Genomic DNA, 144,179 nt, shown 5'->3' with positions numbered 1-144,179 from the left:
ATAGCAAATGAGACAACTCTATTCTAAATTCAACAAATAAAGATAGTCGGTAAGATAAATTCGTTACATAGTGTGCTAGTGACCTAATATGATATATACAGGGTAAGTAAATTCCATATGGGGTTCGAGCTTCGCTCTCATCCCATATGAAATTTACTGACTCCGTATATATCATATTAGGTCACTAACACACTATGTAACTAATAATGTGCATTCAACATTTTGAAAAAAATAGACTCTGATTTGATTTAATTCAAAAGCTCTTTTATATGAGATAGTTATATCATCGTAGAAAAATCGTAAATCACAAGATGTCCATACCTAGTGACCATGCTAGTTCTGCACACAGTTTTTTTTCAACTCAACAAAAGGACGGTTTTTACAGAGAGAGTTGTTCAAAGAAAAGGAATTTCCCTTTCAAATTATTTTTAAAAACTTTAATTGATGTATATATTGAATAAGAAAAAAGAATATTATTGTTTCTCTTTTTGATTTAATTCCAAGGAGACACTCTCTTACCTAATTGGTGAGGCTCAAATTAGGAACCTTTCTATTTATGTTACACCCCTACGATTTACATGTTAAAAGGACTATGACCCATTTATACTGTTTTCATCTGAACAATAAACTGCTACTATTTGTGTGACTTTCATGTTAGCATCCTTACTCATAATTACTAAATATTTGTTGTATCATTTTTCCCGGAATTTTCCAGCCTGCACTTGTATCACAACTACAATGTATTGTTTACCAAATAATCTTACGATGATTTAAAGCAAAGAATATGAATAACCCAAAATTATACGAATAGGTAAACACCATTCAAAGATACTTTGAAATGTGATTTAATGAAGAAACTTGTATTATTATGTCATCAATTTATGTAAGCCAGTTTTGACAAGTCAGGGTATCCTTTTAGATTAGAGTAACTGCGGAATAATCAATCTAATTCCAAACCATCAGCTAAAAAAGTGTTAACCTGTACTAACTCAAGCTCGTAAATAATATTCCTTATAAGAAAGACTAATTTTATGCTTTTCTATACCGACACAATCGCCATTTAACGACGAAGAGAGAGAGAAAGATAATACATAATCACCGTTAGCAGATTGTATGATAGACTTAAAGATTAATTCTCAACATTCTATTCTTTTATTTACTGTTAATCTAAAAATGAGTAAGAAGGTCATTCTTTGTATCTTATATACGACACTGTTGATTGTCCCAGCTACGATTTTAGGAAGAGATGTCAACAAGGAAAAAAAAGCGGAATGGAGCTGTATTACCATTTGTAGCGTACGCAGTTTTGACAGTCGCACTTCCAGTATTTCTTGCTTTGGTATTAGCCTATAGCACTTGGACATTTATCAGATATCATATTCGTAAGTATAATGCAAGTTAATCTGGTGTAGTGCAATATCAAAATGTTGAAGTCTTGAGAAAACATTAAGTTTTATACCCTGTATTTTAGTTTTGATGAGGATGTCAGCCAGGATTTGCCAAAGAAATATCTCTACGTTTTGTGTTTCATTCAATGTATCCTAACAACCTCGGCGTACTACGACAAGAAAAACTTAAAATATGCATTACAAATACAATGTAATATATTTAATATTGACATTTTTATGACGACTTTTGTGAAACATGTTAAAATCGAGATAACCGATTGCAGTTTGTTTTCTTCTGCAAATATTACTTTAATTGTATTTGGAATTAGGGTTTGACGTCATAAAACTCAGAGCACAAAAATCTTGCTTGAAACATGAAATCAGAAATGTTTATTGGTTGATTTTGAAGTATGGGTACAAAAAACTATCTCGAAAGTTTTGTCTTTCATCCAAATAAAATAAAATCATTCTTCATTGATACTAAGTTATAGTATAAAAACAAAATACATTCAGCATTGAAGTTCACAAACATGGCTTACAGTATTTTTGTCTTACAGATTTACGAAATGACAATCATTCCTGCGCCAATAACTGGGGTTGGTGTCGTCCAAAGTGTTTCCGAAAGGAGTACCCTGACTGGTACCATTGTGATGTATGTGGATTTTACAAATGTTGACTTTATAGATAAACATTCTTCAGATATGACAGAATGACTTGAAATAATAAGTCAACATCCAACTTTTACTCATGGTTGACTTTTAATTAGTAATTTTTTATGCATAAACAAGAACAATCGTGTTTGCAGAAATACTAGCAACAAGGTTAAACCTAACTACAATACCATAATTAAAAAAAAAGATGAAGTTTTTGGATCGTTAATTTATCAAAGAGGGACGAAAGATACAAAAGGGACAGTCAAACTCATAAATCTAAAACAAACTGACAACGCCATGGCTAAAAATGAAAAGGACAAACAAACAACAGCACACACTACACAACATAGAAAACTAAAGAATAAACAACACGAACCCCAACAAAAACTAGGGGTGATCTCAGGTGCTCCGGAAGGGTAAGCAGATCCTGCTCCACATGTGGCACCCGTCGTGTTGCTTATGTGATAACAAATCCGGTAAATAGTCTAATTCGGTAGGTCACATTCATGAAAGGGGAGGGGATTGTAGTTACGACGTAAGGAACATATCCGATATCATTTGTGAAACGGTTATTCCATAACGGTCAACCAACTCGTGATGGCGTCCGTAAAATTTACAAAGGGATGATTTCAACTTTACATTTTGGAACTCTTGGTTTAAGAGCTTCCTTGTGATCAGCAACCCTCTATCAAGAAAATCATGATAGGAAATGCAAGCACGGGAATATCGTATCAGTTGGGAGATATATACCCCGTATGCAGGTGCTGCTGGAATGTTGCTTCTTAGAAATGGAAAGTTCACAATTGGAAAGCTGAAATCATCTCTTTTGTCGTAAAGTTTTGTTTTCAACCGACCCTCATTGTCAATTTCTAGATGTAAGTCAAGATATGAGGCCGAATTAACTGTATCTGTAGTATCCGTAATCTCTAGCTCGATTGGATAGATGCGTTCCACATAGTCACCAAATTTTGAATTATTTAGTGAAAGAACATCATCTATGTAGCGAAAAGTAGAGTTAAAGGATATTGCTAACTTCTTATCTTTCTTCCTAAGAAGTTCCTGCAAGAAGTCAGCCTCATAATAATAAAGAAACAAGTCGGCAAGTAGAGGGGCACAGTTTGTTCCCATTGGAATGCCGACAGTCTGTTGAAAAACACGTCCTCCGAACGTAACAAATATGTTGTCAATCAAGAAATCAAGCATCTTGATAATATCAGTTTCAGAGAATTTTTTGTTCGAATCAGATTGATCCTTTACAAAGTAGGATTTATCCCTGAGGCTCCCTAAGACAAGATACTTGTATCTACGTTGGCCATTCTTTTTTACGAAGCAAAGCAATACCAACTCTTTCAATTTGTCTTTTAGTTTGGAATGTGGAATACTAGTGTAAAGAGTAGAAAAGTCAAATGTTTTAATACTGTTACACGATGAAAGAGAGTTATATTGTATGTACTCTAAATGATCTTTGGAATTTTTCAGTATCCACATCTGATTCACACCCCCTCTAGAATAGGCAGTTTCACAATAACTTTGAAGCCCGTCTTTGATTGCTGATAAAACAGATGTTAATAATTTCGAAAGAGGTTTCGTGGAGCACTTGGAAGACCCAGCAATATACCGTTGTTTGTAAGGACACTTATGTAGTTTAGGTATCCAATATAATAGTGATGGCAGATCCAGTTCTTCATCTTTGGTTGAAATTCCAAAAGGAACACAGAACAGACCTATGATTATCCAGGATTTCCTCTTTGGTAAGTGTCGTGAGGGTATATGTTGAGTTTCCAAGTGAATTGTCAATACCTAATTCGTTTATCAAGCAGTTAATGTAATGAGTTTTACACACAAAAACGATGTTGTTTGGGGCTTTATCTGCGGGAACAACAACATATTTGTCATGGAGGTAGGATAGGTGCTTTGTAACATTTGGGTCTTTAAAGATTGACGTAGCATGGGCATTGATAGACCCATTCAGTTTCTTAATTCTGATTTGTATCAACGACCTCACTGCCTTAATCCATTCGGAAACAGTGTCTACGTCTTCCTTCTCGCGCTTAGCCCATTGCCTGGCATAATCCTCAACTGGGTCCATCAAAATTTTTAAGATGTATTTCCAATTGGGCTCACGATATTTCGGACCTTTCGATAACACATTTCGTAGAGAAGTGTTATTAACAATGTTGAGGTCACCGGTAATAACGTGGCCAGCAGGATTATATGTGAATTGGGAACTAGCACAAGTACAATCAGGAGGTTTAGACTTGAAGTCGTCAATATCGAGATCCTGCAAGACGTGTTTGTAATTGAACATTTTAGTTGCAAAAGGTTTGGTATAGGTGTAAGACTGTTCAATCAAATTGAAAATAAATATTAATATAATTAATGTCGAATTGTTTTGTTTAATTCTTAATATCTGGGTACTTATTACCCAACTATCTCAAACACCGATAAGCTGACATGGATACATATTGTCACCAATTCACCATCTCCCTCATATGTCGGTTGATTGATTTTTGTTACAAAAATGTTTTATACTGATTTCCTTCATTGATTACCCTGCATCTCTTTTTATTCGTTTTTACTACGTAGCTTTTGGTGAAGTTTAGTAGAATGTACGATGTTTGAGACGCATTTTTATTTGTTCCGTGTTCAAATTTTGGATTCGGAATATTTACGATTACTTAAGAAATAATTCATTGCAGCCGTAGATTTGTTTTCATTTAACCATGGGTTGGGCATTTATATTTGATTATTTTACCCTGAGCGTTAAAATAAGAATATAAATACCCAACCCATGGTTAAATGAAAACAAATCTACGGCTGCCATGAATTATTTTGATTCTAATAGGACAAATTCGGTAAAGGGGTAGGCTCAGTAAATCCCCTTTTTGGCCCCAAAATATATCAGTTTTACAAAATTGTGAAAATGTAATCTTTTAGCTATTTACTGGAAAGTAGAATGCTTCTGCTACATAAATATGGGCTGTTTTTGACAATACATCGGGTACTAACATCATTAAGTCAAGCTAAACTACTGAAATCTTCACAATTTTAGCATTTTAGTTAAATTTTAGACGGTTTCCGTCTTAAATAAAAGTGGCCGCATTCGTGTTCATTCATAATATTGAAATTGTAAGTTGTATTTGATGGAGGAATGTAGGAAATTAATGTTTCTATATTTTTTTTTAAATAAAGAACTGTTTATTTGAAAATTATGTTTTAAGAGAATAATTTTGTGATGTGTAGATACAGTTCTTCAGAATATTTGTCATAATCTACAAACAAGAATAAAGGTAAAACAGGCAATACGTATTTACAAGTTTCGGTAGATTGATCCATAGACTAAATTAATCATTCTTTTTTTAATAAAACGGGTTCAATTCCTGAGGAAGCGTAAATGTGATATAAGAAGATGTGGTATGATTCCCAAATGAGACAGTCCTTCAGCAGATAACAAAATGACATAACAGTTTACAACTATAGGTAATTATACGGTCTTCAACAATGAGCGAAACCAATACCGCATAGTCAGCTACAAAAAAAAAAGACAAACGTAAAACAATTTAAACGAGATAACTAACTGCCTGATTTATGCGTTCATTTTATCTATATAACTTTTTATATAACTAACGACTCAAGACAACATGGTTTAATCTAAATACCACTTGGTGAAACCTTTCGTGACATGTAACTATTATAGGACAGTATACTATCGAATGACTGATTGGTTATCCTAGTGCAATTATTATGTGAAGGCGAATTGGAAATGAAAAAAAAAGTTTGATAAGCAAATTGTATCACCAATGCATTATTGTGTAACTGTACCATGGCCAACATTTTTATATGTTTGATAACTGGATGTTGAATTGTTTTCTCAAAATACTTTGCTGTCTCATTCAAGAGATAAGATAAAGAACGGGATGACAAATCAAATCCTATTCTCTCCCTCATTGTTCTTTTTAATCCGAATCAACGTCACTAAAATTAAAAGCATCACAGTATACAAAATATATTTGAAACATATCGTTTCCCTTTTTCATTATGTCAAATGTTTAAAAAAATCCATATCAAATAGAAGGATTGAAGACTTATATTTATCAAAGTTGTACATATATCGATGTTTATGTTTGGTAAGGAACATGTTTTTATGCTATTAAAAGAAAGGTCTGTTTGATTGGATATATAAAGTATGTGGGAAGAATTTCATGCACGGGTGGTTTGATAGTAGTTAAAGTCATTCGAGTCATTGTAGTCAAGTGCTCTAGATGCTTTTTTCGAATTCCTACATTTTAATTCATTCAACTTAGTATGGGAAATTCTGAAAATGAGGAGACTATTCATAATACCCGTATAGAATACCAATGCAACTGTTACTAGTGCTACGGGCCGTAATTTTCGTGTCTACTAGAAAAACAACACTGGACCTAAATCCACAGATATCTGATTTGGTTGACAGACTATGTGTCACTGGAGACGAAACTGTAAAGTTTAACAATTCAACAAGTTGCGGACGAAGATATGAATGATAAGCATTATTTTGATTTTGTTGACAGTGATAAACGTCATTTAAAAGAGCAGTTAAATACTATACAACTAGATTCATATGAATATGAGCAATCAATTAATTTAGTGTACAATCTGTTAAAGTCATAAGAAACGAGTGACCGGTAAAAAATAATTTTCTTCCAATTCTTGAAGCAATGCATACAAACATCATAAACTTAGTCTTCTGTGCACGAATTTATCATTTTTTTCGTGTAAATTTCGTATAATCGTAATTTTTTTTTCTCAATCGGTCAGTGTTGTGAAAATATGGCAGGTAATTAAAGTTCGTGTTTTGAAGCCGAAGTTTAACGATTGTCACCTGTTTGACAACCATCGACAAAAAATCAACAAAAAAGCATGGAAATTGAGCACGTGTTTAACATGTAAATTTAATAGTTTATTTTAAGGACATCCATGCGTATTGCGATCACCGGATTTTTACGAGATGGGTCACACTGAGGTCACTTTGCATACGGAAAATATGTCGGGGGAATTGCTTGCTGGAAGGAAGCAATTTAAATAAAGTAAACTTCTTCTAAATTTGAATAAATTATAAAAAAAATCTTCAGAAAAATGTATATGTACATAAGTTTTATAATGAAAACTATCCATTGAGTTACAAATAACATATGCATTATTTTTTTTTAATTTGAGGTTTCTTATGACTTTAAAGGTAGACTTGAAAAAATATTTCGATTATTGAAAAAAGATAGAAGCAAATGCATATGTATAATTAGACATTATTTTAATCGGATATGCTATTCCTTTTAGTAAAAACAATAAATCTGCTATTGAAAATGCAGAATTTGTAACACGCGCTATTGCTGATCTTTTCTTTAATGGTTGTATTGAAGAAGTTAAAACCAGACCTCATGTTATAAATCCGTTAACAATTTCGATATATATATATGTTTTCCCTTTTATTAGTGCATGCTTTTAGCTGGGGTCACCGGGAGAGTAATTTCTATGTCGCCTGTCATAAGTAATGTAATCAGATTAATGACTAGAAATTTGTATAGATTGATTGAGTCGCGTGTTTCATGGGACTATAGTTTATCTTCACTGAGGGAACAAGAGGTCATATGTGAGTTACAGTTTTGGAAACATAAAATTTTGCTTTAAATTCTAAATGCTTTTCAGAGTATACAATACAATATTTTATTTTTCCAAATTAAAGGGCCCATTAAGAGCATAACATTAATAACAACATGACATAAACAATACAGAGAGATAAAAGAAACATAAAATAATAGTTCAAATGCATGAGGAAAGGGTCAGTGGTCAAGGGGAGATAATTTTTCTAGTACAATGTATAAGGTTCCATCTATAATTGTGTATTCAGATGATACTAGTTTTGCTTATGGAGCTTATTTTTGTCTATTAGAGAATCAGAGTTTTCATAAAATGTAGACTGGTGGAGGGACAGTATTACGTTTGACATGGAGAGAAAACTTGAGAAGGATATAGAATTATGTATAGATACTTTTCAAGGTCAATTATCCATGCGGGAACGTCTTGAAGTGGTTTACGGACAGTCAGATTTGTGTGGGTATAGTGGAGTCAGGAAGTGGTAAAAACGCAACTACATAGTTTGCGAAGTCAATCTTTTCTAGTTGTGAAAAGAATTTTATTAATTTAGATATTGAATGGATACCTAGAAATAAAAATTTTAAAGCAGATGCTATAAGCAAGGTTTTTTGATTTTGACGATTGGGGCGTCAGTGTTGAGTTTTCTTTTTGAATTTATAGATTATATGTATGGACCTCATTCAGTGGATAGATTTGCTGACAGTGATAACAAGAAAATTCAATTATTTAATTCTAGATGTTATACACCAGGTTCATCAGGTGTGATTGCGTTTTGCTTTGACTGGAAGGATGACAACACTTGGTTGTTCCCCTATACATTTAATATGTATAGTTATTAAACATTATATTGCGCCATTTTTGGCCTTGTTATATCAGAATAATTTGTTATGCCAACATTGTGTGGCCGAGATGCCTGAATTCAATGATACTTAAAACATTTTTGTTCATGGTTCTAAAAATAAATCTTTGTTTGGTTCAAATGATTTAAAAGGCACTGTAATGGCTGTACCCATTGTGATCTAATATTGATATAATTGATTGGATTTTGAATAATGATAAATCTTCTTTACTTTGTGTTGTTTGTTATGGTTCAGATATTTTCTACTCAACATTATGTCTAGTATAACATTATAGAAATGCCGCTTGGTTAGAATAACAATATAAACATGCCGCTTGGCTAGAATAACAATATAAACATGCCGCTTGGCTAGAATGACACTAATTACAGGTGGCCGCTTGGCTAAAATAACAATATAGATTGCCGCTTGGCTAAAATAACAATACAGATAGCCGCTTGGCTAGAATAACATTTCAGATTACCGCTTGGCTAGAATGACAATATTTACAGGTGGCCGCTTGGCTAAATATCAATATAGATTGCCGCTGGGCTAAAATAACAATACAGATTGCCGCTTGGCTAGAATAACAATACAGATTGCCGCTTGGCTAGAATACCTATACAGATTGCCGCTTGGCTAGAATAACAATACAGATTGCCGCTTGGCTAGCATAACAAAACAGATTGCCGCTTGGCTATAATAACAAACCAGATTGCCGCTTGGCTAGAATAACAATACAGATTGCCGCTTGGCTATAACTATATAGATTGCCGCTTGGCTTAAATATCGATACAGATTGCCGCTTGGCTAGTGTAACTATATAGATTGCCGCTTGGTTTAAATAACAATACAGATTGCCGCTTGGCCAGAGTTACGCTTAAGATATGCAGCATGGTTAGAATAACAATACAAATTGTCGCTTGGTTAGATTAACGCTTACGATATGTCGCATGGCTAGAATAACAATACAGATTGCCGTTTGGCTATAATAACTATATAGATTGCCGCTTGGATTAAATGATAATACAGATTGCCGCTTGGCTAGAGTAACGCTTAAGATATGCCGCATAGCTAGAATAATAATACGGATTACCACTTAGCTAGAATACCATTGAAGGTATGTTGATTGATTAGAATACAAAAATAAAAATACCGCTTCGACAGAAAAACAATATGTATGCTGAATCAATACCGCTGGGCTACATGACACTGCTTGTTCAAGGTCAATGTAATGTATCTGAATGCTACATGTCGAATGTCTATAATATGCCATAAATTCATAAGATTTACACTTTACACTATAGTACTGTAACGTGTCCGCCTCGTGTGAAATCTGCAACTTTCGAAATGTAATAGACTCGGAAGAAGAACCTCTTGTGTATATGCTACTCTTTTGTAATAGCTGGGAGGAGTGTAACTGAGTTACAGGACTGGATCCCTGAACACTGTTTTTACCTTCGGGCAGTGCTCAACGGACTCAGTTCCGATGTTGACATATTTTGGCTAAAATTAGTAATACCAATTGAAGTTAATTATTTAATTTATGAGACAAATATTTTATGATGTTATAAGATATAATGTTATTAACTTCAACAAATGTAACTGATTATTTAATATTTTAATAGTCACCAAGATTAAGCAAGCAAATCGAAGGAATGTTCCTGGTCAAACAATACAAATAAAATCAATACTTAGCAATATAATAAAAATGACTAGCTTTGAACTATTATATCCTAACTTAGAAAATCGGCGGCATTACAATAAAGTATGATGTGTTCCTAAACTATGTAATAATCGAACGCGTATAGAGAAACAATAGAGACCTTTTCAATAGATCTGTATAGCTATTTACTATTGGATACCTAAATTACACGTTTCTCTGAATACCTTTTCGTATAGAATTCGGATTAGAAAGCATAAACTTTTATACCAAAAATATGTATGGAAGTATTGTGTGAATATGCCGGAAGGTCACGTAGACCGTTAATAGTTCTTTAAAACTGAATAGTGTCTTTTATTTTATAATTAAATTAAAGACTCTGGTAACGAGTCGTTAAGTATATTACGTCAACAGAAATTGAGTCAGAATATTGACTTTAATTACTCGAAAAAGCCTTTTAAATAAGCTAACCTTGAAATTTATCACGTTGTTTTTATAATGGAAAAGGTCAGAAAGACTCCTAAAGTTGCTTTATTATAGCAGTCAGAAATAGGCTTTTGGCTAGCTGTTGTCTTATGCCCAGTTGAACCACAACTGAAACAATGCAAAACGCACGCTCTTTTATACCTAAATTTCGACTAGAAAATGACGTTTCGACTCTAAAAGACTCGAAACGTTACGTCTTTGACACGTTTAACGACAATCGATACTTGATTTACGGCAATTGTACTGGAATGACAAAGTTGACCTTTCAATGTAAACAATCGTACAAAATTGATTGACCAGGTATCCCTACGAAGTAATGATAAATGTGCATGATATAGAGATAATGTTACATGTAAAATCATCTTAACAATGACATTTCAAATCACGGAAATAATCAGAAAGATACAAAACAGGTAAGAGCATGCTTTGACTTTTACGTTACATTTGACGTCCATAATTACTAGAAGGTTATCTGTTTTTAAACAGTTTCTATGCATATGATTATATATATATGAATATTATTAAAAAGAAAACTTGGTGACTAAAACTGAACATGACCTGTAAAAGAACGGTAGAGTTAAGAAAAGGGGGAACAGCGTAAACGCTAAAACGTTACAGTACTAAGCTAGTTTATTTTGGATATAGGTTCTTTATACGGATGAATTATTTTATAACTATGTTTTCAAAGCTTGGTGCATAGTTGGTGTAAACATGACAGATAGAGATATCCGAATCTGCTTAAGATGGATATGTGAAGGAAAACATTAAAACATTATTACCCAATTATCTGTATCGCAGAATTTAGGTATTTAATTATAATAAAATTGATCAATCTTTGTTTTTTCGAAAATGCACTTGACTTTTGCAAGTGGCTACTCCCATGTGTGAGAGTTTTGTATTATATTGATAAATGTTTAATGTTCGGTTGAGGTTACGAATTAGAACATAATGATCTTTTAATTGTATTGTGGAATTTATTTCAAAATGTGGATTAGAATACGTAAGAGGCAATCAGACATTAAAAAAAACCAACACAATGAAAAACCAGGCAACAAAATGAAAATGAAATCTCAATATATTAACACTTGTATGAGAAGTAAAGATTGAGCAATTGAAAACAGTAACAAAACGCATTAAACACAGGTCAGGTGCTCCGTAGGGATCATCCGTGTTGCACCCAATTTTTCCAGTTGATGATGAAACATTAAATAGAATTGTTGATTTCTACATACAATTGGCCATTTTCGCATTTTCGCATGAATTAAATGGGAAGATTACGTACGAAATATTTTTCATTTATAAGATCCTACTAGCATTACTTTATACTAATACTTCAATGATTTTCAATGTCTGGGTTTAGGCGTTCCAGGTGCAAAAATGTTATGATAAATGCAGAAAAGTGCTCCCTTGGACGCATGACATTTTTCAAGTAAAGTAAAATCACAAAAATACCGAACTATGAGGAAAATTCAAAACGAAAAGTCCCTCATCAAAATCAAAAGTTCAAATACATCAAACGAATGGATAACAACTGTCATATTCCTGACTATAAAGGCATTGGTGGATTTAACCTGTTTTTTGCTAATTAAACCTCTCACGTGTATTGACAACGATGTGTAAAACAAACAGATATAATAGGTAAAAATGTAAAAAAAAAGGGTACAACAGTCAACAATGTGTTATAATCTTAATCACTATAAAACAATGATGTGTATCAAAGTAACACAAAAGGGAATAGAGACAAAGCACATAAGCAAAAATGAATGACAAAAAGTACCCCAAAAAAATTACCATAGCACAATAACACAATGACGGGATGTACAAGTATCGAGCCACCTTAAATTGATATCACAAAAAAATACACTAAATAGAAAAAGTAATATTCAAACAGACATTTAAAGAATACTATGCCATGTTATTAAGATGATAAACAACTTCATTACCCAGAATCTATACCTCAAGACTATCGTGTATTATTCGTGAAGTTGATACGGAATATTTATCAACAAGGTCTTGGTATCTTCCGATGAGAGTAAAGAATAAAATCCTGATTATCTGTTAAAAATGTATTGCCATTCAAAAGAAAATTATTTTGAATAATTCATTCAACTCGATTAAGATTGTTTTTCACTTTTCAGCGACAATGTGATTACAAATAGATCCATTGAACGGTCTTTTACTTGACCAATCCTGATACCCCTCGGTGTGTTCTACGACAAGTAACGAAAGCCATAAAATATGCATTATCTATAATAACAGTGAGTGAAATATACTCGCACATTTTATTTGTATAGGAACCTAAAATGTGAATGTCATTTGTTTGTGCAATGTAATCTTGTTGTTTTGTGAAAGGGGTTGCTGTCTTATTGATATACATCCCACATTCCTTTATTTAATATGTAAAGTAAATACTGTAAAATTTTTGAAATGGTCTTAGATTTCTTAAAATATGATACGTACTACTAGTAAATGATATTGAAGATGGGAAGAACAACATGTGTTGTAACACATCACGCGATGCAAGCACGCTATTTTACATTGAAATTAGCATCAGTTAAAGTTTTTGATTACATATTTCAGAGGTCGCTGTCTATTGGTATGTTGAATTTTATTTTTTACATTTTTTTCATCAGTGCACAAAATAAAACGATATTTATTAGATCTCAATTGTAAGTAATTTGCAAATTATTCCATACCATATGTGTTCTAAATACTATGTTGATACGCAGTTCGTATAAAAAAAAGAGTAAATCAGATGGAACTGTTCTTCAAAATAGTGCATATAGAGTTTTAATTAGCGTTCGAAAATATGGGGTCAATGTACACAATATCTTTATTAGAGACAGAGAAAAAAGCAATTCAACTATAAAACCATCTTCAATGATGAGTACAAAATGCTATACACTAACAGAGACCTCTTAAATTACGCATGCAATACAATATGAACAGTGAGAAAGCCACTTATCAGTTAAGCCCCTCCTGTCTATATTACTTAACGGGCATAATCTAAACTTTCAAACTATACGACAGAACGGTCCCTAGCTTTGAAGAACTACATTTACACAAATACTCGCCAGGTTTTTTTAATTCACCAGCAAACAATAAATGAAACAAAATATGATAAAACCTATTACATTGGTTGCAATGAATTACTTTGCTTTCCAAGTGAAACAAAAAACCGATAATTTCACATGTGAAATAAACGTGGTTATTTCACTCCTCTGACGTCATACAACAATAAGCTATGTCAGGACGTCGAGTACGTCGGATCAAAACAAATTGTGTATGCGCAGACAAAGATATAGTTCCTAACAGTTTCTACTTTAATTTCATAAAAAAAGTCATTTGCCAATTTAATTAAAAGAAAAACTAATCAAAGAATGCAAATATCGAAAACATTCAACTCGTGACCGAACAACACTGATAGTAAACTCATGCACTACGCGCGTTCGTGAATTAGTGTGTTGTTCGGTCACTCGTTGAAAATTTTCTCTATTTGAATTCTTCGATTAGTTATTCTATAAATACAGATAATCGGCTAAACCTAACAGTAAAATATTTTTGACCTGTGTATCAGCCACGTCATAGTTTTGGAAACTTATTAGTCCTGTCTCCTCTACTTTTACTATTCTTTAAGTTTTTTATATATCATATATTTTACCCTGAATTAGTCAGATAATTTCTTGAATATTAAGCTTTTTATAACACTAAAATTGTTTGCATTTGAAACTTGACGATTTACATGTTACAAGGACTACGGCCTATTTTGTTCTGTTAATACACCTGGATAATGGACCATTACTGTTTGTGTGCCTTTCATTTCATGTTAGCATCCTCACTCAGGAATACTTACTGTTTGTTTAAACATTATTCCTATAAGTCTGAACTTTGTACCACAACGACAAGGTGTTATTCAACAAAGAATATTACGGTAATGAACAGCAAAATGCATATGAATAACCCAAAATTTATATGATATAGTAGGTAAACACCATTCATCAATAATTTGAATTATGGTTGCATAAGGCAAATTGTATTATTAAGTCACTAATGTGTGTAAAAAACCCGCCAGTTTTGAATAGTCAGGATATCAAAGAAAAACTACAAAATGAACAATGTTATTCCAAACCATCAGCTAAAAAAGTGTTAATTTTAACTAAAATTCGTTAAGCAGATTACTCAAGACATTAAAATAACTAATGCTATGCTTTTCTTTACTGTCACAATCACCATTTAACGATTAAGAGATAGAGAACGATAAAACATAATCACCGTTAGAACATTATATGTACATGTAGTACCTTAAGAATATTTATCAACATTGTATTCTTTTATTTACAGATATTCTGAAAATGAACAGGAAAGCCATCCTTTGTGTCTTATATGCTACACTGTTGATTATCCCAGCACCGATTCTAGGACGAGTTGTGGCAAAAAAGAAAGAAGAAAAGCGGTATGCAGCTGTGTATCCAATTGCAGCGTACGCGGGAATGACAGTCTCACTCCCAGTATTTCTAGCTTTAGTAGCAGCATATGGCGCTTGGACAGTTGCCAGATATCATATTCGTAAGTACAACATAAACAGATTGAATTCTAAGGAAAATATTATGATTTATAGCCTGTATTTTCGTTTTAATAGGCCTTGGGGTGTCAGTCAGGATTTCCAAAAGAAAGAACTCTACGTTCCTTGTTACATTTAATCTATCATGCCACTGCTGGTGGAAATTTCGTCCCCGAGGGTATCATCAGTCCAGTAGTCAGCATTTCGGTGTTGACATGAATATCAATTATATGGTCATTTTTTATAAATTTCCTGTTCACAAAACTTCAATTTTTCGAAAAATTAGGATTTTCTTATCCTAGGAATATATCACCGTAGCCGTATTTTACATAACTTTTTGGAATATGTGGACCCCAATGCTCTTTAACTTTGTACTTTTTTAGCTTTCAAACTATTTTGATCTCAGCATCACTGATGAGTCTTATCATGACGAAACGCGCGTCTTGCTTATTAAATTATAATTCTAGTACATTTGATAACTACTGACAACATCGGCGTGGTACGACTAGAAAAACTTAAAATATACATTACATATACAATGTAACTTATTCAATATTGTAAATTTTTATGACATTTTTGTGAAATATGTTAAAATCGAGACAACCGATTGCATTTTGTTTTCTTTTGCAAATTTTACTTTAATTGTATATGGAATCTGGGGTTGAAGTCATACAGCTTTGCTTAGTGCTCAGAGCACAAGATTCATGCTCGAAACACGAATTTCAACCTTTTGATAGGTTGATTTTAGAAGAATGGGTACAACAAACTTGACAGTGGTGTCTTTCATCCAAATAAAATGAAAACATTATTCATTGATACTAAATTCAAGTATATAAACAAAATCAGTATTTTAGTAAACAGAATACCATGGCATACCGTATATATTTGTCTTTCAGGTTCACGAAGTAGAAGTAGCAGTCATAACAGTCCCTGTGCAAATAACAGGGGTTGGTGTCGTCCAAATTGTTTCCGTAAGGAATACCATGACTGGTACCATAGTGATACATGTGGATCTTACAAATGTTGTCGTTATAGATAAACATCCTTCAGATATGACAGAATGACTTGTACATGTAATAATAAATCAACATCCAACATTTACACCTTCTTGACTTTCAAATAGTTACTGTAACATTTAATGCATAATCCTGAACAATTGTGTTTGCAGAATACTAGGAACAAGCTTAACCTAACCACAGTACCAAAAAGATGACGTTTTTAGATCGTTAATTCATATACTGTTCAAATTGAAAATAAATATTCATATTATTAATGTTGAATTTATGTGTTAGTATCGGGGTACTTAACCAACTCTCTAAGAAGCAGATAAACTGATATGGATACATATTTACACCATTGCATCCACACCCTTACATGTCTGTAGATTGGTTTTTGTTTGGCACTATTAAACTCATTTTCTTCCTGGATTAACCTTCATTAATTACCCTGCAATTCTTTTTATTCGTTTTTACTACGGATTTTGTTTGTGAAGTGTAGAAACAGAAGAATGTACGGTGTTTGAGATATATTATCCTTTGTTCCGTGTTGAAGTTGAACCATCTTCCGTCCTCCTTCTTTCCGGCTTCTACTTTGATACATGTATGGGAGTTTCTCGCTACATTGAAGACTCATTGGTGGCCTTCGGCTGTTGTCTGCTCTAGGGTTGTTGCCGCTTTGACACATTCCCCATTTCCTTTCTCAATTTTATGGTTTGTAATAAGCAATTAAATTATATTTTTATTCAGAATTTGGACTCGTAATATTAATTTATCTTCAAACATCTTAAAATTTACCATATTACAGAAAATGAGTCTTCTTATTTTGGTGGGTTTTAGGTACCTGCGGATGTACATGTAAAACTTCCTTCACATTTCAGGGACTTTTATTGAGCTCACATATCTCAGACAGCTTTTAAGTTCACAGATTGAAAAAAGGTCTAAATAGTTTGTATATACTTACACATGTTTTATTATGTGCAAATTCAGACAAATTGCAACTTCTAAATTTTGCTATGTACTGGTTACCAGGCGGATGGTTCCTCAAGAACTGTCATTTGATATTTATTTTTTAGTGCAGAAATTCAGTTCTGACATATAAATCTTCATCAAACTCGCTTAAAGCTAAAAAAAAATGAATTACAAATACAAATAAACTCATAATGCCAAGAGAGATTTCAACATGTTGTTCCTAATAATTGAAATCATTAGAATCTTAAAATTCCAAACGTATCTACAAATTTTATCAAAAGACAAGCACATTTTGTTACTTCTGAAAAATGTTATAAAATACGAAGCAAGCTTTTCTACATATTGTTCTCAGAAAGCAGATATTAAAAATTGGGTCTGTGTAATAATATTTTTCTAAATAGCAAATTAGATAAGTATATACAGAAATCACTTCTATAGAGCAACACAATGTCACAAAAAAAAAACATGTTTAAGCCCCTCGACAATGGCTGTCGTATGTCACATTTTGTACTTTTTTTACTTTTGGAAATTAAGCCAACAATAGTTTAACGATGTTCAAATCTCACAAACGGATTTTAAAAGTGGGGAAGATACCAATAAAGCATTTAAACCTTAAAATCCGAAGAGAAACGTACAACGAAAACAAAAGATGAATGAAAAGATAAAACACTATTAAGGCAATAAAAAAAGACCGGAAAACACCAAACCTTAACAAAACTAAGGTTAATCTGAGGTGCTCTGGCAGGGGTAAACAGATACTGCTACACTAGAGTGACAACTACCTAAAAATACAAATGAAGGTAGTTTACAAAATTGAGGGATGGCTGTGTAAGTGTCTTCTACTATGCATGCATCACCCACCATGCGAATACACACTTAAAAAATATGTTATACCGACAAACAATGAAAAATGTTATGTTTAAATGTAAATGAAAAAAATGTTAACAGGCATTTCATTATCAAATTTAATTTGGAGCTGTGTCTCACTCTCTCCCCCCCCCCCCCCACCAAATTGTGTAGTTTTGTTGTATGTTCTGGTTACATAATATTGTAGGTGTATATGAGCTTAAACCTAGAGACCAATACCATGCTTGTCGATCAATTTGGCAATATGTTAGCAAAATTTAATGTTCAATCTATTTCTTAAATAAAAAAAAACCATTTCTTTCTGTCAGAATTAATTTATTTGTCTTTTTAAAATAATTTCGAGTATTTATGTAAATTAAGCGAAAATAACGTTTTATAAATGGAAAGTTAGACGCACCTTCCCAGCTTTACCTTCATTAGGAACGCCAAATTAAAACAAAATGAAGACAAGAATTTTTAAGTACTTGATTGGTTGAGGTGCTATATGATCAAAAGTTACATAAGTTTACAAAAACTAGGATATCATTAGATATCAGATTAAATATGTAACACAGCAAAAGACGACAACCACTGAATTAAGACTTGGGAGAGGCACATACATTCATAATGTGGTGGGGTTACACATGTTACATAAGCATGGAAAGTAGTGCAACTGCACAACATAAGAACGAACTATAAAATTGAGATGAAAAGGGTTAGAATAGTCCAATGAGTACATATAGGAATACATTTCGTCAGGAATATGACAGTTGTTGTCATAAGCTCAAACACATCAAACGAATAGAACACGACCGTCATATTTCTGAATTGGTACATGCATTTTCTTATTTAGAAAATGGGGGATTGTACATGGTTTTATAGCTAGCTAAACCACTCACTAGTAAGATAATCGCATCAATTTCCATTATATTAATAACGATGAGTGAACATAACAAACAGACACAATAGGTAAAAATGTCAAAAATAGGGGTACAGAAGGCAACATTGTGTTAAATATTATCTTAATCACTATAAAAAGAAACAAATGTAACACAGAAGAACATAAAAGGCATAAATCAAATTAAACAACCTCATTTTGCTCTTTTATTATACGATGTTATTTATCTATGTAAAATCTACCCATAAAGAATTAAAAGATTGCTGGGACAGAATCTTTACCCTGACAGATATATGACCAGATTAACATTAAATCTGAGGTAGCATCGCGCGTTTTGCGTCTCACAGGCACTTACAAAATAAGTTTGTCATTCAAAGTATGACAGGATTCATAAGTACAGGACTTTTCGTTTTGAATTTTCCTCGGAGTTCAGAATTTTTTAGTGATTTTACTTTTTGGGCACGGTAAACACCATCTCCGTAATATATGGATGTGCTATCCCGTTTGAAATAAGTTTTCTACATGTACTAGTAAGTTCCTTTTGGGTAAATCTTTACGTCTTCTTTTTACTTTTGTCTGGCAAACTTCTGGACCTAAAATAAGGATAGTGTATTAAAGTTGTGTTTCAAGTTTATATATTAAAGCTCATTACATGACAACCTTTTTGCTGACTCTTTTCGTACAGAAGTGATATTATCAGTAGTTAAAACATTGCCAGCTATACTATGTTTAAAGGAGAACTTTCATAGGTGCTATCAGGAGCATTAGCTATAGACTTATAGTATTAAGAATTCAGATCCTGCAAGTGACAATATGGTTGTAATTTGCGAAGTAGTATAGGTGATTGCATAAGACTATATTAGATAGGTATGTAGATTAAACTGATGTACGATGTTCGAAAAAGAGAGTTTGACATTGGATATCGTTTCTCTTTGTCCTCTTTTCTAATACCAACCGGTTTGAAAAATATATAATTATGTGCAATATCCATGATGATACTGTAGTATGTAATTATTATGTCTCTGTTTTGTTCACATCGTTGTCAATATAAATGAACTTTATGCGACTGTCATACAAGTGAAAGGTTTAGCTAGCTATTAAATCAGGTTTAATCCACCATATTCAACATTAGAAAATGCCTGTACCAAGTCCAGAATATGTTATTAATTCGTTCGATGTGTTTCAGCTTTTGATTTTGCCATTTGATAGGGACTTTCTGTATTGAGTTTTCCTCGCCGTTCGGTATTTTTGTGATTTTACTTTTTTATGCACTGACCAATTTCTCGCAGAATCGGGTAGTTTTCTCAACAATGGGCACAAGTTGTGTTGTTCATAAGAAGCAAGTGTGATGACGTTTTCATTGATGTAAATAAATGAGGACAGGACTGCATTGGTTACGACACTTTTTTGGGGGTTAATATAAATGTCTTGTAGTACTTGGCATAGCACACATTCGATGGCAATTATGTGAAGTCAAGGCATCTGGATCTCTTGCCTTTAAATGATTTAGTGTAAAGTTGAAGTGTTACTGAATATAAGGCCTTTAACTTTATCCTCAACTTGCAACGGATTCAGAAAATGCATCGATTCCATGTACATTCAATGCAAATAGTAGTCTCACTCCTCATTGAAATTTTCAACTATTTGGCAGATCGCGTGTCTGTTTTATATCTTTAAAAACAATTACAGTACACACTATTGTTTATCTAAATACGTTTAATAGTCGTTAAGACAGTTCAAATAAACAAGAGATTTAAATGATTTATATCGTTTTTAAAAGGAGTAGGCATGGTTAAAAAGTTGATAACGACAAATAGATTACCTTGAAATTTGAAACAGATTGATATGGCGTAACATGCAGGACAGTATCTTGTATTACCTGGTAAGGATGTTTTTCAATTGTTTTTTTCTGTTCATATACACTTATCATAATTGACATATATCATATACTTATTTTGTTCACGCTTAAGGTTCATCCGTACCTTTTAGCAAATTTGTCCGTCTTTAAACAAAAAAATAAACTCTTAGTAAATGCCTGTGCATCTTGATAAGTTTAAAAGCATGGCTGAATGCAGAGGAATAAAATCAATATGCATTTATTTTTTCATACTTTTAAAAACATAACCTGTAGGATGTGCCAAAACTAACTATATTGGAAAGAAGGTCGAAGAGCTCCCCCTCGTACAATAAATCTTGTGAACTGTATTGATTTTCAATAGAGGAACATAATATATCTGCACAACAATAGGTGATTTAAACTATTTAACTGATATAGATTGATTGATTGTTGGTGAGAGGAACATATCTAATGAAACCCTGGTATTTGTTTTTGTTATCTGTTGTAGACTGGACAAAAAGCGCATCAAAATCTAGTTCAGTGTATATTTTTGTGAAATGTTAAACGCATATCACTTTTATTTATCTAACGTGAGGATCTTGCAGTTTTTTCATTTACGGTTTCAATTTTGTAAGCAATATAGACTAACGTATTTAAATTTTTCCTTTTTAAAAGTAGCTTTTTTTTCATACGATGTTTCAGCAGATTTACTTTTTTTCACACAGATATCATTCATCTGTTGATATATAATGTGACCGCATTTTGTACATTTAAATATAATTAGCTATGTTGGAAGACAAAGAAGAAAATTTTAAAAATACAAATGGTCAAGTCTCTTTAAAAAAACTACTGCTTATTTTTAATTGGTGCAAATTGGATAAGCCTACCTTAGGTCCAGCCATGCAGGTAAATGCATCGGTTTTTCTGTACTCAGAGTAATTTTTGTGAACTGAACATGGCTATATTTGTCAATTCCATTTGAAGAACATTTACAGAGATGCCAACAATGACAAAACAATATGTTTTCTAATTTACTTAGCGATCACGAAAAATGTATTTAAATCAAGAATTTTCCCGTTGATCTACGTTTGTTTGTAGTTACATAAGAAGAAGAGTCCATATATACGAGTATCCGTTGACATTGAATTATCAAAGAATTATTTCAAATTCAATTTCAAATCACACAGTGTTACGATTGATATAATTCGTTTTACCATGTAAAGAACATGTGGAAATACTGCAAAGGTTGGTGTATGTCACAATAAGGATACAATAAGTAGGAATTGAAACCTTTAAGAGTTCAGAAGAAACCACAGGGATTTTTAATCTTAGCGTGCATACTCCAAACACAATAAGAGATAAAAAGATAATCTTAACATTTAAAAATGATAATGATGTGAGGTAACATACAGGACAATTAACTTTGTATTACCTGGTATCCTTTTTAATTTGTTTTTGATAAGCTGTTTATACTCATTAATGATAACCCATTTATGAAAGTTCAGGTAAACCAAGGAGAAGTCAAATTTACGATCAGGGAACTTCAATATGCTTTTTATCATCAAATGACTTTCTACTTTTTATTAATCTATCGCAAATGATAGTTGACAATAAAACAACAATACCCTTCCTTTTCCCGGGTTTGTAATAAAATGAGCAACCAACACGACGGGTGCCATTTGTGGAGCAGGATCTGATTACCCTTCCAGAGCACCTTATATCACCCCCAGTTTTTAGTGGGGTTCGTGTTGCTTAGTCTTTAGTTTTCTATGTTGTGTCTGATGTTATAGATAATGCATATGTTAATGGTTTTCTTGTCGTAGAACACACCTCGGGGTGTCAGGATTGATCAAATGAAAGACCAACCTTAGGGAGGTCTTTCTTTGGGCAATCCTGACACCCCGAAGTGTGTTCTACGACAAGAAAAACCTTAAAATATGCATTATCTGACTTATATACCGTCAAAAAATATTGTTTTTTATAAAGATTTGCAAAATTTAGCAGCCTATTTTACAGACATACTAAAGTGGGATATTTCTTTCTAATGCGTTCAGGTTTTAATACGCCCTACGGCTCATTTAGAATGTGAAATAAAACTCTCTAATCAAACTACATATAAACCTTAGAAATTATTATCCATACACAATAAAAATGTTGCTTTAACTGCACGAAGTAAGACACAACTGAATCTTTACCATCCGATAACGGTGTATGAAACATACAAGACACTTTGTAAGTCATTTATTTTACCAACTTATTTTATGGGAAAAAAGGATGTGTGTGCTATTATTTTTTATTTTCTATCTGTAATGGCATTTCTATCGCGGAAAAGTTATTTTTTTCAACAATTTGAAGTGAATCGAATGAAATATTCAGAATGATTTTCTTTTGAATAGCAAAACATTTTTTAAAGATAATCAGGATATGATTATATACCCTTGCCTACCGACCCCAGTGTGAGGTACGTGAAAGTTATTCTTTAGAATATACGAATATGGTATTAGTTGACCATTTGATAGAGTAAAAAGTGTACATAAATGTATAACAAATAAAAAACTGTTATGTAGGGGTCACACAATCGTGGTACATGTACATGTTACACGAAAACAAATATCAATACATGTAGGTCATAGTATGATTTCCTATTCAGTGTGTATCGGCCTAAACATGCATGACATATTTGCCACTGGACGTTAAGTAACCATCAATCAATCAATCTATTCAATGTGAATCAATAAGATTTTCAAAATATTACACACGAATATGTTACATCACATATATGATAAGGTCTCTGTATTGTAGCGATAATATTTTTTTCTAAAATTAAAATTCGGGCAATGACGAATTTGTTTTACATCTATCGTAGATTGGACTTTAAAAATAAATTTCCAAATCGGCAACAAAAAACTATCAGACGAATATAATTTTGAAGTAAATTATAGTTTGCATTTTTATTAAGGAAAATAATGAGGTCATTATTTTTTGCCCTGGAGCATATTTTATTGAAACATTGTATCGTCCGGGTTGATTCTTCGAAAGAATGACCGAAAGAAAACAACTCCATATAGTTATATAAGTACTATTATTTGTCTTTATGTCTTTATCATTTTTAGCCATGACATTGTCAGTTTATTTTCGATCTATGAGTTTGACTGTAACCTCTGGTATAATTGGTCCCTCTTTTAAAGTCACATGAAACTTCAAATATAAAAAAAAGAGTTGAATTAGTTTTAAATACTTTGATACGTTTGTTACTATAAAACAAGTGTACGTGATCTTTCTTGTAAACGAAAATCTTCATAAAAGTACTGCTATTTAATTAATGTCTTCTAGAACATAATGCCGATATATTCCTGTATGCAGTAACCTTACTATGAGACCTCTCGTTGAAAGTTCGGCCTTAACATATCGCAAGTACAACTTTACTCTTAGAAGACGTGTTTTTCAACAAACAGTCGGCATTCAAATGGGAACCAACTGTGTTCATTTTTGGCCGTCTTGTACCTTTATTCATTTCAGGCTGAGTTCATACAAAAATTTCTAAGGGAGAAGCAGAAGTAAGAAGAATCCTTTAACTTCACTTTCCGCAATATAGATGATGTTATCTCACTAGAAAATTCAAAATTTTGTGACTATTTTGAACGCATCTATCATATCGAATATGAGATAATGATACAATATATACAATCAAGTTCGAATCATATTTTGACTTGCATCTAGAAATTGATTATGAGGGTTGGTTGAAAACAAAACTTAACTACTAAAGATATTATCTCATCTTTCCAGTTGTTAAATGCCCATTTCTACTACAGCAGCATTTGTATATGGAGTAGTTATCTCCAGATTGATACGATATTACAAGGCTTGTTTTTCTAGCACGATTTCCATGATAGAGAGTTGTTGTTCACAAGGAGGCTATTAACCCAATAATTACAAGTGGTAAAGTTGAATTCATGCCTTCGTAAATTTTACGGAAATCATCAGGAGTTGGCTCACCGTTTGGATTATCTGTTTAACAGATGACGACGGATATGTTACAATTTTCGTAATTTTAATCCCGTCTCCTTTTCCTCGAAGGTGATCAGTAAAATTATACTTATTACCGGGTTTGAACTTTAAAGAGTAACACGACGGTTGTCAGATGGGGAACAGGATCTGCTTACCCTTCAAGAACACATTCGATCACTCCTATTTTTGTTGTTGAAAGGAGTTCGTGTTGCTTTTGCTTTATTTTTAACAGTTCATTGTGCTATATATCGTAAAATATGTAAAACATTTCGAACTACGTGTTCTTAAAGTAAATAAAGAAAAGTTTTTCCTACGCACGAAATTTATAAAGAGTTTTTTTTCAGTTAACAGCACTGGGTCAATGCCACTTCTTAAGATATCATCATCTCAATAATCAGTTTTGTTTTTGTACCAATCTGATCTGTAAATTTAAAAATAATATCTTAATTAATTCTGAAATTACTAAACTTGTTGCAATCCCTTCTGGCAAAGTTATGTGTGAATTTTGCTATTCGATTAAAGTCACATGTGGTCATATAAATCATAGCGCATAATTCGATATTCATATAACTAGGTTTGTACTGATATGAACAACACGGTGGATGCTACATGTAAAATAGTATTCTCTTTTTCTTTCCAGGTTATTAACACCATTTCGTAAACAAAAATAGAATTGATGCAAAACGATACTGACGATATACCAGCAAAAATATGAGCAACAATTTATGCCAACCATGCGAACGACAGCAGAAACAGGAGCCCGTATCACACTGGTGTATACAATGTAATGAAAGGCTGTGTGCATTATGTCTTAAGTACCACAAAGTTCTCACGATAACAAAGGATCATTGCTTTCTAACGTCTGATGAATACGTTTCTATTTCACAATTACTTGATACCATATCACTTTCATGCAAAACTCACGACAATAAACTTTCACTTTACTTCTGTCCAACCCATGAAGTACCCTGTTGCATTATTTGCAAAAATACAGAACACAACATATGTAGTGGCATCGAAAAGATTACAGAGCTAGTTCTAAAACCAGAATATGAAAAACAATCACACGATATAGTTGCTAACATTAATAAGGCTACAGAAACATTAGAAAAAATTAGTAAAAACCGATCAGAAAATCTGGATCAAATTGACCATCAATACGAACAATGTAAAAAACATGTACAAGACAAAAAACATCATTTAAAGAAATTACTGACTGATCTAGACAGTACTTTTCAGAAGTTCGAAAGTGAATATCAAATAAAAAGGCTTGTAGTTCAGAATCAGATAGAAAGCTTCAGCTCTAGACTAAAATGTATGAAAGACAGGCAAAACATGTTGCAAACGTTGCTGAAATTCAAACAAGCGAGTCCAGAGCAATTTTTCCTTGCCGAAAAGGTCATTAAGGAAAAAATGTTGAAGATGCAAGCAATTTACGACAGTCGGTAAAAGATTTATCGACATTGCAATGCAAATATTCAATTTTATTCAAACCCGATGAACGAAATGAAAACATATTGATGATTGAAACTGTATCATTCAAATCGTTACCTTGCAATATAGAGAGTTGTGATTTCAGCATGCATGATCGAGATTCTTCAACTGTCGAAGCCGAAGATGAAATACAATTACATTCATCCTTAAGATCGCATCAAGAACCGTTACTTTCCGAACATACCGACTATGACTTTTCAAAGGATAATACAACAAAAACAAGATTATTGTGTGCATCTAAATGGAAAAGTGAAGCATGTCTATTAGGTACAGAAAACTTTCAGTCAAAGTTAAAACCAAACTCTAGAAAGAGCAACCAGAACAAAATACCTGTATTAAAATACAAATGGCATTTTCAAATTGAAAAGAACAATCCAAACATTGATATCCGTTCTGTAAAGGTAATCCATGATAGCAATATAATAATTGCCGAAAGATCGAAACCTCGAATTTTGATTTATAAAACATCTGGCTTTCAATTAAGTGAGTTACCTCTTCAGCAGAAGCCAGAAGATATGGAAATTGTTCCTGACAATAGAATTGCTGTTACAGTAAAGAAATCAGTTTTGATTATTGACGTCACGAATCTCAAAGATATAAAAATAGCAAATGAGATAACTTTGCAAAAATCCTGCCATGGCGTAGCTTTTATGAATCAAACACTTTTTGTTAACTGTCTGAACGGTGATCTAGTCGTGATGACATTAGATGGATCGATTGTACAGAAGCACTTAAATTATCAAGGAATTTGGTTTATTGCAGGAAAAGATGGAACATTATTAACTGTGAAACGAAATTCGGACCTTGTTAATTTTTTCAATTTATCTACTAAACAATGGTCTTATTCACGTTGTCCATGGTTATTTGGAGCAAGCGGAATAGAAACAGATACAAACGGAAACATTTTCATAACATGTGATTATTCGAATAGAGTATACATGTACCACAGACGACTGTCGCAATGGACATTTGTTCTAGATGAAGAAAGCAGCATTGATTGTCCTCGTGGCATTGCCTACGATGCTTTCACAAACGACATTGCTGTTGTGAATAATGCTGGAAAATCTGTTTATGTCTTCAAAATGACATGAATTTAATTAAGAAGCGATACCTTTACTGTGATACAGTTTCAAGAATAAGATTTTATTAGTTTTTAAATTGACTAGTCAACTTCCTAATCTTGTTTGTTAAAATAGAAACTTCGCATGTGATAAATAAACAATATGAAACCAAGAAGAAAATCAAAATTAGATGTCGATGAAGGACAGTTGGATGCAACGACAAAAAAGTGGGAAAACGGATAAAAAAAACTACAATAGTAATTTAAAAAATATTAGAGCTATACACCCACTACCTACAATCGAGGGTGACAGCGGGTGCTTCCAGTGGTAAGCAGTCATGCAACAGTGGAAGAACTTGTTATTGAACTATCAATGTGAAGTTGTAATTGGTATCATCATTTATAACATGGTTTCTAAATTATTCAAGAAAAATTCTAAACTAAGTGTTTATGAGGAGACAGAGGGAACAGATGGACATTCGAAAACAATTAGTCGGGGGAAACACAGAGGATACAAGTAAACAATCAAAGATCGAAAAACGACTGGAAAAACAGTTTATAAGACTGACAAGCAACTTGAAGTCTCCCACTAAAACCAGAGGTCTATATCATGTTCTAGGATTTTAATAATACTAAGCATAACCATCAGTGGCATCCGTCGGGTCGGTCATTGCAAGTAAAATTCTAGTCAAACACTGTTCCTTCTTAGCTTGCAGCTAGAATCATTGTGTTTTATTTTCTATTTGTGTTTGTGCTTTACTTTCCTTTTTTACCATACTTATTTTATAAATTTAAACTAAGGATAAAGACACCCATCAAACATGATTCATGACAAGTTCAAAAAAATGTTTGTCATGGGCACAATATATAATAACAAAAAGCCTACAGTCAGTTCTTATACTGTCAGTTTTTATAACAGCAATATTTTACCTATTGATGATACAGTCTGTCTCAATAAGGATTAAAAATGAGGTACAATGCCAGTAGTTTTTTTAATTCTTTATGTAAAAATTGTATTATCTGAATACAATCAAACAAATATAACTCAGATGTCTGAATGTATCAGTGCTTACAAGTAACGGCGTTTGGAACTAAATAGTAGTAGTGACAAATGCCAATGCCCTTACAGTATCGACATTTAAATGTATTTTGGCGTAGCATAGTTCATTTCTAGTGTGTGTAATACGACAACAAAGAGTAAACATCGATTCTCAATTTTCAGACGAGCATTGGCATTTCATATTTCATTTCAGACACAAGACTTTATATGTACAATGTAGCATACTACGATGTGGTTAGAACATGTTTGAAATCCTTCACAAAGTTCCGATAATCTTTTGTGTCTTCAAACGTTTTTTACAGGTAATCAAAATTCGAAGCCCTTCATCCCAGTTCATCGCAGAACCTACATATTGTATTAATTGTGTTTTCTAATAGTTCGGGCAATTGAACCATTATACCAGAAATATGTCGCTAAATATTCCCCATCTCTTTTTTTTTTAAAGTCATATGAAACGAGTGAGTGGAGAAAAATAATGTTTTTCCAATTCTTGAACCAATGCATGTATATATCACAAACTAAGTCCTCTGTGCACGATTTTATCATTATTTACGCAAATATATCGTATAATCGTCAATTTTTTTTCTCTCTGTCTGTTATGATTTAACAAATATGGCTGCTCATTAAATGCCGTGTTTTGAAGCCGAAGTTTACCGATTGTCACCTTATAGTAAATAAATAACAAAAAGCATGGGTATTGAGCACGTGTTTAACATGTACAATCAGATAATTGTTTATTTTAATGACAGATTCATGCGTATTGCGATCACCGGATTTTTACGAGGAGGGTTACGCTCAGGTCACTATGCATACGGAAAATATGTCGGCGAATTGCTTCCTGGAAGCAAGCAATTAAAAATAAGTAAACTTCTTCTAAATGTGGACAAATTAAAGAATTTTCCTCAGAAAAAAGTATATGTACAAAAGTTTTATAATGAAAACTATCCATTTAGTTATAAAAAACAGATGCATATTTTTTTTTAATTTGAGGTTTCATATGACTTTAACTTCTTCATGCCATACTCTATACTCACTTCAACATATTAAGATATTATGTTTATCGATATTTTACACTGAGCGTTTACGAGGTTTAAAATATGGTCAAATATAATGCCTTTCCATTTTTTAATGAGTAGAAAGCATGACATTCAGGTATTATTTCGAATCTTCTATGACAAATATAGGTCGAAGCGCGCGAAAGTACTTTAGAATGTTTGGCTGTTACCGTTTCCTCTCCGTTTGGTATTTACATTACCTTTTCCTTTTTTTAAACTAATAGCAGGATAAGCATATGTAGTTTATTAAACAATAAATAATATAAGATGATAAAAGCTGATGAAATGTATATCTTTCTTTATAACTAGGAAACTTACAGGAATATGAACAGTAGGTTTGTGCACCTGTGGAAAACATAGTTTCCTCTCCGTGGAGTGTGTACAATACATTTACATATATTTTTTTTAAAATTAATAGCAGGGTAAATATATGCTGTGTGATGGACAATTTATTTCCCGTGCCTGAGGGAAATGTGAATATTTGTTCACCCAATAAAAATCATATTTCACGAAGGCGTTGCCTGAGGGAAATATGACTTTTCGAGGTTGAACAAATCTTCATATCTTCCGAAGCCAAAGGAAATAAATGTTTTATTCCACTGCCTCAGTTTACTTTTTTTTACTTCTAAATATAAGATATTGTTTAACATAATTGTTTTCTAATCTGTTTTGTGTTATAACTCAACGCAACATACACTATGATAATAAGTACCGATTTAAACACATGATTCAACTTCCACGCTAAATGGTTTTCTGTAGATTCTTTTTTATTTGTTTTTAGATAATTTTTTTAAAACAAAATTACGATTATAAAAATACTATCTTTAAATCAAACCCGATCAAAATGTTTTATTTAAACATTAATCGAGAGTAACGCCACACAAGGCAATCCCGACGTTCAGACGGGAATATGATACTCAAACAGGAATATGAAGTTTTTTTCGACGTCACGTGTGATATATTTAACCAATCAAATGTTGATTTCGCTATCCAAATCGACATGTAGTGGAATAATATATAATAAAAGGTTATAAAAAAATTTCAAATGTATATCTTTCTTAAAGATAACAATGAAAATTACAAGAACATATGAACAGTAAGTTTATTCACATTTATCAAACATAGTTCGTGCTCATTAGAACACTACTTTGTTTACAAAGCGTATTTATTCATATTAATGACGTCATTATTATAAGAACCGCTGTTTTTCCTCAAGTCCAAGAAAAGATGGGGTTATCATTTAAGATGCTATTTTTTATTGCTAGTCATGTTAATATGTTGTAATTAGCTATGATACCTTCTAAATACTACAACGTTTTATCATGATTTCCTTGATAGTAGAGGGTTGCTGCTCACAAAAAAGCTATTAAACCAAGAGTTCCAAATGGTGAAGTTGAAATCATGCCTTCAAAAATTTTACGAACGCCATCGCGAGTTGGTTGACCGTCATGGAATAACCGTTTCACAGATAATATCGGATATGTTCCTTATGTCGGATCTACAATCCCCTTCCCTTTTCACGAATGTGACCTCCCGATTTATACTATTTACCGGTTTTGTAATAACATGAGCAACACGACGGGTGCCACATGTGGAGCAGGATCTGCTTATCCTTCCGGAACACCTGAGATCACCCCCAGTTTTTGGTGGGGTTCGTGTTGTTTAGTCTTTTATTTTCTAAGCTGTGTTTTGTGAACTATTGTTTGTATGTTTGTCTTTTTCTTTTTTTTCTACGAGTTTGACATTCCCTCTAGTATCTGTCACCCCTTTTTTACAATATTTCGACAATATCACAAAAAAAACAATATTTGCATTTCATCTCAATCGTTTTCAAAATAATCGTATTCTGAAATATTGTTGTGGCTATCACGGATAAAGCAAACTATATGTGGCAACTGTTCTACTTTCTGTTAATTTCTTAGAACTCTAAACCGACCACAGATGCAAGACGAGATTATTTTTATTTATTGAAACATCTAAAACTATTGCATAATGAATTTTAAAAAATCTGAATCTACAGAAAACCATTTAGCGTGGAAGTTGAATCATGTGTTTAAAAAATTGTAATATTTGTAATACTTTTTCCGTCTTTTATTTTTGAGAGTCTCAGGGTTTATTGGTTAATGTTAATTGAGTCCAATTATTATTATTATTATTATTATTATTATTATTATTATTATTATTATTATTATTATTATTATTATTATTATTATTATTATTATTATTATTATCATTATTCTTCTTATTATTATTATTATCATGTTACAAAAGTTCTTCTTCGCAAAGATCTCCTTCAACACATGTATCTATTTTCAATCTTGTTTTAGATGGCCCTTTTATTGTTATTTGCAAAACCAAATCGGTATTGTTATTTGTATAGCCAAATCGGTCCACTACTGGTTTAACTGTTGGAAAACTAAAGTGAATTACAAAAATGCAACTATTAATTGACAACCTAACAAAATTCAAAAACAAAACAGCATACGCTAAGGAAACATTGCAGGTATAAATACTAAAAATATCATAACAAATTGAATTTCAGTGGGAAATTTAAAGTCAATGCCATTTAAAAACTTTTAATTATGTCGCATGATGTTATATTTACCTCGCGTTGAAATTCGTTTGACGTCACATGCTCCTAGAGTATCGATGTGTAGTAAAATAAAATTATCAATAAGCGATAAATGAGTCGGCCTTTATATTTATTAATATAGGCGTGCAGACAGGTAACATAATGGACTGTTTAATTTGTATTACCAGGTAAGAATTTGATTTTGGTTAATCGCACTGTTTCACTAATTTTAATAAGATCAGTTATACCGTTAAAACCAGTTTACGGTATGGAACCTTAGATGACTTTGACGGTCCCAAGAATATGTCCACTGAACGAAGATCTCAGGACAGACGCCCTGACTTTGATCCGCATTATTTTCCTATACAAAGTGGCATAAATACTAGTACAAATTCTGAGCGAGGACACGTTTATACCTGAAATATCTTTTGAAAGACAAAATATTAAAAAAGTAAAATATATACACGATATAAAAGAAAAATTCATTACGGAAAGTCCATATTCAAATGGAAAAATCAAAAGCTCAAACACATCAACCGAATGAATAACAACTGTCATATTCCTGACTTAGTAAAGGCATTTATCAACTATCTCCTAATAATAGACACTGACTACTTGGGCTTCAGATGTAGCCTTTCGAGTTAACATTGTCTACAAAACACAACACAAAAAATTAAAGATCAAGCATTTTACACTTTCAAATATGCATGTCTACTTTTTTGACGTGGTGTCATTCAACATCAGTCCAAACTACAACACAAGTGAACCAGTATTGGGCTATCAAATGAAAACCCTAAAAAAAAATTTTGTCAATTTGCTACATCAGGAAAAGAGTGACCATCCAGCTGTTGATTGCAAGTCAACTTAAAGGCATATGAAAAAGGTTCTTGTACTTACAAAGTTTTAGACATTATAGAACCAATGCATCAATATGTACTGAACTTAATCCTCTGTGCACGTTTGTTTTACATTTATAACATTTGTAACGTATTGTGTCATTTAGTACCGGTTGATAGCAAGCTTACTATTCAAGGTTTTCAGCACAAATACATATATGCCATATGACGTACTGACAAGTTTTCGAAATTTTCGTAGGTAATGCTCTTTAAAGGGGCATTAGATGTCAGATTCATGTTCATTGATTTGGTAAAAATTTCACCGGATTATTACTTTGGTTAACAGTCAATACATAAATGTGGAGCACATGAACAATAAATTTATTTTCTCATGCTTTCTCATTTGTTAATTAAACTTTTCCAGAAGAGTTGTGATATGATTTGGAATATTCAGTTTATTCTGTAAGAATCAATAAATACTATCAACCTTGCAGCGTTCTTTTGTTTACATCGTTCGTTACGGTTTTCCCCTCCGACTTGCGTTGTGCGGGTGACGAAGTTCTAACGACAGGTCACTACATACAAAAAAAACAGTCGGTTAATTAGAGTACGTGACGACATTAATTCAATAAAAAACTATAGAATATGCAAGTCAATAACTTCCAGTTTGAAAGTTATTCTTATACAGGTAAAGAAAATATATACATCTGTATTAATCTGCAAAATTAAATTAAACAAACACAGAAAATTCGTTATTAGAGAATTGTACGTGCTCGACTGTCGGTTCATATTTTCGTTTTTGCATCTATCGTAGTATTTGACCGTTAGCAGTCTTCGGAGGTCATCATTGTGAATTATAAGATGATGTCTAGTCCAAAATAAGCAAACAATGCTGACGACACATTATAAAGAGTTCATGCATTGTATATGTTTCTTTTGGATTTTTTGTAAATTAAATATACGTTTGAGTAAATTATAAATCAAATATGAGAATTTTTATCAAATTAATGAACATGAATCTGACATCTAATGCCCCTTTAAAGAGCATTACCAGCCAAAATTTCGAAAACGTGCCAGTATGTCATATGGCATCAATGTCTTGAGGCTGAAAACCTTAGTGTTTCGAATTGTTATGTAAAACGAACGAGATTTTCCAGAAAATGACTATAGAGTTATTCATATACAGTTAAAATTTACAAACATATGTCACTAATCTAAAACATGAAATCAAAAAGACATAGAAAAATTGTTATCATAGAATCAATGCTTCTCATATCAACACAAAGTGACAAACACTTGGTTGAAGATGTTTTATCTCAGGTATTCCTAAACTTAACCGTACTTTCACTTTCACCATAATTTTCGGAAAACTAATTTGCCTTTTAGTTTAGTTTGTCTTGTTTCAACGAACAAGACGTCGTTTTCCTTTTTAATGAACTGTACAATAGCAAAGCTGTGAACAAAATTAATAGATATTTTTTTAAACAGGCGTAACTGCAGATGTTGTGAGAAATAAACATGAGTTGCATATCATGTCAACCCTGCGGAAGATTAAATAAGGAAGAAACAGCATGTCATTGGTGTATACAGTGCAACGAACTACTGTGTGAAACATGCTACGACTACCATCAAATCTTACGAATTACAAAAGACCACTGTTTTCTTACAATTAATGAATATGATCAGTTGTCACCAATACTTTCTTCGATTTCAATACACTGCAAAACACATAACGAAAAAATTATACAATATTACTGTCGGAACCATAATTATTTCTTCTGTTCTTTATGCAAACAAGAAAACCATTCTGATTGTAGTGACGTTAAACAAGTGGCGGAATTGCCCGGGCAATTAGACAGTGCTCAAAATCTGTCTTTAAGAATAGAAAGTCTATACAAAGAGCTAGAACTCGCCTGTGAAAATCGATCTGAAAATATTAAGACACTTGCAAAACAACGAGAGGATTATATTGCCACTATACAGGAAAAAAAGCAAAATTTACAAAAATTGCTTAACGATCTAGATCTGAAGCTTGGTGTGTTTGAAAGTTATTATTCTGTGAAAACTAAGAAACTGCATGTACAGCTAGAAACTTTAAAACGGGCATATCAACAGATTAAAGAAAGAAAACAAAATATACCCTCCCTTATGAAACTTCAATCAGCAAGCGACATTTACTTTTTCCTAGCAGAAATGAAAATTAAAGAACAACAGGACAAAAATGAAGATGAACTAAAATACGCCTTTTCAAAACTTTCCGATATACAATACAAAGGAAATATTTCATTTAAAATAGATAATCGTAGTATAACAATACTTGATTCCTTTAGGTTCATATCTAAAATCTGCAGTTTTCGAAATCAGGAAATTCTACAATCTGAAGTCGATTCTTCTACAGTCGAAGCGGAAGCTGAAGCGAATTTATTCGATTCAAATCAAGATGATTGTGCTAGTTCGCAGTTGTTAAATCATTTGGAAAAGTTGCAAGCTCTTAAATTGTGTGACACAAGTGAGATATATGAAGACAAAGATACAATTTCGTGTTTAAATGAACGCGTGTGCGTGTTTAAGTTCTGCTTTCGAGTCGACAAAAAGAATCTCAACACTAATATAACATGCGTTGACGTGCTTCCAAATTGTAATGTAGTTTTAGGAGAAGTGTCAGAGCCACGTCTAATGATTTATTCAAAAACAGGAATAAGAAAAAGAGAATACAAACTAAGGCATGACCCAAATTCTATTGTTGTTATTGGTAATTCTATAGCTGTTACTTTAAAACAATCCGTTATTATTCTAAGTGTCAATGACAATGATGACATGACACAAATTAGAAAAATTTCCATGAATGATAACTGTTATGGAATTACCTGTATAGATCAGAACCTGGTAGTGAACTGTACAGTTGATGGATTAAAGTTAGTTACCTTGTCTGGTCATACAACTAACATGCATAAATCCATAACTGGAAAGATAAATATGTGTACAAACAGCAATAAAACATTATTCACAGTCAAACAAGCATCAGATATTGTCATGTGTTTCAATCTAAACACAACCGTAAATTCTTCTATTAGATGTACCAAATTATCAGGAGCAAATGGCATCGCCATGGATCGCGAGGAAAACATTTTTGTGACATGTGATCAATCCCATAGTGTCTACATGCTCCGAAAATCAACATCTCAGTGGTGTACTGTTCTAAACAAAGCACATAATATGTTAAGTCCACGAGGTATTGCCTGTGACTTGCAAAATGACGAATTAATAGTTGTAAATAGTAACGGGAAATCCGTCTGTATCTACAAAATGAAATCATAATAAGCTACGTCATCGTGGTCTTTCTTGCTGATTTTCAAATGTATACGTTACATCGAATTTGCAACAAATAAATATTGAACTGATTTTTTTTTAAATTATATCGTAATCACACACACAAAACGGTATTTTAGTTGAGACATTTTAGTCACGATGGTAACTGTAATATTAACATGATTAATGTTTGACATAATAAATATACGATACATGTGCGATTGGCAAGCTTATAACATTACAAAAATCGTAAGTTAAAATAAATGTGATTCCGTTATAAGTGTGCACGACACATGTGCCTACATAAGCAGTTAGCTATTCACATATGTCCCTGATCCAAATAGTACTACATGTACTTCTAATAATAATAATAATAATTAAAACCCAATTTTTCAGAGAACAAATGAATGTCTTTCAACCAAAAAAACATGTATTTTGATGAAAATATGATAGTTTACTTGAAACTGATTCCAAAATATATGGTTCTATATATTTTAAATCTGGATGAAAGGTCATATGGATAATGCAAGAAGTTCCATGGCTCTATCATTTATAAATATAAAGTTAAAGCAAATCTCAAATCAAGAATGATAAATTTACCTATGACCATGACCTACATGTCAAGGTCATAAAGTAAGAAACTCAAATCAAAATACCCTGGTATTTACTATACCGGTACATGATTGATGAGTTATATCACCATTCATCTAGTGTTTGATATAAGAGGGAAGTCCAATTTAATTTCAACGTACCCATTCAACAAAAACGTATGTGTTTTGACATGTCGCATATAACAATTTAGAAAAATATTATGTTGAATTATTATACGGCTTCTGACAGTAAGTAAAAAAAGCCAAAGGTCAAAAGTAAAATTCAGAGTACGACTTTTAATTCTTTACTTTGACCTCATTTTTCTTTTAATGGACCAAGTATCCAACCCCAAAACACTCTAGGTCATTATCGCGTATGGTTAACCAGTTACAAGTATATAAAACTCATTTCAAATACATAAGGAGGAATAACTCTCATTTGGAGTCTTCAAATCGCATTGGTGAAAATAAAACGTAACATCTTGAGGATATAACGAGCAATTTAAAAATAAAATTGTCATTATCTTTTAAGATTACGAAGGAGATTCCATAACAAGAAAAAGATAAATCTTCTAGACAGAAAAGTAATGGGTTTAACAGGGTCAGTTTCAAAAGCATATTTACTACGTACGATATCATATTCAAAAAATCTGAGCGACATCTTTTCAAACAACTAAGCCGCGCAAGAAAAAAATAACGGAAGAAAAAAAAATAACATTGAAATAGTACTAATAATAAACATAATGAAACACTTAAATTGGCAACAAAACTTTGATATTAAGCCATTGGCAAGTCAAAAACTGAATATACAAAGAGTTAAATATTTGTTTGCTATATAGATAATAACATCATAAAAAGCTGGATAAAACTTGTAATTATAGGATTATATAAATGTCTTAGAGTCTAAGAATCTGCGCGACTATTGTTTTAAGACTATGATATACGTTCGTATTGATGGTGTAAATAAAACAATTTTTTATTCAAAAGGAAAATATTTGGTGTAACCTCTGCCTATCCCGTTCATGCTGATGCACTTTCATTTTACTTAACATGGTTCACTTGTTTTAACCAACCCTTATCAATGGTAAGATCTTTAATATGAAAGAGAGAGACGATACAAAGGAATCGATATAAAATTTTAAGTCCAATAAAGATATTCAAAAGCATCGGTAAATAAAAAATAAACCACGAAAACACAAACCAACTTTACAAAAACAGTCCGCAGAAAACTTCAGGGTGATCAACATCAGGTATACCGTAAGCGGGAATGAACTAAGGAGCACTGGAAGGGTAAGCGATTCGTTTTTCTCAATGCAAGTAAATATACGGTGACAAAAATTGTATTCCGTTAAAGAAAGGCCGAATATCCCAAAGGGATACTCAAACTCATAAGTCGATTTAAAAACTGACAATACAGTCATATGCTGGTAAAAAAAATAACATAAAAACTATAGACTGAAGAACACTAATACCACGTTAATCTCCTCCAAACGTCTTACAAAACATACGAACAGTAAAGCATACCTTTACTCTGTGAAAAAAAAATATTTGAGTCACGGTAATGATAATTATTCATGTTGTTTTGATTTACTTAACTTTAAAAATCGATGATTCAATAAGTTTAAAATATGTATTTTGACATTTAAATTTTCCTGTTAATGTTTATTCTTTTACCTTTCGACATTATTATAATGTTAAAAAAAAACTTTAATAACACAATCAATGCACGCAATAGGTCACCAATACGTTTTATGCTATTTAAACAGGAGATTTAAGTGTATTCTAGTTGGCTAAAAAGCGACAAGCGAAATAGATTACCTTGACATAAGACAAATAATGATGTGACGTAGCATACCTGACATTTTACTTTGTATTTCATTTGTATGGTAAGATTTTAAGCTTACTTATGTTTCACTGATTATACTCATTATGATAATTCATATGAAAATATATATATAACAGTTAACTAAGATATTCATTATGCAATAACCGTATATTTTCAAATTTTACCTATCAACCCCAGTTGATTGGTTAACAACAAGAACAATTTAAAAATGCATGTCAAGGGTAAATATGTTTCAGCTCATATGGAACAGCAGGAAATCAAAATTAGGGATATTTACTTAAAACATTTTAGTTTTAAGGAATAAGGTAACATTTCAAGCACAGAAACTTGGTCTTTCTTCTGTCAATCATTCTGTTCTGTCGTTGTCTATTCTGTTTACGAACTGTATTCTGTCAACGAAATATCGACATTGTTGGAAATGGTGAAACTAACCAGTCGCCATTACTAGAGATAGACCACGCAAGGGGTCTCTAACAATATGATAAGAATATCGTGAAAGGTATCTTTACTGAGATTCGTCATAGGAACGAAATCATCAAGCGTCTAAGTATCTCTTAAATTTAAATTCAGTCTATAACAAAACCAAGCGGTAAGCATGAAGTTTATTACTTTCTCACACAGAAAAATAAGGATGTGTTGATATGTCCTAGAGTAATGCCTAGCTTGTCGCCGATAAGTTGCTTCTTGATGAAATGGAACTTTGTTTACTACTTTTTAAAGTTAGCAAATTTATCTCGACAATGATCATTGTACTGTTATATGGAACAATATTCTACAGAGATTTTATCAATATTTTCAAAAGACTTAAAGAAAATAGTGTCAATGACTTTGTGTCAAAATAATTACAAGGTAATGTGTCAAAGTATCATAACTATATCTTCAAACCGAAAAGAAGATAAAAGTCTACAGTGAAAGCATTTCCTCCCGGCCTTGGTTAATCGTAATCAGTAATCGTAATCAGTTAAAATCGACTAAATTTTGCAATGTAACCATATATTACATGTATTAGAAATCATGCAATTTCTGATTACATGTAATGTTGAAGAGCTATAATTATTTAAAAAAAAAGACCTAACCTGTCATGTAATGGAGTTATTTTAATGTTATATTTAACATTACCATAAAAGTGCGAGGTTTGGCTAGCCTAAAAACCAGGTTCAACCCACCATTTCTTTAGTTTTAGTTTTTTTTCTCTCAATCGATTAATGAATTTCGAATAGCGGATTACTACTGTTGCCTTTATCTAACAAAATAGCCAAACCCATCTAAAGTTAAATTCGCCTGAAGAAGTTGAGACCTTAGTTTCTCGAAAAAATTTTAATTTATAAAATTTAAGCAAGGTTCGTTATAATCATGCCGGTATAGAATTACTGACTACTGAGCTGATGGTACCCTTGAGACAGATCACAGTTCATCAGCAGTGGTATCTGGTGCTTTTAAAATCAATTCAACACACTATAGTTAACAAACGTTTAACGATGTTCAAATCTGTATATATCAACATCTATAAATTTGGTATGTCCAATGATTTTTTTAATTCACTTTCAACAAGGAACTAAAAGATAATGCCATGTTATGACTTGAACATGTAAATACCTGTACATAAGCTAAACAAAATAGTCACTTTCAACACTTGACCTTAGAATTAGAACATACTCACCCCTTCTCGTCCAATGAAAAGTCCGTTTTCCCCTCTAATTTTCATAGTACATGGTTTTCCATGCACTATGAAATTCCTTAAATGAATGACTTTTCATTGTCAGTTATTTATGAAAGTGAATTTTAAATTTTAGTTTCTTGTGTATAATTCGGAGTTTAGTATGACGTCCATTATCACTGTACTATTATGCATATTTTAGGGGCCAGCTGAAGGACACCTACGGGTGCGGGAATTCTCGCTACATTGAAGACCCATTGGTTGCCTTCGGCTGTTGTTTGCTCTATGGTCGGGTGGTTGTCGCTTTGACATATTCACCATTTCCTTTCTCAATTTTATCTTAATAACTGCACTAATGAATTGTACAATCCCTCAGCCCTGAGGCATTTTCCCTGGGAAAAGAGTTGATTAAAAACGAACGACCGGCAAAGATAAAAATAAAATTTTCATACATTTTCTAATGGTACACATATATAGTATAAACAAAAACAATGGGAGTAAGGATGTAGGTAAAATAATATTTATTTATTATATACCTAGCATTTGAAGATTATTTTTTTTTCTTTCAAGAAAACAATGCCAGACTCCTGATATACAACATGTACAAAGCAAAGGATTTTTTTAAAACTTATAAAATTATCAAAAAAAAGTAAGCATTTAATGTTGAATGGTCTGAATTTAAATGCTTATACAGAGAGTTCTATATTAATAAAAAAAAAATCAAATTTTAAAAAGGGGATTTATATAACATTGCCTTTTAAATTAAAAAAATCTCAAGATATATAAGCATTAAATTTTACCTGAAGCAGAAAAAAACAATTTTTCCATTCGTCCTTACAAACTATGCCAGTGCTATTTCATTCCATCCATTGAAATGATGATTACCTATGCTTTACATTTTGTGCATTATAAAAAGTGAACTCTTATTTAGGTTTGAATATTACAATGGGAAAGACTAATTTTGTAAGGTCACTCGAAAGAGTGAATATGTTCTAAATTGGTCAGACAATACTTGGTCATGTTTTATGAAGATTTAAGCCCTCGGCTTAGACTTGGGCTTAAATCTTCATAAAACATGACCGGCTTCGCCTTGGGCTCAAATCTTCATAAAACATGACCAAATATTATCTAACCTATAAATAGTGCTAGCAACCTAAATCTCGTTTGTTTAATAAATTCTTAACAGAGAACACTATTTCCTCAAAGTGCAACCACCCTGTTAAGGATAAAAATCTTTATTTGTATTCGCCCTAATTAGTTCAATGATGTAAAACAGATCGTTCATATACCCAATAGATGATGATAATGTTGAAAATAAAATTGACCATAATATTTTGGCAACAGATTCTCTTGAAAATAAAATTGACCATAATATTTTGGCAACAGATTCTCTTCAAAAAAGATTCTCTTGAAAATAAAATTGACTATAATATTTTAGCAACATATTCTCTTAAAAAAATATATTAGTTTACTGTTACACTTTTCTAAAAAAAATATAATCTTTTGTTTTATTTGGTCTTTTGTAATTCTCTCCTTCTTTCAGTATTATTTGCATTTATTCCACTAACTTCCTGGAAGTTAACTTAGTGTCTTTTCCATGACAGTTGTTTCCATTCGTTTGATGTGTTTGCGCTTTCGCTCTTGTCATTTCATAAGGGACTTTTCAGTTTGAATTTTTCGTTGCAGTTCAGTATTTGTGTTATTTTACTTTTTCCAAACCTTACATATATTTTTCTAATGACTTATGAAGGATATTTACGTGTCTCAGTATATAAGAATAAAAGATGATTAATATGTTTTTTCACACATTGTTCTCAATAAAATGGAATTTGATCAGACCAACTATTAGAAGTTTGACTAGAGATAAAACCAGGTTTAATCCACAATTTTCTACATAAAGGAATGTGTGTACCAAGTCAGGAGTATGAAAGCTGTTTTTTCTTTCGTTTTATGTGTTTGAGCTTTTGATTTTGTCCTTTAATAAGGAAATTTCCGATTCTAATATTTTTGAGTTTGGTATTTTTGGTATTTTTGTTATTTTCCTTTCCATACATACTTTTAAAAATATACAATATGCAATTGTTGTTATATGCTCATAAGTAGCATGCACTTTTCATATGTAAAATTCAAATCTAAAACTGCAATTTGGACAATGTAAGGCATGCTGGGAAGTGTGGATCTATCATTTTTATCTTTTCCATCTTTTTTCGACATTATGGACTTTACTGGATGTTATTATAATCAGAGTCTGAGTAGCTTTAAATTGTGTCTAAAGAAAGTTTTTATCATCAGTCATTGATTTCTACTTTTTTCGAAATAAAGCCTTATCTAATTGTTCTGTTATAGTCCAGTCAAACTAAGATTTATAGCATTAAGCCCTTAATATACACAGAAAAAAAGTCCCATAAAATCTAATTTGAGGAAAACTCAAAATAGCATTTTTAATTTCCTATGGAAATTAACATTGGCAAGGGATATAATTCCGCAAAAAATAGTCTTTTTGGGTCAGTTTTTGGTTGTTTTTCTTCTAATTTATGTAACGTATGATACTTTGATGGGGTTATAAGTTCGTATTTGACTAAATTATATAATCTTCTGCTAATGAAATGTACAAAACGGAAGTGCTATGTGTAGTTTAATTTTTTTTGTGCATTTTTCATTAAAGAAATTGCAAATTTGTGGCTTTGTGACAGTTTTGAAAAAATAATGTGAAAATGTGGTATTGTTTATATCTGTATATTATATTTTTTCAGCATCTTACTTGTTTAAAGAAACTTTAAACCACACAAAGAAGAATACATGCTTAATTATTTTTATTGAATCTGAGATTCTTTACCTTGATATGTTGAAAAATTCAATAAATGGTCAACTAATGAATTACGAAATCTAGATTTAGCATAATAAAAGATATGAAAACACCTTTAGAGTTGTTTGTTATACTCGAAAGACGGATTAAAAATCAAGAATCAATACATTCTGATGAATAGAAGCGGTAAAGTTATAACTTTGTTTCAATTTTTATGGATATTTCGGCCTTTTTTGCAGAGTTATATCCCTTTTCAATGCAAATCTCCATAGGAATTGTAAATGGTGATTTTTTTTCAGTCTTCCTTAAGTAAGATTGTATGGGACTTTTTTCTGTGTATATTTGGTGTATAATGCTAAAGATTAAAACTTTAAAATCCTCTGTTGCAATTACTTTAAGGTTAGGGTCAAATTTATGCTAGATTTACTGGACTATTAACCTCTAACGTAAAAATGGTGCATTTGGAGGGGTAAAGAATCATTATTAATCCTTTATAGATAAGTGTAGACAGCCATTCCTTAACGCAAGTTTTGTAGTGGATGACTTTTCGTTATACGTTGTCCTTATGACAACTGTGGAAAAATAATCAGACAATTTGGTGTTGTTATAATTACTCAATGATTAAGAGATTTCTGCATTTCGTTATCTTGTTTTTCAAGTTATAAACATAAACACATTGTGTACCCGCACATTTTATTTTGCAGGTTACATAGGAATATGAACGAAGCTATTGTATTCCAATAGCAGCAAACAAGATGAACAAGATGAACAACAAATTATGTCAACCATGTGAACGACAGGAGAAGAAGGAACCCGTAACGCATTGGTGTATAGAGTGCAATGAAAGATTGTGTGAATCATGTTTCAAGTACCACAAAATCCTCAAGATAACAAAGGATCATTGCTTTTTATCATCTAATGAATACTTTTCTGTTGCTCAAGTAATTAAATCCATACCACTTTTCTGCAAGACCCATGAAAATAAGCCTGTACTTTACTTCTGTTCATCTCATGAAGTGCCATGTTGCATTATATGCAAAGATTCAGACCACAACTTATGTAGTGACATCGAACGGATTGCAGAGTTAGTTCAAAAACCAGAATATGAAAAACAATCACACGATATAGTTTCTAACATCGATAAAGCTACAGAAACTTTAGAAAAAATCAGTAAAGACCGATCAGAAAATCTTGAACAAATTGATTATCAATATGAACAATGTAAAATACATGTAGAAGACAAAAGACAACATTTACAGAAATTACTGGTTGATCTAGACAATACATTTCAGAAGTTCGAAAGTGAATATCAAATTAAAAGGCTTGTAGTTCAAAATCAGATAGAAAGTTTCAGCTCTAGACTAGGATTTATGAAAGACAGACAATACATTATGCAAACGTTGCAAAAATTCAAACAAGCGAGTCCCGAGCAATTTTTTCTTGCAGAAAGGGTCATTCAGGAAAAAAATGTTGAAGATGCGAGTAATTTACGAGAGTCGGTAAAAGAATTATCGACATTGCAGTGCAAATATTCAATTTTATTTAAACCCGATGAACGAAATGAAAACATATTGATGATCGATACGGTATCTTTCAAATCCTTACCTTGCAATATTGAGAGTTGTGATTTTAGCATGTATGATCAAGATTCTTCAACTGTCGAAGACGAAGAAGATCTTCGTTTACAGGCTTCCTCGGGATCACATAACAAAACGTCATCTTCCGAACATACCGACTCCGTCGTTTCAAAAGCTAATGCAATAAAAACAAGATCATTGTGTTCTTCTAGATGGAAAAGTGAAGCCTGCCTATTAGGTCTAGGAAACTCCCAGCCAAATATAGAATCAATTCCTAGAATAAGCACTACCAATCAAAACAAAATACCTTCATTAAAATACAAATCACATTTTCATATCAAAAAGAAAAATCCAAACATTGATATACGTTGTGTACAGGTATTCGGTGATGGCAATATAGTAATCGCCGAAAGATCGCAACCTCGGCTTTTGACTTTTAATATAAATGGTAATCAATTAGGGGAGTTATCTCTTCAGCAGACGCCGGAAGATATGGCAATCATTCTCGACAACAAAATTGCTGTTACAATGAAGAAAACAGTTTTATTCATTGACGTCACGAATCTCGAAGGAATGAAAATAGCAAAAGAGATAACACTTCAAAAACATTGCCATGGTGTAGCTTTTATGAATCAAAGAATTTTAGTAAACTGTCTGAACGGTGATCTAGTCGTAATGTCATTAGATGGGTCAGTTGTAAAGAAACATTCATATAATTCAGGAGTATGGTATATTACAGGGAAAGATGGAGTCGTGTTAAGTGTTAAACGGAATTCGGAAATCGTTAACTTTTTCAATGTGTCTACTACAAGATGGTCTAATTCACGTTGTCCAGGGTTATATGGAGCGAACGGCATTGTAACAGATACAATGGGAAACATTTTCATAACATGTGATTATTCGAATAAAGTGTACATATACCACAGACGACAGGCTCAATGGAAGACTGTTCTAGGTGCAGAGAGCAAAATTGATTATCCTCGTGGCATTGCCTACGACGCACTTACAAACTACATTGCAGTTATCAATAATGCTGGAAAATCGATTTATATCTTCAAAATGATATAAATCATCACAGACTTATTTATGATGATACAGTTTCAGTAATAAAATGTAAAAAAAAGATAACTTGACCGTTTATCTTCTTTGTCTGGTTTGTAAATTATGAACTTTCTTAAAAACCGGTACAAACCCAAGAAGACAATCAAAATTGAATTTCGACAAAGGACAGTCAACGCAATAACAAATAAATACCGACGGAAACCCACAAAATTATTTTAAAAATATCGAGCACAAATTAACTTCCTAAAGTCGGTAGTGCAAGTTTGTGATTCTAGTGGTAATCAGTCATGCAACACTGGACTATTTCATTACAGAGAAATAGTTGCTAATTTGCATTCGGTGTAAAAAAAAATTGAAAACAACACGTTTAATAATTTCATGCGTCCGGAGCGCTTTTCTGAATTTACCTTCATCAGGTACGCTCAAAGCCAAACATTTGAAGTCCGAGGGATGTATAAGTAACGAAACAGTTGAAGAGCTATATGACAAAAATACCTAAAACAAATTCATCTAAAGTCAACTTTGCCTGAGGGAGACGAAACCTTAGTTTCTTTATCATTTCAAAATTTATAAACGGACAATTTTAGAAAGGTTTGTTAAGATATATAAAAGACCCCAACGAAACAGGGATGATTTTATATGCAACGATAGGGACCGGTACTGAGCATTACCTGATCTGACCTTGTTGTTCGTCGTGTAATTCATGCTACGTAAAATTTAAGTGATAAGTCGCATTCGGTAATCAACAATTTGAACATGTACGTGGTCATCTGTCTACTATATTCAAACGAGAAAGAAACGGCTCTGAGTAATACTAAAAAACTAAACTAAAAGCATTAATTGATAGCAGAGAATAACCAACGATAACCTCATGATTCCACACTCAGATTTTGGAACAGGAAAATACAGAATGTAATGAGTTTAGATATGTCTGAAATCTGAACATTGTTACTCCCCCCACAATACATAAACTATTAAAGTTGTTCTAAAGGGTTTTTGGCTGATCAGATCGATAATAAGCATTAAAGATAAACAAAAGAAAAATGACGCAAAGAACCGATCTCTAAATCGATTACAACCTTTTTGTTTTAGTTTACTTATTTGATATAAAAGATATCCGTGACAAGTCCAATAAAGAACGTTTGTCCTTGGCAAAACATGAAATTACGAAAAGCCTATAATCAATTCCAAACAAAAACAAACTTATTATAAAGCAACATAAACCCTGATAAAAACTTAACCTTTAGACCAATTTTTCGATTTATTGGCATGATTATGTCTCTGGATTATGTTCATGTAGGGTTTTTTTTCTGATAACGACCAAAGAAGGATAACTCTGAAATGACAATACCGTTACAAGACTATCGAAACACAAATTACATTGCATTGACTTCAATCGTTATAATAATTATCGTATTCCGAAAGAAAAAAAAATTGCGGTCACCCCGGATAAAAATATAAATGTCGCCGGTGTTTTAATTGCTTTAACTCTTCACGAACTTAAAAAACGTGAAGCACACAGGTTCACGAGAATACATTTATTCATTCATATCGACTCCGACACGATTTTATTAATATCTATATAGACTCAAAGCTTCTTACCAGTGGTAGTTCCAGGAAAAAATGTGCATGAACTGTTGATTGTGTCTTTTTTTAACTTTAAATTACACTAGATTTTCCAAAGAAACATTGTACATATGAGGTTTTTTTTTAAATGACCGAGCCATCAGTATACAGTTGTGGAATCAGAAATATTCAAAAGAAAAGGGAGAATACTGACTGCTTAAAAGGGGGCCGCTCCAGGCATGCTGCATGGATTCGATTCCCTACATAACATTCAATTATATATTTTTTCTACAAAAGAGGGCGGGCACCCTGGCCCCACCCCTAAATCGCCTCTGATCGATTGATGAAGATCAAAAAAGACCGGGAAATAAAAAATGAAAAAAGAACAAACGACGAAACACAATGTTCTTTAACAAATTGGCTACGCTGATAGAAGTTTCAACGACAAACTAAGACATATTTAAACATAAAAATTCTAAATTATTAAAAATGTTGACTACCTGTTTTCTGGTGTTTCTGAAAAGTGAAAATCAATAGTGAGTTCTACTTTTAAATTGAAATTTTTATCCAATATAAATTACTGTACTGCTTGACCAATAAAAAACGTGTTTAATTTAATTTAGAAAGCAGAGCAACTAAACCTTGACCAGATATGTGCTCACTGTTAAATGAAGTGAGACCAATTGTCCATTTACCAGTTCACTAAATTGTTTTTCTGATTCTTCATTAATTAATCATTTTTAATCAAAAATTTACAGATCTTTAGGGGAAACAAGTGACAAATTAAACAAGCGCCCAAATAAAACAGCTTACAAAATATGGTTCACCAAGAGAGAAAACAAAGACAGGCTGTACAGTGGTTGTCTTTTGTTACATTTTAATGTTTTTTGTCATTGACGGAATGTGGTACTAGTGGCAAATCTACTAAATTTATTTGCAATTTTTAGAGACTCGGGAGGATTGAAAGCTTAAAATTAGTTGTGACTAAGAAAGATAACGGGAAATCACCAGTGGTATCTCAATGCTATTTGGTGTGCGGTTGTATTAGCATTTGCACATCTCATTTCTTTTTGACTATTATACTGAGAACTACAGCATATAAAGATTATTTACAATCAGGCGACCCATTTCGGAGTTGGTACATGTATTCCTGTAATGTACGTCAGCATTAACTTTTGAAAAAAATATTATGAATAACTGTTATGAAACTGCTATCAAAAAGATTTAAACCAAAATTTGTGTGAATGTTCCTTTTTCTAAACTTGTTCAAGAATCGTATTCCACACTTTAAAAATGGAATTCACGAGGATCCAGAATCCTCCTAGTAAACATTGAAATTCCAATATCAAGATTTTTACTAGCTAGTAGGATCTAGGATTATACTAGATGAATACTAAAAAAGACACACATACACCCACACTAATTAAACCAAAAAATTACTTTACAATGAAATAAACTTTATTAAAAAAAAAAGAAAGAAGAAAGAATATTTATCAGGCGGTCATAATAATGTGTACCTTAAGTTTTATTCGACCAAATATAAACTTCGATTTTATAACTTCTAAATATACCGGTTGAATTCGACAATCTTAGCTAAGCGTTTTCATGATACGAATTAATGCAATTAAGCAAATTATATGACTTCCATGCAAAATTTGATAGAAACGTAAAATTTCTTATATTGTTTTCAACAGCAATATTCGAACCTGAACATGCGTATGTGGAATAACATTTTATTTAAATGTTATTTTAAAGAATTTAAAAAAAGTTAATGTGTTTTTTTTCTTCTTCCAGATTTGGTTGTACCAAAATATTGATAATCCGGGATTTTATAGTAATTTATTCTATTTCCTACTTATCAGATGTATTAGTATACTGAAAACATAATTCCATTACAACCAAAATGTCAAAATAGTTTTCAGTTATATCCAAGATCTTACCAAACATTTAGTGCATTACAGAACACTTCTAGTCAGTGACAATCCTGATTTTCAAATTTCTATTCGTAGATATTTGAATTCAGGGTTGCACTTGGTCCTATTGAATTTCGAGTTGTACTGAAACATATGTGATATTCCCCACATTGCTCTTTTAATCTCTTTCGTCTTTTGTATTCTGAAATCGAAAGTTAAATTCATAAACAACCGTGATTTGTTTTACATTAGAACATACGGGTCAAACTGCCGGCAGTTGTTTGTGTTTTTTTTTTTGGCAATTTAAATAGAGAAAATCTGACAGGTTTTAAACGAGTATATTCATTTATATACCATGCCAAGATCTACAAGTCTTTATTAGATTCAAATTATTCGATGTCTATTTTTTTAAGATGCATTTTTTTGTTTGACTAATATACCGAAAATTACAAGAGCTAATTAGCGGAACTGTTACTTGCAATAATAATCATTCTGATACATACAGCTTGTTTTTCATTTTTTAATTTGTTTTATCATTTTTTGTTGTTTTTTTTAATTTCTGAGGGGGGGGGGGGTCCCGGCCTTCCCGTGAAAATAAAGTGTCCGTTCCCGCATTATGATTTAATTGATATTGTATTCCGAATTCTCAACGGTTGAATTAATTTGGTATTCCCGAATTCCCGAAATAAGTTGGTTCGATTCCAGCCATTCCCAAATAGGTTCTTCCGCCTCTCTTCAATAGAAAATATAGGCAAAATGTATAAATACTATATAGTACAAAATTCATAATACCTTGAACAACATAAAAAGAGAATTTTCTCTGATAAAGGGTATTTTTAAAATGTTTCATGTGAATAGTTAATGTCACGTACAGTAATGCCTAATTATAATTGTAAGACGGAGATATAGTACGGCTGAAGTTAAGACCGCTTAAATGTAATTGATGGATTCATTTAAATGAGATAATGAATGGGGTTCTTTATTTTTCTGTTCTTTATTTTTAAGACGTACAAAACTTATTTTTTAAAATAACTCTTCAGTATTCTGTAAAAAATAAAATTCTTAAGAATGTTAAGTTCTGTAGATCCTCGAGTGTAGATCTAGTATTAAGTCTATTAAAAACGGATAATTTCTTCCTGTATACATTCGTCATTTTTTTAATCAGTATTGTATCACCTTAGTTTTTTATTTTCCTCCGTTATTCTCTATTTCTAATTTTTTTGTTTGCTCATTTTTTTCATTATTCAATGTATCAAGGATTTGTATTTCACTATACTACAAGCCCCCCTTAAATTTAAATGTGCCGGACAAAGGAAGCTCAAGGCTTTTTTTCAGTTCAGGCGTTATGCGAAAGTCATCCGAAAAAAATAATAGATGACAAAACTTGATACAGTAAGGTCTATTGATAAATATTACACAACTGTCTGACTAATCATATGCGTAAAAATATCGACTGACTTGTACTGTCTAGAAATTCCTCGTCAAATTATCGCGTGAATATACGATAATGTAAGATAGGTCACGTGAGAGCCTCTTAAAGAGGCAAAATGGCGGTCGTTCAACCAGTGACAATGCCGAATGGGGATATTCAAGATCTACCAAATACACCGCCTAGACATGACGCATATGACATAGCTAATTTATTAGACCAGGTAGAAATAACAAATAAACCCATTGTCCGCTCAAATATTGAAATATACATGACATGAATGTTGAATTTATTGTAATTTTCTCACGACATCAGCCATAATTTGGTTTCCATTTGTTGACAAGTAAAAACATTTTTGTTTTGCTAATGTGCATGAGACGTAGTTGAAAGTAGAAAATGTGGTCAGAGGTACATTTACAAGACTTGAAATACACAAGTCATTCAACTTAAATCTGCGATAAATACCCAGATATGTTATTGCTGCCTTTTCAGTCATGTCTGTCAACCTAGCCAATATTTTTTTAACTTTAAAGGCTGTCACATCATAATGATTGTACCTATTAACACCTTGATTAACTGTTAAAAGTTCATTCAGATAAAATATAACGTTTTTGTCCGTTAATTACCAGCTATGCAAATGCTGATGTACAGAACATAACTCAAAGACGAAGGAAGCGTTGTATGTAGCAAGTGCATAGAAGCTGTCTAGTAAAATTGGTCAAGAGATTTTTTGATAAAATATTTTAAGTTAATTTATCAATCTCATCATTTGAGATGACATTTTGCACTCACATGACTTAACGGCACCTATCACTTAGTTGCTTTGTTCTTTAAAGACCAAATCAACTGTCTTGTCTCAATGTCTGATTTGGATTTGTTGATCATAAATTAGTTACATGTGAGGCAGGTGATACCTTATGGTATCAGGTCCGTTCACACTGAGTTTGTTCGCCTGAAGAGTCTGTTCTTTTGAATTTTTCCTCTCTACTAGTACTTTAATCAAATAAATATTAATATTATGGACAGTAGAGTTGGGGATCTCCATGACCTGTTTTATGATGGCAGGCGTTAAAATATCTCTCCGCAACTGTCAAGAGATCCCTGCCACCGTCAAAAGATCCCTGCCATCATTAAATAAAGATCACTAGTCACTTTAACAGGTAAATCGACACACCTGACAGGAGAACAAGATAGACTACTGATTGCACGATTTAATTACATTTAAAGGAAATTGAAATTTAGATTAAAAAAATAAATGTTTTTAATCCAGTTATAAAGAAGAAGTTTTCAAGTGGAACGCTATAAGTTATTTGGTTCGCTACTGACCCCCTACGGATCCATAGAGGGTTAGTAAAATCCATAGGGGGTGAGGCCGGAGGCCGAGTCCCCTATAGATTTTATACAACCTCTATGGATCCGTATGGGGTAAGTAGTTAACTGAATAACGAATTTATCGCAAGCTGGACTTTTTCTGCTGCGTATTGTTGAAAAATAAAAGATGAAACAAAACAACATTAATAGATGAAGTCACCATTAACGCGTCATGAACCCCCTATGAAATGAAAAGCCCCCTACGGTCTCATAGGGGCTTGTGACGGCGTTAAACCAATCACAACGTGATCATTTACCCGCGGTGCGATAAATGCTAATATTGACGACTTACGCAATCAGCATTCCCCTTTTTAAACGCACAGCAATTAGCAATAATATTTAATATCTTTAGAAGTTTTAAAGTAAATACATGTACATGTACATGAATATTTACTGCAAATTGATAATATCTGAAGAAATTTCTTATTGTCAGGGCTCACACTACTTCAGAATTATAGAGAGAAGTGACTTCTTTTTTTGAAATTGATAGGGAGAAGTGGTGAGATTTGAAAGAGATTTGAAAGAGAAGTGCTCTTTCGTGCAGTGCGCTACACTGTTTGGATTTTACTATAGTATAAAGGGTCATATGTAAATAATGTTCTTTTTATATTATTCAATTCATATCTGATTATACAATAAAAGTAACATTTCAAATTAAAAGTTGTTTAAGTTTTACTAAGGTTCTTGTGAGAACTGCCAACTAAATATTTAATATCTACTCTAGCACTAAAAAAAATATTTTTTTATTTTAAAAAATGTAAAGAAATTATAATATATCAATTACAATTTAATTCAAATCTATCTTGTGTATGAAATTCAGTGTTTCTCATAAAAAAATATAAAAGTTATTAAGCTGGGCCATAATATAATTAATAGTCTCAGAGTTAAGCAACTTTGAAACAATCAATAAAAAATATAGGGAATAATATAGTCACCAATCAATTAGATGTAACCAAAAGTCTCTTAATGCTTGTGGAATACGAAATTTTTCCCTTTGGGATCAATATTCTTCTGTCAGCTGTTCCATCCGTGCGTCTGTAGTAATTATTGTCAAAGTACGGATTTTGCTCATAGCTGGTCCGGTTCAGATCCGTAGTTTAGAAATCGGTCAATGGCGGACGAATGCAAGAAAATTTACAAAATAAACGATGTTTGACAAGTTATTTGGAAAGGAACATGACGTTTATAATGCACAGGGTTGGCAAAAACCTGGGTTTTATGAGTATTGCCCAGCCCAGTGGAAAATACTGGGAAAACCCAGGTTTTACTGGGTTTTAGTGGGTAATACTGGGCAATACTGGGTAATATAAAAAACTGGTCTGATTTTTATAGAGGATTCAATGATCAAACACAAATGTAATACATTAAAGATAATTATAACCTATTTTGTTTGTTTGGATTGGTAAAACTGTAAATATAAAGCATAAAAAAAATCTTTTTTCTTCAAATAAATATGACTCCTATTCAGAATCAACAATCACATGTAAGAAAAATTACATTTACATATTGTACATACATGTACATGTATATATGTACTGTCACTAATTAATAAGTTATTGTTCAGATTAGAATGCAGATTAGTTTATGTAACAATTATCAACCCATTCAATTCTATAAGTGTTAATGGCATGATCCCTTAGGGTGTTTATTTAGCATTACATGAGTGTATAACATTTAAAATTAGCAAAAATGCATATTTGTCAAAGTTTGGATTATTGAAGTTGAAACAATGCTTAGTAATTAACAAGATATCCTCCTATGTAAATATGAATGTGAAAATCTTGTATTCTGCCTACATAGAAGAAAATTTTTCTAGAAATGACTGTCAATGGTTATCTGTATAAGAAGTATATATTTAGCTGTTTAGCTGTAATTCTATGAAACTAGACCAATTCTTTACTATTTTGTGTTAAAATAAGCTTAAAAAATCATATTGCCCATTTCTGGGAGTATTGCCCAGCCCGGGAAAACCCGGGTTTTCCCACCCGGGAATTCCCGGGCGGGTAAAACTTTGCCAACCCTGAAAATGGATTAAACATTTACTGGAGGCAACTTTTATCACGTTTAAATGAAGTAACAAACTTATTTTGCCGCCGAAATTTAGGTTGATGTATGTTTTTGAGTAACAAGCACCGGAACTTGCGGAAACGCATGAAGTGATAAAAAGTTGTACTTTTATCAAATAACCTGCTACACACTGCAAAGACAATGCTTCAACCTCTTTTCTTAAGATAATGAATCGTTTATGTCTAAATTTCTTTAATTATCAATAAAAAATTGATGTCTCATCAACTTGGTAAAAATTGAAAATGTCCGATGACGGAAGCGACTGAAAGCGAGTATCGTCAAGAACAGGGCGACTTGTTTTCGCTTTTGGGGGTTGGGGAAAGCGAAGTGACGGTCGGGAAAGCGACTTCTTCGTCCAAGTCGCCTGGTAGCGTGAGCCCTGATTGTAATTCCGAATTCATTCTGTTGTTTTCAATTATTTTCATACATCTGGTCTTCCGGCTTTGAATCAGAATCGAAAGATGAATGTTGAAAATTGCGATCCCATAATATATTGAATAAGATGAGCAGCGCACATCTAGTTGGGTTCGAGTGCCAATGAGACAACTCTCCATCAAAGTTGTTTCATTGGCACTCATACCACATCTACTTATATCTATATGATGAAATGTTTTAAATTCTCTATAGTCATGATAGTATAAGCTGTCAGGTTTGTTCAATTTTGTCAAAATAAGCTAAAAACAGCACAAATGTATAATTGGCCTACAAACCAAAAATTCCACCTCATTTGAATCAGAGTTAATTTAATGCAAATTTTTATTTGATTCTGGGTTTCACATGTACTAAATTATATAACCATGTTCAGTTAAAACCGTTATTTTACATGCAAAGAAAAGTGAAACATGGACACAACCAGTAAAAACTATTTTGCCCACAATAATTTTACGAATTTCATAAACAGTCACACATAAAATTAAAACAATGATTTACTTTTGTTTAATTCATAACAAGAAAACAAACAGACCTAACCCTAGACATTAAACCATTGGCATGTTCTTGTCTGTCTTGTCTATTTATATTTATAATTAAATCATGTCTGAGATCAGCGACAGTCTTCTAAAATAGTGCACATTTTTGTGGTCTCAGGCTGCTTTCTGCTCATTGGTCGGTTGTTCTCTTTTTGACACATCCCTTGTTTCCATATTCATTTTTATTCATAGGTCATCTCAATGGTTAATGAGATGGCATTTAGTATAAAATAGAAACCAAAGGCTAATATATTATATAAAGATTTAATGTAAAGTTTAATTTATTGTTTCTTTTGGACTTTTTAAAATTTTTAACCGGATTTTTGTGACAAAAATGTAGGTTATTGATTTGGGGATGTACGGCAGGCGGGCGGGCGGCAATCAAATGTTGTCCATGCATTAACTCATGAACCGTTCAACCAAAGATTTTAAAATTTTAATATGTTGTTTGAAGGTCAAGTTCAATAATGGCGATTTTGACTTTTACCGTTCAGGAGTTATGGTTCTTGAAAGATTGAAAAATGGTTTTTCCAGTCGTGTCCGTGCATTTACGCATGAACTGTTCTACCAAAGCTTCCCAAATTTTAATATGTTGTTACTGATGACAAAATGGAGGTCAAGTTCAATAATGACGATTTTGACTTTTACCGTTCAGGAGTTATGGTTCTTGAAAGATTGAAAAATGGAGTTTCCAGTCGTGTTCGTGTATTTACACATGAACTGTACTACCAAAGCTTCCCAAATTTTAATATGTTGTTACTGATGACAAAATGGAGGTCAAGTTCAATAATGACGATTTTGACTTTTACCGTTCAGGAGTTATGGTTCTTGAACATGTTGAAAGATTGAAAAATGGAGTTTCCAGTCGTGTTCGTGTATTTACACATGAACTGTACTACCAAAGCTTCCCAAATTTTTATATGTTGTTACTGATGACAAAATAGAGGTCAAGTTCAATAATGACGATTTTGACTTTTACCGTTCAGGAGTTATGGTTCTTGAAAGATCGTAAAATGGCGTATCCATTCACTTTATTGCATTTACTCATGAACCATTCAATCTAAGCTTTTCAAATTTTAATATGTTAATACTGATGACAAAATGGAGGTCAAATTTGATATTTACGATTTTCACTTTCACCATTCATCAGTAATGGTTCTTGTGATATTGCCAGGACACAAATAAATGTTAATAAATCCGGTTTGCTGTCGTTGTGACAGCCTCTTGTTAATAAATGCGGTACAGTGACCTATAGACTAGTTGTTAACTTCTTTGTCATTTGGTCTGTGGTGGGGAGTTGTCTTATTGACATTCATACTACAATTCCTGTTTTTATACCCCTGTTTACAGGACGTATAATGATATACTGTTGTCTGTCTGTCTGTCCGTCCTTTGTCAACATGTTGGACATAAACTCAAAAACGCAGCTACCAATTTGCATGAAACTGTTGAATTATCAATATCTGTTGACTTGAGCACCCTTTCATTTTTCATAGATTTTTGATTTTACCTTCCAAGTTATCATGGTTATGGGGTTTAATTCATAAAAAGGGATGATTTTCCAGTTTTCGGACAATAACTCGAAAATGCTTTTACCAATTTGCAAGAACTGTGGTGAATTGTTTATACATGTATCTTTTGACATGAGCTCCCTTTAATATTTTATAAATTTTCATTCATTAAAAAGGGTGAGTTTCCAGTTTCAGATAATAACTCTAAAATGCTTTCAGCAGTTCTCATGAAACTTTGGTGAATTATTTGTATCTATTGTAATAAGCTCCCTATTTTTTATTTCCTAGTTGCAGGATTTTATTTTTCTAAAAGGGGTGATTTTTTTTTCTTGGTCGCACAGATTTCTTTTTAGCAAGAGTTAGTTTGGCAACTAGAAACTTAGTAACACAGCTATTTTTGTTGTTGACCTTAATCAAATTTAACAGGCAATTGGTCAGACTTCATCATTCATGATCATTTAATTTGTTCTTTGAAATTACTGTCCGACATAAATTTGACCAGACCTTTGCTTGTGTGCAAAGAACCTTCAAAATGACTGATATTAATTTTAGCAGAAATTTTTTTAAGTTTCCTTGTCCTCTTCTCATAAATCAGAATCATTGGTACATGTATGTTTTTAGATGTTGCTGTACACTCTGAAAGTTTCTTAAGATCATCAAATGATCATTGTAACTTTTTTTTAAATTGTTATTTTGATTTTGCAGTTAGTATTACGGTACAATGTATGTCCTTTAGTTTGGTAAATATATATGGTTTACCTATTCCTAATATAGGACTGTTCTCTACCAAATCTATTGTAATAATAATGTAACATTGCTCATTTTGTCATTTCAGATTAGAAATATACAGAACTTGTTGAGATTAACAAAAGAAAATTTAGAAGCTTTAAATGCTAAGTTTGGAAGTAAACAACAACCAGATCCTATGTATTTACAGGTAATGATATTGGTTATAATAACTGTCTGACATATATAACAATGTATTATGCAATAATAAGATAGGTTGATTTTTGTGTTAAACAATATACACATACAATCGATATACTTCTGATCCTTATTCTTGTGTTAACTTTGGTAGTTCTTTGGTGCTATATAACAAACACTTTGACACTGTTATGAGAATAACAATCTTCACACACAGGCAAAATGTTAAAAAAATCATGACATTATTTATTTAACTAAATAGGAAGTGCGTAAGAAAACAATATACATGTACATTAAAAGATAAATTTACAAAGACAGTGTTGGCTTAGACTGATAACCTTGAAATACAATGCTTTCAAACTGTGTCAATTTCTTACATGTTTTAAAAAAAGGAATTCTCCTACATTGGTGTCCATTTAAAAAACTTCCTGTTTACCGATAAACTTCCTGTTTGCCGATTTTGGAGCTGTAACTTTTCCAAAAATGTCTAGGAGTATTATATGACCAATAGACTTTTTTTCTCTCGTTTCTTGGACCACAAAGGGGGTGCGCACTATACACAAATGCGCACTTTACACACCAAAAGACGGTAAACATTTTAACATGTGTATTTACCAAAGAAGTGTCTAGACTGCGAGGTTCTCATCAAGGACCCAGTTTGAATATAGGCAACAGTAAATCCATTTCTGATATACAAACTAAGATAATAATATAAACAAAAAGCAAAACAAATGAGGTATCCATATGAACTAAAAAAATAGACTAGGTACACCAAAGTAGTTAGTGTAATTGTTCACAGTCTGTTATCCAGATCTGAGAACTGTTCTGGCATCCGAAGTCCATGGCATAGGAAACAAAATGATGTAAAAGTTAGCAACTACTGTGGATTCAGTTATATTTATGGGTACACATTTACATGGATATATATTAAAAAAATGTATTACATGGATACCTGATTTTGTGATATGCTAAAATTTACATACCAGCCTATATATAGCTTTAACATGTCAACATGGAAACTTATAAATACTTTATTAAACATTTGACCTTGTGATTTGCCTATACTTGAGAAGTCCATGAAAATTGGTACCAAGCAAAAAATTAATCTACAGTATTATATAGGTCACTGAATGCCTTCATCAATGAGTAAATTCATACAGCATAGCAAGATATAAAATGCCCTTACATTCAAAGCTAACAACAACTTATAGAAAAAATGTGTCTATTTTTGAAAGCATCGATCAGTCAACCAATTGGTAATTGTGACCAATACACTTTTAGAAAAACAGGTAACATTTTCCTTGATTTTCAAAGAATTTGGCTCTTTGCTAACTTTTGCATCATTTAGTCTCCCTTTGTAGGTTGTCTCATTTGCTATAATACCACATCCTATTTTCATATTTTGTGCATATGTTATTTTATTTACTGAAATGATTACATTTAAGTATGATTAATAACTTGTAGTATTTGTATTTGTAGGAATATGAAGCTTTAGCCAACAAAATCCATGAACTTCAGGAGAAGGAGTCCCAGTTATTGACAGACTATGAACAACATAGCTGTGAACCTTCACCCCCTGAAGAGACGGAACCACCTCCCCAAGCCCCAGGGCCAATCCTTCCAATTGTACCACAACCTAGTCCAACACCATCAAGACCCATACTTCGAGTAAACTTTCCAAATGACCAGGTGTCTTCGGTAGGTTCAAATATTGTTTTGTTAAAAAATACACCTGTATGTTTGGCAAAAAATATAGATACAATTCATAGAAATAGTATTGAAAAATTATCTCAACAGTCGTTTACATGGTTAAGATCCAGATTGGAGATAATTAAGCACTTACAGAAGTAGTCGAAGGGGACTTAAGGTTTGCTATTTGTCCGTTTTCTATCGGTCAGTCCATCCAACAATGATTTATTATTCTGGCATATTACTTTTCATACTTATTTTCCTCATGCTCGGAAATATTGATTTGGTATTTTTATATAGTTTTATCATGACCAGTTACAGAATAAGTTCAAATTTCCTTCTGGTCACTGTCAGATAATTTCTTGCAGAGTTATGGGCCTTGGAATTAGAAAGTTCACCCAATTAATCATATTTTGGACACTTTTTATGCCCCACCTACGATAGTAGAGGGGCATTATGTTTTCTGGTCTGTGCGTCCGTCTGTTTGTTCGTCCGTCTGTTCGTTCGTCCGTCTGTCCCGCTTCAGGTTAAAGCTTTTGGTCAAGGTAGTTTTTGATGAAGCTTAAGTCCGATCAACTTCAAACTTAGTATACATGTTCCTTATGATAAGATCTTTCTAATTTTACAGCCAAATTAAACTTTTGACCCCAATTTCACGGTCCACTGAACATAGAAAATGAAAGTGTGATTTTCAGGTTAAAGTTTTTGGTCAAGGTAGTTTTTGATGAAGTTGAAGTCCAATCAACTTGAAACTTAGTACACATGTTCCCTATGATGTGATCTTTCTAATTTAATGCCAAATTAGATTTTTTACCCAATTTCACGGTCCATTGAACATGTAAAATAATAGTGCGAGTGGGGCATCCGTGTACTTTGGACACATTCTTGTTTCTTAATGCTTGAAGATAGTGATTGGCAAGGAACTATGTATTGCCATTCAATACTCTCAGAATACTTGTAAAAATTATTTTCATTAAAACTTGTTGGATGTTAGTTATAGTTCTTAACTCACATCAATTTCGATTAGAATATTGAAGTTTTTACAAAACCAAATAACTTTTATGCATTGTAAATACAGAAAATTCAAATTATTCAATTTGTTTACTTTCAAATTTGTAATCATTATTGTCTGGTCTTTTTCAGGTGAGAATAGAAGCAGGTAAAACATTGAAAGATGCTTTGAAGAAGGCAATGAGTCGACGAGAAATTGAAGCAGAAAGTTGTGAAGTCTATGATGTTAGAACAAAGTAAGTATATAAACACCTTAAAAGCTCACCTGGCCCAAAGGGCAGTTACTGAGATGAAGATGCTACATTTTCCTTTTATGTATACTGCTGTAAAACATTCTAGTTAGATTTTGATCTTCTAAACTCTAGAAGATAACTTAGAAATTGTGTAAATTTGAAAACTATTATTAAGATTGCTAACTGATAGATGAATGGATAGCGAGTTATTGCTTATGATTGTCTGATTACTTTTTTATTTCCTGAATGTCGCCCCTCAGGGTATATGGTTATGATCTTTGAGTGCCTGAAATACATCAGTACTCAGCTTAGTAGGATTATTTATTATGATCTTGAACTTGCTATATGGTCACAGTCTGTGCCAAACTGTTTAAGTGTTTTAGGGCTTATCTGACCCAAAAAGAAATTTGAACTTTTCTACTATATGTTCAACTAAAAAAAAAAAAAAAGTTCTTGTCTGACCGAATGACTTTTTGTCTAACATTTAGTTGGACAGACAGAGTTTCGGACACACTGTGGTCAGTCAATGATTTCTCCACAACACTGGTATTAGGACATTGTTATATTCAAATATGTTTCCATGAATATTCAACTAGAAACCAAGTTAAATGCAATGCTCTCTATACACACACTTACAATTTTCAGCCAAATTGAAAATAAATGTTTTTTTAATACAAAAAAGAATGTTTTAGTTTACCCACAGTTAGCTGTAAGGATGTTTATTATTTTTGCAGAATGCCAATTTCCTGGGATATAGATATTGGAAGTTTAGCTAACAAAGAATTGAAAGTTCAGTCCAAATCTCATAGACCTTCTGTGTCGGGAACAACTTTACCGATGTTTACACATAATATAGTAAGTAGATATTTCTTAGACCTTGAACATCAAGACACATTTTAGAATAATTGATTTAGATCTAAGTGATATTTTTTTTATTAACTTATGGTGCAGCTGTTAAATAAGGGCTGTTCCAGAAAATACCATGTCCCCCCCAGGGACGGCACTTTTTTTTAACCCCCACCACCCACAGAAATAAAATTTAATTAGAACAGCACTCCCTTTGCATTTTGGTATTTCAAATACAACCACCCACATAATATTTAAAAAAATTGCCTTCCCTGGGGGGGACATAGTATTTTCTGGAACAGCCCTAACTTATTTGTTGAATCTGTTGTTCTTTTTTTGTCGAGCCTTTGACTTTAGTCCAAAAAGCAGGACATAGCGATCCTACATTCTGGCAGCAGCAGCGGTGTCCACAAATATTCACTCTGTGGTTAAAGTTTTTGAAATTTTAATAACTTTCTTAAACTATACTGGATTTCTACCCAACATGGACAGAAGCTTGTTTCTGATCATAAGATAGTATCCAGAAGTAGATTTGGTAAAAATAAAATTCCATTTTTTCCGTATTTATTTTGTAAAAAAAATTAATCTATTTTTCTGTATTTAACTATTAAATGGACTTAGATTTTCTGCCAGGTAACAACACATTTACTCTGTGGTTCAAGTTTTTAAAATTTAAACAACTTTCTTATACTATTTTGGATTTGTAACAAACTTGGACGGAAGCTTGTTTATGATCAAAAGCTAGTATCTAGAAGGAAATTTTGTTAAAATTTTGTACCTGTGTATCTGTATTTTACTTATAAATGAACTTCGTTTTTCTTTCAGTTTACATTACATACAGTCTGCAGTTAAAGATTTAAAAACATTTATTAGATTCATAGACTATCCTGGATTTTTACCAAACTTGGACAGAAGCTTCTTACAATCAAAAGATAGTTTCAAGAGGAATAGTTTTATTGATTTTAACCTCATTTTTGTTGAGCCAGCAATTAACAGCAAAAGTAGGCGAGACACTGGGTTCCCGTTGGTTCCGCGGAACTCTTATAAATTTTTTCCATAGAAGTGTTTTTGCATCTTTTCTTAATTATCCTTTTGGAAAACATCCAGCTGTTAAAATACCATAATAATGACCTGTATAAGTTATTGAAACTTACAAGTTTGTGAAACTTATGCACATGTTTACAGAAAACATAAGAATTTGTATATTACGTTCTAATTTTAATTAAATATTTCAGGTTCGTAAAACATTTTTGCTTTTAACATTCTGTGATGGGTGTGGCCGATCCTTATTCCAGAGTCTACGCTGCCAGACATGTGGTATAAGATTCCATCAGCGATGTATAGACAAAGTCAACCCAGTCTGTTCTTGGGACAGTATGAAAGAATGGGCAAGGCATAAGTATGTCATATGGAAAAACTTGAATACTTTTCAGGACATCAGGTTTAATAAAGACATTCTGTATGATTGTCTCCAAATTATTGCTCCTTTAGACATGTTAGAAGAAGATTTTCTATATGTCAAAAATTTATTCCAACATGTTTTCATCAGAAATGAATCGCAGGCAACAAACCAAACACACATGTCAACATGACTTAACTGAAAATTCACTTGCATTCTAAATATGCATATTTTTTATACTCGATGAAAGAAAGTTTTCTGAGCTTTTAAAAAAAATCTGCAATGATTGAAAATTTCCCTATCATATTCTCATAGATAGAAGAATTGAGACGAAACCATAGAAGATAAAACTTAACAAAATGTAAAAGCACTGAAATGATGAAAAAAAACAACTCATACATGTATTTTTAAATTTAACCTCACACTAGGTAATTAGAAATCAGTGTTGTTTATTAGGAAATAACATGTTTGATTTTCAGTAAACTTCCAGCGGATACATTCACATCATCTTTTCCCTTTAACAGCCGAAATCAGTCAATTCCTGTCTCACCAAATACACCTCAGCGCAGCAAACCTGCCCTGGGGCAGAGGGATCGATCCTCCTCAGCCCCTAATGTGTGCCTAATTAATCCGGGTGAGATCTCTCATGAGGTAAGGTTGTCCCCGTCAATATTTGCTGTAATCTTGTGGTGTCCCTTCATTTATTTTTTAGTACCTGTCGGACAGCAATTTTTACTGGTATTTAAAACAATGCACTGTACTGCTTAACTGAATGTTTTCAAGCATTCATGATATGTATGTACTCTAATGTACTAATCTAACAAAACTTTACTATCCAAGCTTTTGGTGAGGCTGAATAAATCTGTAACGACATTTATTTAAGTGAAATGTTTTAAAAATGTTTTTAAATTTTAAAGTTCCAAATTTAGGTCATATGACCATGCTACATTTATTCAGCCTAAGACTTCTTGCAAATGCACAGAAATTGCTGTCTGACGTATTGCTTGTTTTCTTGCAGTGCCTTGTTTAGTTATTAGAAACTAATGTTTTTATTTTTGATTTGTCGTAGATTGCCGCCGTCTCAACCGACACATAAGCCATTGGTTACCCCGTTACGACACGTATCTCGATCTGAATCTGTACCAAATGTTTTTTCTCTAGTCCAAAGTGATGAGGTAGGTTATACGAAGATGGGATTCCTGTACTTGTCTCAGTCTTAAGAAGGCATTAGCTATCAATGAACTCGCACTAAATTAGTATGGTAGTTTGTGGTAATCATTTATAATAGTAGGGATTCAATTCTAACACCTTAAGGTGGCTCTGGCCTATTCAAAGTTTCTATCAGAAGTGCCGTATTTTTTGTTATTTTATTCTTTATAGAAAGTGAATCAAATTGGTTGAAAAAAAATAGGGGGTCACGGACCATTTAAGCTCAAACTTTTACTTTTAAACAGGTATGTAAAAAGGACCATCTTTCAATGAAATGATAGGGAAAATAGAGATGTTGACATATTTTTATCAGAATATCATAAAAACTTTCTATGACACTTGGTCCATAACTGTAATATAAAAAGCTGAAATATAGCTTCAAAGAATGAGCAAATAAAAAACAAAGGTCACCGATAAGGAAAAAAAATAATTTTGCCTTTAAACCCAAATTTTGGCGGGAAAATGGTGAAAATGGGTGATATGTCATTTTGAGCCTTTAACAGATACACATAATAACGAAAATATTCTTTTAGTGACATAACTACAATGATTTAACATTTCTAATCAATCAAATTATTAAAAAAATAAAATAGAATTTAGGACAAACACTTTTCGTGTGCATTGTAATTCATGCGTGAAATTATGCGCAGTCGAATAGTCCTGATCCACCTTAAACAAGAACTTTTTGGAATACAGAGAACTATTAATAAATGACTAGTGTTTTGACATTTTTTATTTAAGCCTAAAATTTTTGAAAATCATTCAAATAAATTGTAATAAGAGCCTTGATAAATAAATGAGGATTAGAAAGTAAAAATTCAATTCCCCCACAAAATTTGATTTAAGGTTACACTCAGCACAAAGTCTTATTGTAGAAGTGTAAATTTTAATACTAAATTTAATTAACAATACAATAAAATTGCACCAAAGACAGAGGATTGATTTCATGGTTTAGTATGACTCCTGTTGACAAATTTTATCTAAAATTGTTCACATTTGTTGAATAAACAATTTAAAAAATCACCTCTGTTCGAAATGTTTAAACTTTTCCTTAATAAATGGTGTAGTACATAATAATATGTAATGATCTGTTTCAGAAAAAAAATTTAAAAGACATTAAAGCCAAACTTCAAATTGATATTTAAATGCAAACAGTATTCATACAAAAAAGATTGACTTTTACAACTGTACTGTAGATTGAGTAAAAATTAAATGAGTAATTTTGTCTTGGAATGTGCATATAACTTAAAAAAAGAGAAACGATTTGATACATGTATATATTTCAATCTTGTATTAAATAAAAAAGAAGAAACATATTTAGATAAAATATTTATTTATATATTTAAGGTGACATGAAATACACAAATGCCTTCTTTTGACACATAAGACATAGCTACAGGATGTTATTTTAATGGGATGGAAAATGTTTTAATAAATTTATATGTGTCTAATTTCAAAGATTTTTTCTGTCCTTATAAATTCTAGCAGCTTCTCTGAGGAAGGTTCCATAATATTTGATTTTTTTTACAGAAAATTTGAAATATCAGATTTATTTTAGAATTGATTTTAATAATATTTTTATCAATTTTTTTAATAATTTTATGTGTCGATCTTTTGTTTATTTTATTTTTATGTATGTTAGAACAGTATAGCCATGTATTTATTTTTATTTTTGGATAATAAGTGCAGATAGTGCATATTATAATTGATATTATTGCTTGCAATTAGTGTCTCCCTTATATAGAATCACCTAGCATGATATAATTGTCAACATAACCTTCCAATGACCACGTGCGCACAGTCCCATAACTTATGACAATTATCATTGGAAGTGGTGACTTTATTGTCAATTTTTATTTTTAATTGCTGTATGCATTATTCTAAGTTATTCCCCTTTGCTTTAGATGTATCAGTATTAGTTATATATTGTATATATCATATTGTTTATACAAAACAAAATGGGTTTTGGCTCTGTAATATGTGAAGATAATAGTTGTAAGCCATTTTTATCTTGTGAAACATTTGACGACATTGGTAGTTAGCTATCCAGATTTATGTCAAACTACAGTCTACTGGAAATTGTGGAATAAATCTACAACTTTCACAAAGTTTATAAATTTGAATGATAATGGATTAGAAGTTCCAATTATTTCAAGCAATATTTAGGCCTACATTTTCTTTTAAGAACACTGCTGTTGTGTAGAGGGTTCCTCATCTAGTACATGATTTGAATTGGAAAAAGGTTGCATTATTTGGGGTTTAAGTTTTGAATGTGATGGACTTCATGCTGTTTTTTCCTTTCACTTTAGTGTAGAGTTTTTTTGAATTTAAATTATTTGATCAAATATCCATTTAATATGTTCAATCTTTGGGGTAAGACATACATGTTGTTCCATAAGCTTTGTCAACCCCTAATATTAAAACTTTGTTGGGATGGGGGCATATTGCAATAACTTTTTAAGTCTATCCCTTTGTCTGACAAATATTTTCACTTTTCTCCGAAGCTACTCAACAAAATGACTATATATTTGATTAGCATCTTGTAAGCATTAGTTAATGACTTCCTGATTTCTGATATTTTGAAATAAGTCGAAAGTCCTCTAAAGTTGTCACAAGTTTCTCCAATACTACTAAAGAGATTGAAATCATATTTGGTCACCAGCACAACAATGTTTGTAATGTACGAGCCATTTAGGAATTTGTATGGCACCCCTACTTCCTGTTTTTTATACTTTGAATTAGGAGTTGAGGTGTGCTTATATTAGCATAACAACTTGATAGTTAATATTTAATTTTAATTTTAATGCTATAAAGCCTCTGTAAAGCACTGCATTTAGGCTATTTCGTGGCGGCCAGTTTTTATTGGTGGAGGAAGCTGGAGAAAACCACCAATGTTCGATAGGAAAACTGACAATCCTAGTTACTTGGTAGTTAATAAAGATGAACTTTATGCTTTAGACAGTTGCTTTTAAATAACTAAGCCTTTCAGTCTTCAGTTTTAAACAGAGTAAGGGGATCAATTCCTTTAGCCTCTTCAGTGACTTTTTTGCATTTAAATGATAAACAGGCAGGTTTTAGAAGTTCTTACCAAGGGGTATTCACTTTCATAAAAAACATGCAGTTATAATTTTTTTTTTTTTTTTGTCAAAACAGAAGACAAGTTTCTATGTTAATAATTTTATTTAATTTAATAGCTTTATTGGGTATAACTTTTATTCACTTTAGACAGATGCATATTTTATATAGATCTGTTATTTGATATTGTTGATTTTATGATAGAAAAATAAGATCAGTTTTTTTTAGTAGGATATGATGGGAAGGTTTAAGTGTACAAGAAGTCTTAATGGTTGACCTCTAAGGATAAAATTTACAATTTTTTTGGCTATTTTTCTATACAAATAAAGGGTCAATACATTATCTTTGTCCACATTAATAAGGTTCTTATATTGCATTCAAAAAAATATTGTAAAATTGTATATTCTATAAGCTGTATTGCTTCTGAATAAAGTACAAAATGTATTATTATATCTAAAAACAAATATGTTAATTTAACAAATGCAGACCATTTCTTGATAAAATGATAATTAGAAGTGTTCATTTCTTCTTAGGAATTGTTATGTTGAAACTCATGTACAAAACAGTCTTAAACAATAACATAAGCCTAATTCAAAGATATTGTGGGTTATTAATTTTTTGTTGAAGTTTTTTGGTAAACTGTTGATGATATCTTTGTCACATGGATGACAATTTCAAAGGAAACTTCACCAAGTTTAATAAAATAAAAAAATCAGCTTAAAAAACCCAGAATATTTGATAAGTTATAAAATCGTATGCAAAACATTAATTAATAAAATGCAATGCATGACAAAGGCACACTTTTAACTTCAATTTCTTGAATAAACTTTTTCTTATTTCTATGGAAACATTTGTATGACTATAATGCAATTACCCTAATGCTTAGAATAACTTTTACATCAAATGGTCTCTGGTTGAAAGTTTTCTTATTGACAATCATGCCACTTCTTGTTTTCATTTTTTTAACACTGACTTGAATTTTGACACAGTTCTTGATTGCTGACAATTAATATTAGTTTTCTCATTTTAAAATTGTTTTTAAAACTTAAATATGTTAATAGCAGATTTCATTTTATAAAGCTTCAGGTTAAACAAACTGAATTGCAATTAATTTACAATTAAAATATGTAAATAAAGATTGAAGAACAAGTATTGTTTGTGTCTTGTTATCATATATATTTTGAATTCAATATAAAGTGCAAAGTTATAAGACTAATAAAAAATTAATAATTTAAAAAATTATAATTGATCTTTTTAAACATGTGCAAGCAGTATTGCTGTACTCTCTGAATGGCTTAGAAATGGCTTTTCCAACTATGAAAAAATAATGAGAATGTCAAACCAATATTTTAATGAATAAGTTAATCAAAAAATGTAATTACAATTTAAGAGAGAAAAAGCAAAATCCACACAAAATTCCATTTGTAGATACATTTTCCTTACAATGGGAAGTCTGTATTTGTGTATAGATAATTATATGCTATGATTAATATGATTCCAGGATAGTAAAGTATTACAAGAAGCCACAATGAAAGATGGAGGTGAGTTTATGTATTTAATGGAGTAAATCTATATTTACAAACACTTCTTTCATATTTGCATCTCATTTGCCTGTGTTTTTTGGGAAATTGTTGATACAAATCAGAATTGAAAGAAACTCTGAATGCTCATGCTACATTTGTCTTTAATGATCAAAATGATGCTTATTGCCGGTCATTCATCCACAAAATTTTTATTTCTGTCCCCAAAGAAAACAGGTTCACTTAAATATAAACCAACAAGTACTCTTGCAACACTTGAAAATGAGAAAATACTGTTTTATATTCATTTGGAATTTTAACAGAAGATGGAATATCTTTACTGGATACCTTAATTACATAAGTGTCCTTATAATAAACACTGTAATATTGTTTATTTTTTATGTCTGCTAAATTCTTAACAAAAGCTCATATAAACATCTTCAAATTAACTTTTATTAGTTACTATAAGGAGCTGCAATGAAATAAAAACATTTGACCACTACTTTAAACACCAGTAATCTTGATTCGAAACTTACAGATGGATTGAAAAAAAGAAGTAAAAATTTATAGAAAATGGTTTGAACAAGTACTCTAAAACTGACATCAGGATGTTTGATTTTTTAGTTGATTTTTTTTGTTATGTTTGGTGGACATATTTTCAACTGATAGTTATCACTATGCCTATTTGACCTAACTGGGTACTTTTTCTTGCCAACTTGTTCCTTTATTTATATTTGGAAGACTTGATTCAGGAGCTTCTTAAGATGACTGAAAAGACACTAAAAGCATCATCCCTGGCTAATATATATTGAGGAGTGTATATATAAAAAAAGATGAATAATTTGTGAGCATGATATATATTCATGTGACGTCACATCTACTTGTTTAAAATGACGCCATACTAAAACAGTTCAGTAAAAAAAAGTGTTAGTTATGCCTAAGGAGTTTCTTCATTCCCAATCAGGTTATTTAACATTATATATTTTATGGCGAGATAACATTCCTCTTCTATGGAGATACTTTTATAAAATCAAACATTGTGGTCAACACATATTACTTTTCAAAGAATAAAATAATATTTTTTAGCAGTTTGGAAAGTAATGTGGATTCATTTTTATTCGTTGGATACTAATTTTCGTGGGTACAGGGGAACCACTAATTTAAATGCTCAATGAATTACAAATTTTCTAAAGGAATGTATGCAAACTTATAAAAAATGTGAAGGCCGTACGGTGACCTATAATTGTTAATGTCTGTGTCATTTTGGTCTTTTGTGGATAGTTGTCTCATTGGCAATCATACCACATCTTCTTTTTTATATTTGCCAAAACCATGAATTTAAATATCCACCAATATGTAAGTTTTCCTCAATCCACAAAAATTGGTACCCAGGAAAATAAATGAATCCATAGTAATGATTACAACACATATTTCAGGATATAATGTATATAAAGCTAAACGTCATCAGAGTGATGGTGGCAAACCGGCAGGTAATCATAGCTAGACAACTGATTATTGAGTGTGACATATTAACAGAGTGATCTCCCTTTCTTAACTGTAAATTCCAGCATGCATCATTCTGAAAGGAACTCATAAAAAAAAGTTTCATATGTTTTTAAATCATTTACACTGATTTGAAATAATTTTTTGTGCAAACAGAATCTCATAAAATCACAAAGCTATACCTGGTACCCTTTTTAAATAGAATAATATACTGCAGAGTCTTCGGTTTTGCATTGTGCAACACTGATAGCCATTTGGATTGGAAAAGTAAAATTGAAAATGCACAATGCATATGTAGTTAAGACACTGAAATAATTTAACTGAAGTTTATTGATATCTAGTCTTTGTTTGGGAACATTGGGCAAGAAGAAGAGTAGAGCTGGTTTCCATGGGAATGCAAATTATCAGTTGAAGAATGCATTCACCAAATGTATCAAATATGCTGTCAATAAAAAATAAAATATCTTCATATTAAAGTATACATAATATATTCACTCTCAAATATCAAGGAAAAACTAAATTTTACTTACATAATCATTTATCAATTTCATCATCTTTTTTTTTAGTTTAGTGATTTTGCAAATCCCATAGCACATTGTGTTTAGATTTTGCTAGATATATATTAACAAATTGTCTAGAGGTGACAGATCTGTGTTGCTGTCACCAAAATGTTGTATAAATGTGTTTCCACATGGCATTAAGGGCTATTTATTACCTTTATTTTTTTTATTTTTTTTGCATAATCATCTTTTTCTGTGACACCCACTTATCTGATACATAAAAATGTTGTAGAATTAAAGTATTGATTCTTCTATAGACTACCCTCATTTGTTTTTGATAGGATTAAAAAAACCTTGCAATAAACATGATAAAGGCAACCTTTCATTGACATTCACAACAGCAACTTTTCATAGAATGGAACTTATTTTAAATCTTCTATAAAACCATTTATAACATAGTTTACTTTGTTTTTTCGTTGTACAAGATTTTTTGAGGAAAATGCATGAAACTACCTTCCAGTGAACTTAAATATCTTAACACATGGAATCCCATGAATGATTTGAATAATTTTAAATCCTGACTTTTTAAATTCAATTTACTATTTCTTTATTTTCTACATAAAAGAAAAATATCAATTTTCTTAGCCCAAATCTGATTTTTCCATTAATATCTAAAACAGAAATTACATAAAGTAATCCTCTATTATCAACTTTCTCTCAATTTCCATGTATGGTACACTTCCATTAAAAAAGATGATGGATTTTAAATCTCTTCTTTATCTTTTCATCTTTTAAAGTACATTTTTGCGCTATATGTACTCATAATTGAATGACAAAAGAAATTTAAAGAACAGCTCAATTCCAAATCCTGTTAACCTCTGGCTAGCCTGTCCAAATCTCTATTCAGAGTCAATCATTGTTAAATTTCAAAGAAATGTTGTATAAAAAAAGCAATACAAAAAATTAAATCTCGTATGTTAATTTTATATCTTTTTTCATTTCAGGTCATGCAGGAGTTCATACATTACCAATACCCAGTTCAAACCATGGTCACAGCCCAGGAAATAGTCCGACGGGTAGTTCACAGCATTCACCAACCGCAGGTGAAAAGCGACAGAGAGCAAGTTCTGAAGAGGCAGACCCTGGCAAAATCCGTTGTGTAAGCTATGATAGATTTTGTGTATTCACTTGATATTATTTCTTAGAAGCCAAGGAAAGAAAAGACATTTCAAGTATTCTGTGTATATAATGTTTTTGACTTAGGTCAGAACTATAAACCAGACAGATTTGAACTAGTTCTTCAGTATTCCTTCTTCACATTTGATCACATATTATTGGAAAAAGCAATTGATATGGTGAAAAATGCACTATAAAAAATTATTACTTAAACTGCTTTTAATAAGAAAAAAAGAAACATTGTCACTCAACATGCTGAAACTTTAGAAGAATTGGTGGTTATGAAAAGAACCTTATGTAATTTTTGCCCTCACTTAGCTTTAGATAGATAAGTCTTCATTCAACTTGTTCAAAAGATTTGAATCCCTGCACAGGGCTGGTGCACACGACACCAATCTTAATTAACTAGAAATGTCTGTTTTCTACCGATGGTTGGTGGTTTTTCTGTGGGGACTTTGTCTTTTTCCACCTATAAAACCTAAATGCCAGGAAATAGCACAATAGTTTTGAAAGTGACTTTACATACCTATCTATCAATGGAAAAGGAGAGACTGAAATTTTACAGTATTGTACAATACCACAAAATTTGCTATTCGCTGTAATCATACATTATCATACAATATACTTTCTATTATATAGAGACAGAGACGTGATTCTAATGAAGACTGGGAAATAGCTGGTGATCAGATTCAAGTGTATTCCAAGATAGGTTCAGGGTCATTTGGAACAGTATATAGAGGTCATTACCATGGTTTTGTAGCTATCAAACGATTGAATGTTACAGATCCAACACCTCAACAATTAAAAGCTTTTAAAAATGAGGTTGCAGTTTTAAGGTATGTATTGTACAATAGTTCTTATTGATAAGGTCTCAGGTGCATTACAATTTTTTTCTGTTGTTCATTCATCAATTACAGAACTAGTTTGCAAATTTTATGATATGATATGACAACACTTGAATTAAAAGAACAATTGTATTAAGATGAAATTTAAATTTTGTTCTCTAAATTTGTTTTTCCTTCCATCTGTCCCCTTTTTAGCTCACCTGGCCCTGAGGAAATTTTGGATCATTGCCATTCTTCCCCCTGTGTCAATGTGACCTATAGTTGTTAAAGGGAAATTCCGCGATTTTTTACTTATCATCTAATTATGTTCATCTTAACATAAAAAACACATTTGCAAAGTTTTAAATTTATATTCCTTCTAATAACGGAGAAAATCAAGTATTTGTAACTTTTTTGGTTGAATTCTCGAGTGGGTCGTGACGTATTAGCCCGATTTATTGAATTCTGGGAAAAAATAAAATCTGTTTAACTCTTATAGCTTATCGACAATATACGTAATTAAAAGCGCACAGCTGACGAATGGTCGAAGTTATAAACCACAATATAAGAATGAACGAAAGTGAATATGCATATATATACCGTTTTGTATTGATTGAATTAAACTCCTATAAAATTATCTCTAGTAAATGTTTTTGAATAAATTTAATTAATTATTGTTGAGATTTTTTTCATAAAATATTTATTGAACATTTTTACTGATATTGAACTGAAAATATTTCAGTTCTATTTACCGTTATTGTTTTGATAATCATTTCAATGCAACTAATGTGTGAGCAGAGTGTGTATATTATTTTGTAAAGGTCACTGTATATTTCTCGGCTTGAGGTCAATTCGTTTACCTTGTAGCTCTTTAGCCGCAGGTGTGAGTTCAAGCGTACACAGGTATAAATGTTGTTATTTGGAAAGGATAAATAGAAAGGATTAGAGTATATGCTGTCATGATGTTAATACACTAAGATTAAATACACGATGAGAATAAAGATACAATAATTAAATTGTGTAAATTAATTGAAAATAAAATTCAGATTCGTAATTCCGAAAGTGTATAAAAATAAAAGGAAACAATTTTTGATTACTTTCTTAGCGGCAATTGGCGTAAAGATTCAAATATGAAGCAAAAAATAGTAGTTTTAATCTTTAATAAAAACTAAATGCAATATTACCCAATTTGATATACCATTGTACATCTGTTTGATATCATTGACTTTACCGGAATTTCTTAACTTGTATTCAAATCTGGCTGTGTTTAAATGCTAATAAAACTATTGCAATTTTAAAGTTTTTAATTGACAAAAAAATACAACATACAACATGCATAATTTTTTTTTAGTTTCTTTTTAACATTTTATTCTTACATAATTTAATTCATTTGACAATCATTTACACGAACTTTTTGTGAAAAGAATACTAATTATCTAAGCTAAGGCATTATATCTTTTGAGGATTTTTGAGGATTTTTTTAAAAATTCTATGATAATAGTTGTGCAATGTTGAACATGATAGCCGTCATTAATCCAAATAAGTAATACAGTAGTTGTAATAAAAGTTATACTTTAGTCATGCATTACAGATATTGACGAATTTATAATAGTTCGTTCATACATCGTTGTTCATGAAACAATCATTATTAGTATACATGTAAGTTTCCTGACGTATAAGAGCCATTGAGGATGAGCTCCAGAGAAATCAGACTAGTTGCGTTTCGTTCGTTTGTTTGTTGGGAAAGGAGAGGAAATGCAACCGCTTGTACAGATAAACGACAGAATTACCATACAAGCATTTATAGTCAACACAATCAGAAAGAGTTCCCATCGTTAGACGGGGAATATGAAGGCTTCCAAGAATGAACAAGTGACATGTCTAACTCTGAACAGTTAGAGAACAGACTATCGACATCGAACGCTTGTTCTTAATATTTGAAACTGTATGCATATATATACGTATACGTTTATGATATAGTGATGAGTTCTGACAAAAACTAAATTCCTTCATGGTTATATCTTGCCATACGTTTATATTGGTTTGTAAGGTGATTACTCAAAATCGTTATTTGAAAATCCTGTTTGTGAGATGTAGATTCATTTCAATACAGAAATTTCGTCTATATATTTCACAAGTGTATAACACGGAGAAGCTCTGAAGGTTCATTACTCCCATTTTGTTTGGGTGTGAACCATCGATGTTTACAGCAATATCAAGGAATAAGGTGATGATGGTAGAAAGAACTATGGGCGTCATGTGGCAAATATTACATGCATATCGGACAATGAGTTGTCAATCTGTATGAAAAGTTTTCCAATACAACCATATTATTGAGAAGGAATGTTTACATGCTATACTCTCGTACTAGTATTACAGGGTTCTTGTGGCGTTCACCTTAGACACACATCGTTTTAACGATGTTTAACAAAAGACAGAACCAATTTAATGTCATATTTCCCTATTTTTTTAAATATAACTAAAATTCTTTTATCTGACAAGAATATCCCTATTTAGCGAACAAGTAATTTATTCTTTTTTCGGTTATTGAATACCAAGAAAGAAAATAAATCCCGAAATTAATTTGAAACTTTGATACTCAAAAGTTTCCCAGCAAAATATTCACATCCCCTGGGGATAATTAGTGTTCGTCCAGTGGCATATATAACAATTGTGATGACGAATTCCTTCCTTTGTTTGAGAACAATCTTATTGAAATATAAATCTGTGATTTTCCTAGGTCCACAGCTTCAATGAACCAAAGCAAAAGTTATACATCGACCTGTATTTAAATCAAATTGGTTCTCTTCTTCTTTTGGTATACAACTGTAGTCTATCGACATTCGATGATTACATACTGTTGGCATACGTTGGCTAGTCTATTTACAACACTTTTACCCCTATTTATTCAAAATATATGTTTTTTTCTTATGTTCAATGTATACACGTATATATTTTAAATTGCGCTATAGTTCCGTAACTTTATATCCAGTCGTATAAACGAATCGTCGGCAAGTGCGTACATTTTTTTAAATCAATATTTCTGGTCTGTTCCAATCTGTCCTTCACTATTGACAATGACTATATATTACATTTTCCCAAATTCAACCTTGGAAAAAATATTTAAATAGATTTTAATTTCATCAAATCTTATTTTTTGGGTATTATTTATATATTATGAATTATATTCTTTACACCAGAAATGTTATTTATAAACAAGCGTTTGAGTTTAGTAATGACAAGTAAGACAGAGTTGTATATTATACATCTGATAGTTCAAAATGGAAAGTTATAAGTTATAAGTTATCAGCCGTGTACACTGATCAATACCTGCAGAAGTGAAACGATGCATGAACTTGCAAGCCCGACAGGAAATCGCTTGAATACCTGGACGTGTCACCTCACACCCCTCACAATATCTTTGGAAGTAATACCTTTAGCCATGCTGGTGATCAGATAAGGGAAGATCAAAATATATTTGAAAAAAGTTTATTACTTTAAAGAACACTTATTTATGATTTCAACTTTGACTTTTCACCTAATTCCAATATCAACAGTTTAAAAACAACAGACCATGGTAATTTAAAAAAAGTAAGAATATTTTCCGTATCAAGTTAGTTAGTCGTATTAAACAACCGTACGATTGACAAGATATCGACACGCAATTACGACTACATCGGTTACTGTAGTTTTGTTTCTTTGTGGTTTATAGACATATCGTTTTTATTCATCGGGAAAGAAGACAAGATGGCGGATCTCGGAGAATTGATACTCTAAATTTAAAATCGATGGTGATCGCTTATCTAGCGGAATAAAACTTTAATATCTATGAATTTGAACATTTTTATACAGAATGAACATAATATCAATTTTTGATTTTTTTGCGAAGTTTCCCTTTAATTTCTGTGTTATTTTGGTCTCTTGTGGAGAGTTGTCTCATTGGCAATCATACCACATCTTCTGTTTTATAGTATGACACGTAAAGTTTAAAAATAAAATAATAAAATTACTATGCGGTATGGGCTAAGAACAACAGCACCTAGACAGTTGGAATTTGAGTTGTGAATCATTCTAGAATTATGCCTTTTTAACTTGGAAAATTGCAAAGTTGTGACAGGCATTCTTGCCTCCGTACACATTCATTTCTTTAAAAGTGCATCTTTATTCTTTTTCAGGAAAACAAGGCATACAAATGTATTATTATTTATGGGTTGGACGTCGAAGCCATGGTTAGCTATAATAACCCAGTGGTGTGAAGGTTCTAGTTTATATAAACATCTCCATGTTCAAGAACATAAATTTGAAATGATAACATTAATGGAAATATCCAGACAGACAGCTCAAGGCATGGAGTAAGTTTATATGTGGATTCATTTATGTTTGTGGCTACATTTTTCGTGGATTAAGCTAGCTTAAGGAATACATGTATTTTCTTGGATATTTGATTTGATATATTTGCCTAAGTCTGCATTCAAACCTACAGAAATTTTTTCCGTAGGGTTTTATTTATGACGTCAATAAAACGTCAATAAAACATACGGGTTCGTGGAAATTTTACGCCTTTCGCTCAAAATTAAGAAATAATGGTTTTTACCCTAAATACTTCATTTAGAACAGTTATAAGAGTTGCAGTATATAAAGAATAACCATACATTGTCTCAAACATCAATGTTATTTGTACTCGGCACAGCCTTGCTTTCTACCTGTTTCTAAGCCTTGTACAAACATTGATATTTCGAGACAATGTATGGTTATTCTATATGTATATGTTGTGTACAAGTTATCATTTTGTACAAATTATAATTTGTACAAAAATATTGTACAAATTATAATTTGTATTTTGCCTTTGTACAAATTATAATTTGTACAAAAAGTGCCTGTACAAATTACAATTTGTACAAAATTTGACCAAAATTCACTTATAACTTGTACAACATTTTTAAATATGAATTTTGGTGAAAAATGCATTGATTCACAGAATATAATTGTAATTTACTGATCACACATTAAACCTTATTAACAAAATACACCGTTTTCAAACAACTACAAAAGGCAGTAAACAAATACGATTTTTTCAAATTTTAAATACATAAACCACTTTTCCTTTAGAAAAAAAGTATCATTAAATAGTACTGCATAATTAGTTCTTGTCGCTATTTAGATTTTTTTTTAATTCAGAAACTTTGCAAAAACGAGTATATTTGTAAAATTTGATATTATGGATCGTGAAAGATCGTGAAAATGATCTCGAAAGATTTGTTGTCACTTATTCGTTATTTCAAAAAGTCCAAGGAAACAATCAAAGATTTCTTTAAACAAGAGATGATTTATATTTGTAATTGGAACATCAAGAGATTGGATTTACATGACTTATTCCATTTCAATTTTGTTTGTGAAAAGATAAATGGTTCAATGCCATTGGGTCTGATGATTTTATAATTATATTACACCAACTAGTTTTCTTATGAAAATAAAAGTCCGTCTGTCTGTTCTGCATAAGTTGTATTGTGTTTTTAAAGTTTGTATTGCCTCAACTGATTTCCGTTAAGTTTTATGCACAGTCATAGATATTTATAAAACAAAGATCCTTGTTGAAAAAAAAATTGATAAAAAACGACACAAAAACAACTGACATATTCCTGACTTTAGCAAAGTCATATTCCTAACCAAATCGTTGGTTTAATCTCGCTTTCTTTCTGGGATATTTATTTGTCTAAGCAGTTAAAATTTGTCTGTAAAACAGGTCGTCATCGATTTGAGAGTCAAAAAATGTTGTGCAATACCCGATTCCATAAATCACTACATCACCTGCTTAAACGAATGATAAAGAACTATTTTTGAATTTTGTAACTTAAATGTACTGTGAGGTCATTTAATAGCAATTCATTAATGTGTATCAATGTTTTTTTTTCACAAAAATCCATATGATAAATTATTGTACAAGTTATAAGTGATTTTGTGCCCGTTTTTGTACAAATTGTAATTTGTACAAACACTTTTTGTACAAATTACAATTTGTACAAAGTCAAAATACAAATTATAATTTGTACAATATTTTTGTACAAATTATAATTTGTACAAAATGATAACTTGTACACAACATATATACTGTATTGATTTGAGACAGTCTAAATATCTGATGCTAAAAGATGTTTTTTTAAGATTTTTACTGAGGCAAAACTATGGTAATAATGATAAAAAGGGTTATGTGAAGAAGCCATCACAACACACATACATACACAAAATACATCCATAGGTCAACATTTGGTCTTCAACAAAGTGTTTATACCTGTGCTTCTCTAAATAGCCTTCGTTGTATTTTAATGTTTTCTAAAAACTTTAATGCTGATCGATTGAACTAAGTTGGTACATACACAAATGTAGAAAAAAAGTTCAGAAAATCAAAAATTGGAAAGAGATTGGATATGTTGATATGAGAAGTCCTATAGTAAAATGTTAGATAAAAAATCATCTAATCAGATGTCACTGTCAACAATGTAAAATAAGAAGATGTTGTATGATTGCCAATTGCAATGAGACACCTCCACAAAAGACCAAATGACACAGAAATCAAAAACTTCATGTACAGCCTTCAACAGTGAGTAAACCCATACCACATAGTCAACTATCAAAGGCCCAGAAATAACAAATGTTAACAATTCATACAAGAACAAGAAATAATGAACGAAAAATAAATATGATATACACCAACAAATGACAACCACTGAACTACAGGCTCCTTGTTTCATGTTTGTAATGCTCTTTTCTTTCTTTTTCAGCTATTTACATGCGAAGTCAATAATTCATAGAGATCTCAAGTCAAACAGTATCCTTTTTAGTATAGTTTAATTGAATAAGTGAAAATCATCTGACAGCAGCAATGTTGTATGAAAACATATGTGATTTTTCTTAACAAGATACCTATCTTCTAAAACAAATTGTGTAGTAATCATCTTATTACATGTATTATATCTTTTAAAAAAAAGCTATATGAATAAGATTGGCTGTTATTATTTGTTCCTTCTTTTGGTATGAAAAAATATTATAAGGAGAATATCATGCCTCCATATGTATACCAAACAGCAACCCCAAAACAAAAAAAAACAAGGAAAGACATTTATAGGTCAACCTGCAAATTGTTGATATCGTATGTCAAGGTATTTATCACCCAAGGTTGAGGTACATTGAATAGTGTTTTTATTATACCCCTGCTTTTAAAAAAAGGGGACTGTTTTACCTCTTCTGTCCGTCCGTCCGTCCGTCCATCAGACCGTCAGTCCGTCGGTCCCATGAATATTTTTCGTCACATTTTTCTCAGGAACTACACTACCAGGGTTTCTGAAATTTGGTTTCAAAGTTTATATATGTCAGCTATACCATATGATGCGTTTTCAGATTCATCACTCAACAACTTCCTGTTTACTGAACACTTGTATCATTTTACACATGATAGCCAGGTTGAAAATTTTCATCACATTTTTCTCAGGAACTATACTAAATGTATTTCTAAAATTTGGTTTCAGGCTTGATATAAGTCACTCAACCACTTCCTGTTTACAGAACACATGCATATTTTTACACTATTAATATTATCCACTTTCGGCGGGGGTATCATCAGTGAACAGTAGCTCACAGTTTCACTTGTTTTATTCCTTGTAAATTGATTGAAATTGAAAAATTGTGTAATTCAAAATCAATTGTATATTTTTAGGCTTCAGAATAACGGCTTTAATTTAATTTTCTATATTGAGTTATGAAATCTCTCCTTATTTTAAGATTTCTATGAAATATTCATTAAGCCATCCTTCAATTTGTACATTTTAGCTATAAATTAATATTCACATCAAATTTTTATGATCTGCAGAAGTGATAAAAAATTATGATAAAATATCATTTTAGGCAATTATTTTGTTGTTCACTAGGGTATCCCAAATGATTTATCTTGTTTCTCCAAATCACAAATTGAACAGTTTCAGGCACAATACCTTATTAAATCTCAAAGTAATTTCTACAGATTCACGACTAAAAGTAATGATAGTAATTTGTCTGTTTGACCATTTTTGTTTTGATCTCTACACTTTTCTTCAGTATATTAACTCAAAACAAATTGAGACATAAGTTACCCACAAATGTATCAATCTTGCTTTATTAAAAATACTATTCCTTAACTCAGCTTCTCAGACATATTTTTAACAGATATTTTAACTGTCAAAATTGGTGATTTTGGTCTGGCAACTGTGAAAACACGATGGAGTGGGTCACATCAGTTCCAACAACCAACAGGCTCAATATTATGGATGGTAGGTTAAAATTGTATTTCTGTAAACATTTCACCAATCAGAACATTTATACTATTCTGGTATTTCTGTAAACATTTGACCAATCAGAAAACTGGTTGCTTTAACAGTCCCCAGTATTTGATACTTGAAACAGATGAATTGGTGAATCATTTTCAATTGGAAAGAAATGAATAAATTATGATTTTAAATGCAAGCATATGTAGTAAAAAGAATCACTGAAACTGTCAAGTAACTGTCTATTGGATTATTGCCCTCTATTGGATTATAATTAGGTCTTTCAACCTTTTTGGTTGAAAGACCTATTGGTTTTGTTCTGATTATTATTATTATTATTTTTTTTCTTCCGCCAACTTTTTTTTCCTTCGCTGTATTTTTTTTTCGCAAGATGTCGCTAAGACATATGGTATATGATATCGAACAGTTATTACGCTTTTGTAACTGACTCCGCGTAACCAAAATCTTTCCCATATAAGAGTTATCTCCCCAAACACTGTTTTTCTTGTTATCGCTTAATCTTCACAACCGTATAAGAAACCGACAAATTTATTTTTGCAACTTGCTCATTATATCCTCAGGATGTGCTGTTTTATTTTGACCGAAGCCGTATAGAGATTCCATATGAGAGTTATTTCCCCTTTTGTATTTGAAATTTTGAAATGTATTTTAAACTGGAAAACCATAAGTGATAGAGACCTAGAGTACTTTGATTTAAGATCCTTGGTCCAAAAAAATGAAAATTAGGTCAAGGTCAAAGGTCAAGGTCAAATTGTAAATTTTGATTTTGGCTTATTTTCACTTATTTTCATTAACCTTATAAGATATCAACAAATTACCTTTACTAAATTGTTAGTTGCGACATGTCGTAACTTATAAATTTTGGTTGCAAGGGTGCGTAGACAATAAATGGGAGTTTTCGCCCCTCTTATATTTAGAATTATGCGTAAAGTGATATTACTCATGAACCATACATATTAAGGAACTAGTGTCTTTTGATTCGAGATGTTTAGTCTATGACCTTGAAATTGAGGTCAAGGTCAAAGGTTAATTGGACGTTCTAGATTTTGACCTTTGCTTTAAATTCATCTTTATTCATCATAAAGCCATAGGAACTGACATTTTCAACTGAATTTTAATATTTTCATATCAAAATAGATCTTTATTAGTTGAAAGACCTTCAATTGTTCTCTGAACAATTGGTTTTTAATTGATATTGAAATTATTTTTTTATTATTTCTTTGGAATGGGAAAAGTAGACAGCAAAAGTGTTAACCAAGCAATGAATGCTTTTGCATTTTGTAAATTAAATATAATACTGGCATCGAAGTAGAAATACTTAAATGGTCATGATTTCACATGAATGAATTTAAAAAAAGTGTATATTAGACTAGTAGTGTGTTACTGTTGATTGGGGATTTATATTTTGACAATTTATTTGCATTGTGCGCATTTTAGGCTTTTTGCGGCCTATATAGTTTAAACCTATATCTCATTGGGAACCAGATGATATTAGTATTACAAAGCTTAATTCTCATTTCTATATTTTTGTAGGCCCCAGAAGTGATACGTATGCAGGAGGATAATCCCTATACTAACCAATCAGATGTATATTCCTTTGGTATTGTATTGTATGAACTGATGACAGGCCAACTTCCATATGGCAATATCAGTAACAAAGATCAGGTATATATGCATATAAAGAAGGGTGAATACAGTGTTGATTGGGTATTTTATTCCTATTGTTTTAACTGACAATGAAACTGTTAATGTTTGTGTTGGAGTATGGGCTTTGTTGTGGCTTTCTATGTCTGTAGAATGAGCTTTCAAATGGAAAATTTTCCATATTATATCAAATCAGACAAAAATCTTTAGTTAGACAGAACAAAATAAGCTAAGAGCTTTTTAAACAGACATAGATAATACAGTTAAGTACAAATTTCATACATAAAGACATACCATGCAAAATACAGATAAGCAGATACATTTTAAAAACATACATCTTACTTTAGATACACGTCATACACTAGTTATTTCATGCATTTTGACCTTATTTATAAGTACCAAATTATCTCTTTTTATAATTTCATAACCTAATAATTACATCAAAGTGTGAACACCTGTGAACGTTATCCAAGCCACGCCCATTCTATTTACTACATTGATAGTATGTATTTTTTCTCTTATTGTAGATATTATTCATGGTTGGTAAAGGATATCTTCGACCAGACTATAGTAAAATAAGGACAGATAGCCCTAAACGATTAAAGATTTTATTTCAAGACTGCTGTAAATTTGAACGAGAACAGAGGCCTTTATTTCCACAGGTATAAATAATTAGAAAGAGTAAGAAGTGTTTGTTCCAGAATTTCAGTTGATAGATCTATAATAAAACAACCTCCGTATTTGACAACACTAATTTAATGTATGATGATAAGAATATAAGTCCACTAGAGTTCACTAATAGTGAATCACTAAAGGTAACAGTATGTTTTCAACAATGAGCAACCTATATATAGCATAGCAAGCTATAAAAGGCCTCAAAATGACACAATGTAAAATATTTAAAAAAAAAAAAAAAAAAGGAAACCAAAAGGCCAAATTTATATGTAAAACAAAAAGAAAAAATCATATACAGCATCAAATGACAACTACTGAATTCCAGGCTCCAGACTTGGAACAGGATCATACAGAATTTGGCTGGGTAAAAATATTGAACTTATTTTGCTATATTTTTTTTAAAGACAAATTACCCACTTGTTTGCAACAACAAAACACTAGTTTTTATCATGGCATATAGAACCCTTACCATACTTACTCCTTAACGTCACAATTTTTATAGATGGAATTGTCTGAAAAAGGAAGACTAGCTTTTATGCATAATTTCTGCTGCTCATCTGCAACCCACAACCAATTTTAATTCTACACTTTTTCTATTTTAGATATTATCAGTACTGGAGACATTAGAAAGGTCGTTACCTAAAGTTCATCGGAGTTCATCTGAACCTACTTTAAATCAATCACACACTGAAGACTATGATTTAATGTACATGTGTGCGTCCCCAAAAACTCCTATAAATAGCCAGTACTCTCAGTTCATCTTTTCTTCACCTACGCCTGCTTATTAATGTAAACAATTATCTCTACACTACCAGGTCTTTCTTTTTATGTTATTGATAAATTGTACTGCTCTTTATGTCATAAGGTCATGTGCACTTTTAGTGGGAAAGAAAGTTGTCAGCCACATATTGTCTATAAATTTATGTCTTTCACTTGATAGCTGTCTGAAATGTATATAGCAGTTGAAAGTGAAGGATGTTTAATCATGATAAAGTTATTTCAGAAATATGTACAGACTGTATATGCTATTTTTTGGGGGGCAATTCTTCATTTTTTTTTAAATATGTAATTCAATTAGAAACAAATTAAGCTTCACTGCAAAAAATTATACTGCACCTTTTTTTTTTTGTTATATGGAAAGTTGTAGCATAAAAGGATTAATTTCAACATTAATATTTTCCAGTGCAGTAGTATTGATTTATATTTAGGATATCAATAACATTAAAAAAAACAATAGATTTATTCTACAATAAGCATTTGTCACAAATTGATACTTTTATGTAAGCTTTACAAAATGGCAGTTTCCAACAACAGTATGAATGCACAAGTGCAACTGCTTTCAAAAAAGTGATTTTGGATTCACTAGTATTTTGATTTTCCTTTTTTGTGGTCTTCTTACTGTTATAAAGACTTCAAACTCTTTTAATAGGTAAGACTTGCTAAAAGATGAGGAAGAAGTGAACATCTAGATATATAACTAGCTTGGTAAAATCATAGTTGTATTTCAAAGTTTGCTCAACTCTTGACAGTGAGCTCAATCTTCCTATTTGTGAAAAAGTTAGTAACTATACATTTTATTATCTCTTAATTGCAAGGAATGTACCAAAAATGAGCTGTTTTAAGTTCATCTGACAATTTTTTCCCCAATTTAAATGCACATGATCTTATGTTGAAGAGAACTGTTAATATTGTTAAACTATTTATTTATTTTATTGTATATAGTTACCATGTGACTTTGACAAGAAATGAGGTCGCCAGCATTACAGCTGGTTTTGTTATAACAAGGTATAATTTGATGTTACAGTGTGTTTATTTTTTTCAATGGTCCATTTAATCCAACAGATTCCATGAGACATGGATTTGTTTGGTCATTTAATAGTGCTGGATTATGCAGCTTTAAAACATTTGTGATATATTATGTTTTATTGGAAAACACATTATATATGGTGAGGAAATTTATTGAATGCATAAAGTATTAAATTTCCTTAAAATATTTATCAAAAATGGCAACAAAACTCCTTTGATTGGTATACCAGAAATATTAAAGCTTGTCCCATCTCGTCAAAGAAACTTTTGTTGTAATTATAAAAATATGAAAATTATAAACATCTCAATTTTAGACATTTTGATTTCTTTGTACAATTTGGTGGAACTTTTGTTCTTTCTATTATTGTGAGAAAATAAAGTTACTTATTTTAATAAGTGGCATATTAATGATGAAATTTCTGTTGTTTTTTTTCATAAGAATTGTTTGGTAAAAATTGCATTCAATTCAGAAAAAAAAATCATGAAAATTTTATAAGAATTTCAGATTTTACAGAAAATTCAAAAAAATAAGTAATTTAATCCTAGAAATTAAAGAATGTAAACGTTAAATCTAAAATGAATATTTTCATTTATTAAATATTCAGTAGATCTCATTTATGGCTTTAATAAAAGACGAAACAGTTTTTGAACTTACAGTGGCAGACCAAATTCATATAGATAGGGCGATACATTTATTTCATTTGTGTACTAAGCTGAAATATACTTAGAAAATCATGTCAGATTCTTGATCATCTGTTGACCTTCTCAAGGTCAATATTCCTCTCATCTCAGTTGCCATGGCATTATAATACATTATATGACTTTACTGTGATTTTGTGTACAATTAAGTCTGTGTAAATAGTCTTAGTGTTTGTGTATATTTTACGATTTTTGTGTGTGTATGCATAATTTGTTTAAAATATATATATGAAGATTTTAGAGTATGTAAATTGGTGACTATGTTTTGTTTGTTTGACATATGCTTCATGGAAGTCTTGTGTTTGATGAATGAGAAAGTCTGATAGAGTGAGTGAGATTGTGAATTTATGTAAGCATTTTTTGTGTTTCATTAGTAAAATATATCGATAGTTGGAGTTCTATAATATAGGGTTGCATTAATTTCAGTTTGGCTTTTAAAAAAAAATATTCTTTTGAAAAATCAGATTTCCATTTTGTGATATATTTTATCAGAAACAGTTATTGCATAAATCACACTAATCAGCAGAGGGTACATGTATAGTTTGACCAAGAAAACAGTTTACAACTGTCTCATTATGATGATACAATAAACCAATAAGAGGAGGGTAGTAGCTTCATGACTGGACTTCATATTTTTGTTAAATTTGAAACATGATAACATGGTACTATATAGATTTTATAGATGTCTGGCTTGATGGAAACGAAAAAAAATGTGGGTCAAACTATGTTAATTCTTGAAAAAATAATGTAATTATTAGTTTTTTGTTTCAAGAAAAGCAGCATTTGAACCAAGCAATTGACTACCACATCCCTACATGTTGAAGCGACACAGTGACTCTTTTCATATTGAGGTTACACAATTCAGATTTTCAAATCATATGAAAATGTTCATGACTGCAAGAATCTTAATCTTACAATTACAAGTTTGGTGAAAAGAGCCTAGAGCTGCTGATGTGTGTAAAGATGAGTAAAAGTTATGACATATCTATATTTGAAAACTGTCGAAATTGAAATTTACAAAGACAAAATTCATTGGTATAGCAATAGCTATTCACATTTTTCATTTGATGAAATATATATCATTTTGTTTACATAAATAAAGTGTTGGAACATTTAATTAAAAGATAAAATGACAAGTATCTAACCCTAAACAGAAAAAAATGTGTCTGTTTTGTTTTATTTTTTTCGCTAAAATAAAGAATTTTCGAAAATGAAACAGATTTAATTGTTCAGTGTTAACTGTCTATGTAGTTAAAATGTATCTCAATATTTGATGATTGAGAATGTGTTAAGTCAGATAGAACAAGAATAAAGGAAAATTACTATTAACACAGACATAATGTATTAAAAAAATTCTGCTCTTTTGATATGAACTCAAAATTGCCAGTGTACTTATATATTTATACATAGTATGAGTATGAATATACATGTGTTAGTATATGTGAGGCTGAATGTGTGTACATGAGTTGCTGCAAATGATAAATGGTGAGATTGAAGTTGATGAATATTAGTTTTAATATTATGTGTGAAAATGAGATGCATTAAGATTCCTCCTTGTGTATGAATAATTTTAATAGAACTTCCAGTAAATGTTTTGTTTTAGCTGTGTTTGGCAGGGTGAAATAGAGATGAACTATTTATTTGTATATAAAAATATTCCAGTTTTAATGGTCATGGAATTGTGCTCACATGGTTTGTTTTTTTTCTGTTTTTGAAGGGAACGTGCAATGTACAATACTTCTACACAAGCATCATGTATATTATATATGTCACCAATTTGATGGTGTCGTGATTTTGTATGATTGAAGAAGATAGGGTATGAATGCTTGGCTCCTGTGTATTATATAAAGCACCTCTCAATGCAGTCTGTTTTTATTATTAAATAATTTTGATTTTAGTAAATATTATAAGTTTTTGTTCAAAAAAGGATATTTTACTTTTACAATTATGACTCCATTGGAGAGTTGTCTCATTGACACTCATACCACATTTCTTGTCTATGAATAAGAAAAATAATGTTAAAAAGTAAATATCTTAAAAATTCATATTTGATGAAACTTAACTTCATGACTGACCTTATTGTATTTTAATTGCAAAATGATTTCAAAATATTTTACTGCATTTTAACTTCACTTAGTGGGGAAATTTAAAAAGATTTGTCTATCAACCTTTTTAATGTTTATACTTTTTGTCAACTTTTCCATGACAGAAACCTGTCAATACTCATATTTCTATAGCATATCTTTGAGGAAAATATTGACTATGCTACATATGAAAAATAAATTTCCATTTTTTTTTTATATACTGTGAACTTATACAATGGTTTACAAGTAAAAGAAACTAAAACTTTCTTTCATATTTTTGACTAAAACAGTTTGGCAGTCTTGATATTTGATCAAAAAGGTTAAAAGTGAAATTCATTCAATTTTGAAATTTCAGGTCCTCCAAAGACATTTTTTTTTATGTTGAACAATTACTTTTAGTTTGTAAAATATTGCAATCAATGTCAAAAATAATTGATATATATCTATAAATTTGCTTCATTGCCTTTTTTTTCTACTCAAATAAAACCATTGTTTTCAATCAAATCTTGGTGACAAAATGAATATTTACATCATTATTGTATTTTAAGAAATATAATCATTAAAAAGATTAAAACATGGCTTTTAAGTTGACTAAAAATGTATTTTCTACAAATTAAAAAAAAGAATAACAGTTGCTTTATAAACTTCAAGATATATTTATAATAATAGAAACGTATTTTAACATGTTGAAAGCATTTTAACATCCAATCATCTTATCTTTTAATGCCTGCTTAGATCAATTTTAACAAAAATTTATGTTTGCAAAATTTTGGTTTATGCTTTTCTGCTATACATGCTTTGAAATGTTATGAAACAACTCTGCATTCCAATAAACAATTACTTTTATACATGATCAAGAAAAGTTATACACCCTGTTTGACTTTTGACAGTACTAGACCCAGGAGAGGTATTTTATTATTTAATTTTGTGTTCAGTTACTTTATAACTACAATACTATATGATTCTGTATCTGTATCTGGTTTCAGGAAATAGTTCTGATATTTTACAAATAATGAAAGTGTACTGCAAAGTAAAAAGATGATGTTTATATAACAAATATCTGTCTGATCTTACAGCACATTTGATATGTTTATTCAGTGCTTTTTAAAGGGTTTTATTTATAGTATATATGATGTATGATTGAAAAGTGTGAAATTAAATTGTGTTATATTTAAATGCAAGTAAAAATTTCCTTTCTGATCTGATTTTGTTTTTAATTTTAAAACCTTGTCCATTTCTTTAGGTTTTTATGCCCTAGCCAGTAATTAGTTTTGCAAATAGTGTAAAAAAAGTCCATCCTCCTGAATCAAACAATTGTCAAGACTTTTTTCTTTAATTCTGCAGATATTTTTTTGGAAAAGGTTAAGTAGGTGTTTTCTTAAAGTTGACTGACGTTTTGAGAATTATGGCCTTCAATCATAGAAAACAATTCATGCAAATGGGGTCATTTAATCTGTTGGTTTTTTTAAGATTTGGAACTTATTATTGGAACATACATGTATAAAAATGACTCACAGATCCAGTAAACAGCTTTTTACAGATTTAATTTCTGATGATCAACTATTGTCATCAGAGACAACAAGACGTCATAAAAAGAAGGCTCTCAGTATTTGTTTTACAAAAATTTGAATTTCTTAATTTTTCCCATTCAAATTTTAATAAAAAGCTCTCACATAAGCTATGAAATCCACACCAAAAATCCATGAACAATATTAACAGTATATATCTCTTATACAACTTACCTCTTACCAGAATTTTACGAAATTTAAGAATTACACTGTAAGCTATTGGTAAAGTGTATAAAGATATAGAGCAATTATCTGGATGAAACAAATCAATAGTTACGTTGTATATCACACAACTGCCAGATGGAAATGGACGTATATTTAAGGCATTTAAAATCAAGGGAGCAGAACCACTCTTTGTATCTGTATATCTGCCTGAAGAGGATCGACAAACAACATAAATGATATCAGGAGGATATAGATTTATTAAATGAAATATACTTTATAGCAAGATACACACAACATACAAGTTTGGGTCGTCAATGCTCTTCAACTTCATACTTTATTTGGCCATCTTCCATCTTTGTACTACACGGATCAGATCTTAAGAAAGTGCAATACATTTTTACTAAAAGTAAAATATCTTAATACCTCCATAGATTTATGAAGGAACCTAAACCTTGTAACTTTGTCTGACCTTTATATATCAAAAAGAGTACGACTCAACATGCATAGACTTCTTATACAGGGACAAAGTAGGAACCGATCAGTATAAAATTGAGGAACAGGAGAACTAGACTACAAGTTCATACACGAAAAATTCGAACAGCCTCAGCTGAAAAGTAGAAAGCATGTTATGAATGGAAACAAAACGACCAGCTTAGTGACCAGAACAATTGTGTAACATCACAACATAGAAAGATACACTATAAAAAAAACATCACAACATAGAAAGATACACTATAAAAAATATCACAACATAGAAAGATACACTATAAAAAAATCACAACATAGAAAGATACACTATAAAAAACATCACAACATAGACAGATACACTATAAAAAATATCACAACATAGAAAGATACACTATAAAAAATATCACAACATAGAAAGATACACTATAAAAAACATCACAACATAGAAAGATACACTATAAAAAATATCACAACATAGAAAGATACACTATAAAAAACATCACAACATAGACAAGATACACTATAAAAAACATCACAACATAGACAAGATACACTATAAAAAACATCACAACATAGAATGATACACTATAAAAAAAAACATCACACATAAAAAGATACACTATAAAAAACATCACAACATAAAAATTTTGTTAATTTTGTAAAAGAAAAATTCTATTTTTCCCGTATTTTACTAATAAAAGGACTATTTTTTTTCTCTGCCAGGAAACATTACATTCACTCTGTAGTTAAAAGTTTTTAAAATTTTGACAACTTATTTAAACTATCCTGGATTTGTACCAAACTTAGACAGAAGCTTGTTTATGATCAAAAGCTATATCTAGAAGTAAATTTTGTTAAAATTTTCTTCCTGTTTTTTTCTGTATTTAACGTATATATGGACTTAGTTTTTTTCCAGTTAACATTACATATAGTTTGCAGTTAAGTTTTAAAACATTTATTAGTTTCATAAACTATCCTGGAATTTGACTAAACTTGGACAGAAGCTTCATACAATCAGAAGATAGTATCGAGAGGAATATTTCTATGCATTTTATTCTCATTTTTGTTGAGCCTGCGATTGGCAGCAACAGTAGGCGGGACACTGGGTACCGCGGAACCCTTACATATTGACTGGATTGCTTTCTATAAATTTGAAACAATGATCTAAAACGTATAAAATTACTTTAAAGTATCTTATGTTCTGATAACAGTGTCGAACGGTAAATAGATAACCGTCAACTAAAAAATGAAAACAAGCCAAATTAACAACTGTTTCACAAAAATGCGTTTAAAAAAATACCAATAAAATCACCCTGTTACTGTCATCCACACTGTACCAACTACAGCAACTTTGAAGAAATGTATGATCAATACAAAAATACTGGCTTTGAAATTTTTCAGATGAAAATGACTAATTATCTGGTCTGCAATGTCTATCTTAGATGTAGAAGGTAGGACATTGTCATCCAATCGTATGTTTAACCAGTCTTGACTCCAAGCTTATACATATATGAATTTCAGCTATACAGAAGACGAAGAACTTTCTTATTTCTTGCTCACATGCAATGTACTGGAAGCAATCAGAAAACATATTTTAGGGAGATTTTTTTTAATCAAGTACAATTGTTAAGATTATAAAATCTAATAACATTGTATTGCTAAGATTCATATTATATGATCCGATAACTACAGTATGAACCACATAATTCTTATCCTTGATCAAGAAAATTCAAACGAATGTTTTGTTTCAGAAAATTAAACACTTATTAAATGGATTTTGCTGTTCACATTTTTTTTTTTTTTTTTTTTTTTTTTAACTCCAACAGAAGATAAATGCAGTTCATTTTCATAATAACTATTTGAGGAATTTTTCAAAAGTTTCCCCCAACTTTGTTTATTTTGGAATCTTTTGCAGGAACGACAAAACGTGCATAGCAAAATCCAGATATTTATTTTAATTTTCTGAAACATAACATGCATTTGAATTTATTAATCTAGGTCATGCTATGCTTAAAACTGTGATTGATGAATGATGAATGCTATTGGCATTTGGTAGCCGACTCCTTGACTTAAAACCCGACAGTTCTATATATTCAATTATATATAGAGGTCAAGGTGCACTTGAATATTCTCGAACAAATACCAAATAGAAAGTAAGTTTATTTTTAATTATGTAAATGACTTTGAAGTTATTAAAACATAAATTAAGATAACGACAGAGGTATAATATTATGACAGACTATGCTATAAAAGCATAGGTATTTTATATTACAATGACAATGTTAAAATCATTTAGACAGAGTAGAAAAAATAATATTATTAATGTTGACAATTAATATGCATCAATTTTGGTCCGAAATAACAATAAAAGATAAATAAGAAATAGTGTGAGAATGATGCGTTGTTACTCAGCTCGTGAATAGACAACTTTCATAGAGCAATACACTTATTTCGGAATATCGAACGGCGAATACCCTCTATTGTCGTATTTGGAATCATAATATACGGTTCGGGCCAGTCTGTTGAAGTTGTATATAGAATTTTCTACATTTTGTGTTGTTTCCTTCGGATAATCTGGAAACGGTTCTTCTCGGTTGTCTGATGGTTTGATAAATTCTTCATTTGGGAAGTGAGGTATATGTTTGTCGGGATAAATTTTTAGCTGATTTAGTCTTCGTTGATAACTCTGCATTAAAATATAAAATAAAGGTAGTAAACATGCAATAAATATCCAAAAGTGAGAAAATTAAAAAGGATAGGCAATGAATTAAGGAAATCTCAAATGTAATGTCAAACCTTTGCAAAGGCAGTCAGAAGCAACTTCAAAATACAATAACATGGCAATTTGAAAGTAAAATATGATTCAAGCAAGGTTTCCGCGGTAAACATCAATATAAAAGAGCAGTCAACTTTTTGTCAATACTTGATTAAAATAATCAAGACAGTCGCTGTCAATGCATAACTGTGTAAACAAATACCATACATTTTAGACATTTAGTTTTCAAAACGTTCTGTTCATTTAACGTGGCTCGGTACTTAAACATCCAGTCAATGTGTTTGTATTGTCTTTCATTTTTTTCTAGTGTGTTTTGTATATGCGACTTTTTGTAATTTTTTGGTTCTTATAACGTGACTCTTTACTTTAAAAGATCCCGTCAGTATGATATTGTTCTATTTTATGTCTTTATGATATATTTCTATTATGAATTACAAAATACGTTGAACCACAAACGTCAAAATTATTAAATCGCGTAGTGGAATGAACTATTTGTGGATTCTTATAAATTCTATATAACTTTTAGACTATTTGAAATCTCGGTCTATTTCTGAAATTAATTCTTACATACTTTAGATTTTTTAACCCTGTATGCTAACATTGCCTATGTGAAAATTTTAAATTGTTTGTATATACATTGAACGACAAATATATGTGACGTATAAAATTTTCTGACGTCAGACACACGAATCCATGAATGTGTTTGTAGATAGATGTTTTTGTGTTCTGTTTAATTGCTCCTTTTAAAATTGTTACACGATGATGACTGCTGAACCCATTTTGACTATTTTATTTATTATGTCTGTTAAGTTCACGCATCATTGTAAATATAACGGAATTTGATGAGACTGTCATCAAAGTGAGAGGGTTAGCGCTATAAAACCAGGTTTAATCCACCATTTTCTACATTTGAAAATGCCTGTACCAAGTTATGAATAGGACAGTTGTTGTCCATTCGTTTTTTTATGTGTTTTGTTATTTGATTTTGCCATGTGATTATGGACTTTCCGATTAGATATTCCTGTAAGTTCAGTATTTTTGTGATTTTACTTTTTATTTAATACAAACCAGTATTATTATAACTTACAATATTTATAGAATCTGTCGACGATAACGTACGACTTTCTCTCCTTTTTCTCATACATTGTAGATACCCTTGCCCAACCTGTGGATGTACAAGACAGTAACTACTTTATTTTTCATTACATAATTCATTTAAAGAGAACTACATATGGACACAACAGTTATACTAAATGTCCAGACACAAATACTGTAAAATATACTACTAGTTGTAGTTTTCCATTGACTTAATCTGAATTGGAGTCATGTCCATTTGCCGTTATGAAAATGTACACAAACACCTTCATAAAACAAATAAACTGAAGTTGAAATGACAATCGCTAACGTTAGACTTTAGAAACATTTTTTTATTTTTTTTTTATTTGTTTGAACCCATGTTAAATTTTACCATTATATATAACGAATCTTTTATCGGAACAGTTGAAGGTAGGTATATACACTGTTTTATTGTTGATATACTATGTTGACGCGTAGATAAAATTGAAAATGACAATGGGGAATGTGTCAAAGAGACCACAACCCTCCCATAGTGCAAAAAAAAAACCAACCGACGGCCACTAATTAGTCTTCAAAAAAGAGAGAAAATAACGCAGATGTCTTTTTTGTGTTTTTTTTTGGGGGGGGGGGTGTGAGGGGGGTGTTATTCAGTAGTAAAACTGCATATCATAACTACTTCAGAGTAAATTTATGGCCAATGACCTGATCGAAACGACAACGAGCAAATCAAATATTCATCGTTTGGCTATCTAGATAGCGTTCCCCCAAAACCAACACTCCCAAATCATTTCTTTTATCAGTCATGTTTTCTTCTATAAAAACTATACTTCTTCGTAATCTCCATGATTACAAATATAAAATCCTAGTGACTTTATCACCGACATTCAATGTACCAAAACTGGTAATCAATGCTCGAGCGAGTGTTATCCCAAGAAAAAATGTATGTATAACTGCTTCATAAGGGTTCAAAGAAAGATAGACGCGACTTGATACCGCAAATTATATTATCACCATGAAGTACTTGGTGACCGGCACTATATGTCTTGGTCTCAACACAGAAAAGAGGCGAAAGATAACAAGGGGACATTCAGAAATCATAAGTCAACACAAACTGAGAGCTGAAAAAATGAGACCACGAAAATACAAACAAGTTCACAAAATACAACGTGAAAAACTTATTAACACTAACTCCTACAAAAACTATGGGTGATCTCATGTGCCTTTGAAGGGAAGGAAGATTTTTCACAAACAGCAACATCTATCATGGTCGGGTTGTTACATTCCCCATTTCCATTTTATATATATTTCCGCTGATGCTGAACATTTATGAAATGCATGTATAGAAATATCAATAACATACTTAAGCTATTTAGCCTTACCTGATTGCAAAATATGCAATGGAACAAAAAAATGAAAAAACCCTGAAACAGAAAGAGGTACAATATAAAACCATACTAATCATAAATTAAAAAAAAACCACACAAAATAAAAACAGTTCGTGAACATTGTAAATAATTGACGACAATCTTTCTGTCTGTTGATATCTAATACTAAGATGTATACCTATAGTCATTCATAACATGGATCTTTAAAATGGCTATAAAGTTATAAATTGGTCCCGTAGCACAAAATAGTACTAGTGTATGGTTTTAGTGTTGATACAATTAAATTCAACTCGAAATCCTAAGTTACAGATCGTCTTAGTTTTCGAAATTGCATAAGAACATTACCTGAAGTGAGTTGCAAATAGAAAACAGATAATGCAACACTAGTACATCTTCTTTTATATAGTAAGCTCCCAGCATCCATGTGATTCCAAGTAATGGTAAAAGGATACAAATAATAAGGATTTCTGAAAAGGAATTTACCTGTATTTTGAGAGAGTAAAGGATGCTATCTAATTGAAATGGACACATACAATTATTTACACTATTAATTTTGGGGCCCTTTATAGCATGCTGTTCAGTGTGCGCCAAGGCTATGTGTTGAAGACCGTACTTTGAGCTATAATGGTTTACTTTATAAATTTTGACTTGGAAGGAGAATGGTCTCATTGACTCGCACCATATCTTTATAAGAAAAATCACGATAAAAGTCTTTATTCTTTTCTTAAATTAAAATTTACAAATACAGTGCATTAATTTCTCTTTCGTTTGTTTTTGTTTTTTCGTGTTTTGTTTTGTTTTTACATTTGTTTGGTTTGTCTTCTTTTAATAATTTATTTTTGGGAGTAAGTGAAGTTTATTTTGTCCAGTATTGGTATCTCAATGTCAATTGCCATATAATTAGGTCGTTCATGTTACTTTTGAGGGAGACCTCTGCAATTCAGAGTTCTTGATTGTTAATGTTGATCATTGTCAAATAATTGTCATTAGGTAACATTGCTTCTTGTACTAATGAATTAAGAGTTCTATTAATTCGTGTACCTTGATTTTTCCTTCAATGTTTTTGCAGCCAACCCTTTACTTTTCATTAACTTGTTCATCACTATGACAAGTAGTATCAGGTTAATCTAAAAGAAAAATTGAGATCTACATATCTATATATATATATATATATTATTAATTCGTATATTTTAACAAATTTGATTCGTTTTGGGATATTCCCATGTTTAAATATATTTTCGAAGGTGGAGAGAAAACGGCGGATAGCAAAATGCATATTGACCCGCAAAAAGCATATTGCACGGTTATTTTTAGAATATCTAAAAACCAATATACTTTGTGACGTCATTTAATGAATTTCAGGATATTGTTAACGTTTTGAAACACATGATATCTGTGATCGATTATTTGACGAAAAAAATCTTCAAATACATAAGATGTCCAAAAAAAAAGAGTAAACGTAATAACAACTAATATGTTGTTATTGTCAAGGAGACTGTAATATCTATAAAATTCCAACAAACCTAAATGACGATTTTGATACAAATATGGTCAGAAATTAATAATATAACAAACATAGCCTTTGTATGAGGTCAATACAGGATATATCGACCCAAAGAAGTATATCGACCTCGGACTTCGTCCTCAGTCAATATACTTCTTTCAGGTCAATATATCCTTGTATCAACCTCATACAAAGGCTATAATTGTATAATATCAAATTTAGTTACAGTATAAAGTATTTTGCTAACCTTTCTCTTAAAAATATTCATGTTGAAACCATAAAACATTTTCAAATTAATTTTTATCTGTGTATAAAGAAAAATATGTAATGAAGTTTGTAAAAACAAGCAGATAATGTTAGATTCGAACAATAATAATTTAGTATTTCACATACCACAACAACTAACAATGCTGGTCCAAGTATTGCCCAGATAAGTTTTGATTCCAGTGATAGCCAACAACTTAAATAAAAAATAATGCAAATCTACTAAGATAAACTAAAACTGCATGATATCACATATTAACTGAACTTCACCCGAGAAAAAAAGATGCATACATTAATTATCCCAGTTGCACATTGCCAAATTAAGCATCATATATAGTATATAACAAAGTGTAATCGCATGCATAGTGTAAACACAATATTTTTTTTCAATATCAGTTATAATAGCGAGAAAAGTGTCTACAGTAATAACCTTAACAAGCAAAATATGTTTTCATCTGATTGTAAAAAATTGAAAACAACACGTTTACTAATTTTTAGCGTCCGACGCGCTTTTCTGAATTTACCTTCATCAGGAATGCTCAAGGCCAAACATTTGAAATCCGAAGATGTATAAGTACCAAAACCGTTGAAGAGCTATATGTCAAAAATACCTAAATTAAATAGCCAAATTCATCCAAAGTCAACTTTGCCTGATGGAGTTGAAACCTAAGTTTCTGAATAATCTCTAAATTTATAAACGGACAATTTTAGTAAGTGTGTTAAATCATGCCAGTACCAAACTACTGACTACTGAGCTGATGATACCCTCGGGGACTGATAATCCACCAGCAGAGGTATCGACCCAGAGATGTAAAAAATGGAAAACAACACGTTTAATAATTTCTTGCGTCCGAAGCGCATTTCTGGATTTCCCTTCATCAGGAACGCTCAAGGCCAAACATTTGAAATCCGAAGTTGTATAAGTACAGAAACTGTAACTGTTCCTGGTTCCTCGTTTTTAACCTATTTCTTTAAAAACATATACAGCTTCTAATCAGTATTGGCTTACATCGTTTACTCTTGTAATTTAAAATGAATAAATGAATGATTGAGAGGATTAGACAGGGACTAAATTCATTTTCCTATTAATAACTATTCAATATAATATATTATAGACTTGATGTAACTTACTATTCAGAACTTCCATAACCATCCAGTTTAGACACAACTGCTGAACTGCTAACGATAATGGCAGGAACAACTGCAAACATAATAGATATATTAGTTATTCTTTAGGAACACGATAACAACTCTCATTTGTATTCTGACTCATTCAATTCGGACTAAAGGTATATTCGTAATTGACTGATTAAAAAACAATTACGTACATATGTTATGCAAATACGTAGAAAAACAAATAACAAAGTTGACGTATGCATATTCCTAAAGATAAACAAAAAAGCGCTATGGATGCAAAACAATTATAAAGAGTTGTGTTCTTTATAAAGGCAACAGTAGTATACCGCTGTTCAAAACTCATAAATCCATGGACAAAAAACAAAAACAGGGTAACAAACGAAACTGAGGGAAACGCATTAAATATAAGAGGAGAACAACGACACAACATTAAAATGTAACACACACACAGAAACGGACTAAGCATTATACAAAATCCTATGAGAATAACAAATATAACATCAAAACCAAATACATGAATTTGGGATAGATAAGTACCGTGACACGTCTTACAGGACCCTTGCATATAGTCCTTCACCTGTTAAGATAGTAATTCATCATTTGCTTTCAATTTTTACACATGTTAAATCTCGATGCATTTTTAAGTTGAAATCTCAGTGGATTATCATGTGTATTTTCAAATTTAGTTACGCATCAAATACCGTCATCGACTATTTATAACTAACCTTGGTATCAATCGAGGGTTAAAAAGTTAGAAATGCAACAACAAATTCAGTGGAAACAACATGTCGATGGCTTCTGTCTGTCATATTTAAATCGTTTGTTTTATTTTCTTGAATGCTACTGTTGGTTTTCCCGATTGAACCGTTTTTAATTTTATCATGACGGAACCTTTTGTAGATGGTACACGTTTTACTTTTTGTTAGATGCCTTACAGTGACATTGTAATTTTCAGTTACTAAGACGGTAATACATAAGTATTGGTTTGCACATGTACCTGTTCGTACATACAATGTGCCAACATTCCTTGGTCGTGTTAAAAAATTCTAATCAAGTCTTAGTTAAGACATCAATCAGTTTAAGGGAATAGATTGTTGGACATCAGGACCAAAGCTTTTGTCTCATCAAGGTAAAATAGACATGCTTGTTACATAAATGCGATAAAAAGTTCGTAATCACCATTTTTCAAACAGAAATGAAAACGTATGCACACATCATGTACAGCACAGGTTAATAATTGTGTATGCTTGTTCAATGTAAAAAGTCGATCTTCGTCAAATGTGGGAGCTGAAAGAAACATAGATTACAGCTATTCTATGGAATAACTGTAGGAATTATATAATCATCATAGATTCCAGGATTTAAATTTTGTATTTGCGCGCGTTTCGTCTACAAAATACTCATCAGTGACACTCGAATAAAAAAAACCAGTACGATGTTTAAGGGCATTGAGGACCAAAAATTCATAAAACATGCTCTTTAGTTATATAAAACCTTTATTTCTTCACTCTAGAAAACTTACCCCAGCAAGCAGCTAGTAACCAACGTACAAATGAACGATAGCATACTAGAATGACCATTAATGCTACTTGGATTCCTCCTACTAACATGAGTGTCAAGTATACTAGGAGAATATAATGTAATGCTATGGTTATTGATGTACACACCACCTGAAAAAAGGCAACATATATAACAATTTCTAAAAATAAAACATCATTTAAAAGTTTACCTATTCCATTCTAAATTTCATTGTTTCAGTTCCTTTGCAAGTAAGCATTCTTTACAATCTTTCAAATCCACTAAAATACTTGACGTCTACCTTTTATCTTTCAATTCAGACAGGTTTAAATATATCATAAGAAATTATAGCCATAGTATAGGCAATTAAATAATAGACAATTTATCATATTGCTTTATTATAATGAAAAGGTTTGTTCACAATTTCTTAATTATGTACTAGCATGCACCTTTGTACTTTAAACCACATAGACGTGTTGTCTATTTATATTTTGAATTTGCATATAAATATGAAGATTTTACTCTAAACAACATTTAATTTTGTTTTCGATTTTTTTGATTTTTTCTGATATTGAGTTGCTTTTTAAAATATATGCTTCATCGATAAAAAAATCTAATGTATGATAATGACAAAAACCATGACTAGAAGTAAAAACAAAACAAAACAAAAAACCAAATAAACATGAGCGTACATCTTACACAACTCAGATAATCAATTGAAAAAAACCTAAACACTTGGATTGTAGAGAGGTTCTAAACTATAACTCATCCTACCTCGTTTTCAGTTCTTTTTATGCCAGCAAGGTACACAATGTAGGTGATGATCATTGATATACATAGGTGCATTAAAATTTGAGAGCTGTCAGGCTCAACATACCTGCAATAATATAGTCGTATTTGTATTCATTTGCCTATGTTTATGATATTATAGAGTTTTTGTTTATTTATTTCACAGGTCAATTGCTTTAATAGTATTCCAAACATTGACACAATTAGATGAAGATGAACCAAAGGTATAAATAAACCCCTAACAGTATTTAGAAGATATTGAAACGACAAGCGAGAGTGGGACCATACGCAGCAAATTCAATGACGTACTTAAATCTATAATGCAAAGACTAGATATAAGAAAAATGCCTGTACCAAACCAGGAATACGTTATTTTTGTTATTTTACATTTTGTTTGTAACATAAAATATGCTACATTTTACGAAGATGTAAATATAAATAAAGCCTGATTAAGATATAAACTGAAAGAATTGTTTATTCAGTCGAAATTATCTGGTAGCTAACATTTGTAAGAAAATGTAATATATTAAAATACGTACCTCCAGATTTTGAAATAAATGAAAATCGTGATAACTAGAAATACAATTGAAATTCCACATCCAACGACTGATATCAGACTCAATGCCGCTTTATGCTTTTGTGACTGTCAAAAAACATAATCACAATTTAAATAGATAAGATCAATAGTACATGCGTTTTAAAGTCAATTAAAAAGCTATTTAACATAGAAAATAAAGGTGAAGTTCTCACTAAGAATTATCATTACATTTCAATATTTTTTAATCGTTTGGCGGGTATGAGATATGAAAAAAAAAAAAAAACAGAATATGATTTTGTTTGGTTCAATCATTAATATAAGTGAAATTATGAAATAATAATTCGTTTTCAGCAACCAATTTTGTTAAATTTTGAAAACAATCGCAGTAACATTACTAATAAGTTATTCACTTACAAGTGAATAATTCGACATAATTAAATATGCATGAACGCTTCGAATAATCAATAAGACTTACCACTTAAGGTTTGAAAAAAATAAATCACTGCTCTGTTAACTACTTACAGCTTTTCCAGGGCTCATCAATAAAGCAAAATTTCCGGTTTGGCTATATTCACAAATGGTATATGTATCTGTAGATTCAACTACTCTTGAACTTGATGTTGACCATGCTCCATTACATGCATTGCTGTCAATAAAAATGTCAACAGAACGTATTTACATGGCAGAGATAATCTATCCTTTTGGTATTTGTAAATATTACATGTATAAATAACACCACGTTTTTCTATAGGGGGTGGTTTAATAAAATAAGATATTAGTGATTCAAACATAGTCAAACATAAGTTAATATGAAACTAAGGTTTCAAATCCCTCAGGCAAAGTTGGCTTTAGATGTATTTGGCTATTTGTTTTCGGTATTTTTGACACATAGCTCTTCAACGATTTTCGGTACTTATACATCTTCGGATTTCAAATGTTTGGCTTTTAGCGTTCCTGATGAAGGTAAATCCAGAAAAGCGCTTCGGACGCAAGAAACTATTAAACTATTGTTTTTATTTTTTTAATAGGTCAACATCTAGATCATATAGAACTGATCTTTTTATTTTGATTTACCTTTCGCATGTTTTTATAAGATTTTGGATTTTCAAATATTTCGGCCTCGATCATCAACAAAGAGACATTAATTGTAGAAATGCGCATCTGGTGCATTCAAATTGGTACTCTTAATAATATTACATTATTATAAACATTTCTGCAGTAAGAAATGACATCCGTATTGTCCCTGTATTTGGTAAAGAGATATTGCAGACATATACTTACAGAGCGTCGAAATTCCAAAAAGCACAGATAGGTTTTGAGAAATTTTCCTACAATAAAAGTTTTATAGTGAAAGCTAAGATGATGAAAGGTATTAGATTGAGTAAAAATGAGGTTTTTTTCAAGAGTTATCTGAAGATAGACCAAAAAATACATAACATACTTGTTATGAAAGTGTTTCAATATGACATACCCTTATAGTCAACGCCTTAAATCAAATAATTGTAAATTTAAATAATAACCAACAGAAAATACCAACGGGAAATTCAAATTTTATAGGTCGAATAGAAGAGGGGCCAAAGTTATCAGAGGAACATTCAAGGTCATAGATCGAAAATAAACTGACAACGCCATGGCTAAAAAAGAAAAAGACAAACAGACAAATAATAGTGCACGAGACACAACACACACAAAACTTAAAGATTAAGCAACACGAACTCCACCAAAAACTGGGGGTGATAGCAGGTGCTCCGGAAGGGTTAACATATCCTGCTCCACACGTGGCACCCGTCGTGTTGCTCATGTTATCACAAATCCGGTAATAGTCTAATTCGGAAGGTCACATTCGTGAAAAGGGAACGAGATTGTAGTTACGACATATTGAACAAATCAGATATCATCTGTGAAAGAAAATAGAAACTGATAACGCTATGCCAGAACCGACTCCGGATAAACGAAGAAAACAGAAAACTAAGTTACACATGTACATGCTCCAGCAAATCGGTGTATTCTGTATACAAACAAAGGTTTTCGGTCAAATCTGTCCTTGAAATGAAAAACTACATTCCTTTGCAATTTAAAAGAAGACAAACTGTATATATATATGTTTTCTGAAATAAGAAATGCAGTATGATTAACAATCAATGCAAACTTTGACATTTAATTTCCAGACCTGTTTTTAGAAGCAGTGTATACATGATCACATTGATAGGCATTATTAAAGTATTAATGAATGAGTGTTTTTATAATGTCCCTGTTAAATGTCCAAGGTCTGTAATAATGGTCGAGGAAGTCTGTAATGGCCCGAGGCAAAGCCGAGGGCCATTACAGACATCCGATGCCATTATTACTGACCGAGGACATATAACAGGGCCATTATAAAAACACCCATTTCTTAATACATTTATTAACCAACTTAACAAAAGTATATGTGTTGCTACCAACTTGATGTACTCTCTTACTCTTTTAATGACAGTTTAGTTTGAAAAAAAATAATTTGTACTTCACCATGATAAAGCTTTAAGTATACTAAATATCCAAATAAAGTTGGAAGAAGTTATGTGTTGAAAAACAGAATAAACAGTGATCCCTTTATATGGTTCTTTATAACTCTTTAATGTTTGTTGCTGGTTACTAAATTAAACAAAATACAAAAAGGTATTATACTCTTTACAACTTAATTTCATTAACTTTATTGAAAACCCTTACTGGGCTTAATACAGACAAACTGGGCATTAATACAGGGCCATTACAGAAAAAAACAGGGCCAATACAGAAAATATGTATTTTTTAATAAATAGTAATTTTTGGCAATAATGTACTTAATTGGTTAATAAACATTTTGATTGTATACATTTCAGAATAATACATACTGTAACGATATCTGAAATTAAGTGCCGCACCTTCAGAAAATGTTGAGCTTTGACGTGTTTGGCTGTTTGGTAAAGGACCAGAGCAGTATAATTTTGTGTTAGACTTTCCCAACAAATTCTGACCTTACATGATGATTTTTTCCAAAAATGATAATCTGAAGTTAAGATCTGAAGTTTCACGGTGTACACAGACTATACACCTAATCGCTATTTATTCCATTCCGGATAAGTTCTAAAATTTCTCAACTTTTTCATCCAGTTGAAACTATCTGGGACCCTGTTTAAACATTGCACCATGCAAGATACCTTTTAATGAGACCTGTTTAAACTACCGTAAATACTTCATGCAAATTTTTTTTTTACTTCAATTTTAATTTCGAAAAAAGTGGATCATACTCTATCAAAGTTTTTTAATGGTCGCTTTCTAAAGTTTTTCCTCCCTCAGCTCACTACTGATGACCTCTATTTTCGGCGGCATGACCCAGACAGGAAGTTGTGTAAATGACTGTTTTTCCCGGATTGGAATAAATAGCGATAAGGTGTATTTACACTGCGATACTTTTTGTCATTCATTTACACAGTCAAGGAATAAACAGAAGCAACATTAATTACCGATGTTAAAATGTCATGAAACCATTAGGAAGATACAAATAAAAGTAAAACTCTAACTCTAAGGGAATTGTAACTACACAAAGCAAGACTGGATTCGTTGACAGGGTACTGGTCTCATGTTATACATACACCAACCTTACCTCTATGTGAACGAACACTCAGTCAAAATATCTCAATCGGCTTATTTACTGACCGCAAGGACAATGAAATCATTTCGACGGTGATGCGAAAAAAACCAGACATATTGAAATGGTAAACATATTAGTGATGGCGATCGTACACATATTCATATATTTATATAACGATTTCACTCTGTTGTAGCAGTTTTTATGACAGAAGCACATCCACGTTAATAAAGTTCGTTAAATGTGAATCTATAGAGTGTAACGTCATACTTCTGAAATGTACAGACCATACGATTGGAATGAGGTTGTGTCAGTCTCTTAAAAAACAAACCCGAATTGATGCCAAAATCTTGCAAAAAAATCAATGTCATTAGATTAAAAGTTAGAACTTACACAAAAACATTCCGTGCTTAATCTATAAATGGTTTCGGAAGTTCTTGGCTCATGAATTGTTTCCAAGAAACTCGCGTACGTTTCGCTTGTACAAAAATAAGCTATATTATAATGATCTCAAAAAGACGACTTTACAGTTAAACTTCGTATAAAAAAATACAAGAATGTGTTTAAAAAAAATACATACTGACAAATGCTCAAATTTAACAACAACAGGATAGTCTAAACTATGTTGAGTTGTTTCAGTAGTGAAAGCAGCAATTATGGAATTAACACCATAACTTCCATTGGATGACTGTAATATCCTATAAAGAGACACTATAAGTTAATATAATGAAAACTTCAAACACATGCATAGCTATGGTTATGTAAGCGTTTTAATATTTCTGGATTCAATTGATAACACCAATTCAATTTTTCTATTACCCCCCCCCCCCCCCCCCCCCCCCCCCCGTTGTCACTGCTTAAGCTAAAACTGATGAAATATTACATTGTTAATTCAAAGGGTACATAATGAAATTGTAAAATCTGAATGTGTTAAATTCTTAAACTTACTCGTCTGGTTCAATACCTCCTGGAAATGACTTTGAAAGATTTCTGTAGAATGTACTACTGTACGATGTTGGACCTAAAATGTATGATGCATGTTGCAAATATTGTATCTTCTATGCATAAAATAACATATAAAATACAACGTTTGTCAAAAAATTGAAATTGTGTGATATAAAAAAGAAGATGTGGTATGATTGCCAATGAGAAGACTCTACACAAGTGACCAAATGACACAAACATTTACAAATATAGGTCACCGTACGGACTTCAACAATGATCAAAGCCCATACCGCATAGTCAGCTATAAAAGGCCCCAAAATGACAATGTAAAACAATTCAAACGAGAAAACCAACGGCCTAATTTATGTACAGAAAAGAACAAAAAACATATATTTAACATATAAACAAACGACAACCACTGAATTACAGGCTCCTAATTTTGGACAGGCACATACATACATAATGGTGTCTTTATATTTAAGTTATTTAATTAACTAATGATCTTCTGACTTTGATATTTTCAAATTTGACTATGGTATTGATATAACTAGTAAAATTATGTTGACTGACAAATTATCTATATGTTTAAAATAACTTAAGGTACCAACTCCGTCAGGCATTTCCCATATATCACGTACATAGTAAGGTATTTTAGCTGCTTAAGGATGTATAGTTTATACTTCAATGAATTTCAATTGGCCGGTTGCAAAGAATTCCAGACGAATGCAATTACAGTAAAGCGGCCAAACATAAAACATATACTAGTATAACGTATTAATCTTATTTACCGTTGAAAATATTCGCTGGCAATATGATATGTGTTGCAGATTCTAACATCCATGATTGGGATGCTTGAGACATGTCTGGAGCAATTATCTCTTTAGAACCTATCTTTCCTACTTGAATCACTGTAATAAAAGTAAAAATTCTAACTTCTCTCATACGTGTGAAAATATTTCATAAAACATGCATTTTCAATATATGAAGTAAAATATTACGTTAGACTAATTTACCAATTGATATAATTTTAATAGTTTTGTTTCTCTGCAAAACATTTGTTTTAAATACAAAATTAGTAGCTTTGGCCGAACAATAAACTCATCATAGATACTTATTTGAACTTTTGTATATGCGCCAGTTATAAGTCTGTTTTGAAGCGCATTTTAATGTCAAAGTTATGTGTTCATTTAAAATTTCTGAAACAAATAATGTCAACAAGTTGATAAAAAATACTGCATTCTCGAAATGGCTAAACCTTTGATAAAATAAGCGCCGTTGGAAATTTTCTGAATTATAAACATTCAGATTACGAAAATGTATCAGTATTTATTTTATTGAAGGCACAATGGAGTTCAAACATATTTATAATTTCTTATGATATCTTGCATACATGTACCATAAACACTTTTGTTTTTTACAATTTGGCACAAGTTAAAATATACGAAATCTCCTTTTCACACATGCAAATATTATCATATTTTTTCAACCTAAAAAGACATTCCCTATAGCTTATAGATGATTTTCCCAAGTTGATTAAATACATCGTTGTGTGACTAGAGAATTGCGTGTAAATTAAATTTGATAAAATCAGTAGTTACCGTTCCCTTTCTATATGGAATCATACCTAAGTTCTCCTTCTGTTCAATCATTGGTTTGTCACTATCAACGATGTGGGTGCATGTTTTACTGTACAACATTACTGCTTTCACTAAATAAGTAATGTCACCCTTCACCTAGATTTTAATAATTCATTAAGCCATGCTAAAGTTATTACGAATGGTTATGATTAAATTAAAAAACAAAAATACGGGAAAACATATATACATAAACAATATGACGGAACTAAAATTACGATTTTCGACGTTTTTGTGTTGTATTTTGTTATATTTTGTTTTGTGTTTTTTTTTAAAGAAATTTCTAATAATCTTGTAAGCATATTAGCTATGGGAATGTTGAAGAATAGAAAGTATTTTGTTCGAATAAGATCAGAGGAAACTATCGATCGGCTACTGTATGATGTTCAATCACAGGTTGCAACTTTAATGGCGTTCTATCGGTGATTTTCAATACAAAATCAAAAGTTTGTGTAGTTTAAAGGAAACTGCATATTGATTCAGAGCACCTGTATTAGCTCCCATTTTGTGTGTTGTTACGTGTAACTCAATCCTTGCATTGGTTCGCTGTGAAAAGGTTTCAACAATTTAATATAGTGATTTCCTTCTTCAAATTCAGATTTTTTTTTCAACTGATATGTCCTTACCTTGCATTTTAGTTCAGACCATCCATGAATATTATTTTCATCTAACAATCGGCTTGCCATACCGGTAAATGCCTATAACAACAATAATCTTAGAACAAGACTAACCACTTTATCTAACGGCATAGTGAAATGCAAAGTTAAAACAAATAATAAAATATGAACACCTGCGCTTACCAGAGAGTATTTTGAGATTTGTGATGTTTAATTTTCAAATTTTGATGTTTTTTTTATCAGCCGTTTTTGCTCTTTTCCTTCTATGTGTCAGTTTTGTTGTAAGTTTTTGACAACCTCCTACTACATTCCTACTCTTTTTACCGTTTGCTTGTCAATAAATAAAAATCAAAAGTGTGTTTCTGCACCGTTTCATTTCTATTTAAAGAATAGTAACCAACCAGAGTTTTTAATTTCGAAATGTATTTTTTCTCCTTTTTGTAAAGTTTGATTTCATACACTTCCCTGTTTTATAATATAATCCAGTGTAAAAGGCAGCATATGTTGCATGACTGCATAACATACTATATACACATACAGAAAAATGGACAAAGTTATTATAACGCAAAAAAAGTTTTATATGGTTTGGTCTCTATTTTTCTTTCTTTTTATGTTATCGGCTGTATAACGTTTGTTTTAGGTTCTGAATCTTAGATTTGAATATTTTGGATTTGCTCATTTTTTAAGATAAAATTGAGAATGGAAATGGGGAATGTGTCAAAGAGACAACAACCCGACCAAATAAAAAACAACAGCAGAGGGTCACCAACAGGTCTTCAATGTAGCGAGAAATTCCCGCACCCGGAGGCGTCCCTCAGCTGGCCCCTAAACAAATATATACTAGTCCAGTGATAATGAACGCCATACTAATTTCCAAATTGTACACAAGAAACTAAAATTAAAATAATACAAGACTAACAAAGGCCAGAGGCTCCTGACTTGGGACAGGCGCAAAAATGCGGTGGGGTTAAACATGTTTGTGAGATCTCAACCCTCCCCCTATACCTCTAACCAATGTAGTAAAGTAAACGCATAACAATACGCACATTAAAATTCAGTTCAAGAGAAATCCGAGTCTGATGTCAGAAGATGTACCAAAGAAAATAAACAAAATGACAATAATACATAAATAACAACAGACTACTAGCAGTTAACTGACATGCCAGCTCCAGACTTCAATTAAACTGACTGAAAGATTATGATTTCATCATATGAACATCAGGCACAATCCTTCCCGTTAGGGGTTTAGTATCATACCATCATAACATATATGAGAAGAACATAACCCGTGTCATGCCAACAACTGTTTATGACACATTTATAAGATACATTTATTGTCGATGAAAGCATTTGGTGCAGTAACATTGATGCATTTAATACTATATCGTGTTCACTACAAGTTATAAACTTTTAATTTTCGAAACTTCTTTCTTTCCAAATCGTACTTTATACTAATATAAACGGTACTTTTACTTTAAACGTATTAGGGATCTCACTCTCACCACACGTACTAGAAGATCAATGACTGGATCAAAAGGAAGGCTTTATCATTCAGAAATGTTCGTGGCTAACCTTTTTAACCACTATAGAGTGACATTCTTGTTAAGCAAACGCTATTGAGATCCAGGTTAGTCTTCATTGAAGTACAAATAATTTAATTGACAGTGAAATGGTAATTTCCGCAATGTGTGTGCAGTATTAATTAGTGACCATGTGTCCGTTATCATTTACAGCCGATTCCAGTGAGTGTGCAGGCAAAGTTTTTTATGGTTAGCTAGTTTGCTCGCTGAACCGTGGAGTCATTATTAGGTTAGGTAAACTACCCTCCTTTAAGAATAAACGTCCGACAGAAAACCAATCTATATGTCTGTAGGACTAGGCTACTTCGAAAGGAGGGTAGTATACCTTACCTAATAATGACTTCACAGTTTAGCTAGCAAGCAAGCTAACCAAATATACTACCTTTGCCTACACACTCAATGGAATCGGCTGTAAACTATCAATCGATGATGCATGTTCTGTAATAGTGAAGTCTGGTAGATGTCCTTTTGTTTTTGGATAATTTCCATTCTTGTCAACAATAATGTTCAAGATGAATTGAAAGAACACATCGTATTAACCGTGATCTGTATTCGAATGCAAAGTTATACTGTCTTGTTATATTTAAAAGAGGAACATAACTACCACAAACACCTATGTTTTATCAAATTTATAAGACATACTTACGTCAAACTGATTTTCAGATATTCGATCAGTGAATTCTGCTACATTTTCGGCGATATCATATAAAATGCCTGCTGAAGCTGATAAATCTCCAGTCTTTAATGCATTCATCGTATATGTTATGCTGGTAAGATCATTTAGAATTTTATTAACTATTTCTTCTGTACCCACACCAGATTTCAATAGAGAAGACTAAAAGGATATTAAAAGTTAGATGGACAACTGGTGTTTTCACATATGGTTAAGGTAATATATAGGAAAATATGGGCAAAGAAAGATAAAAACTGTCAAAACATTGAATACGAATAAATATGGATGTTGTTAAAAAAAATGATTTTTGAACATAAAAACAAAAGATAGGAAATGATAACTAAAGAAACAATTGTCCACCAGAGACCAAATGACATGGATGTAAGCAGCAATAGATTTTTATTCTGCCTTCAAAATCGATACTTCATAGCAAGCTATAAAAGCCCCCAAAATGGCAAAATCATGAAATGGTCAAATAATTTAACCAGAAAACGGTATACATACAACAATTGACAACCGTTGGAATTTTTGTGAAAGAATAAAATCTACACTATATTTTGAGGTGTATTGGTTGGTTAATCTTTTTGATTTAAGTTCAAAATATTCTATAAAAACAGTTTCTTTTATCACTTTAACTGTAGCTGTATTTTGCAAGTCATGTTTTATTGTGTTCTATAGTGTTATGATAAATGATCTAGATAAACAAAGAGGAAGTTTTGTCCACACGGAAAAGTAATTTAAACCAACTACATCTTGCGCCTTTACCAAGTCAAGATTTCTAGATCATATGTAGTTTGCTGTTGTTTTCGACCCGATGGTGGTTTATACTGGCGTTATGCTATTCGGTATTTTACGTGATTTGTGTGATTCTTTTATGTACTTCAACGAAATACGTCGTTAAATATTTTACTAAATATATTTGTATTTAAAATTCATTTCCTTTGCTGCATTCTTTATGAATCACTGTTGCATCAAAATTTTCCCTAACTTATTTTATATCATCTCTTGATTTTGTTTGTCATTTATCAAATATAAATAAATAGTAGAATAATAAAAATAAAAACGAACTCCGAAGAAAATTGAAAACTGAAAGTCCGTAATCAAATGGAAAAATCAAAAGCTCAAACACATCAAACGAATGGATAACAACTGTCATATTACTGACTTGAACATGCTAATTGTTTTTCAACTTTTCAATGCATAATTTATAAAAAAAATAGATTGCGTTTTGTCATTTATTTCAATTAACAGAAACGAAAAATGTTTGAATACTAAGATATATTTATAAGAATGGGGCTCTCTTTACATGTGTTCTTTAATCCGACATGTTATATACTCTTAGTTTTTAATACAAATCAGCATAATCATTGGTCTCAAAAATCATACCTATATTAAGTCAGAATTCTATAATAAGTAGCATTTAAGTTTTTAGTATATTCATATTTTTCTTCTAATCTATATCCATTCATAGTAACAAGTTATATTGAATGCGTAGAAATATTTAGTAGAAACATTTCAAATATTGTAGTACGAAGTCATCCCATCAGCATATATATGACTAATGCATTTAATTGAGTACGGCCGTACTCGTGTAAAGATAATTATTGTGTCGTTTTTGCCTTAGACATCATTTATCTTAAAATAAATACTGTGTAGGGAATATGGAACTACCTTTTAAAAAAACGAAATCCGAAAATCCATTGTTAATGTCACTTAACATGATTTAGGAAACTCTTTTGTTATATCTCACCTGTTCTTTAAGATGATATATTTGTACACTTATACATCCACTGTAGTCGGGCTCTTGCCACTGTCTGTCAACGTCACAATATCTTAACACATTACCAATCGAACCACCAGTGCAAGGAATGATAACACTGGTATTGAATTTAGTATGGCCCCATTGTGTATGAAAATTGTCTACATCCTCTGGACATAAGTCTAAAACGTCTGAAACAAATGAGTCAAGTTTACATATACTGGTATATCTTAGAAAGGGATAGACAAAATTGTCAACAAATAGAAATCAGACGAAAAATTGAATGACATTGAGGGATACATACATTTATAGCAATGCAAACCTTCAAAACGATCAATTTTGCAATTTTATCGTACGCCTGCATGACAGGTTTGATTGGTATTGAATATCTTGTTCACAGATCGATGACAACGGATTTGATCAAATTGTCTTCAAAACAATCCCAGAATGTGAAAACACCGAATATATTCATTACAAGCTAGAACATGTCCTTTTGATACATGACAAAAACATCTTAAATAGAAACAACGATTTATCCATTAAGATCGATACCACACTAAACTAAAACTTAGTAAATGAATCAAAACTCTAAAAGAAAGTTCAAATTCAAATATATTCTATAACATTATGGTTGAAAATGTTGTGTCAATTCCTTTACCTGTCTCACAATGTATGTCAGTGAATCCGTCAGCACATGTACAGTTATATCCATTGACTTGGTCATTACAAGTAGCTCCATTCTCACAAGGGTTAGATAAGCATTCGTCAATATCTGTAAAACATATATTTACTTTTACTTGACAAATGTTACTTCAAATATATATATTGATGAGCCTATTAAATTTTGCTTACTTACGATGTTTACACTTTACAGTTTTATTAACTGAACACATAAACCTGTCGTCAAAAATGAACTAGATATTGCTAAATGGTTAAACTTAAGTTCAGAATGAGTCGTAGTTTTTAGAATAACAGGATTATTCACAGTTGTTTTTCTACAAAATCTAATCAAAGATAGAGATAAACTTTGGAGATATTTTGTCAATTTGTTTACCTGTCTGACAGTGTGTGTCGGTAAATCCATCAGCACATGTGCAGTGATATCCGTTGACTTGGTCATTACAAGTAGCTCCATTCTGACATGGGTTTGATGAACATTCGTTAATATCTGTAAAACATATATACATTTCAGTTAATTTGACATCCATGAACTTCAAATAAATAAATAACTTCGCCTATCTAATTATTTTTTCGAACAGTGTAAACTCTCTGCTCATTTCTGTTTTTAAATTAAAACACACATACCTGTCGTCAAAGATAATCCTGATATTTCTGAAGAGTTGTTCTGATCAGTTCAGGATAAGTCGCATTTTTTATAATAACAAGATAAGTCACAGTTATTGATTCTACAAAATTTGGTCAATGATAGACTTTTTAAAAATAAACGTTACAGATATTTTGTCAATTTGTATACCTGTCTGACAGTGGGTGTCGGTATAACCATCAGCGCATGTACAGTCATATCCGTTGACTAGGTCATTACAAGTAGCTCCATTCTCACATGGGTTTGATGAGCATTCGTTAATATCTGTAAAACATATATCAAATTGAATTTGAAATTAATGTATGTGCAGAGCGAAGTTACTTCAATTAAGTATAGATGACCCATCACTGTTTGTTTTTAATAGTTTTCAAATGTACCAGGCTTATTTTGATACACCAGACGCATATTTCGTCAACATAAGACTCACCAGTGTCACTGAGATTGAAATAGCTAGAAAACCAAACAAGTATAAAGTTTAAGACCATTATAATATTGAAAAGAACACGTTTAATAATTTTATGCGTCCCAAGCGCTTCTCTATAAAAGTAAACACTTTGCCTATACTTTTTCTTTGCAAAACTTATATACCTCTCATCATTGATAATCCTGATATTCTTAAAGTTTTATACTTATCATTTCAATATGAGTTCGAATTTGTAAAACTTCATGATAAACCACTAGTGTTGTTTCTACAAAGGTGGTCAAGGTCGATTTTTTATAATAAACATTAAAGATATTTTGTCAAATTGTTTACCTGTCTGACAGTGTGTGTCAGTAAATCCATCAGCACATGTACAATAATATCCATTGACTAGGTCATTACAAGTGGCTCCATTCTGACATGGGTTAGATGAGCATTCGTTAATATCTGTTAAACATACATTAAATTCAATTTGACATGAACATATGTTTTAAACGTACTCAATTTAATTGAAAGTATAATGACTCATCTCTTTTTGTTTTTAATAGTTATCAAAGATACTAGGCTTATATTTAAAACGCCAGACGCGCGATTCGTTTACTCATCGGTGACTCAGATCGAAATAGTTAGAAAGCCACATAAGTATAAAGTTAAGGAGCAATTTTAACAATGTAAACACTTTGCCTATTATTTTTCTTTGCAAAACTTATATACCTCTCAAAGTTGAGATATTTTGTCAATTTGCTTACCAGTCTGACAGTGTTCATCAATGAATCCATCAGTACATGTACAGATATATCCATTGACTTGGTCATTACAAGTGGCACCATTCTGACAAGGGTGAGACGAGCATTCGTTAATATCTGTAAAACATTCATGAACTTTAACTTGGCAAGACCATTTCTGCAAAACGTGGTAACTTCAAATCAATATATTGATGACCCATCACATTTTGTTTTTAAACGATATAAACACTCTGCTTGTAGTTTTACCAATCTAAACTTATTTACCCCTTATCACAGATAATCCTGATATTGTCAAAGAGCTATACTAAGCAGTTCATGATATGTCAGCGTTATTAGAATGACATGATTAGTTGATGTTTCTACAAACGGTGGTCAATGTCGAATTTTAAAGAAAAACGTTCGAGATATTTTGTCAACTTATTTACCTGTCTGACAGTGTGTGTCGGTAAATCCATCAGCACATGTACAATCATATCCATTGATTTGGTCAATACAATTAGCCCCATTCTGGCATGGGTTAGATGAACATTCGTCAATATCTAAAAAAATATATTTAATTTTACTTGCATGACATAAACACAAGTGCAAAACGAAGTATCTGCAATTGAATGCATTAATGCGCCAATTACTTTTTGTTGACAAACGGTATCAACTGTCTGCCTATATTTTTTTCTGAACTTAACACATGAACATATCGTCAAAGATAATCCTTATATTCCTAAAGAGTTATACTCATCAGTTCAAAATGAGTCGGAGTGTTTCGAAATTAATGAAAAGTCACTGTTGGTGTTTCTACAAAAGGTTTTCAAGGTAGATTTTTAAAGAAAAACGTTCGAGATATTTTGTCAACTTGTTTACCTGTGTGACAATGTGTGTCGGTAAATCCATCAGCACATGTACAATCATATCCATTGACTTGGTCATTACAAGTAGCCTCATGCTGACATGGGTTAGATGAGCATTCGTCAATATCTAAAAAAATATATTTAATTGTTCCTGACATAAAAAATGTGCAAAACAAAGTAGTTGCAATTGAATATATTAATGCGCCAATCACTCTTTGTTGACAAACGGTGTCAACTGTCTGCCTATCTTTTTTTCTGAACTAAACACATAAACGTGTCGTCAAATATAATCCTGATATTCACAAGGAGTTATACTTTTATCAGTTCAAAACGAATCGTATTTTTTTTAAACTAATGAATAGTCACAGTTGTTGTTTCTACAATAGTTTGTCAACTTAGATGTTTATTGCTAAATTTTGAAGATTGTTTGTCTATTTGTTTACCTATCTGACAGTGTGTGTCCGTGAATCCATCAGCACATGTACAGTTATATCCGTTGACATGGTCATTACAAGTGGCTCCATTCTCACATGGGTTAGATGAGCATTCGTCAATATCTGTAGAATATATAATTTTACTTGACATAAACACAAGTGCAAAACGTAATTACTTCAGCTGAATTTATTAATCTGCCAATCACTTTTTGTTTTCTTACAATGTTAACATACTGCATATATTTTTTCTAAACCTAATACATATACCTGTCGTCAAAGTTAATCCTGATTTTCATGAAGAGTTATACTTATCAGTTAAAAATGAGTCGGAGCTTTTAGAATTACATGATTAGTTACAGCTGTTGTTTCTATAAAAGGGTCTAAGTTAGATATTTAAAGATACACTTTGGAGATATTTTGTCAATTTGTTTACCTATCTGACAGTGTGTATCAGTGAATCCGTCAGCACATGTACAGCTATATCCGTTGACTTTGTCATTACAAATTGCCCCATTTTGACATGGATTAGATGTGCATTCGTTAATATCTGTGAAAAAACATATTTATTTAAGTTAACTTGACATCCATGAATTCGTACAAATGTGCAAAACGCAGTTATCTCAATTAAATTATTGAGCCTATCTCATTTTTTTTCCTAAAGGTGTTTACTCTCTGCCTATATTTTTTTTAACTAAACACATATACCTGTCGTCAAAGATAATGCTTATATTCCTGAAGAGTTATACTGATCAATTGAGAATGATTGGTAGATTGTAAAATTCAGTTGTTTATTCTAAAAATTTGTTCAATGATAGATTATTTAAAAGATAAACGCTGGAGATATTTTGTCAATTTGTTTCCCTGTCTGACAGTGTGTGTCCGTGAATCCATCAGGACATGTACAGTTATATCCATTAACTCGGTCATAACAAGTAGCTTTATTATGACATGGATTAGATGAACATTCGTCAATATCTGTAAAACATAAATTTAATTTTACTTGATACCATCAAATGTGCTCTAAAGAAGTAGCTTAATTGACTGTAGTAATGCGCTTATCACTTTTGATTTCTAACAGTGTATACTTTCTGCCTACACTTTTTAAAACCTAATCGCATGAACCTGTAGTCAGATATAACCCGGAATTCCTTAAAAGTTATACTCAACAGTTCAAAACGAGTCGAATTGTTTAGAACTTAATAAATAGTAATAGTTGTAGTTTCAACAAAAGGTTGTCAAGGTAGATTTTTAAAGATACACCTTGGAGATGTATTGTCAATTTGTTTACCTGTTTGACAGTGTGTGTCGGTGAATCCATCAGCACACATACAGTGATATCCGTTGACTTGGTCATTACACATAGCTCCATTCTGACAGGGGTTAGATGAGCATTCGTCAATATCTGTAAAAAAATAAATTTCAATGTAATTGACATAAACGCATGTGTAATCAAATTGACTGTATATAGGCCGTATCAACTTTTTTGTTTTGTAACGATGTGAGCAGCCTTTTATAATTTTTTAAACTAAACACATATACGTGTCTTTAAATATAATTCTGATATCTCTAGGAGTTATACTTATCAGTTCTGAATATTTCGGAGTTTTTAGAATTTCAAGATTAGTCAGTTGTTGTTTCTACAAACAGTGGTCAAGGTCGATTTTTAAAGATAAAAGAAACACGAAAGATACCAGAGGGACAATCAAACTCATAAATCGAAAATAAACTGACAACGCCATGGCCTAAAATAAAAAAAGACAGAGAAACAGAAGAATACTTGACACAACATAGAAAACTAAAGAATAAGCAACACGAACCCCATAAAAATCTAGGGGTGATCTCAGGTGCTCCTGAAGGGTAAGCAGATCCTGCTCCACATGTGGAACCCGTCGTGTTGCTAATGTTGTAACAAATCCGGTAAATAGTCTGATTCGGTAGTTCACATTCATGAAAGGGAAGGGTTGTGTAGTTACGACGTAAGTAACATATCCGATATCATTTGTGAAACGGCTATTCCATAGCGGTCAACCAACTCGTGATGGCGTCCGAAAAAAGTACGAAGCGATGATTTCAACTTAACCATTTGGAACTCTTGATTTAATAGCTTCCTTGTGAGCAGCAACCCTCTATCAAGAAAATCATGATAGGCAATGCAAGCACGGGAATATCGTATCAATTGGGAGATATATACCCCGTATGCAGGTGCTGCTGGAATGTTGCTACTTAAAAATGGAAAGGTCACAATTGGAAAGCTGAACTCATCTCTTTTGTAGTAAAGTTTTGTTCTCAACCGAACCTCATTGTCAATTTGTAGATGTAAATCAAGATATAAGGCCAACTTAACTGTGTCTGTTGTATCCTTTATCTCTAGTTCGATAGGATATATGCGTTCAACAAAGTCAATAAAGTTTGTGAAATAACATCATAAAGAAGTTCCTGTATGAAGTCTGCCTCATAATAATAAAGAAACAAGTCTGCATAAACGTTGGAGACATTTTGTAAATGTGTTTACCTTTCTGACAATGTGTGTCCGTGAATCCATCAGCACATGTACAACTATATCCATTGACGTGGTCATTACAAGTAGCTCCATTTTTACATGGGTTAGATGAGCATTCGTCAATATCTATAAAAAAAAGTGTTTAATTAAACTTGACATTAACACTAGTGCAAACAGTAGTTACTTCAATTGAATGTATTAATGAACATTTAGAATTTTGCTTCCATAGAATAGAATATTTTAATATTAAAGTGCAACCTGAATTATAACAAAAATTACATTCATATATACAAGTAATTTTCAGCCAGCCAAATAGGCTTATGATGCACTGTACATTAATTGTGTATCATTATTGAAAATAAAATAAATAAATAAATATAGTTCAAATTTACACGCAAATTATAGCAAGGCACGTTAACAGTTGATTCTAGATTGTCTGATGGTAAAACAGTTCAAAATAAAGTTAGAAACAAGCTTGCTGTAATTACAAAATAAATGTTTTAATTTGATGTTTGCTGGTAGCGTAGTTATGTCTATGTTGTACTTATCTCGGATATCATTAAATAATGTTGTTCGTAATTGTTCATAGCGTTCACAAAACAGCAAGAGATGGGATTCGTCCTCTATTGATTGAGACTTGCACATTTTACAAAGGCGTTGGTCAAGTGGCACATTACGAAATCTGCCCTTTTCGATTTCTAAATGTAAAGTTCCGCTTCGCATCCGGGCTATCACTGATCGTTGTTGTCTTGATAAACACTTTTTCAAGTATGGCTCTACATTGTAGTCAGCTTTAATGTTTTTATATGTTCGTAATTTAGGCATATCTTCCAGTGCTTTTAGCCATTCCTGTTGATGCAGTTCAACGAGTTTGTTCTTAACACAAGATACGATATGAGCCGTTGGTTGTCGTTCTGAGTTTTGATTGAAATACACATCGTGTAGACCACATTTAGTCATTATTGTTTTTACATCATTGCTCCATGTTCTTTTATATCTGTTGGAAATGTTGAAATCCCACATAAAAGTTTTGCGACACAGCCTATATTCAGGAATTTCACAAAGTTTACACCATAGTTTTATCATGTTACATTGAGTTTTCATGTGTATAGGAGTCCAGCCTGTATCTCCTGTGATAGCCGGGAGAGGAGCGTGCTTGCCAACTCCCAAAAATGTCCGTATGGCTCTGTATTGTAATCTTTCTAGCGGATTGTACTCCTTAAATCCCCATACAACAGATGCGTATTCAAGTATCGGCGACACTGTACTGTCATAGATTTTGGTGTAAGTATCATAGTCCATGTTTCCCATATTATAGTATTTTGAAGTTAATGATCCTAGAGCTCTGCTGCCTGCGGTAAGTAATTCATGCGTTGTAGTTGTAAAATCGGTATGTTCACAGATGACTAGGCCAAGATAGCGATATTTTGAGGTAAGTTCCAATGTTTTATCACCAAACATAAAAGTATGACCGCACTGGTTAACAGCAGTTTTCCGAATGTGCATAACTTTAGATTTGTCGTAATTAACTGTCATTAAATGATCCTTTGTCCATTTGTGCAAAGAGTCAAGTTGCGATTGTAGTCCATCAGCACTGTCAGACATAATAACTAAATCGTCGGCGTACAAGAGACAGCTTACCATATCGTCTCCTATGTTAATTCCTTTGTGTAAGTTATTGATTTCTGGGATAAGACTGTTTATGAAAAGCGCGAAAAGTGTGGGCGCTAAATTGTCCCCTTGACGGACACCGGCGTCAACAGAAAACCAGTCAGTAAGTGTGTTTCTTGATATTCGCACAACACTTTGCAACTTCGAGTACATATTTCTTATAGTTCTGTAGAAATTTCCATGTATACCATTTGACAATAGTTTGTTCCATAGCAGTGTGTGGTTTACAGAGTCAAACGCTTTACTAAAATCAATAAAGCACAGATAAGTGTCCATATTCATAGTTTTTCGGTTACGCAAAATTGTACAAAGGGTGAAAATATGGTCCAAACAGGAACGTAATTTTCTAAAACCATTCTGTTCCTCACTAAGAAGGTCGTTTTCTTCGATGTACTTTACAAGTCTTTTATTCAAGAGATGACTAAACACTTTTGCAACAGTGGACATAAGGCTAATACAACGATATGACAACGGGTCTCGGTAGTCCTTCCCTTTTTTAAGAAGCGGTTGTATTATATTTTGACACCATACATCAGGAACAATCCCGTTACAAAAGCATGTATTGTACAGTTCGTGTAAAACATTAGTTAAATTATCATTACGTAAAATTTCGTTTGGAAGGTTATCAATTCCTACCGCTTTACCAAGTTTAACACTTCGAAGAGCTTGTTTAGTATCTTCTAAGGAGATCTGGTCATTAATTTCATTTGCAATGTGCTCATTTTCAATACCAGTTTCAATGTCAATATTACTCAGTTCTTGTTCCCATCTTGCGTTCAATTTTTCTATTTCGTCTATCAATTCATTATTCGCTTCATTTGAATTCCCCGAAAAAAGTTTAGCATACTCTTCCTTCCATCTTCCAAGGATAATATTTGGATCATTAGAATAACCCCCCTCATTTAAGACAACACAATCAATTTTAGTGTTTTCCTTTCCAGGTCCAAGTTTATTAATTTCCCGCCAAAATTCTTTAGGGTTTGATGTGTTCATTGTTTTTATTCTATTCAGTCGTTCAGCCGTGTATTTACGTTCTTCTTGTCTTAAACGCTTATCGAATTCTCTCCTTTTCAGTTTATAGTTATTTTCGAGTTGTTTCCGTATTCTCCTATCTCCTTTAAATTTTAGAAATTCTTTTTCGGTTTTGTTTGTTTCTAACAGAAGTTGCTGTAGTTCGGCATTCCAATACGGTTTTCCAATGTTACGTTTCCGTTTGTTTGTACTTTCATTAAAGTCTGTGTACTCCATATATTCGTCCATTTCGTCATGTAAAGTTTTTACCAGGCGTTCGTATATTGTGTTAATCCTATTTTCTATGTTATTCCTGTGTAGCATCGAATCGATTATACTTTGAAGAGATCGTACACATCTTTCGCTATTGAATATATCACGAGGAATCGTTGAAATATTATATTTACGGTTAAATGTATTTCCCGATATCGTATTAGAACTATGATGAATTGTTTCTGATAACTTATTGATTTCCTTATATTCTGAAAAATGTATTACACATGTAAGAATCGAGTGATCTGGTAGTCGGACGTTTGGCGATAATTGAATATTGTAATCAATCACTAAATCAGATACAAGTTGTACTTCAAAATTTGAAACTTTGGTGAGTTCTCCATATGGTACTATCATATAATCCACAACAGACCTTCCTTGCGGCGATACATATGTGAAGTTATCCTTGTTCTTTTGCCCTCTACCATTTAACATACAACACTTAGCGTCTCTCAAAAAGTCGAGTAGATAGTCTCCAAACGCATTTTTAGTTTCATCAATAGGTTGTCTAGGTAGTACCATGTCTAGAGTATCGTCAAAGTCTTGTTGTAATCCTGAACGGCCGTTAAAATCACCACAAAGGAAAATCGGAACACCAGTGCTGTATAAATATATCTGCGATAACAAAGAGTCGTAAAATTCTTGTGCTATATTACCCCTACATGAACGTTCGGGTTGAAGATAACACACGCAAAAGTAAAATTTAACATCCTGATCATATTTACATTGAAGATAGATCCATAAAATGTCATCTCGGTTTCTGTCGAGAATGTTTACATCAAAATTATTAAAAACGTTATTCTTGATAAGAAAACCAACTCCTCCACTTCCACGCCATGCATTTGTTGAAATAGTTTTTCTGTTGTTCCCTATCCATTTATAACCGTTCAAATCAATTGTCTGTTCATCTCGTAAATGACTTTCACTAATACCAACTATGTCAAAGTTCAAAGATGTTAGAATATTTTCTCTTAATGTTCTACTATCATCAGTTTCTTTAGTAACATACCAACCATTACAGTTCCAAAAAGCTACTGACAATTTAGCATCTTGACTATGAGACTGGCTTAAATATTAATGTGATGACTGTACGACTCTACCACCTTTGAATTCTAATTCAGGTATCTTCTTGACTATTCTCCGTATATTTGCTTCTTGCATTCTTTCTTGGCGGGTGCGATCAGTCTCTATGTAGATGTTTTTGTAGTCGTCCTTTGTGTTCAATAAACGCTTCTTTTTTAAAACATCGATACGGTCTTTCGCATTATGAAATGTTACAATTAACGGTTTTGGTCTTTGTTGGTCAGTACCGTTATTATGGTTGCCGATGCGTTGAACATTTAAAGAGGTGAAATTTAAATCTAAATTGCTCAGTAGACCATCAAAATAAGCCTTGAGGCTTTCTGTACTATCACCGTCGTCTGTGTAATTAACGTTTTTGAAAATCAATTTGTGTTGAGCAAAGTTCTCTGGTGTTGTTATTTGTACACTATTGTCCGGTTGTTTAAGTTTATTTTCTAACGCTTTTAATTTATTATCAAATTCAGCAAATTCTAATGTCATTTCATCTCTGATTTTCCCCATATTAATTTGTATTTGTTGCTTGAAGCTAGACTCTAAGTTTGTCATTCTCTGTTCTAAGGAATTCCGAAGGGAGTCTTGGTTTTGTTTTATTGTCATCATCAATGCATATAAATCATCTGTTGATTTTTCGGATGTCATGTTTTTGGAACTACCACTTTTATCCGTGTTGGTCGGCATTTCGTTGTCAGTGTTAGCTTTTTGTGATATCGGTTTTGACAAAGATTTCGTGTTCATACGTTTGGCTTTGGGATAGTATGTTTCACTGTCAGTTTCAGATGAACTGTAACGATGAGATCTGAAGTTTGGTTTGTTTTTGTATCTAGACATGGGACATGGGAGACGTGTGTTGCAGTTTCACCTACTTTGAGTATCATTTACGATCTGTTGTCCATCATTATCAATGTTTTATATCATCATATCTTTAGAAACGAAAACAACGTCCATTGTTGACGAGCCTCACTTTCATACGATGTGAACTCTTTTCCTATATTTTTTCATAACTACAGATATACCTGTCGTCAAAGATAAACCTGCTATTTCTAAAGTGTGCTTGATATTCATATGATGAAGAAATAATCTTTCAATCAGTTTAATTGAGGTCTGGAGCTGGCATGTCAGTAACTGCTATCAGTCTTTTGTTATTTAAGTATAATTGTCATTTTTTTTATTTTCTTTTGTAACCTATTCCTACATCGGACTGGAACTTCTCTTAAACTGAGTTTTACTGTGCGTACTGTTGTGTGTTTGTTTTTTTCTACATTGTCTAGAGGTAAAGGGGGAGGGTTGATATCTCAGAAAACATGTTTAACCCTGTCGTATGTTTGCGCCTGTCCCAAGTCAGGAGCCTCTTGCCTTTGTTAGTCTTGTATGATTTTTAATTTTAGTTTTTTGTGTTTAATTCGGAGTTTAGTATGGTGTCCATTATCACTGAAATAGTATACATATTTGTTTAGGTGCCACTTGAAAGACGAAAAACGAGGGTTTCTCGCTTCAACGAAGACCCATTGGTGGCCTTCAGCTTTTGTCTGCTCTATGGTCGGGTTCGACACATTCCCAATTTCCATTCTCAATTTTATCCTTGGCGAAATATATACAAATAAGTCTCACCATTAACAACGACAAGCCTGATACATTCTTGGTCAGAAGCCTCTCTGAAAGAAAAAAAATCCCAATGAATACAGATAATTATTTAATTAAAATAATAGAAAATTCACTATGAGCCTTCATTATTCCAAAAAAATAATGGAAAGGGATTATACACCATTGAAACAAATATTTCACAAAAGGATAAATGAACTGTGAAGAAAAGTCTAGACTCAAAAGCCAATAGCGAATAGCTTGATAAAATTTAAGAGGGTAAAATCTAATCGTTTTAATAATTGGCAAAAATACTGTTTATTAGATGTATTCAAATGATCGCATGATTTGGATACCCAAATTCGCAATTTTACTCGTTTATTTAGGCGTTGATTTTGCACACATTGTCAGTCATAAGCGTTTCCACGCTTTCTTCAAAAGTGCGTTTACATACGAATAGCTAACAAAAGGAAGTATTATTTTTTAAAATAATTAGTCATTGGGAGCGAATTTATAAGGGAATTCAAGTGTAATGAATATAATACTCTGGAGAGCTATCATGACGATGGTTGCTGCCTTGGTAATCAAGTTTTCACTTCTTTTATATGAAGCACAATTACCTGTTATTATCAAATGCTGTATAGCAGAATATATGAGTGCCGACTTGTGTCTCTGTTGGAGTCCAGGTTACGTTTATATACCATTTATTATTGGATGTCCCATAAACCAACAATTCAGACTTTGTCATTCCCAATGGTGACACTGTATTTATTTCTGCAATTCTAAAGTATGATAAAACTCATTGTAACACAACAAAATTACAGAATCTGTATCTTTAATAGAAGAGATAAAGATTATTCTCCTTAGCAACACAAACCTCCTTCTGCGGTTGTGTGCTCAATTAGAATGATAGACATTGTGGGCTTGATTCACGTCTTGGTCACCTTTAAGGCTATCGAAATAATATTTGCTACTTATCTTTAAATTACGAGGCATTTAGAAGTAAAGATAAAAACTAGTCGGATCGGACCGTAGTCAGAATAAGGCGTGTTTTCGTGGCGATACAAATGTTTTTTTTCAGACTGTAAGTTCGAAAACTAACACGCAAGACATCGGTTACAAATCAGGTAAATTTGAAAATTTAATGGACCGAAATACCTCACGGCTAATTTTAGTCTTATTTTGTAGAAAAAATATAATATCCGTTGATTAAGTCATGTCGTAGAGTGTCACAGTGCAGATTTTTGAAAACTGCGGTCAAAAGTCAAAAGGGGGGATTTTAAAAAATCGAAAATTTTAGACATATTGGACAATTTCTCGGTAGTCTCTCATGTTAAATGAGAAAATATTTCGATGAAAGCATGCGCTAAGAATCCTCCACAAATACAGCTAGTTATATATTTGTCTGATTACCAGACATTAGTGATACATACCCTCGCTTGCAACATGTAAGAAAATGAAACAAATATCTTTATCTACGGAAATTATCGACAAAAAATATTCATAATTAAGATTTAATTATGCAATAATTTATGGCCACCTATAAAGATATTTTTGGGAAAGTTTTGTTAAAATGCATTAAAATACAGAGGAGAAATAAGAACTGTAAAGTTTACACCCGGTCCATGATGTTATGAAAAACGTGATGAAAATTCTTGACTGATTATTTAAACTTAAAATGATGTTAGAACTATAAAAATTAGCCTTCATGTTCATGACACCATAGTATATGAAGTTTGTTTTTATTAATAAATAAATCAGTACTAGATTAATATCACATTGAGAAGATGTGTCCCCCTTTTTTATAAAACAACGACAGACATGGTTGTCGTTTGTTGATGTGGTTCATAAATGTTTCTCGCTTCTAGTTTGTTATATTGATTAGACCGTTGCAATGGTTTTATACTATAATTTTTTGGAGCCCTTACTTTTCGGTGTGAGCCAAGGCTCCGTTTTGAAGACCGTACTTTTACCTATAATGGTGAACTTTTACAAATTATGATACATTGGAAATATAGAAATAATTTGAAATTTCGAACGATCGTAAACAGCTTTTCCCCATTTTTGTTTCGCAAAATGCAATTTCTGTAAACAAATGTAACTAGCAAACTATACGAAAACGAAAAGTGTTTTTTTCTTTCTTTTGCAAACAGATCATCATGTAGACTTTCTATTTGTAATTGAAAAGCAGCATCATGCCCCGATTAATTTGAAGCTCCAGAAGTAAATAATTTTTAATTTCATCAAGTAGGTAATATTGCGTGCTGAATGTTGAAGCGGCTTGTCCTTGAAGTTATTTATGGAGAGTACACTCACCACTGGATGGCATGCCTGATAATTTGCGTCATTTTAAACAATATCGGAACGCTCAAATGACTCGACATGCTTTAATTGCTTATTATATAAATTTGCATGACTTTTGCCTCCAGAAAAGACATTTTTTATTAGTCATGGTAATCATGGTAATGCCATGAAGCGTGTTTTAACGAAAGTTGATTCATCGTTACACGCATGTTTTTCTCTCTCACTAATTCAAATGTATGAAAATGTTTTCTTCTTTGACATGTAAAGGCTTAATAACACGACCTAAGCAACTTTACTCGTTCTTATTAAATGGAATTAGCACTGACAATAACTTTCCGGAATATTTTGGAGTTATTCCAATGTGGTTTAAAATTAGTCTTCGAAAAAGAAGAATACAAGCAGCTCAAAAGTTATTAAACATTAGCATCTGTACTCATTCAAACACATAGACACAACTTTTGATACAAAATATATTATTTTTTATAAAACTTAAGAAAATGCATATTAAATTCATTGCATTTCATATGACAGGGGAAAATAGGAAAGGGGAACGTTACATGACTTATTGGGGTGAAAACTGAGTAGTAATACTGCTTTGTAATGAGTTTTATAAAAATGCGTGTTAAAGTCGAATTGTATGTTCTATCAAACTTTTATATATAAAAACTTCTTAAGTATTGGTTGTTCCACTTTTTTGGGTGAAAATTTACTATTTGTGATATATATAAGAAATGTAATATACTTTGACAGACGGTCAGATTAGTAAAAATGTTAAATACTTTTTAAAATCGTCCAATTAACTCAATTTATATGTTCATATGCTAATAAAGTTTGGTGTCAAATAAAAGCTGATACATCACTCTTTCATCTGATACCCTTTTTTTATGATATCTTCATTTCGGAATTTATTATAAGCGTTCTCGTATTTGAAAATGAAAAAGAAAAAAATCGAAAATCACACTTTTACGCAATTTTACACAAAACTGCACCCTGAGAAAACTCTACGACAGGGCTAAAATGAAAGTATAATGTTTACTCTATCTTCATGCGAATTTTCAACCGTGAGGTATTTCGGTCCATTAAACTCTTTAAATAAGCGTCTTTTTCCGATTTGTCACTCCACTATACTGCGTGTCTGTCTAGTATAACATAGGTGTTTAATATTTCTATCATAAAAAAAAGTCAACGTCCAGAATAGGTATTTAAGTTGCCACTGAATTTTAGGCAGCCTTCCATCATCTGGTGACATGGGGCTGTACGTCAAAAACAAGTTTGTTTTAATTTTGAAATATCTCATTGATAATAGATTATATATATCAAGGTGAAAGTTTATTGATTATATTCTGCGATACACGAGTTAAATAAGGTAATCTGTGTTGATACATTGCAGTTACTGTAGTAGATGATATTATATATATATAAATGAAGAAGTGGTATGATTGCCAATGAGACAACTCTCTACAAGAGACCAAATGACGCAGAAATTAACAACTATATGTCACCGTACAAATGCCCTCAACAATGACCAAAGCCCATTTCACATAGTTAGCTATAAAAGGTACCGAAATTACAAATGTAAAACAATTCAAACGAGAAAACTGACGGCCTAATTTATGCGTACATCTTTTTTTTCATATTGTTAACAAGAAAAATATTGTCATATGTTCAAAATATGATACGGAACAGTGTTCTGCACTGCATATTTTTGCGGATCACTCCTGTTCGCTTTATTTAGACTCTAGATTTGTAGGATACTTATCTCAGTGGCAATTACACAACATTCTATCATACAATATGTTCAATAATTGTTTGTAAGCCATGCATAAGTTGTCATGACATTAAACATATATATTTTTTTAATTTTTAAGTGTGAATACACATTCTTTAAACAAAGGTCTTGACATTTTTTCTCAATTTTCAAGTCTAGGGCTTGCACAAATACCGTAATGAGGACGTATTTATAATTACTCATGAACAATTTGTATTTTTTTTCACTCCTATTAGTTATGGATTCAATTTTTTCCCGAGACCAAATTGGATTTTTTTTTATCATACTCACGAACTCGAAGAGCTTGCTATAATGGTTTGCAGGTAGTCTGTATTTACAACAATATGAATAATCGAACCATCGGCAACAGTTTGTTCTAAAACTGGTTTACTGTCACAGTTGAAAGCACTTGAAGAGTAAATGTAGACCAGGAACTGTAAAGGCACACTACTTAATGGATTCGTATCTTGCCGCGAAGCAAAGTCTTCTATTTGAAGAGCAACAACATACCATCCTGAAACTCCCGTCGCATTATATGATAACTCGCATGTCTCCTGGAAACAGATTGAGATCATTCAAGTTAAATTAACGTATTAACCTGAAGAGCATGTCATTAGTCATGTTAAATAAAAATGTGTTGTATACGTCAATAAGACAGGAACCAAAAACAAGTACAACCAAAACGAATCTTACATTCTAGAGAGAATGACCGACAGATGTCCGTATAAAACACCAATTATCGATTCTATATAAATTGTGAATAAATGAAACAAAATAAATTTTGAAATATTCTGCAAAACTTTTCAATAGATGACATAAGTTACTTTTTTGTACACATTCAACTTTAGGTATTTTGTTCATTAGATGCATTAGTTCTCCATTGTTTTTGCGCTTTAAGGTGATACCCAACACCACAGGGAGATAACTCTGTAAAATCAGCTAAACGTTTTAATTACGTTGTGTTGTTAAGGGAATATCAAGCTTCTCAATGATCAAACTTAGTGTTTGTCAAACTGCTATACAACCAGTGTAGTTTGTCTGATAAAAGGATTGGTTCAAATGTTTTTTAATATTTATATTTTTGTCAAAGGGTCAAAGTAAATACTTTGTCAAAATTTTGTGTAAATTAAACGAGCCAAATTAATTTTAGGGAAGGTGTTGGGTATCACCTTAAAACTTAAAAAAAACCCAGCTTCTTTTACGATCGATACATGTTTTGAATGCTAAATGTCCAGTCCAATTCAATATCAAAACCTAAAATGATAGTGTTGTAAATTAAAACATCATATGACAAAGTTAATCCTTGTGACACAGAAACACCGGTGAAAAACCCATCGAAATGATTTCAAGACCGGTCCGTTTGAGAAAAAACAAATGATCACGTATGAACTGAACTATGTACAACTAAGGAACAAACTGTTTTAATACGTGTGCAATTAATCAATACGTGAATAATCAGCTATTCTTCAAAACAATAATGTCATGTAAGTACGATTGCTGTTGATATACTTCAAAATGGAATATACCTCATCCAGTATAGAGTTACTTAGACCACTACAAACACCTCCACATTCATTCACTCCCGACAAACTGGTTGCCCATCGACACTTTACGAAATCACCATCTTCATCTACAACTGAAGTCAGATGTTTGCAGTTAAGGGTTAACAAATATAAGCTCATCAAAACAAGATCACGTATTTCAATACTTAGGAAGACATGTTTTCTGATGGATAATTTTCAACATATTTACCTGAAGTAGATTGTTTCTTTGGTCAAATATCCCATAAAATTAATGTAAATGTTCCTATCTTTTCTATATGCCATTTTTGAAAAATAATGTGATTATCTTCCACGTTCTTTTTCTCCCTTAAACAATTATTTTACTCAGTTTACAGTTGCCATTTAAACAACTTCCTCAGTAAAGTTTAGATTTAGTCTAATTTGATAAATTAACTTGAATATGCAAAACAATTTGTAAGCACTTTACCTGGTATTTTCATAGAATACGAACAGCTTTGCTTCATTCTAACAACTGGTTGCATAGAACAAATTGGTGGATTATTGATAAGTCCAGTATCCGACCGAACGGATAAGTTTACAGTTGCCATCAATGACCAGTTGCTACCACCTTCGACAAGAGAGATCCAGCAACAGTCTGCGTACCTTAAATCAGAGAGAGGTATCAAAATATCACAAGGGATTTGTTGTAAAAGAGGGGTGAAATATACCAGAAATTCTGTCAAACTCATAGATTGAATTATCATTCCCCATGAAGGAATATTATAAACAGTTTACTATTCAACTCTGCGTTTTACGGTTGTATTATGCAGAACGCTCACAAGTGTTTACAGACTCATGGAGAATGGTGAATATTGATTCCTTTATCATTTAGACCTCAATGTTTCCTGCATTTGTTGTGTATCGCTAGCACAACATATAACTTACATTTCATTCACACGACACAGCAAAATCGATTTAGTAAATCCATTTATACAACCAAATACCGGTTCACACATGCTTATGATAAATGGAAATGTTTTTGGATCCGTTATTTTAAAGTTAAACTGCATTTAAATGCATTCACGCTCAGATACCAGTTACTTCATGGTCCGATTGAAACACTTGACTATCGTTTCACCGCCACGATTTAGTCAATATGTGACAGTGTAACGTCAAGCACATCTATAATGCAAAATGAACATTTGTCATTACCGACCACGTAGGTATTAAGGTGGTACCTAACACTACAGGGAGATAACTCTGTAAAGTCAGCTAAACGTTTTAATTACGTTGTGTTGTAAAAGGAATATTAAGCTTCTCAATGATCAAAATAGGTGTTTGTCAAACTGCTATATAACCAGTGTAATTTTTCTGACAAAACGGTTGGTTAAAACGTTTTGAAATTTTTATATTTTTGTTAAAGGGTAAAAGTAAATAATTTGACAAAATTTTATGAAAATTAAACGGGCCAAATTAATTTTATTGAAAGTGTTGGGTACCACCTTAAAAGAGTCGAGCAGTGCACAGTATTTGGAATGACTGCCCTCTGTAATTTGATTGGAAGATGCATTTACTTACTCAAGTATGTTGCACAAATGAGACGATTGAAACCTAGTGATTTAGGTCTGAAGAAATTAGAATAATTAATTCTGAAGCGACATGATTTTCTCACTTTTTGATTTTTATGAAGTAAAGTTTAATCAGAAGTTTCAAAGATTGTATCCTAAGCAGAAATAAAGATCATAAATGAATATATCAGAAAATCTAATTATCATTTTTTCTTAAAGTTTTAGAAAAGGGAATTCATAAGGACTCATCTTAAAACTACACTTTCCCAAATCAGTTTATTATTGTAATTAATTTTTTTAATTATATAACATATATATATTATGGGATGCATGGGAATTATAAATAGACTTTATGTACAATATGTGTCATTGCTCGCACATTGTTTATATGAAATGCTTGATGTTAAAACAAATACTTTTGAAAAACGGACATGTATATATATTCACAGCAGTTTTGTTAGGTAGCTAGGTTGTTTCATGATTTTTATTCCCAACTCTGAGCAGATGGATATTATATTTTCTGCTCTATGCATTTGTTCCATGCTAAATTCAACTTATGTTTAAAATCATATAACTAATAAGGACCTTGGAACGTGATAATACTAATGATGTTCTTATTCTTGTTTCATATGTTTTGAATATACATGTATGTATATCAGAAATTTTCATCACCGCTTCAATTTCAAAAATAGCGTGACGTTTGAACTACATTTCGCATCTAAATATTATTGTCATATATTTTTTACATGTGACAAATGCTCTTTACAAATTCAGTCACCACCTATAAATCATTTATCAAAAAATGTATGAAAAAACACTATAAAGTAATAAATTTCAAATGATTTTAAAGATTTTGCCTGGAATCGTTGTTTGTATTTGGACTCGCGTAGTGTTTTGGAATTTCATGCCTGTTAAGGGTTATGCTCCCTTTCTGAAACCAAGTGTGTTACGAAATTTTCAAAGCGCAATACTATCAAAACAGAAAAAAAAAGAATAATTAAGATGTGCTAATTTGTAAATATACCAAAGGGATAACTCGCTAAAAGCAATATTATTAATTGTTTTATTGCAATTTAATAGAAACAAATATTTTTTAAAAGAAAATCCACATATTTTAGTGCAAAGATTGTCAATATACATTTTTTTATATAGTTTACTCAATTTTTTGTCCATGATGTGCTAGCATTTATTGTTTACAATATGCATAAACAACCTTTACATTACAAAAAAAAAAATTGCCAAGTCACTTAAATCGAGGATACGTGATCTTTTGATAATGCACAAATTTAAGTGGTCAATCTTGGGAATCATGACGATAAAAAAAAAACATTAAGTATCCTTTTTCATTACCTAAAATTATATATGTTGGCGATGTTCTATTGTGTTATTTTTATAGTTTTTGAATACTTGGTTTAAACTTGGACGACATTGTGGTAGGTTGTCAATAACCAGTCCCATTAGGTCTGTACGTCGATTAACGTATGTATATCATTTCATTAAAATTCTATAGTAGAGATTTCCCATAAAACACATGACATGTCAGCCTTCCAACTTTTACTTGTGACCAAAATGTAATCAGCCTGTTAGTGTAGTACGAAGTTGTGTATTATTCACCTTCTAATCCTTTCTATGGCTATTCAAACTACATATGCAATGAGCGTTTATGGCCCATATAGCATAACACAAAGTCGTGATCTTCATAACTACATTTGGAATAAAAAGATCAAAAAGGCAAAAAAAAAAAAAAAAAAAATAAGCGTACGGTTACGAAATTTTATACTAGTGATCTTAATTTTTATATGTTCAATACTTATGATTATCTTAAACATGCATAAAATAATTGCCAGTTGACGTTAAACAATCAGATATACAAACAGTATGACTTATGACCCATGCGCTTCAATTATTTATGGAGTCAAAGTCGGTGACCCTCTTTAAATTTATCAATAAAAAAGATAGAATACCATCGGATAACGAACACAGAAAAAACCAGAATAATAGATCGTTCATCTTCAAAGTATGTTAATACTTAGTTGTCATAATGAATCTTGATCTTATATTATGTTAGGGATACTTGTTTTGTACGAGATCTTATGTCTGTGAAAATATTTAGGCGCGGATCTGGAGTGATAAGTGGTATATAAAAAAAGTAATGATTTCTTTTAAACTTCACCACGTAAAAATTTATTAATGTAGACAAAAATACCAGTATGACTCATTGAGGTTTTAATAGTTTTGGAAGATTTAATTTAAACTTGAGCGACGTATTTGACCAAATGAAATGACTGACAATAACCGGTCCAATTAGGTGCGTATGTCGCATTCTGATGTCATTTTATTTGAAAGTACTCATATTATGCCATACATCGAATATGTCCGTATTTCCTTGTATTGATAATCTCTGGTAAAACAAATGTAATGGCTTATACATGCGTTCGTCCTCTATGATATTGATGGAAAGTTCAGTGTTTGACTAAAGTCATAGTTTGGCTTTAACTGGTCTAATTAGGTTCGTACGTCGTTTTATGTACATTTTATTGAAAATTTAGAAATGATTCAAGCAAGTAACAGATTTGCCAAAAACTTCCCATTGCGTGGGTCTCGATATTTGAATATCATACAGAGCGTCCGTGAGTAATTAAATTAACGAATAAAAATTCACAAGCCATTTATAAAACATGATAAAAAAAATATATGGCTTGCATGAATTATTTCGATTCAAATACGACAAATACGTTTATAAATAAAAACCTGATGACTAGATAAGGGTGCCATTAATATGTTTTCTCTGAGTCTGCGCTACGTATATATATTTATCGAGAATTTTATCACACTGTTTCATTACAAAGCAAAAGAAGCACGTCATATAAGAATATCTAATAAATTATATTTTATTGCTTATACATTTTGTTTCATATTTACCTAAATCGGTAAAAGTTGTCTGACGAAGAATCTAACGTGACCTCTACCGTTTTTTGACCAATTTTCCAATTTTCATCGACACTACTATCAGTGCAATAATAAGACAGTGGACTTATCAATGTACCATCACATCCAGTTTCGCAACTTAAAGAACCTTCGCCACTTTGAAGGGAGTCGCCACAATTACTACCAGTATATGATAATCTGTATGTTATGTCCACCTATTGTAAAAGAAAAAATACATATGATACAAAAGAATAGCTATGGCATGTTGTTTTAACATCATTTTACCCATAAAAATAAGGAGATAAGCTCATCATTGTATATGATTTCGTAAGAGAAAATATTTAAATATGTAGATGTTAGCATTTACAATTCACTGTACGGCTTTTGGCAATGAGTTAAACTCATACCGTACATTTAGCTATAAGCACATAACGCATATGGATAGAAACGTGTACGTGAGCGCCCAACGTTCCAATAACTCAGGACAGTCGTGTGACAACAGATATAATAACTGTTTGATATACTTGTAAAAGGTTGCTGATCAGATCGGCACAAAACACAAACATCATAAAATTCAAATACAACTTATTATTAGGTAATGTAGATTTAGATACCAATCTGTACACGTCCTACAGATTTAGTCCAAGTCTGAGAGCAGCAATAACTTGCATGTGCATTGCCACAAAATATTTGTATCCAAAGGTTTATAAAATACTATATGTATTCAGCCATTACAAATTAAATACATTTGTTACATAGACGTCTATACAACTGTAACAGTTTATTCATTAATTTTTTTGTATATAAATTAGGCCGTTGTTTTCTTGTTTTCTTGTTCGAATTGTTTTTCATTGTCAGTTTAGGGTCTTTTATATCCGACTATGTGGTATGGGCGTTGCTCATTTTTGAAGGCCGTACACTGATCAATAGTTGGTAATTTCTGTGTCATTTGGTCTCTTGAGGAGAGTTGTCTCATTGACAATCATACATCTTCTTTTAAATAATGATATGATGCGTTTATTGTCAAATAATTGTTTACCACATGGCGCAACTTCAAGCCATTTAAGTCGTAGTGGTTCTGTCACCCATATGGAAGTTTTCTCCCCTTATGTATTTGAAATCCTTATTACTACTCAACCATAGAAGTGAATCGATTCTTCCATTTGAGATGACTGACGTTTGATTTTGAAATTAATGTCAAGGTCCAAGGTCAATGTGACGTTTGAATCTGGCCTTTGCTAAAAACTCAAACTGATTCGTTATAAAACCATTAGATATATGCATTTGGTTGGTAGACATTTGACTTTTTAATAGGTTTACCATAAGTGATATTACTTTATCCGGAAGTAGCTATTTCATACTTATGCAGCGACAAAGTACCTTAAAGTCTTTTTTTTTTTTTTTTTAATCAGTTTGAACAATGATGAGCCATAAGTAAAATCATCTAACACCGGTTTTTAAATTTCACTACTTATTAATAAAGCTGAGGTGGAAAGACCTTCAACTGTCCTCGAACAATTGGTCTTTAATTTTATTTATTCGATTTTCAACAATAGTTTACGTTTTTCTGTGAACAAATTATACACCTATACGAGAAATAACATGCATTCACTATTAACAATCATTTCCTTGTTCACTATCCACAGCGGTCACTGATGATATATATGTTCCGGACCATATGAGTATTTGGACCATACGCGTATGGTCATGACCATATGGGTATATACTCATATGGTCCGACAATACGTATGGTCCGACCGTACGGTATGGTCGGGGTAATTTACATATTTACTTTAAGTACGTTAAAACTCTTCATAAGGTATGACCCTTCTAGTTGCCACGTCGTTTAAAAGGTCAATTTATTATATTTTAATAATAAAAAAGATAATCTTAACAAAAATCAGACGTCTCACACAGTTAATTTTACTCACTATTTGTAAGTGCAATAAAAAGATGTCAAAATCAAATGCATATATTGTAAAATGAAGTTTTTTTTACTTTACGTATATAGGTGGTTTACAGAGCGTCTGATTATTTTATATACCATGTTTATTGAAAGTTGATGACTTCATCGGCACGGACCATACTTTGTAGAAAGTGTACTGCAGTAATGTTACGATATTTGAAATCAATAAATTCTTAAACACACCGTAGACACATCGAATAGCTCGAGACCTCGGTATCGCTGCACGCAGCTGCAAAGAAGGCTAACTTTCAAAGGTGTAACTGAAAAGGATCGTGCAAAACCAAGACGTGCAAATTCAGAACAGCTAAGGAACCATGTGGAAGTAAATGTCACCCTAAGCATACATGCAAGAAAACAATTAGCGATGAAAACTGGTCCACTGACTGTGGCATCTATATTTAATGTTTATGTAGCCTTTGAATTATAAAAATAATACGTTTCTATGTAAATATCATTGTTTATTTTAAGATAAAGTTTATTGTATTATTGAAAAGTTTCTAATGCATATTTGAAAAATACCTATATGGTCCAAATACTCATATGGTCCGGCCCGTTAGTAACCAAACGAGTATATACTCATATGGTCCGACGTACGGTCGGACCATACGCGTATGGTCGGACCATGTGAGTATACGCATATGGTCATGACCATACGCATATAGTCAAAATACTCATGTGGTCCGGAACATATAAAGAGAGATAGTCTAAAATTACGTCTTGACGATCATTTCGTTGAACCGGTGTATATATAAGTGTTAAGTTTGTCATTTTCCAAGCTAACGGTGACATTTCATTTTTTTTTATCGATGCTAGTATATCATTTAAGGACATTTCACTCCAACAAAATATAAAATAGGGTAATATTTGAAGAGTTAAACAAAGTTCCATGTTTAATATTGTTTGAACTGTACGTATATTAATGAAAATGTTAATTATACTATCAATAAATCTGAAAACAATATTGATTAACAAAACGCAATTCCCTTCACCTAACTTGCACGACAGAAACGTTTGTTTGTCCCCTTTCTTTTTTTTAAATAATCTGATATTCTTTGGTTTCTTTAAATTTTATAAGTTGCCTCATTTTCTGTGTGGAACTTATAAAAAGCACCCGTTCGCACTTAACTGTCACGTATCTTCTATATTTACGTCAAATATGATTTGGCGCGAAATTATAGTCAATACCTGACGTCCGCTTTAAAACAAAAAATAATTTCAAAAAACGACAACAATGGCAATTTGTCGAAAAACGTCGGATTTTAATACGTAAAAGTCATGACTGGTATTGAAAAATTAATGAACACAATACCAACAATACCACCAATAGAAACGGGTGTGAATTGCAAGATTTACACTTTTGATATGAAGTTTTGAAATTAGGTAACAATGAAAGGATATTATTAATCGGAACAAAAAAAATCATAAAGAATAAGAAACTCACTAACTTATGAAAAGCATCAATTATCAGGGTTAATTCTTTACTATGACCAGTACTAAGTATGTTCTTTGTAAATCCAGTGATTTGACATTTTAAACATATCAAAAGCGATTTCTCTTTAAAGAATAATAAAAAAAAGGTGAAAATTTCAAACTCCTATCTAGTTACATTATTTTACTATCATAATTATAGGGTATCAAAGGTTAATGCGTGAATAATTTGAATAAAACAGTCATAAATATTCATCGTAAATGATTCATTGATTGTACAGTGGTTGGAAAATTTGGAATAGGTCATTGCCCCCTCATATTAATCCCATTTATCTTGACAGTAAACATAGTACATTTGTACCTATTCGCCGACAACAAATAGTGCATGAATTATTTATACGAAAGTGATTTTTTCACGTTTCTATGTATTTTGACGTTTGCTTTTGTTGTAGCGCAGTGTTTCTGTTATTCCGTGTTTTTCGCTCTCTATAAGTGATGAATTTCCGTCAGTTTTAGTCTGTTACCTCGATTTTTTTGTGGCTTAATTGAATTATGACTACTGAACAGCGGTAAACTGGTCTTGTCTTTGTCTGGTACACTATGACTAACTGTTGCCTTTATTGATTATTTATGAAATAATTTTAGGACCTCGCAGATCATATCTTTCGATCCACATTTTTATTTCGCTGTATATGTAATAATGTATATATCAGTGCAGAATGAAAAAAGGCAAAAAAAAAAAAAAAAAACTGGGAAAGGTTGGCTTGCAATGGTGTAAACAGTTTATCCAATGAATTTAAAATTTAATTTTAAAGTCTTTCTTAAAGTAACAAAACGCTTTTTCGTATCATAAATTTGCTCAACTATTGTTTTTTTGGTGTTTTTTATTACTTGTAACATAACTCTTGATGACGATTTCATGCAATAATTTTGGAATGCATGATTCAAATCCTTAACTATTTAATTTTAATTAATTTTTTAGCATGATAAAATTAAGGTCATCAGAACATTTTCTCGTTTGATTTTTATACATTTGAAATTTCGGGGCCTTTTATAGCTGACAATGCGGTATGAGCTTTGCTCATTGTTGAAGGCAGTACGGTGACCTCTTGTTGTTAATTTCTGTGTCATTTAATCTCCTGCGGAGAGTTGTCTCATTGGTAATCATACCACTCTTCTTTTTTATATGCAGTAGTTTTGAAAATCTTATTTTTTGTCGTTTAGAAGTTATGTAAATGATTTTATTGACACTGCTAATAACGGATATAATTATAAACCAGGCCCTGGCTACTTGTCAATTTAACAGCCTGTTTTATTATTTGATGCCATGCTCTCTGCTCATCTTAACATGGGCAGGCAATATGTTGGTCAACATTTTACACCTTGCATATGCTCATTTTAAGATGGATTGGCATTATATGTCAATATCTTTATAACGAGCTTTAGCGATTGTCAAATCACGAGAAATACAATGCCTACCTACCCTTTGTATGTTAAATGGAGCATAGAGCATATCATGATGCATTAGATTTATCTAGAATTTTATAAGGACAATTCAGAACTTTTGTACTTCGAAGCAGACCTGTAATACACTTTCACGCAAATGAAAGAATTAACCGATTCAATTCAAAACATGAACAGATACATGTAAACTTATTTTTCGAAGGATTCTATTTAATTTTCTAGCGAGCAACATCTTGATCTTCGTCGTTGTTCAAAATACGTCGTTGCAATTTGTTTAAAAAACAAACATAAAAAAATCATAATGGTTTAACAAAAGATTGTCTACCAGATTATCATATTTATTGACAATACATCCATCACAATCACCAGTCACGTCTCAGTCCTGACACCTAACGGACGTGTTTGATCAGCTCCTGATAATCCGTTAGCTAACGGACGTGTTTGATCAGCTCCTGATTCTCCGTTAGCTGCAATCCCAAATGGTTCAATGACAAACTAATGTATGAGGCTCTCGTACAGTAAACCCGCGTCAGCAACACACTGAAACCCAGTGTGGATGGTTAGGTGTCATATGCTGCCAAGAGGTGCAAATTGTAGTAATCTACCAGTGCGTCAATAATTCATCTACCAGCAACTTTTCGTCTTGTATAGTGATAGGAGAGACTAGAAATTTGTCTTTTTATTTTTTTTATTAAATTGAGTTAGGTGTCAAAAGAACACCAGAGCGAATGCTTTAAAGATGTTTTATGTCGAAATTAAATTGCATCAAATCGATTGCAATGTGGCTCTTTGTATTTCATTTTAAAGAATATTTTAGCTAATGCTCTTTACTACTGCATGTATAGTATGTGTATATAAACAATTATGAAGATATATCTGAAGTTTTACAGTAACTATTGTAATCAATTTTTAATTGTTGTCGACAGACGATAACAGTCTAAACATTCTGTTTTAAACGTTTCTTCATTTCTACAAAAGGGAGCATTTTTATATTATTTATTTCAACTGGTTTGCAAAAACAAATACATAAGCTAGCTTTAAAACTGGCTATTTTCAACCCCTTGTTTCACATAGTTATGCTTCTGATATAGTTTCCATATGGGATATAAAAGATGTTTTGTTTTGTTTCGGTTCAGATATTTTAAAAGCTCTTTTTAAAGATATAGTAAATATTACTCAACTTTATAATAGTTTACCTTATTGTCTATGTACTTCCATGATATAAGCCCACCTCGAAAATGGGAGCCCTCTATAGTACTAGTGATACTTGCAATTATATCATTATCATCAGAATTGTGTTTTTATAACTCATTTTCGTTACCAAAAATAAAACAACCAACACCAAAATAATGCAATTATTACTGATAATTTTTACCAGGAATTTACTGAAATGGAGGTTCTGGGTTACTGGGCGTGTATTTTTAAACACCAAAAGATTTCTTTGAACCGGCTTCCCCTTAAAAGTAATGTTTCTAAATACATCATACACATATCAAGTTTCATAATTTTAAATTTGCTTATTTGAATATTGTCTTGAACTTAAGTAATTTGAAACAAAATGTTAAATCGAACATTCACAAATTTTAAGTGAGCCTGCAATGGGTAGTTTGTGATTTTCTTTGCAGTAAAGCTATCCCGTATTTCACTGTTCTGAAATCGGGTTTGTAAAAACGATTTAAAGGAGAGGTAGAAATTTGCAATGAAACAACAACTAAACGACGCATATGGTCGAATTACATGCAATCGTAAGCAATTTATAAAAATCATTATTGTCTAAGTCTGAAAAAAGAGTTAATTAATTACATGAACAATATATATTATATTATCTCCTTGAAACTACAAACATTTCTAAATAACCAGCAAATATATTAGTATGATTTCAAAATGCATGTATTGGATGCAAGCTTTTCATATCTGAGGCGCGTCTGCCCCGAGCATATGAGATAAGTACATCTAATTTACATAGAATAAATAAATAAGTATTGTATATGTTCTTTGTTCTGAAAAAAAGAGGAATTACATGTAGTTTGATCTAACAAGATATTCAAGATTTTTTTTTCAAGATTTCAAGAACAGGAAAAGTGTCATTATCTCCAATTTTCTAGATCAATATCACTTTCAGACGATGTTTTATGGTAATGGATCTCGTATAAAATCTTCATTGCGTCTATTTTTCTGTCATCAAATTGATACCTTGTGATTGCTTTTTAGAAATCGCTAAACTATCTTGTCTTTTTTATTTTTTATTGTAAAGATCTTCACTTTTTGATGATAATGATAAAACTGTATGTAAATTAGAATGTAATTGAAATGAATACTATCTTACTTCAAAACTAGATTGGTTTTTATAACAATTAAAAATAGTATTCTATTAATTAATCTTCTAGAAATAAAACACTTTGATGTATTCTTTACCAATAAATCATTTAGAAACATATAAATTATTTTCTGTGCGACTGAAGGTGTATGCTATTTAGATAAGCTTACCCGATTTTTTGTTAGTATAATTTAAATTGGATATTCACTCTTCGAGCTTTTTAACACAGGCTTGCTTATAACAGTAATAAAGGCTTGCTTATAACAGTAATAATACCGGCTAACTTCCTCGACTAGTTCTACAATAGTTTTGCCTGTGATAGATTTTTATTAAATTTGGAACTCTTGCGTATTATCAAAGATATGATTTATGTTATTTTCAGCAATCGTCGTGTTAGATGACAAAGAATTGACATCCCCTTTTTGTTATAGGGTCAATATATATTTCATTGGTATATCATTACATAATTGTAAGCATTTACCTTGTCTTCTCTGTACTTCCATGAGATAAGTCCACCTCGAAAATGGGATCCCTCTATAGTCCTAGTGGTAATTGCAATTACTATAATTATCATCGATATAGTGAATTTATGATTCATTTTTGTTACTTAAAACACACCAATAAGATGCCAGTTTAAATGTGAAGTATTTTCTACAAAAATTAAAAAAGTTATGTTTGGGTGACTGAACGTTTATATCTAAATTCATTAACTGTTACAGTTGAAAATATCTATCTTAAACATCTTAAATTCAATGTGTGACATTTCTTTATATATCCTACGCATATCAAGTAACAACATTGTTTTATCTTTGCGTCTATAATCTCGTTTAAATTCAACTAGTGGAACAAAGTGGATTCAATTCTAGGTCGACCAAAAACTGAAAAGTCATCTTTATATTTAAAAAATGTTTATTCATCTGAATTTTTGTGGATCGAGGAAAATTTCGTTATTTTTCCAACATCTGCATTCAAGCCAATAGATAATTTCGAAATCGTTGAATATTTAAATTTGTGGTAAACCTGTACCCACGCAATCCATTCAAATTGGTATCCCCATAATGATAATAAATCCATAGTCTCAAAACTTAATTCATACATGTACGTTGCTAAACTAAAATAAAGCTCACAAGGGACAGGGTGAAATCAATTTTAGCAAAAATGCTAAATTGTGCAGAAAGAGATTGTGCTAGGTTGTGCACAATCCCTGTCACGTGAACTAGGTTTGTCTGAATGTTGCAAAATTAATTTGGTAGGTCCACATATTGTTGTGAATGAACTGAATGGGATAATTTTCTGTTTTCAGAAAGCTCACAGACAAGGTCTTAATTAAACAATCTTCAAATCTCGCAAATCGATATTGAAGATCCAAAACAAGAAAAAAAACAAAAAAGTGAGGAACATTCATTAAACAAGAGTGATATCGTGTGTGTCAACATCATGCTACGCTTCTGCTACATGTCTTGTATGTATGCATCACCCGACATTTGAAGAAACATTCGGTAATGTTACAGATAATACAACTATACTGGTATCTTGATATTGCATTTAGCGACATAACATTGCACGTGTAATGAGGCACCGACAAAGCGAAAGTTTTTCATCAAGACACGTTGCATTCTCGCTCTACAAATGTTCTAAATTTGTTTTGAATGTTTTAAATTATCGATGAGAAGGGAAGCTATATATAACCTACTGTGCCTATGATTCTATCCATACATTAAAAAAAAAGCTGATATGACAAACGGTGACACGATTCCTTTTTATATTTGCAGGTTACAATATACACATGTATTATAAACCGCGACTTCAGATGGTACCAATCTATAAAGTACAAACAAAAAGCACATGACTAATCAGAATAGTGGCTTAGGTTAGAGTTGCAAAACATATAAATGCCACATGTTGGTTAGCAGAAATGCTACACGTAAAAAGTGTGTGGAAAATTGAGTTCAAAGATCAGGTCAACAATAACGTTAGTTAAGGGGAATATAACTATTCCTTCAACGATAGAGGGCAAAGAGACAGTCATTAAACAAAAAGGTTTATCCGGAAGAGAAGAAAGTGTTGCAGAGATACAGTCAAAAACGAATACAAATAAAGGGCAGTAAACCATCATAGAATAAACATAGAACGTTGTTTGGAAATTTACTCAGCCAACTATTTGACTTTTTGGTTGGCACATGGCGACATGTAGGAGTATGAAAAGTTAATAGAAGCAAAGGAGGATATAAAAAGAGAGAAAAGGAGATGAAAAGGAGAGACGATAAAGACAAAGGAAAAGAAGCAAGACTTATATAAAGACGATAACAATAACAGCAGGGGAAATAATCACGGCTACCAAGGATAGAAAGATAATATACCAAATGATTTCGGAAGGGAATAAATCTGACAAAAAGGAAAGGAGAATGCAATACAAAGGAGACAGAAGAAAGTGGACATACAAGAGCTATGCGTATTCTAAGAATTCTCTGCAAATAATGTGGATGTAAGTAACTTACGGCAAAACTACGGCCTTCAACAATAATTTTTTAGTCGATCAAAAACACTTTACCCTATATTGAATGGTCTTAGAAATAAAGCCATATGAATAAATAAATATGCATATATATCACAGGCACTTGACTCAGAATTTTTACACCTATATACCTTAATATAACGGATATAATGCATATAAATAGTCAACATCTTGGTAATCGTAGTCAGCCTTCCCTGGCTTATTTATTAGATAATTACGGAGTCTTGCAACATATACTAGTCATAATAAAATAAATCAATGATACCAATCAGGCTTATAATTTTATACGCCATACGCGCATTTCGTTTACAAAATATACATCCGTGAGTCTATGTAGTTAGTGACCATCACCGTCGAAGTCTTGCTTGTGACCAACTCCTAAATGATTGGCTGAAAAGTCAACCATTTCGTTTTTCTGTATGATTTTTTTAATTTTATTTAGTTCCATCGGATATGGTCTCTGTTTTACCTTTTTCGTGCTATTTTGACAATTATGCGGTTTAAACTGTAAGTCTTGAAGTTTTTTTCAGGAGTCAATTCTATAGCATTTAGTATATTGGATAGAATTGCTGGTGAATCTTTTAGCAGTAGACGTTAAAGTTGTTTTAAAACCTGTCTCGCAAATGACGTTGCGTAATGACAAGTAATCGACGTGAATTATCCCTACAGGTGGATCTGGCCATGAGTGGTCACTGACAAATCCTGTCTGTTTGTACCGTTGTTGAAAATATAAAAAGAAGATGTGGTATGATTTCCAATGAGACAACTCTCCACAAAAGACCAAATGACACAGAAATTAACAATATATTTCATAATTAAAGTAGCGGGGTATTTATTTGAGAAACATTTCACGAAGGTAAATCACTGTAAAATA

At 31.7% G+C, this 144,179-nt stretch overlaps 7 protein-coding genes across 10 annotated transcripts; 5 read left to right on the top strand and 2 right to left on the bottom strand.

Annotated features, from left to right (window-relative positions):
- The first annotated feature begins 13,167 nt into the window (after positions 1–13,167).
- On the top strand, positions 13,168–16,491 carry LOC139519966 (big defensin-like). Its single transcript, XM_071312295.1, has 3 exons — positions 13,168–13,253; positions 14,999–15,223; positions 16,115–16,491. The coding sequence occupies exons 1-3, from the start codon at positions 13,175–13,177 to the stop codon at positions 16,255–16,257; spliced, it is 447 nt and encodes a 148-aa protein (XP_071168396.1). The 5' UTR covers positions 13,168–13,174; the 3' UTR covers positions 16,258–16,491.
- Positions 16,492–20,706: 4,215 nt separating this feature from the next.
- On the top strand, positions 20,707–28,269 carry LOC139489759 (uncharacterized). Its single transcript, XM_071276553.1, has 2 exons — positions 20,707–20,811; positions 25,415–28,269. Exon 2 carries the CDS (start codon positions 26,295–26,297, stop codon positions 27,357–27,359), a length of 1,065 nt encoding a protein of 354 aa, XP_071132654.1. The 5' UTR covers positions 20,707–20,811; positions 25,415–26,294; the 3' UTR covers positions 27,360–28,269.
- Positions 28,270–32,105: 3,836 nt separating this feature from the next.
- Positions 32,106–36,240, top strand: LOC139489758 (uncharacterized). The gene is made up of 2 exons (XM_071276541.1): positions 32,106–32,203; positions 34,340–36,240. Exon 2 carries the CDS (start codon positions 34,370–34,372, stop codon positions 36,167–36,169), a length of 1,800 nt encoding a protein of 599 aa, XP_071132642.1. The 5' UTR covers positions 32,106–32,203; positions 34,340–34,369; the 3' UTR covers positions 36,170–36,240.
- Positions 36,241–38,530: 2,290 nt separating this feature from the next.
- On the top strand, positions 38,531–45,759 carry LOC139489746 (uncharacterized). 2 transcript variants are annotated; one of them, XM_071276518.1, is made up of 2 exons: positions 38,531–38,636; positions 43,764–45,759. In XM_071276518.1, the coding sequence occupies exon 2, from the start codon at positions 43,815–43,817 to the stop codon at positions 45,702–45,704; it is 1,890 nt and encodes a 629-aa protein (XP_071132619.1). In that variant the 5' UTR covers positions 38,531–38,636; positions 43,764–43,814; the 3' UTR covers positions 45,705–45,759. The 2 variants fall into 2 exon arrangements, with proteins under 2 accessions (XP_071132619.1, XP_071132626.1); XM_071276525.1 differs by lacking the exon at positions 38,531–38,636 and adding an exon at positions 38,822–38,901 and having other exon boundaries at positions 43,764–45,742.
- A 4,917-nt stretch (positions 45,760–50,676) lies between these two features.
- Positions 50,677–88,855, top strand: LOC139489730 (serine/threonine-protein kinase B-raf-like). Of its 3 annotated transcripts, none has more exons than XM_071276505.1 (16): positions 50,677–50,829; positions 57,359–57,460; positions 58,927–59,145; positions 60,280–60,383; positions 61,115–61,235; positions 62,462–62,625; positions 63,695–63,800; positions 68,411–68,450; positions 71,437–71,591; positions 72,248–72,444; positions 76,608–76,784; positions 79,212–79,258; positions 80,614–80,732; positions 82,281–82,412; positions 82,919–83,053; positions 83,669–88,855. In XM_071276505.1, exons 1-16 carry the CDS (start codon positions 50,725–50,727, stop codon positions 83,852–83,854), a joined length of 2,109 nt encoding a protein of 702 aa, XP_071132606.1. In that variant the 5' UTR covers positions 50,677–50,724; the 3' UTR covers positions 83,855–88,855. The 3 variants fall into 3 exon arrangements, with proteins under 3 accessions (XP_071132606.1, XP_071132598.1, XP_071132589.1); XM_071276497.1 differs by lacking the exon at positions 63,695–63,800 and adding an exon at positions 63,150–63,276; XM_071276488.1 differs by lacking the exon at positions 63,695–63,800 and adding an exon at positions 63,105–63,276.
- Positions 88,856–91,448: 2,593 nt separating this feature from the next.
- LOC139489726 (uncharacterized) lies at positions 91,449–95,555 on the bottom strand. Its single transcript, XM_071276474.1, has 4 exons — positions 95,440–95,555; positions 95,089–95,130; positions 93,720–93,797; positions 91,449–92,542 (listed from the first exon to the last, which is right to left on the bottom strand). Exons 1-4 carry the CDS (start codon positions 95,512–95,514, stop codon positions 92,303–92,305), a joined length of 435 nt encoding a protein of 144 aa, XP_071132575.1. The 5' UTR covers positions 95,515–95,555; the 3' UTR covers positions 91,449–92,302.
- Positions 95,556–96,122: 567 nt separating this feature from the next.
- On the bottom strand, positions 96,123–121,406 carry LOC139482947 (uncharacterized). The gene is made up of 28 exons (XM_071267003.1): positions 118,418–121,406; positions 117,942–118,055; positions 116,718–116,831; positions 116,300–116,404; positions 115,863–115,976; positions 115,439–115,552; positions 115,009–115,122; positions 114,576–114,689; positions 114,154–114,267; positions 113,738–113,851; positions 113,134–113,247; positions 112,714–112,827; positions 112,318–112,431; positions 111,651–111,850; positions 109,874–110,062; positions 107,657–107,728; positions 107,021–107,129; positions 106,185–106,304; positions 105,400–105,472; positions 105,032–105,149; positions 102,126–102,172; positions 101,367–101,490; positions 100,846–100,949; positions 100,292–100,394; positions 99,522–99,669; positions 97,994–98,063; positions 96,992–97,058; positions 96,123–96,221 (listed from the first exon to the last, which is right to left on the bottom strand). The coding sequence occupies exons 1-28, from the start codon at positions 121,404–121,406 to the stop codon at positions 96,123–96,125; spliced, it is 5,991 nt and encodes a 1,996-aa protein (XP_071123104.1).
- Positions 121,407–144,179: the final 22,773 nt, after the last annotated feature.

This window comes from Mytilus edulis, chromosome 1 (genome assembly GCF_963676685.1).
Source record: "Mytilus edulis chromosome 1, xbMytEdul2.2, whole genome shotgun sequence".
NCBI classification, from domain to species: domain Eukaryota; kingdom Metazoa; phylum Mollusca; class Bivalvia; order Mytilida; family Mytilidae; genus Mytilus; species Mytilus edulis.
This window is presented reverse-complemented; position numbering and strand designations above follow the sequence as displayed.

Excerpts from the sequence above, each read along its gene's own strand:
- LOC139489726 (XM_071276474.1), bottom strand. The coding sequence starts at position 95,514 with ATGCTGGGAGCTTACTATATAAAAGAAGATGTACTAGTGTTGCATTAT. Across the intron at positions 93,798-95,088 it reads ATTGCATATTTTGCAATCAG|GTTGGGCAAGGGTATCTACA; the intron begins GTAAGGCTAAAT and ends GTACATCCACAG. Across the intron at positions 92,543-93,719 it reads CGACAGATTCTATAAATATT|AGTTATCAACGAAGACTAAA; the intron begins GTAAGTTATAAT and ends ATTTTAATGCAG.
- LOC139482947 (XM_071267003.1), bottom strand. The coding sequence starts at position 121,406 with ATGGTACTACCTAGACAACCTATTGATGAAACTAAAAATGCGTTTGGA. Across the intron at positions 110,063-111,650 it reads TATATCATCTTAAAGAACAG|TCTTCTCTATTGAAATCTGG; the intron begins GTGAGATATAAC and ends ATATCCTTTTAG. Across the intron at positions 97,059-97,993 it reads GGTTATGGAAGTTCTGAATA|TTGTTGGCTATCACTGGAAT; the intron begins GTAAGTTACATC and ends TTTTTATTTAAG.
- LOC139489730 (XM_071276488.1), top strand. The coding sequence starts at position 50,725 with ATGGCGGTCGTTCAACCAGTGACAATGCCGAATGGGGATATTCAAGAT. Across the intron at positions 76,785-79,211 it reads CAGACAGCTCAAGGCATGGA|CTATTTACATGCGAAGTCAA; the intron begins GTAAGTTTATAT and ends TTTCTTTTTCAG. Across the intron at positions 82,413-82,918 it reads ATATCAGTAACAAAGATCAG|ATATTATTCATGGTTGGTAA; the intron begins GTATATATGCAT and ends CTCTTATTGTAG.
- LOC139489758 (XM_071276541.1), top strand. The coding sequence starts at position 34,370 with ATGAGTTGCATATCATGTCAACCCTGCGGAAGATTAAATAAGGAAGAA.
- LOC139519966 (XM_071312295.1), top strand. The coding sequence starts at position 13,175 with ATGCAAGCACGCTATTTTACATTGAAATTAGCATCAGTTAAAGTTTTT. Across the intron at positions 13,254-14,998 it reads TCAGAGGTCGCTGTCTATTG|ATATTCTGAAAATGAACAGG; the intron begins GTATGTTGAATT and ends TTTTATTTACAG. Across the intron at positions 15,224-16,114 it reads AGTTGCCAGATATCATATTC|GTTCACGAAGTAGAAGTAGC; the intron begins GTAAGTACAACA and ends TTTGTCTTTCAG.
- LOC139489746 (XM_071276518.1), top strand. The coding sequence starts at position 43,815 with ATGAACAAGATGAACAACAAATTATGTCAACCATGTGAACGACAGGAG.
- LOC139489759 (XM_071276553.1), top strand. The coding sequence starts at position 26,295 with ATGATTGAAACTGTATCATTCAAATCGTTACCTTGCAATATAGAGAGT.